The following is a 118,893-nucleotide window of genomic DNA, read 5'->3' on the forward strand; positions in this document are numbered from 1 at the left end:
AGTTTGCTGTCCCACATGCCAATAATTCCTGGAAATACCTTTTATCTACACACCCAGAAGCCTCTTAATCTTAGGCATTTCTTAATCCAATCAAGTTGATTATCCAGATTGACCATCACACATAGGCCATCAGTCTCCACAAGGGAACCCAGAAGAGATGGAAAGTGAGGCAGACCTTGAATGATGTGGCCCTTCTCTTGTTGTGCATGGCACAGAGCAGGGGACTCAAGGAGTGGGGGGAATGCATGAATGGATACATGAGTAGATGGATAGATGGAAAGCAGCATGGGTGAGTGGATGAATGCATCCATGTATGCATAATGGGATGGGTGAGTAGATGGTGGGAGGAATGGAGGATGGGGAGGCAGATGGATAGATGGAGGAGTAAATGGATAGATGGATGGATGGATGTGCCGCAGTCTGGCTGGGCACAAATCACGAGCCACTGAAGCAGGAACAAACTTTATTTCTGAACTCCACCAGCACGCTTCACACACACTCCCCGGGAATTCTCCCAAATGCCACGCGGCTCATCCAGGAACCAGCAACCAGAAAATATCCCTCCTCCGGCACTTCCCCAACCAATCGGAGCTCTCTGGGAATCCCCGCGAGAGCTCAACTGAAACTCAACGGGAACTCCGCGAGAACTCGCTGGTATCACCTCTCAACCACTACTTCTGGCAAAAATGCCATGCTTCATCCCGACTCAGCTGTGGCCCTCAACATGGATGGATAAAAAACAAAAGAATATTTTGTTGAATTGATTTTTACATCCATTTGGACAAGCAAAAGAGTGGAAGTGACTTCTCCCTTCTCCAAGTTATTAATACAAACACCTGGAGCTAAAAGAGAGAAAATGACTTGTTTAAGGTCACATCATCAATTAACGGCAAATTAAGAACCAGAATTCAAAGCTTCTGACCTCTATCTACTCTTTCTACTTCATAAAACCTGCCTGCTTCATTCTCTTGTTTCCCTCCAAGAAAGAAAAGGAAAAGGTGAGGGAAGAGCAGGAGGTTGGGGGACTCCATCCAATTTTGTGGTCAGGATCCTGGTTTCTGGTCCCTGATCACAAACAAGTCATTGCACGTGTCTTAGCCTTTTTCTCCATCAGTAAAAATGTGTTTTTCTCCCAGACAGGAAAGGCATGAAACCTCTACAGATGGGAGGAGGGAGAAGAGTCATTTTTGTCTGGCTCCCCACTTACTGAGTGATATCCCTTGGCTCCCAGACAGAAATGAACCCAAGGGCTGGACCACCCTATGGACTCTGTGCCCGGGATCCTACACCAGCTTGGAGGCTGGGAGGCTGGGTGTAGGGTGGGGCACTGCAAGGGAGATGAACACGGCAACACTGGGCCACAGGCTCTGCACCCTGGGGAGGAGGAAAAGGCAGAGTTGAGCAGACACTGCCAATGTTCAGTGGCCCATGTCAACACATGGGGCAGGAGCAAGAAGAGTTCAAGGGCAGCAGGCAAGCCTGATGCATGTCTAGCTACTTCTGCACACAATCATGGGCTCACTCGCTGGAATACTGTGGTCAAGTTCATGTAGGGAGCAGGTGCGGAGCAGGCCTGGTGCTGCATGCTTAATGAAGGTGTCCATCCAGATCTTACTGCACAGGAGTGCACAGAAGGTGGCACCTTTGGGCACTGGTGACTAAAGAGAAGCTCCAGCCTCTGGGTCCAGGATCTCAGCTCCCAGTTGCTGTCCGAGAGACCACCTGGTCCTCTATCCACCCTGTGGTCTCTGTTCCTTCTCCAGGGAATTGAGAATAATGCCTCCTCTTTCAGCTTTGAAAGGCAGTTGTCACCAGAAGCTGAAAGAGGAGGCTAGACTGCGGTCCCCATGGAGAAGGTGCCTACTGCCCTGAGTTGGGGTTGAAGCTACTGTTCTCCACCTATATGGACCTGGAGGGAGCAGGAAGGGAACAGAGTATCGCCTTCCTCTGCTTGTTTGTGTTGTGTTTGTCCCAGGGCTCTGACTTCCACCCCTACAGCCCCTCTCCTTCTGTAATAGCATGGAGTTTTTAGCATGGACGCGAGAGCCAAGTGCTCAGGTTAAAATTCATGTTTGACCCTTTCTTAGCTGTGTGTCATTAAGCAAGTCACCTGATCTCTCTGTGCCTCAATTTCCTAATGTGTAAAATGGGGATAACAACAGTACCTGCTTCATAGAGTTGCTGCAAAGTTTCAAGGACTTAGCACATCTAAAGGGCTTAGAAGAGCAGCCTGCACATAACCAGTGTTAGCTATTAATAATAGCATCACCTGGAGCTCACTCTTGGTGCTGGAGCCTCTAAGAGGCTTCCCTGACTCCACAGGCCTGGTTACCCTCCTCCTCTTAGCTCCACAGGCTGCTGTATATGCCGCCCTCTAACAGGGTTTTTATCTTGCTATAGTGAAGTCCTTTTGTTTTCCTTCTGGGTACTGGGGATTGAACCAAAAGTTCTTTACCACTGAGCTACATCCCCAGCCCTTTGTATTTTTCATTTTGAGACATGGTCTTGCAAGTTGCTGAGGATCTCACTAATTTGCTAAAATTGAAATCCTCCTGTCTCAGTCTCCAGAGTCCCTAGGATTACAGGTGTGAGTCCCTACACCTGCCTTAAGTCCTATTCTCCAGCCCACTTCATAGAAGGGAAAACTGAGGCCCATGGAGGTTAAATGACTCGCCTCCCTGTCCAGATCTTCTATCCTTGGCTCACACATCTCCAATGGCAGGAAACCCACTCCCTCCCAGATGCCCTCCTAGCCTGGGGAGGTGGCACCATCTGAGTTTTGCAGAGGTGACCAGAACAAAGTGGGGCACAGGTTAGGAGCTGTTCCAGGAAGAGCGCGGCATGGTGAGGCCTCTGAGGTGAGAATCTCCCCCGCCAGGTAAGAACCTCCAGCGGTTTGGTGGTTTGGAGCACAAAGAGAGGCAGGGGGCTAGCAGGGGATGAGGAGATGGGCTCCACATCACCGTGGCCTTGAATTCCAGTCCAGAAAGCTGACAAGACACTGCAGCAACAGGAAAGACCCTGAACCATTTTCAGCAGAACATGGAACTGGCCAGTTTTCTCTCCGGGTCCCTCCATGAGCCATAAACACTGTGCAGAGCTAGCTATTATGGCTAATAATGGTTTGCCACTCTGCGCCATAATTGCCATCTACACTTGCATCTCCCATGAAACCCAGAAAGGCATGGGCATCTTGTCCATCCCTACGTCCCTGTGCTAGGCACAGAGCAGGCACTCAGAAGATGACCTGTTGCCACATTAGTTGCCATATTAGTTAATCAAGAGTAAAGCACATGTCACCAACTGTGATGACCTGTTTTGCAGGAGAAGAATCCTGAAGGCAGACAGCCCTCAGCCCAAACCCTGAAGTCCCCTTCACTGAAAAATGACGTGAGTGAGTCACATGACCATATCTCTGGCATCTGTCTCAGCCTCCTCCTCCTCCTCCTCCAAATGAGTTTAATAATCATTGCCCACATTTGGGATAGTGGTGAGTTCTCAGCCCAGTAGGCCCTCAATAAATAGCAGCTAAAAGAACAACAGGAGCTCCTCAGGCATGAAGTCACACAGCCACTGCCTGGCTCCGATGTCAGCAAGCAGGAGGGGATGATTTTAGATCAGAGACACCTGAATTTGAACACTGGCCCTGCTCTTTCCCACCTGTGCAACCTTAGAGAAGTCAATTAACTTCCCTGGTTTCCCTCATCTGTTCAGTTCAGTCTTAGCTACACTACTGATCTCAAAGCCCTGCTGCATGGACTCCAGGAGATAACAGATGTGGAAGTACTTAGTGTATACAAATGCGGGTGATGATTATTACTATCATGACAGCTCATAAAAGCCGGGTGGAGCTTCCTGTTGTAAACAAGTCTCCCCCGTCCCACCCCACCAGGGGCTGGCCGGTGCTTTGTTCCCAGGAGGGCATAGCTGGAGGGGCCGGCTGCGCTGGGGCAGAGGCCAGGGCGGGCTCCTGACTGCCACCATCTGCAGCCCAGGGTTGGCCCATCTGTCCAGCAGTGGGCACACATGTGGTCTCCTCCGAGGGCACAGGGTCATCAGGGTCAAGCAGGAGAAAATTGGGGGCAGCTGAGGGGAAGATTCCAGATTATTTTTAGAAAAGGGAAAAGAACAGGAAGACAGGAAGGCCCTTGTTCACCACTCTTCCACCATGTGGATGGCAGGCGGGAGGGTGGGCAGGCAGTCAGGCCCGGATGGACACTGCCCCCAGGATGGCCATCTCAGGGCGCAGTCCCAAGCCTGCACCCCACCCTGAGGGGCTCCCTCTCCTCCCAAACCATTATTAGAATGGCAAATCAATTACATTTTAATTAATTTGTTTTTAAAGCATAATCTAGAATTAAGATTAAGAATCCCATCCTTTGAACATGCACTAAGCACCTACTATGTGCAGTTTCTGTGCCAAACAGTGAGAACAAAATTAATAAACTTAATGAGCTCCCATGGACATAAGAACCCCTGATTCCAGGACAAGGAAAGACTGGGGCTCCCACCAAAGTACAGCTGTCACAGGGCAGAGCTGGGTAACACGCGTGGCGTGGGATCAGTTGCAACTGTCTGGTCGGAGTGCTGTCCGTGGAGGTGGCACAGACCTGTAATAGGGCCTGGGGAGAGAGGCCACCAGCAGCAGAATGATCCAGGTGGGCTTCCCAGAGGGGGCGGCAGTTTGAAGGCTGGGAAGAGGTGACAAAGAACACACAGCCTGAGCATAATATAGGAGGCGGGAAAGTTCAAGCCATGCATGGGACATGCCAGGGGAAGAAGGGGACACGAAGTGGACATGAAGCAGGAGAGAACACATTTAGGAACTGTGTCTCCCTTTGCACATTTGACCTCAGAGGGCTGCAGGGCCCAGCCTGCTGGTGCCACACTCGCACCCACAGCCTGGCTGCACCCAGTGGGACGTCTTAGAGGAGACGGTGCCTGTCAGTGGTGCTGAGCAGCAGGACGACCCCTGGTGGAGTGTGGACAAGGGCTTGTGGGCTGAAATCTGGTGGCAGGGAGGTCAACGGGCCCTCCCAGTACCGTAGAGCCTGACACACAGTAGGCCCACAAGAGTTCAACTTCCCCTCCTCCTGGTCCTCCTGCACTTCTGACTCAATCTTCCCTGTGTCCCAGGGGCAGCAGAGTGGAGTGCTTAAAATGGTGACTCTGAAGCCAGCTAGCTAGGATGCAAATGCCGGCGCTTCTACTTCCTGGCTGTGTGGTATGGGGTCAGTTGCATTACTTCTCTGTGCCTCTGTCTCCTTGTCTGAATCAGTGTACACCAAGCACTTGGAATGGAGCCAAGCACTCAGCAAGCATTCAGGGTCAGCTGCTATCTGTCCACCTTCCGAGCATCTGTGCAGTTGGGGCAGCCTATAAGGGGAGGAGTGAGCTGAGCATGCCCAGCACTCAGGACCAGGATGAGACTACCAGAGTGCGGTGGGCTTGGTGTGAGTGAACAAGACCAACAGGGACAGAAAGTGGGGGGATGCCAAGGCTGGACATTGGAGGGCCCCACTGGGCTCCTGTGGACATCTTTGGAAAAAGCTAAAAAATGACAGGCATTTTCCAAATCCCCTATTTTTCCATTCTCAGGGCCCATGGCCCCCACCCTCAGATCGGATTGTTGAATGGAACTTTGAAATGTGTCAAAAGACCCCAGAAAGGACTGTCCACTCGGCACACCAGGCAGAGCTGCCCGTGGGGCAGGGTGTGGGTGTGCACGCATGTGCCTGAGCAGACGCCCGTGTGGCTGAGCAAGTCAATGGGAAGCTGGACGTGTTAACCTCTGTGCGTCGTGTCCTTGCACATGTGCAGTCTCGTGCCCGGGTCAGTGTACATGGACCTGCATCCACCTTGGGATCAGCAGCTGACTGGCAAGAGGCACAAGAGGTGGCAAATATGCACTGAAGAGTCTGACACATAATAGATGCTCTCAGCTGGGATCCCTGCACACGTTCACCTAAGCGTGTAAATGCAGTGAACACAACTGTGTGTGTTTTGGCTGTGACTCCCACGTGGGTCCAAAGAAGCCCTGTCCAGGGGCAGCTGGAGACTAAGGGGCAGAATCCCAACTGCCACACAAGGGGTCTTTCTTCTCCAGATCACCCAGGGAAGGTCCGGAGCCCTGTCCTGGGACACCAGAGACCAACCTTCTAGCTATAGTCTTGGAACAGTTTAGTCAATGAGTGTCCCCCTCTGGGTTTCAGTTTCTCCACCAGCATCAGAAGAGGTAGACTTGGGGAGCTCTGAGGGGCTCCCCACTCAGAGGACCCCTGGCTCCACAGAGGAAGGTAATTGGGAGCAGCTGCCCCTGGAGTGAGTGTGGGGGCCTCAGGGAGGGGATCGCCCAGCTTCCCCCACCGCTGGACACTGCTCCGTGGTTTATGTCAAATTGTCAGTCCCAATCCTGCTTTCCTCCTGGGCAGAGCTGCCTTCAATGGACCTCAGGAGAGATGGCCTGTCCAGCCGCTGTGTTTACAGTGCTCAGACGCCGCCGGGAACCTGATCCAGGCAGGCCAGGGTGGGCAGCCCCACTGGGCCCACACCGTGTCCACACTCATTTCCCGGAGACTGAACACGGCCGGCCGCCCACCTTGTGGAGTCCAGCTGCCGGCCACCCTCGGACAGAGGGTCCAGAGTCTTACAGGCAGGCACCTTGGGAGGCTGCAGATGGCGCCAGGGCCCAGGGAGCCAGTGCAGGGCTGGGTGGGGCGGGGGGGGGGGTGCGTGCAGAGGGAACAGGGAGGGGACGTCCTCTCTGCAGGCGTCCTATGGATCTCCAGGAACGCTGCCCTCCCGCCTTGCTGACTCCTCAGTGGATCATCTAAGTCAGCAAAGGAGACAGCCACCACCCGTGAGCTGAGGTTGCATCTTACATTTTTTAATATAAGAAGAAGATTTGAGGCACGTGAATATCATAAGAAATTTAAATTTCAGTATCCATAAATAAAGGTTTATTGGAACCCAGGTGTGCGCATTCATAATCATGTGTCATCTCTGGCTATTTCCACAGGACTGTGCGAGAGTTTGACAGCTGCAACAGAGACGGTGGGGCCTGCAGAGCCTTGACACAAAACATTTGCCAACCTCTCATCTAACTCATTCCTGAGTGGCATGTACAACCCTCAGGTCTCAATCTTAGGAACTCAGATAGGAGCAAGAAGATGCAAGAAATGCTACTTCCTTTGTTTCCTAAAACTTAACTTCTTTCCCCAGATTTCTGGAGTCACCACATCTCTGGAATTGTCATGATGTCAAGAAGGGAGTGCAGCGGGAATGGGGTGGACAGGGCACAACACTCTGTCCCTGAGCACCTGCCCACACGGATCACCCCTGAGGTGCTCCGCAGGACCCTGCAGGTCTGGCCTCCTCGGCCAGTTCCACGGCTCCATCCTCTGGGTACCCACACAGCTCTCCTTCCTGGGTCTCTTGTGGCCTTCCCAGTGAAGCCAGCAGCCTGGGATGCAGACAGCAGGCCCTGCCTCTCCTCTCCCCCCTCCCCTTCACATTTCTTCAAGACACTCTGTTTATCCTTCTCGCTTTACTTCCTCTGCAAACACTCTCAATGCTGAATGCTCAGACATTTGGAGAACAAAGGCCAGAAAGGCTTGTGGCCTCCTGGGTTCTGCCTTGTCACCTACCTCCCCTATGGCAATGAGCACAAGGCAGGGGACTAGGGGCAGGAGGAGGTCCTGGAGGGAAGGACAAACAGACACAGACCAGAATGCAAAACCCAGCCAGACACACATTCATCCACTCTCACAAGTTCCGGCACACATTCCCCTCTCCCTCCTTCTGTCTGTCCTGTGGAACACCCAAGGACCCTACCAGACACTATAGGGAGAAAGACATGGGCAGGGCACAACACCCCAGCACTCACACCGTTGCCAAGGCAACAGCTGGTAGCATGCATTTAACAACTGGTTCTCCAAGAGGAAAGCAGTTCTTATTTGTAGCATTTGCTAATTTCTGCAATGTGCATACCCTTACCTGGCCACTTTTTTTCAATGCCACTGAATTGAGAATCAGAAAGTGTGCTGACCATCAACTCTGCCACCTGCTAGAAGCCAACCCCAGCTCTCCACTGCTCCCAGGAACTAGGACATCAACAGGCATGGTACCGTGTTCAGTGGGTTGAAACAAGAAAAGCAAAGGAAGAGAGGGAGCACCTGGGAAGGGGGACCACCAGAAAAGAGTGTGCCCAGTCTTGGGGGGTCCACCTCACAAGGCTGTTCTTAGAGGAAGTGGCATTAGAATTGACCCTAGAGGAAGAGGAGGAGTTTGCTAGGCAAAGGATGGAAAGAAGGGTCTTCTTGACCAGCCCACCCCAGCTGCACCTCCTTTCTCTGCACCCCTCTGTCTGTACCTGCAGCCTGGGCCACACTTGGACATTCAATTGGAACATCTTTCTTCTCCAGAGATGCCTCAGACTGTTCTTAAAGTTAGAAAGCATGTGAATGGGTCAAGCCAGGTTGGTGGGGGGCAGGGTCAGCTCAAAGGTCATTGCTCCTGATTATTCACTGCCCCTTCCCAGGAAGAGGATTCTGCATCCCCCACCATTGCCTGGTAGCTTGTGGTGCCTCCATGGGCAGCATTTACATTGTATACAGCCATGTGTCTTGCTTTGGCCAGTGAAACTTGAGTATCAGGGACATGAAGAGCAACTGTGTGGTTTAGCCATTTCTCTTTTACTCTCTGCCCATGACTATGTGATGGAACAGAGCCACAGCCACCCACCAAGCACCAAAGATGAAATGTAATCGGGTGAAAGCAAATATTTGTGACTGTAAAGCCCCTGCTTGGGGCATGACATGGTGTATCTGTCACTGCAACATAACCTAGAGGAAAATGACACAGCCCAGCCCCACCCATGATGGGGGCACATGCCCCAATGTCCCCTTTGTGTGCCCCCAAGGACACATCAAGTCTCCGAGCCTCCCTCAGTCTTGAACAAAGTCTATACAACTCACACTGAGGCAAACCTGGGGTCCCTCGAATGTCCAGAATTCTCTATAGTTCTCAACTCGCCCTGTGGTCCTGGGCAAGGTAAACAGAGCTGCTTGGTAGTGGCTTCTCCTGTTCAATTCTCCCCATCTGACAGCAGCTATTTGTAAATGTCTCTTGGCACCCAAGAAACTACTGTCAATCTCAACCCCAAGTCACTCCAGACACTGAAAACGATCTTCTTGGAAAAACAAGCCAAACGCAAGAACTCTCTGTGCAAGAGAGAAGTCAGGGAGAGGTGGACAAGAGGTGGGCTCTGAGTTGGTCTGTGCTTGGGACCAGAGAGAGTCCAAACCAGCCCTCATCCTTGGGAGCTCCCCAGCTAGTGAGGCCCACAGGCACAGGCTCGAGCATGCGCATTAGAAGATGGCACCCACTGTGTTACACAGCACTGTGGGGTGGCAGGAGGGATGGTGAAGGACTCTACCTGTTCAGCTAGAAATTCTCTGGAACAAGTTAAGGCAGGAAGAGGTGGTTGATGGATGGTGCATAATGGGTGGGCAAGGAGGGAAGGGCAAACTAAAGTACTGCCCCTGAAAGAGTCCGAGGACCTTTCCCAAGACCTCTGAACCAGACCTGAAAAGTGAGACTGTCACCAGGTAAAGAAAAGAAACAGAAGACATGGTGGTCCAGACAAGAGGGCAGCCCCAGGGAGTCTGGGAAGGAATAGAGGCTCACTGCATCTAGGGAAGTAGGCAGGCAGGAAACACAAAGAGCCACCGAGGCATGCCGGGAAGAGAAGTGACAGGGAGTCAGCAAACAGACTGAGTTCTGATCCCAGTATCACCATTTTCTGGCTGTTACTCGGGGCAGGTGGTTTAACCTCTCCGGTCTGTGCTACTTACAAACTCAACTGCAACATGTAAGGCATAACCTCTATTGCAAGGAGATTGGGGCATTTTGACAAGTTGATATGAGCAAAGTTCCTGGTAACCTGTCATTGTGTCATGAATGATGGCTCCCTCTTGCTTTCTCCAGGATCGTGTCTCCCAAGCTCCAGGCTCTGCAGTGGCGGGGCTCTGCCTCCTGGCTGGAGACGCCAGACAGGCCCAGGTTTGCCCTTTCACCTCACCTCCCCTGCACCACAGTGTCCCTGCTGCTGTTGCCAGTCCCGAGGCCACTTTCCCATTCCAACTCCCCCCAGAGCAACTATCCCCATGGGGACATGAAGAAGCCACACAGCAATTAGCTAAATTTAGAAACAAATTCTTATTATAAATGTTTGGTCACTCAGGCCAGGGCCCAGGAAGGGGAGTGATCCGGGGTTTGGGGATGATGTTCAAGGCCTTTCACCTAGCCTGGGGTTCAGCAGATGACAAACATTTTCAAGAGGATGCAGGCCTGTCCCTGTTCAGTTCTCCTCTTGCTCACATGGTCCCCGCTGCAGTCCACAGAGCTACCTCCTGCAGCCGGGCCTTTGCTCTTGCCGTCCCTTACCTGGAGCATGCAGCCCTCCCCCTGCCCCTTCTTTGCTGAACTCTGCCTCATGCTTCAGCATTCAGTCAGACATCACCTTTCCCAGGTGGTCTCCCCTCCACTCCCAAGGCTTCTCCGCCACCTGAGTCCCGGGGCTCACCTACCACGCAGGCAGCATCTGTGCAGTCCCCACACACTTTGGCCCATTTTGGCGAGTTCCTCCAAGGGCAGGGATGGGGTCCCTAGCACTCAGCAAGGAGCCTGGCTTAGAGGCAGGGCTCAGTGAGTATGTGGTGAATGTTTCCAGTCAGATAATCCCAGGAGCTGGGTACTGAAGGAGGAAACAGGAAGCAAGTCAAGAGCAGCAGTAACCCTCCAGGCCAGCAGGGGAGTCCGATGGAGTTCAGCAGGAGTGATGCAGAATACCTCCCTCTCCCCCTGGTGGTCAGAGCCAGTTACTGCAGCTTTCCCTTGCCTCACCCACCCCCAAGGAACAGCTGAGTCTGGGAGGATCTGTGCTGAATTCTGAGACCACAGAATCCTGGAATGCTGGTATCTTGGAAGGGATTTTACATCTTACAGAGCCTGAGTAGCATGCCTGTCCCACTTATCAGATGGAAAAACTGAGGTCCAGAGAGAGGACACAGATTACCAAAAGAACTAGAACCCAGATCTCCTGAGGAATATGGAAAAGATTTTGAGGGTAGGAACGTCCAAAGCGATAGGGCTTTCTAGCCTGCATTGCTGCCTAATGGTCCCTGGGTCCTATTTTATCTCTTGTCCAGTTATGCGCCAGAGCTGGGCACACACTGTTACTTGTTCGATACTTGCTAATCGATTTATTCTGTCTTCTCTTTTACCCCATTGTCTGCCCTGGAAGATGGGTTCTAGATCTGTCTGTACCTGACTGTTGTTTCCCTACAGGCTGCCCCATTGCCTCTATGCTCTTGGTTTCCTCAGTTGCAACTAGAAAGTGGGCTAGACCCAGGGAGGCACGTAAGCTTCCTTTCAGTGTCACCTTTGATTGATTAGCATTATCAGTCAAGGACTTTTTGGGTAGGGGGTCTCGTTGCTTGAGAAGGTCTTAAGGGAGGGGTGCTGTGGCTGATTAGCAGTGCCTGTCACAGGGCCAGGAGGCAGATTTGCAGACTTGGGGTCCCTGGATCTATAAACCTGACTTAGGCTCCTGAGGCCCCAGAGTGCTTTCCAGCTCTAACCATCTAGATTTCCTGTTTCTCCTATCTCTACTATGACCGTCCAAAATGGTGTCAACCTCTCTGCTGGGTCTGAATGTTTAAAAAGATAACCAAAGACCGCTTCTCTTCCTTGAGAGGCTCACAATTGGCTAATAGACATGTCCAAATTCACACACGAACAAGTGCACAGTCTGAGGGAGACTGAGCACTGCGAGAGGAAAAGACCTTTTGGATCAGGGGTCTGATGTGTCAGCATCTGCAGGAACCCTCCTGACCAGCCACCTCATCACTCACTCCCTGTCCCCTCACAGGCATCTTACACTGTGACCCTAGCCTCACACACCATGTGGGGTCACAACAACAGTCCTGGATCCTGGGTTCATTCGTAGGCTCTGCCATTTCCCAAAAGTGTGGCCACAGACAAGTTATTTCCCCTCTCTGCTTCTCCATTTCCTCAGCTGTCACCTGGCCTGATAGAGTGCTCCTGAGGAGCCAAGAAGCCCAGGTCCATCCACCTGGTGTGTAGCAGCCTTCATCAGGGGAGCTGGCACTATAGCTTGATGTCCACCTCTTATCACTTTCCTGCTGTGAGATGCAGAGACATCTGCATCCACTGCTCTGAACAGAAGCAGATATGCCAGCAGGGCCTACTGGGCCTTCCTTCCTCCAGGCTGACCCCTCCACCTGCTGCCCCTATAGACACTTACTGGCCAGGACAGGCTGACTCCAAAGCCAGGGCTCTGGGCCAGCCCCTTTAAGGAGGATCCACATTCCCTGAGAAAGGAGGACAAGACTGGTGTTCCCAGGGGTCCCACACCCTCAGCCCCAGCTGCACCCACACTCACGGAGGCCTGGCCGGGGAGCCATCCTATCTCTCCTCGGAGAGCCTGCCTCTGCCCCCACCTCTCCCATAACCATTAAACACGCTGCAGTGGAAACGTAGCTGTCACGTGGCCCATGCAGCCCGCCAACCTTGGCACTTCTCCTCCCATCCCGTTTGTTTTTCTAATATAAAACTAATATGACATAATGTATAATCTAATTTGGAAATTACCATTTGCTTGGCTGGCGCACACTGCCAGCCAATACCAACAGCAAGAGAAATTATTTAAGAATGTTTCTTTTCCTTGGGAACACGGCTGATAATTTATTTTTCCGTCAGAAGATTACTTTTCTCTTTACGACATTTCCTGCCCGTGTGATTTGCGTTAGCGTTCAATAAAATGCTCTGTGCCTAATGCGGGAGGTGAGTCAACTCAACTTCCCTTGAATGGAGGGAGGGTGTCAATCATGGTCAATGGTGGGCTGGGACCTGCTGCCCAGGTACAGGAGGCAGGTGCCTGGGGCCCAGGGGACTATTGTGATGAGAATTGAGCAAGTCTCTAAGTCACTAGCCCCTGTCCCATGAAACAGCCTTCTGAGTCCAGGGCAGCCCAGGACCTGCTGGCCTCTGGGAATCAGTGATGCTCATTTGGCATGGCTGGGCCAGAGGGCTTAGCACCAGGGCAGACTGTAAGTCGAGATGGTGATTGACTGCAGTTCAGGCTTCCAACCTGTCTACACCTGAGTCTCCACTGGAATGAAGTATCTCCTCTTCTGCAGCCACCACACACACACACACACACATACACACACACACACCTCACAATGCAGTTCAGGTCACTTGGCACAATGCAGTCAGGTCAATTCATTCCTTCATTCTTTCTTTCAATAGGATTGCAAAGCCTCAGCCTGCTTCTCAAGTTAGAGCTGGTTCCAAATCCTAGCCCTGCCAATACCCTCGTGAACCTAGTCAATTTTCTTCTCCTCTCTGAGCCTCTGTGAACCTCTTCTGTAAAATGGGAATGATAACCAAGACCAGCATCACTGGGTTTTACAAACCGTAATGATGCAAGGGGCTCCTTACCCCAGTGCTGAGCACATGGCAAGAGCTCATTACTGTCATCATTAGGCTCTAAAGAGTGATCTGGGGCTGGGGTTGTGGCTCAGTGGTAGAGCGCTTGCCTAGCATTTGTGCACTGCGTTGGATCCACAGCACCACATAAAAATAAACAAATAAAATAAAGGCATTCTGTCCATCTACAACTACAAAAATATAAAGAGTGATCTGATAGTGACCAGAGCTCCTGGAGACTCGAGAGAGTTCTGGTCCCAGTGACCTGCTTGCATCCTGGAAACCAGGATGACACTGACAATTAAGTGTCTCAACACTCTGGGCCACAGCTCACCACCAAGTCACTGCAGGTGCCGAGCAGCTCACCCCTCACAGTTGTAGTCATTGGGGAAAAGTACCCCTGAGCCAAGTACTGGGCAACCAGGAACTCTGAAGGGGACTTCTCCCCTCCCCGCTGCAGTCTGGGGAGAAGGGGCTGGAACAGCTTTCTCAGATTTTTCTCCCCCTCCACCACAACCACTCTGTCCTGACCTGAGACACTCATTCTCCCCATTAGAGAGTTTATTTACCCAAATGAGTGACAGACTGCACGTCTTCCTGGAAGCTGTGAGACTGGGCGGGGGACATTCTGGTGACGGACGAAGAAGTGAACCGTTCTCTTGGCTGTACTGACCACCCGACTTCAGAAGATGCTTGCCCAGAGGCGAAGCTGGACAGGGCAGGGGGTGCCTCCCTAAGCACACGGCCTTGTTAATGCGACCAAGTTAAGTGGTTGTTTTGGTTTCACGGTTTCGAGGCAACTGGCTCTTCACGAAATTGACTGAATGTTTAGACACCGGCTCTCCTGCTTGAGAGCTTGTTTGACAGAACGGAGTGGGTGTTTTGTTACTGCCTGGTGACCAGCGTGACCTGCTGCCTTTGCATTCTTTGATTGGGTTGACTGCTTGTTTGGCTGTGGTGATTGGTGGTTTCACCAGGTTGACTGGTGGCTTGGTCGCGGTTAGAGCCTCTGCTGTTTAGGTTGGATAGGTGTTTTGGCATTCACTGACTGCGTTGACTGGGTTTGACTGAACTGAATGGATGCTTGAGTGAATTAATCCAAATATTTGGACATTGTTTGAAGCCGTCGATTGGCTGTTTACAAGAGCCCTGGTGTGTTGCTATTAGGCAACCTGACTGACCCATTGTTCTGGCATTGTTTGACCTACAGGCTCGTTATTGAATCGGTTTGGTGTTTTGGTTTTGTTTAACTCTGAAGACAGGCCGTCTGAGAGTCATTTGATCAAGCGGATTGGTTGCTCAATGGAGTGGAACAATTCTCCAGCATCATTTGATCACATTATTCAAATGGAGCTGGTGTTCGGCTAGTCTGGCCCTCTGTGTTGAAGGTATCCATTCTTGGTTTTAAGATCCTGCACTGATGGGTGGCTGGGGCACTGCTTGGACAGGCCCACGATGTTTAACCAGGTTGACTGGTAGTTAGGACTCCCTTGCCCATTTCAGCCGCTGTTTGGACAACTCGACCTGATGTCTGTCATTGCATTTCGGCTGACCTGCACTTGCCGATCAGCCTCCCCCTGCCCCCCCCACCCGCCAGGGAGGCTCAACATGTGGGAGTGGGAAGGAAGGAGGCTGGGGGTCCCCCAGCCTGCAGGCTGCTTGGGGCAGGTGAGAACAGAAAGACCGTCAGCGATTCACTGCTGGGCTGCAGAAGGCTGAGCGCCGCTCTCCTCTCCTGAGCGCCACGGAGACGAATGCATTTGGCAGAACACTGCAAAAATGCAACCTCTGGGTTAAGTGGTTGAAATTAGGCCCAACGGGGCTGTTTCCCTGAGAATTTACAGTCGCTGTAGAACTCAGCCCTGATCAAGGGAGCGTCCCTCTTGCCAAGATGGAGAGCAGCTCCCCAGCAGGCGGGCTGCACCCACACCAAAGGCCTCCCACCTTGGACGAGCCAGATCAAACAGGCGCCTCCACTGGTGACCACAGAGGCTAATGTCTGTCCTCCCCGCAGGGGGCAGCCTCTCCCTGGAGTCCAGGGGAGGTGGAGGACCCTTTTTCCCATGGCTTCCTGGCAGGCTCAAGGCCGTCTACACCAAGTGGGTTGTGAGTGGCACCGCGGGATCCTCCGTCCCCCTGCAGGTCGTGGGAACAGAAATGCCCACCTCGTGCATCCAGCACCAGACCTCAGGGTTGGAGGAATCCTCCAGAGGTGTAGACCAACCCCCCACTTTACACATGGGGAAACTGAGTCCCAGGACAAGAAAGGAACTTTCTGAGCTGGGCTTTAGGACACTCTACATTATTAACCCTTTTCAGTTAAAGGCAGGTTGAAGTAGGAAAGCCCTGATCAGGGAGCAGGGAAGGGGTCAGAGCTGGTACAGCCACAGCCACACAGCTCTCTAATTCACTGTGGGGCTTACACCAAGCCCCTTCAGGAGAGCAAGAGTGAGCCATAGCTGAAGAAACATCCAGGGTTAAAAACTCTGGTCACAGAAACTCAGGCATTCACAGTACCTGGATCTGCCACCTCTGGCTGCATTAATAGTAGTAATATCATCAGAGCAAGGGAGGTGAGGGCCTCTCCAAGCTCCACATGAAGTTCCAGATAAGGGTTAATGGCCACATAATAAAGTGAGTCACAACCATGAAGAAAAGGTTCTGTAAGCCGTGTCCTAGCACAAACAGATGAAGGAGCAAGGACTGTCCTCCCTAGAGAAAAAAAAAGGGGGTCACTGTCTGGAAAATGCAGACTTTTGGAGGATAGGTGAGCAGACAAGTTTGAGGAACATCAGAAAACAGAGGCAGAACCAGTTTGGCACCCAGGAGGTACTTGGAAGTCATTTTAATTCAATTACAAGGGGGCAAAATACTAGAAAAGAACTTTCTGACAGACAGATCCACTTTGACCCTGAAAGAACTCCTGGCCCCAGAGGCTGGTGGGCAGAATTCCTGTGTTGGGTGAACAGACAGTCAGATGAGTCAAAGACAAACACCTGCTGTTTCCTGGACGTGGTACCTTTCCTGGTGCACCACCATTAATGCAGCCTTGATTATGCTTCCTCGTTCTGTCTGGCCAGCCTGTACTGAACTTGGTGCACTACCACCTCCAGATTCTTGTCATATGAAGCCCTGGGAAACGGGCCTCGCCAAACCTCACTCATGCCGTCACTTTCCCTTCTTTCATTTTTTTGGGGGGAGGGGGATACCAAGGATTGAACCCAGGGGTGCTTTACCACTGAGCCATACTTCCAGCCTGTTTAATTTTTTATTTTGAGACAGGGTCTTGCTAAGTGCCTGAGAGCCTCCCTAAGTTTCTGAGGCTGGCTTTGAGTTTGTGATCCTTCTGCCTCAGCCTCCCAAGCTGCTGGGATTATAGGCGTGCATCACTGGGCTCAGCACGCCATCGCTTTTCAAACCCGCATTTCAAACACTAAACCTTTGTGAGCCCCAGATCCACCAACCAGCATCTCTCTCTGCTCTCTTCCAGCTCCTTTTGAGCTCCAGGTGGGAGCAGTCAGGCAGCTGTGGCTGAGGCAGAGCCTCGGAACACCTCGCTGGAGACCAGCCTCAGATAGTCTTTCAGACAAGGAAAGGCAGGGAGTCAGGGAGGCACTTTGCAAGAATCTGACAACTGCAAAATTCTTGGTGTTAAGATCCTGCTGTTCATCTGGTGTCAGGCAGCCTGAGTCCCTGGCCTGACTCTCAGAAGGCACAGGAGGCACACGAGAAGGGAGGTCAGAAAAACCCAGAGCACCAGCCTCCCATCAGAGACCTGAGAAAATACTATGCTCAGCCTCGATGGTCCCTAGGAGCCCTGGCCAAAGATGTATCGTGCCGCTGCCCGTGGAGTCCGAGGGCTGCCGGCCACCCAGCCTCTGCCTTCCACCCAGGCAGCCAGTGTGGGAGCCCACAGGACACCAGCAGCCTTCCTCACACACCCTCTCTCAGGAGCCGCCTCTCTACACAGTCAGGGCCTATCAGACCCACACAGGGCCACCCAGGGCTGAGAACAGAGGATTCAAGGAGGTCAGGCTGCCAGGGACACTGCTGGGAGGCACCAAGGGTAAAGAGCAATCACCGTGCCCTTGGGGGGAGCTGCACGCACCCTGCTTCCCGACAACCTCCTGGGTGACCTGGGTGGGTCCTCCTGACCCCACTGGGCCTCCTCCTCCTCCCAGCTCCCGGGTAGGCCACAGAAATCTTGGCATCCCACCCCGTCCATTCAGAGGCAAGAAGACTGAGCCGGGGAGTGGTTGGACCTGGGACTGGAGCTCAGCCTGGTGCAGCCCGGGCCCTCTGTTCCCACCACATGAGCTGCCTCTCCAAACCTGCACTAGCTGCTCACGGCCGCCTCAGCCCCAGGAGCCTGCAGCCCACAGGGAATGCATCATCTGCTGGGGCCGCCACAGCAAGTCCTGCAAACTGGGTGGCTTAGAGAACAGAAATTTATCATCTCACAGTTCTAGAGGCCAGAAATCTAAGATCAAGGTGTCAGTGGGCCGGTTCCATCTGAGGGATGTAAGACTGTTCCGAGCCTCTCCTCCGGGTGCTGGGAGGTTGCTGGCAATCTGAGTTCCTTGGCTTGGAGAGGGACCACCCTATGGTGGCTTTCATCTTCACCTGGCCTTCTCCCCATGTGTGTGTCCTGAGTGTCAGTACCCAGACCTCTCCTTTTCAGAAGGACACAGTCAGACTGGGGCAGGGCCACCCTGCTAACCGCATTGTCACTGTAGTACCTCTGTAGAGCCCCCATCTCCAGATGAGCTCACATTCTCAGGTACTGAGGGTTAGGAGGTCAATGCACATCTTTGGGGAGGTCACAGTTCAACCCATCAAAGAAGGGTTCCGGACTCCTCTGCGGATGTCTCCAGGCACATGCACACACGTTAGAAAGAGCATTAAGGGCCGCTACCCCAGTAAAGGATGCTCAGGGTTGGGGGGTTGGACTGTATCCAGCTGAGGGAGCATAGGGTAGAGGCCAAAATTCATGGTCACTGACACCAACTGGCTGTGAGGCCTCGGGCAAGGAGGACAGCCTCGCTGAGCCTTGTTTCTCATCTGCAAAATGAGGGTGCTAATTCTGGGGCCCATGCCTCAGACCTGGTAAAACCGAAAAGAAAAGACTTTGGAGGCTGTGGAAGGAACAGACTTGAGGTTCTCCATTTTATCCCGAGGGTATAGCTAGGGTTTATTTCCCAGCCTCCCTTGTAGTTAAATGTGGCACTCAGGAGGTTCAAGTAAATGGAATGTGGGTGAGCCAGAATGTGTGCCAGCCCCAGTCCCCCTTGTGACCCGCCATGCCCCACCACCATCCACCATTTGAGTGCAGAGGACCAATACCCTCAGGAATGGCAAGGCCACCTGGATCCCTGAGTCACCATGGACTAGGAACACTTGCATTAACAGGAAGTCCGCAGCTGGGCTAATCCACAGAAATCATGGAGTCACATGGTCACAGCAGCTCTGTGGCCTACACTGAACCTGGAGCCTGGAGGGCTGTCCCAACGTCAGGAATGTGAGTGCACTGGGGCGGGGAGGACTTGGTCAGAGGGGAAGCAGGCACCCAGCTATCTGGGGACACAGGAAGGGAGTGTGGGTTCTATTGCAATTAGAAAGTCCACCCCACCACCTAGCTGGCTGCCCACAGCAGCCCAATAAGTTGACTCAGTACCAAGTCTCCATCCCTGCCGGAGGAACGCAGGCGCCAGCCTCAGTCTCCCTGGGGTGGCAGTGGGAGAGGCGGGAACAAGGGGCCCATCTAGGGACATGCTCCCAGGGCGACCTGCCAGGAGGAGGCACTGCCCACAGGGCAAGGATGAGAGTCGCTTAGGACAAAATCAGAGGTCATCCCATGGTCCTGATCCCCTGCCCCAGCCCACAGCAGAGGTGACTCGAATAGTCAGGCACCCATGGATTGTCCCCATGAAGGAACCTCTAGGCCACCTGGCTTTCAATTCATAGCTGTCCTATGCTCTGAACAGAGGCCCCCAAAAGAACCCAAGAGTATCGGTCAGGCTCACAGAAGAAGGTCAACCTGCAGGGATCCTCCACACAAACCTCTGCCCACATCCCTGCCCACCCCCGCCACCTCCAAAGCCAGCCTGGGCCTCGGCTGGTGCCCAGCATGGCCACCTCACCTGCCCTGCCTAGGGCCAAGGCTGCACCCCCTGCTCTTCCTTCTTGGGTAGTAAGTTGCCAACTGCTCATGGGGGTCATTCTACCCGGGGTTCCTCCAGAAAGCTGTTGCGGCCCTCTGCCTGCTCGAAACTCCACCAGTGCTGACCTGCAAACCTGGACTCATCCCTCCCACCTTTAGCACAAAGGGCAGTGCTGGATGACCTTCAAAATCCACCAACTCTGCTCCCCCACCCCCGCCTGCATCCACTAATAAGCCCCTGAGCACCCACTGTGAGCCTGGCCCAGGTGACAGGGATTTGGGGACACCATGGGCTGATGTCTGAGAAGTGTCATAAGGGACACGAGGAAGCAGCATTGTCAGATTAAAGACTGCTTAGGAAATCAGAGAAGGCTTCTCAAGGGAGGGCACATTCAGACAGGACCTTAGACGATGAGTAGGAGTATCCCCAAATCGTAGGAAAAAATGGAAAATTTTCTATAGCACTTTATTTGTTCACTTCTAGAATCCCTTCTGACCTTCCAGATTCGGGTCTCAGCAAGTTGGGACTTAGAATATGCAGATGTTTAGCTCTCACAGTCTCTTTAGACATTAACACTATTTTCTGATTGAGATGACTGAGGCCCAGAAAGGGAAAGGGACTTCCCAAGGTCACACAGCAGGGAGTTAGTAAACAGATCCTGAAGTCTGAGTGTGCCGACTTCCAGTCTAATGATCCCACCACAATAACTCATTCACCTCCTTTTCCTTTTCCATCCACCATCTGGCCTGACCAACTGCCCCTTCCCTCCCAGCCAGACTCAGGATATGTTTTATAGGGAGGTAACTGATGGGGGTGAGGGGTAGAGAGTAGAAGAAAGAGTTTAACCCACCATGTTTTCATACTTGGGATCTGAAAACACGATTTCCCCCAGCAAAGCAGCTTAGCGTTAAGCGGAAAATCGGCTTGGAAGGATGTGATATCATTTATAACAGTACATTAAATGCAAGCTGAGAACCTGATATATTTTAGGAACATTCAGCACACTCTAGACTAATAAACATTTTACAATATTATTGCACATGTTCATTTCACTTTGTACAAATAATCATTCCCTTCACATCTAATAAGTCTGTTTGACACATAAGTGGTCCTCGGCACACACCTCGAAGGGCCTTGTTTTTCTGTGCATTGATCATTTATTTGTGTAGCCCGCTGGGACAGTGACTAATGATTTTGAAAGTTTAAATGTCCTCCAACATCGTCTTTTGTCTCCCTGCCTGTTATCGTATAAATGTAAAATAATTTCATCTTGGCCCCAGAATGTATTGTTTTTCGTGTATGAAAAATGCCTGTCCCCTCTCTACTTGGCGTGGCATCAATCAGTTTAAAACAATATTTGGAGGAGCCCTGGTCTGCGGGTCCTCCAGCAAGCTCCCAAGGTCCCCAGGAGACAGGCCCCAAACACCACTTACTGGGGAATTTCCAAACAAACCTGCCGCCACCACTGCATCAACTCAGAAGCCCGGAGACCCGCCCCTCCCCGGCCCAGAAAGCAGAGACTTGCTGCTCGTCCCCTTCTTTTTCCAACCCCAAGAACATCCCTGGAGGCCTCTGGGGCCTGGCACTGCTGTGCTAGGAGCTGGGCGAACAGGGATGGACCCAACGAGGTCCTGGCTTGAGGAACTTAGAGTCAGGGCAGGGCCACCACTAGCTCAAAGAATTTGTGTGTGGGAAACAGAAAAAGTCCCCCCCTCTGGGTGGGCTCCACCAGTTGAGCATATCACTGTAGAGCAGGTGCCTTTGTAGGAATTAGAAACATCTCTCTTCCCTCTGGGAGGAGGCAGTTCCCCCATAGGGGCACATTCCTCAGCTGGATATCCTTGGGCAGTGTGTGACCTAAGCAACTGAACAAAGAGGACACCCTGGTGGAGTTGGAGTGGAGGTCAGTGGGCAACAGACACAGAAATAATGTTCTGATATATATGCTCCCTAAAGAAACAAGCCATCAGGAGTGGAAGCCCAGAGGGAAGATAGTTAATAAGGCTTTATAAGTGAACTTTGAGTTTGGCCTCGAAGAAAAAGTAGATGAGTCTAGGAATTAGACCAGAAACTATCAACTCCTAGAAGAAAACATAGAGTCAACACCCCAAAGGCACAAGGAATGAGTTTCTCAATAGGACATTTGAAGCTCAGAATAATGTCAAGAGTTAATAAGTGGGGAGACATCATTTAAAAGCTTCTGCACAGCAAAGAAAACAATTAGGAATGTGAAGAAAGAATCTATAGAATGGGGAAGATCTTTGCTAGCTACTCTTTTAACAGAAAAATAATATCTAGAATGTACAAAGCATTCAAAAAGCTTAACAACAAAAAAAAAACAATTAATAAATGGGAAAATGAACTAAACAGTTACTTCAATACAAATGGCCAACAATATACAAAAAAAAACATTGTTCAGCATCATAAGCAATAAGGGAAGACAAATCAAAACTACACTGAGATGTCATCTCACTACAGTCAGAGTGGCAGCCATCAAGAATACAAACAATAATAAATCCTGGAGAGGATGTGGAGGGAAATGAACACTTTTACACTATTGGCGGGATTCTAAATTAGTACAGCCTCTATGGAAATCAGTGTGAAGGTTCCTCAAAAGATCAGGCATAGAACCCCGATATGAGCCAGCTATACCAGTCTTCGGTATTTATCCTGAAGAATTAAAGTCATCGTACTATAGTGACACACACATAGCCATGTTTACAGCAGCACAATTCACCATAGTCAAACTCTGAACACAGTCTAGGTGCCCATCGACAGATGAATGGATACGGAAAATGTGGTGTATATGCACAATGGAGTTTTATTCAATCATAAAGAAAATGAAATGATTGTCACTTGAGAACATCATGTTAAGCAAAATAAGCCAAACTCAGAAAGTCGAGGGTCGTCTGTGATCTCTCACATGTTTGAACTAGAGAAGAAAAGGGGGGGGGGGAAGGTGGGAGGGAATCTCATGAAAATCAAAGGGAGATCAGTGGAGTAGAGGAAAGGGCCCAGGGGGAGGGGGAGGGGGAGGGTAAAGGGAAACCCTGGGGCATGATATTTGGCCAGATCATATTGTTATGTCATGTGCATGTATGAATACATAACAGTGAATCCCACCGTTATGTTCAACTATCAAACACCAACAAAAAATGTGGGGGCAAAGTAGGTGAGTGAGAGGCAAAGGAAGAGCGCCGCAGCCTCTATCCTACCCACCAAGCAGAAGGCTGCTCCCAGCCACTAGGTGAGAGAGAGCTGGTACTTAGAGAGACTAACCAAAGGAGGAAGAAGAGAAGTAAAAGAGGATGAGGTAAGAAAGGGACGTGTTGAGTGAACAAGTGACTGAATGGAGGGACAGAAGGGCAGACAGGTAGGTAGGTGAATGGATAGACAGGAAGCAGAGACTATATTCAAGTTTGGGAGTTTTCTATATCTTATTAAGAAATGAGTGCCTTTTCCCCACAATCAGTAAGTGGTGAATTCAGAACCGTATGTCAGATGACCTCCCTGCCTACAATGAACTGGAAAAAGTCAATCTGGGCACAGAGGGGCATCTCCCTGGCGCTCAGCTAGAGTGAACCTTGGAGTCATCCCATGAGGAAAAGGGAAGGAAGGAAAGCAACGTTGACTGAGCAATGGCAGCCCTATCTGGCAAATGTGTGCCTTCAACTGGGCCCTGGGAAACTGGCTCAGAAAAGTGCTTGGCCTAAAGTTCCCTGCCTGTTCAGAGCCAAGAGTCGCCCCATCTGCCCGGCTCCACAGTTGGTGCTCAGACCACTCATGCACAACTGATCCATGAGATGGCCTGAAATTGAGCCTCCTCGGCCCTTTTGCCGAGGATCAAGAGTTCAAAGCCAGCCTCGGCAAAAGCGAGGCACTAAGTAACTCAGTGAGACCAAATACAATACAAAATAGGGCTGGGGGTGTGGCTCAGTGATCAAGTGCCCCTGAGTTCAATCCCTAGTACCAAAGGAAAAAAAAAAAAGAAGAAGAAGAAGAAGATGAAAGGAGGGAGGGAGGGAGGGGATACACAAATCGACTCACTTTAAGGACACTTCCTGGCAGTTTCACATATATCTTCAGTTAATTGACTAGAACCTACCTGCCACCCAGAGCTGCAAGGCAAGCTGGGAAATGATCTTTATTCTAGATATCCACATGCTCAACTAAGATCTGAGGTTCTATTACTCTGAAACAGGGATAAAATGGTTGCTGTCAGTCAACCCTCAGTCTCTACCTCGGGTGTTATACCATAGGATCAATATCTCAGAGTCTGGAGTTAAACAACCCTGAATTCCCTTCCTAATTCTGTCACTTTCTAGCTGTGTGATGTTGAACAAAGCAATTACCTTCTCTGAGCTTTTGTTTCTCTAAGCACTGGAAAGTATTATCATTACATGGCAGGCACCATTATAAGAACTTTACACGGTCTGCTCTTCTTAATTTGCACAATGAATATGAGCTGGGTAGTATTGTTAGTATTATTATCCCATTTTAGAGTTGAGAAAGCTGAGGCTCGGAGAACTGAGATGACTTTCCCTAGGTTATGCTCATTCAGAAACACGTGTGTAAGGAATGCCTGCTCAGTGCCACACCTGGTGACAGGCTCTGAAGACACAGAGAAAAGGCAGATGCCATCCCAGCCCTTCCTGAGCGCCCCAGTGGGAGAGGTAGATCTGGGCTCTTCCTCCCACTCCACCAGGACGACCCCCATAGCATATGTAAGGGTGTGGGGAAGAGAGAGCAAAATGTTTCTTAATTTTCCAGGAGCAACCAGCCTGTACCCATAATCACTGTCCCAGAGCATGGTCCCAGCCCAAACTCAGTGCAAAGTGCTCACAAAGGTGTTTAAGATGAGGAGCAGCAGTCAGTCCGTCAGGTAGTCAACCAACAGCAGCTGCTGGCCAGTCCAAGAAGAGCCAGCAGTGACAGCAACCCTGACATACACCTGAGGGGACCCGGCGGTCACAGAGCACCTGCACATCCACTACTGCATTAGGTCCCTTTGTAGATGAGGATGTGGAACTTCAAGAGGCTAAGTCACCTGCCCAAAATGACACAGGAAGTATGGAGGCAGACGTCCCCAGGAATATTCTAGAGGATAAAGACAGAGGTGCGGCATTGCCTAGCTGGTGTAAGGACTGACACGTGGCTCAGGCAGCCTTGGCATTGACTGGGACAGGCATGAAGGCAGTTAAAGAGTTTGGTGCCTTCTGGTGGCAGAAGATCCAGGTAAGGCCCAGCAGGTACCCTGCAGAGAGGCTGCACATGAAGGGGGCTTTGGGGAAAATCAGTCAAAATGTTTGACCCCCACTTTTTAGCACCTCAGGGGACTGGCTTGAGCTCTCCAGTCATGGGCCTCCATTTGCCCATCTGTGATCAGACAACCCCTCAGTGACTGTGAAAAGCAGGGCAAGAATGCCACTGTCTGGGCCTCAGTCTCCCCTGCTGCGAGGTCTTCTCTCACACAAGGGAGGCCACAGCACAAGGGCACTTGCACGGCCTTGTTCTGGACTGGGCTTTCCAACAAGCGTGGCGACAGTTCTTTGATGGGGAGATCAGGAGACAGGAAGGAAGAGCCAGACAGACCTTGGGTTCCAGTGCTGTCCCTGGACCTGTAGAAAGGGACAGGAGCAAGTGCCACACCCCAAGTTCCCACCTGGGGGAAATGTGCTAAGTAAAGGAGCCAGCCTCCACACAGTGCCAAGCACACCGCCAGCCACTCGGAACACCCTCCATAACTTTGGGTCTTCCTCTCCCTCTTGCTTTGCCCAAGTCCCAGACAGGCATTGTTCACAGCAGATGGCTCCAGGCTGGACAGCAGCCCGGATGGTTGAGGCCAGAGAGGAGAAGGAACTCTTCTGGGCTTACCAAGCATGATGCAGACCCAGCCAGGCACAGCACTTAGGGCTTGGAGACACTCCATGATGCCGCAGGTGTTGCAGCACCTTAGCACTTGGTGTTGAGACCTGCAAATTGACAGCCAGGTTCTCACTCCATCCTGGACCAGTATTCAAGAAACCCAGCCCAGCAGAGCAGAGCCACGTCCACATCACACCTCCACTTCTCCCGACCATTGCTTTGAGGAGCAACCCCGTGTTATTTGTGATTTCTGACATTCGCCCCCTTGCAAGCCCCTCCCCCCTTTCCTGTTTGGCCTGCGAATTGGAAAGGGCTATAAACAGGCAGGCGGGCTCCTCGCCCCAGGGCGAGCCTGTCAGCCTGCCAGGGGAAAGGTAGGACCCAGGGGACCCCGCCCCCACCCGCCCCACGCAGCCCAGCTGAAGAACTTGTAAAGACAGGATTTGTTTGTTTTTTTGGATCTGGCTCAGGATCTGGCTGAGGCCAGGCCCTTTGGGGAAAAGCAACTTTTAAATAAATGCTTCAAGATTGTGCAAACATTTCAGTAGTATTGGAGGCCTGGCGTTCTGGGTCAGGGAGGGAAAAAAATACCTGTCAATCATTCTAGAGATGAAAACCTGATAGCAGAGTGGTTGGTGAGGACTAGGGCTTGGGTTGCAAATCTCAGTTGTGGCTGGCTGAGACCAACTACACTTCAGCCCTCTCTCAAAAAATCATTTGCATGTTAATCAATAGAGCAGCCCTGTTTGACAGGCACAGAGAGCACAAGGCGCTGGCAACCAGAGCCATGCATGTGTGCAGAAAGGACGCAACTCAGGCAGACAGAACTACATTTTAGCCTTGGCTTTGCCACCCATTAGCTCTGCAGTCTTGGGTGAGTTATTTAGCATCATTTAGGTCAATTTTCTCTTTGGTAAAATGAGGTTGCAATATCCATCTTATAAGGATGTTTTGAGACATAAATAAAAAACAGATTACAACATAAAACCCAGCCCATTTCAAAAGCATAGCAATAAACAATGGCAATGTTATTAGCTGTCACTTATTGGGCAGTTTCTCTGAGAAGGGACTTGCTATGTTTTCACTGATCCTCAAAATCAGCCCTATTCAGCCTGGCAGTCACAATGATGTCCTCTGCACCTTTTCTGTGCTGACCTCAGGGCTAGTGATCTGCAGAAGGAAGCCCCATGCTGGGCCAGAGAAGTGTACACGGTGTGAAGCCAGGGGAGAGAGAGTTCTGTGCCTCTGTGAGAGGGGAGGTCTGGACTGAGTCCTGAAGAATGAGGGAGAGGTGCACAGGGGAGGAGCACTCCAGATAGAGGGAGGGCTTTAAGCAAAGGCTCCAGAGCAAGCTCCCAGAGCAGTGGGGATGCAGGGAAGGGGTCATCTGGGTGAGGAAGGTGGCAGAGTTAGACTGGAGTCAGGGAGCACAGTCCTGCACTGCAAAGGTCCAACTGGGTTCTCTGGGCCAGTGCAGGGTCTCCTCCTTTCCACTCCCCCTGCAGTCCTCCTTCAGCAGCTGCATGACTACTGGTGATAGCCCAACTTTGCTGTTTGTAGATCTCTGCCTATCCTGCCTCAAAGGGTTCCTGGAGATCAGAGAATTTTGAGGTTAAAGTGCTCCACCAATTCTGGGTGCCATTATTCTACAAATATACACAAACATATGCATATACGCATGAACATGTGCATATAACACACACACAGGCTCAGGAATCAGGATGACCTGGTTTCCCATCCCAGACTCACCATTTACTGCTCTGTTCTCCAGGGATTCATGTCTATAATGCATAGAAAGTGCCAGCATGTTGCCTGGCATGTGCAGGCACACATGTATTCTCATTCAAACACTGGCAAACTCAAACTACCCGTGTCTCCTTCAAAAAGAAACCACCACCGACCCAGATCAATTTATGAGACTTTGCAGCCCAGACATCAGCCCCCAAACCCTTTCTTGTACATGTGGGGAAACTGAGGTTCAGGGAAGGAAGAGAGTATATTCAGCTCAGAAGCAAAGGAGAGCATGGAAAGGAGCCTTCCAAGAATGTGCAGGCATCAAACTGAGCCTTGAAGAGTGAGCAGGCCTCCAAAGGCAGGTCAGAAGGGCATTTCAAGGTGAGGGAACAGCATGAGCAAGCACCCAGAGATGTCACTGGTGAACCTGGGAAACAAGAGTCATCCAGTTCGGAGGTCAGTGGTGAGGGGTGCTAGAGAAGAAGCTGGGGAAATCCTTGAATCCAGGCAGGAAGAGCCCTTGGGGTAAGCTTGGAAGACTGGATATTCTTGGGAGCCACGGGGAGCCCAAGACGGAAGGCAGTGGCATGGAGTCAGTATTTGAGAAAGATTCCTACACTGTTAGATGCAAAACCAGAAAGGCTTGGCCCGGGCTAGGAGGGAGGAAGGCAAGCGGATGAAATAGACAGATGGAAGACCTCTCAAAGAAGGCTTATTTTCCAAAGGAGGAAAGAGAGATGGAGACAAGTGGGCATAGAGGGGCAGATACTTGATGGTGACCCACAAAGAGCCATCTTCAACTCAAAGGACTGCAGATATGGGGTTTAGAACAGAGGAGATTCTAAGAACAGAAGGCTTTCTGACACCCAGCCTCGGACTCTTCTACAAAGCCCTGCACCACATCCCACCCTCTCCCCCATTCCAGTAAGGAAGGCAAAGGGCTCAGGGCCCAATGAGGAGGCCCACAGGACAGGGTGGAGAAACCCCAGCTCCTGCCAAGGGGGCAGGGGCAGGGGGCAGACAAATCAGCCAACAGTGAACCAGCATTTCCTCCAACTTTATCTCCTTCCCTCTTTCCTTCTGGCTTCATCTGGCTCTAGGCCCAGAGCCGCCCTTAGCCTCTTACTGTGTGCCATGGAGTTAGCGCTTTGGTCTCTCTGACCCTCTGCCTCCTCCTCTGTAAAGGGTAGGTAGCAATACTAATAAACTGTGATCATCCAGCCACGTGTGATGCTGTCCTTTTTCAGCGCACAAACCCCTTTCTCTTGCCTCTGCGCCACCCCGCTGTGAGAGGTGTTGCCACCACTCCACGGGCCACCGGGCAGGCAAACAGCTTTCTCATGGGGACAGTTAGAGGCTGTCGCAGGCTTCGAACCCAGGCCCCTAAGACTCGCCAGGCAGCCTGGACCCCCACCTCTCCTCCTCCTCCCTCCTCCCTCCTCCTCCTCCGCCGCGCCCTCCCCCCTCCTCTCCGCGCGTCCCCCTCCTCCCCCTCCTCCTCCTCCTCCTCCTCCGGCGCCGCCCCCTCCTCCTCCTCGTCCTCGGAGCCCAAATACGCGACACCTGGAGCAATCGCAGCCGCCCGGCGGCCTGGGCCTCATTACGGCCGGCCCTTATCGCGGCGTGCATCACATTATTTCATTTCAAAGAATCCACAGAGAAGCCTGTCCCGGCCGACAACAGAAAGTAAAAACACAGCTGACTCCCATTAGGGCCCTCTCACAGGCTCCGCGTGAGGTAATGAAATATGGAAGCGGTGAGATATGTAATGCTTTATTAAGCGGTCTCAGCTACAACGGCGTGCATGCCAATTACGCCTGCAGGCTACCGCCCGCCCCCGGCCGCGGACCACCCAGCGCGCGCCCGGCCCGCGCCCCGGACGGGAGGGGGGAGGGGGGAGGGGGGAGGGGGGAGGGCCGCGGGGGAGGGGGAGGGGGAGGGGAGGAGGGAGAAGGGCGAGGGCGGAGGGGAATAGGAAGGAAGGACACCGGGAGGAAGGGGAGGGACAGCAGAGGTGCCCGGTGCCATCCCTGGGTCATGGCAAGTAGCAAAGGCATCGTGGGGCCTGGGAATCTGGGAGGGAAGGTGGGGGTGTGGGGGGGACTCCCAGGGATTCCTAGAAGACAGGAAGTCCAGGGGCAGAAATAAGGCTCAGAGAGGGAAACACACTTACCGAGGTCCCCCAGATGAACCCTGAGCCAGGAGGGAGGGAAGTCAGGCCTCCTGTTTCCTAAGCCGCTTTCCTTTTCTACCCAAACTGCCACTTCTGTTTCCTTTAATGATGCCTAAACAACAAAGTTCCCGCATCTGTGTGTGAATGACAGACTTAGGCTCTCTAACATCTGACTTTCTGACCCCTGAAATCCTCGGTGCTCCTCCCCTGCCCTTCCTGAACCCACCACTCCTGTTGATCCTAGGTTTGCCCAGGAAGGCTTCATTCATTCAGTGGACATGAGCTGAGCTCCTACCTGGCCAGGTACTGAAAACACAAGAACAAAGTACTCATCCCCCCCCCCCCCACACACACACACACCCTGCAGCCAGGCAGGGGGAAATGTCACTTATCAATGACCAGAGGGAGCTTAAGGCCATATGGGAGTGCCTGTAACAGAGAGTGGGACAGACCTACCCAGAATGTGAGCAGAGTCTTGTGGGGTGCATAGGACTCACCTTAGAGGAAGAAGTCCTGAGAAGCCAGTCTGGGAAGACTTTGGAGCATCAGATATTTGCGACTCCTCCAAGGAACTGCTGGTTCCTGATAGGGCACACTGAGAGGAGGAGCACAGCGACAGGGAGCAGCAGAGGTTCTACGGAAAACTATTCAAATTGGTGGAAGTCAAGGTACTGATTCATCTCTTAGGTTTCTTTTAGCCTTGCTCCCAGTAGGCCATTCATACAGTCTTAAAATAGAAAGGACCTCTGTTTTCATCATACCCAGGTCATCACCCCTATTTCATAATTTCATAAATGAACTCTGAGAAGTCATTTGTGCCACATGGAAAATATATATGACTTTCATCCATTGTGACCTTAGTGTGTGGCAGGTACTACATTAAGCACTTTCTATATATTTATTATCTCACTTGATTCTCAAAACAACCTTTTGAGAAAGCTTCCTAAAATGTTCTAACATCTTTCATTCTTCCTCTCTTTGACTTGCTGTTCCATCAGCACTACAAGCCTTCCTCTTTCTTACCCGATGTATTATTTAGGCTTCCAACTAAATAACAGGCTTCAGACAAGGGTCCACAACACAGTGGTTCAAGTAGGCTAGAAGTTCCAGCCACCATCAGACCGTGGTTTGGAGGAAACAAACATGATCCACAGGCAGGGGGATGGCTGTGCTCAACAAGGTCGTCTATTGACCCAGGTTCTTTCTATTTTGTTACTCCTCCATCCCCTCCTAGCTAAAACTCTTTCCCTACCACTAGCATGTCCATACTCCAGCCTTGGGAAATTGCCTGGCAATTTTATTTCCACACACAGTTATTGTAGAAATAGCCCCACAGCTTCGCCTAGCTGCAAGGGACAGTGATAATTATAATCAGTAGCTGGATGACCATATGTCCTGCTAAATTTGGAACATTTTTATTAAAAAGAGAAGAAATGGGAAAACAAGCAACATATTCTATCCCCCCCCACACACACACACATCCATACATTTATCCTTTATGATTCCATTTGAATGTTGCCTCCTCCATGCAGCCTTCCTGGATACTTCCCCAAGAGGTCAATTAATTGCCCCTCTGTTCTGTGCTTTTACTGCCGCTTGTACTTTGCTGCTTTACACTTCTCAGTTCATGGGTCTCTCTCCCCAGCTGGCCCTTTGAGCTGCTGTTTCCTCATCTGCAAATAATAAATCCTGTAGATAGTAAGCACCTGATATGTCTCAGGCACTGGGCAAAGGAAGTTTTATGGGTGAACTCATACCCTTATGGATTTGCTTCTCTGTACTCTTGGGGGTTTCCCAAACCCTGGGGATTTTCTCCTCTGTAAAATGGACATAATAATGATACAATCTTCATAAAGTTGCTGTGAGGATTAAAAGAACTGGTATTGAGAGGGGCACTGAGTACATGCTCAATAAATAGTCACTACCACTACTTTATGAACATAGATCAGAAATGTAGCAAGTATAGAGTGAGACCAGTTATAAACTATGCTCCATACTGCTGACACTTGAGCTGTGAACATTAATCCCATTCCAAGATGTGTAGGCATGAGGTCAGAAGGCTCGTGGTGAGATGAAAACAGTTCTTCTACCAATACAAAATACCACTGTCTTGGAAGCATTTTTGTTATCCCCCTTCCCTTGGGTAACAAAGCTTACCCAAGCTAGCGAGAACCATACTTACACTACCCTGAGAACTATACTACATTGCCTCCAGAAATGCTGCTTAATATATATTCTTATTTTATTGGGTGTTGAGGGGGTAGTAACTGGTGAGATACATGTATAATTTTCTGACACTTGACATATAAAGACCATGGTTCAAGCACTTAGGCTGTTCAAGATATTACTGCTACCTGGTGGCAACCAGGAGTATTGCAGGCATAGAATCATTTTCAAATGAGGAAAAAGTATCCCAGGTATCAACTTTGAATTATTTTAACATATTAGATATAATCAGGACCTTTATAAAACATTTATTTCTCTCTCTCATCAAATTACGGCAAGCTATTTTCATTGTTATTAGTCATGATCTATTCTTTACACTTTAGATTTTCTGAATTTAAAACATGGATCACAGGATGGGGCTGGGGATGTGGCTCAAGTGGTGGCACACTCACCTGGCATGCGCAGGTCGCTGGGTTCAATCCTCAGCATCACATAAAAATAAAGATGTTGTGACGACCAAAAACTAAAAAATAAATATTAAAAAATTAATATTCTCTCTCTCTCTCTCTCTTTAAAAAAAAAAAAAACATGGATCACAGGAATGTCAGCCTCCAACAGGAGGAGTAAGTGCCCAGACATTTGCTGTGTAGCACTGTTACTTCAGTCATGTGATCTACAGTGATAGGAACAAGAAAGATGACTACTATATTTGGATCCCTAATTATTGCTTTAAATATCCTCAAAAAAATATTTCATCTGATGTAAAAATAAAGTTACTATTTATTCAGGAGATGGCCTGTCACCCTCCTGTCAGTGCAATTGTTTGTAGTACAAAAACAGTCAATCTCTCCAAATAGACCAGAGAATACTCTGAAGTGGGTTTGACAATGAATGGATCCATCAAGTCCTGTAACCTAGGAGCCAAACAAAGCCTTCAGCAGCTGGTACAGTGGCACACACCTATAATACAGGTACCTGGGAGACTGAGGCAGAAGGATCACAAGTTCAAGGCCTTCACAATTTAGCAAGACCCTTTCTCAAATAAGAGTTGGGGATGTAGCTCAGTGATAAAGAATCCCTGGGTTCAGTCTCCACAACTGGAAGGAAGGAAGGAAGGAAGGGAGGGAAGGAAGGGGTGATGGAGGGAGGAAGAAGGAAGGAAGGAAAGGGAGGGAAGGCAGAAAAAAAAAGCTAACTTTCGAAAAAGTTATTTAACTTCCTGAAATATGTAATACAGTTAATACACAGAAATGCATGCAAATCACTAATATCCTTCTGCATATCTTGAGATTATACTGTTTTTAGTTTTTTGTTTTTTGCATTGCTGGGGATTGAACTCAGGACTTCACACATGCTAGGCAATTGCTCTAACACTGAGCTATACCCTGTTTCTATAAAGTTGATTTTAAAGAAACAAAATTAATGATCTTGACCAAATTATTTGTTATATTCTTTGCCTGTATGCATACATAACAATGAATCCTGCTATTAGGTACAATTTGGCAGGGGAAGGAGGTACTGGGGACTGAACTCAGGGGCACTTAACCACTGAGCCACGTCCCCAGCCCTGTTATGTATTTTATTTAAAGACAGGGTCTTGCCAAGTTGCTTAGGGCCTTGCTAAGTTGCTGAGGCTGACTTGAGATCCTCTTGTCTTAGCCTCCCAAGCTGCTGGGCTTGCAGACATACACCATTGCACCTGGCCATTAGGTACAATTATAATGCACCAATTAAAACTATGTAAAAATAAAAGAAAAAGTTCACATACCTGATACACAAAAACACTGCCACTCCCATGATATTCCAGATTTATAGACGGCCTAAAGAGATTCAACAAGTATAGATGCTCTGATGTACACTTGAACATTGATGACCCTGAAAAAAATGAAATGAGCAATTATAGAAACAACTATATGTTATCAGTTATTATTTTTTTTGTAAGTATGTGCCTTTGGCCAGGCATGGTGGTGCACACCTGAAATCCTAGTGATTCTAGAGGCAGAGGCAGGAGGATCAAAAAGTTCAAAGCCAGCCTTGGCAACTTAGCAAGACACTAAGCAATTTAGTGAAACCCTGTCTAAAAATAAAAAATAAAAAGAACTGGGGTTGAAGCTCAGTGGTAAAGCACCTCTGGGTTTAATTCATTTCTCAACTATGAAGTGGGTCACCTTTCAGGGGCTGCCATTAGGTACTGATTGAGGCCATGACTATGACAACACCTGCCATATAACAGTTGCTCAATAAGCATTTGTTATTCAGATGCAGAGTCTAGCAAAAGGGAGGATGTTCAAGAATGAAGAAATAGAGAAGGAAGAGTATTGAGGGTGATGGGAGCTGATACATGAACCCTGTTTCTGTCATTGGAAAAGTGGCCACAAATTCTTCCTCCTCCATCAAGAAATGGATCTATTTGTTCACCCCTCAAATCTGGGCTGGCCATGTAATTGGCTTTGACCAATGGGTCACTAGCAAAGATAACACAAGCAAGGGATTAAAAAGTACTTAAGCATTTCTATGCTGCCTTTGGAAGCCTGTGACTGCAAGTATGTGAAGAATCCCAGGTTTTTGCTGGATGATCAGAGAAGGTCCCTTGTCACCCCAGCAATCAGCCAGCCAACTGCCAGAAGTGTGAATAAGGTCATCACTGTCATCTGATCATAAATGCATGAGCATTTTAGTTATTCACCCCCAAAACAAATTACCCCCAGAAAAATTACCTCCAAACCTGCTCAAGATGTTTCTTCCTCCACACGGTTTCTGAAGGTTGGGAAACTAGCCACAGTTTAGCTACATGATTCTGGATTAAAATATCTCCAGGTCTCAGGAAAATTGATCATCTCAAGGTTAAACAGGGGCAGGTACATCTGCTCTCAAACTCAGTTGCCTCCTTGTTGTCTGGCCTGAGTGCTCCTCTGGCCACTGGGCAGGGGCTCTGGCTCTTTCCCATGTGGGTCTCTCCATAGGACTGCTCACATTGTGACAGCTGACTTCCTCCAGAATAAATGATTTGAGAGAACAGGAGCACATGAAGGAGCCCAACGCAGCAGGAGCAGTCTTTTATAGCCCCATCTCAGAATCAACATGCCATCCATCACTAGTATTTATTGCTAGTGGTCACAGGGACCAACCATGACACAGTGTGGGAGAGGACCACACAAGGATGTGAATATGAATAGACAAGGATCAGAAAGGTTCATCTTGGAGGCTGGCTGCCACAATGCAAAAGCCTGGCTGAGACTAGCAGAAGAACCAACTGGCTGAGCCCCGTCCTGTTTGCCCACCCACAGATTTGTAAATGGCGGTAGTGCCACTGATTTGGGGGTGGTTAGTTGAAGAGCAATAGATGGCTGATGCAAATAGCATAGGCCTCAGCACCATCTTCTCATTTACCACTTATTAGTCTAACATAGATACTCTGGTCACCAGCAGCATGGACTATGGCTTGAGCTCCATGGCTCTGCAAAGTCTGCAGAGGACTCTGGCTTCCCCAGCCCAAGGAAGCCGAGGATGGTCCAGGTTCCTTCTTCTTCTTGCTATTGCTCTTCTAAAGACTCCCTCCTCCACACCATCCAGCTCTCCTTCTCTGGAAAGATTTCTTCCTCTGAGTCTGGATAAGTAGAGTCTTTAAAAGGGAAGTACATTGAGACTAAAGGAGTCTAGGCTGGCAAAAGCAGGAAAAAAAACAATCAACACTCACCACATCCTACCTTTACTATGGAGTCCCAAATCACAGCCATGGCTCAACACCTGTGCAAACCTGCACCAGAGATCTGAACATCAGAACCTGAGGGTCCTCAGCAGTAAGTCTCTCCAGCTCCTTGTTAAACAGATGGGGAACCATGCCCACAGTCACACCACAAACCTGCAGCAGCAAGAAGACTGAACCCAGCACTCCTGCTCACCACCTGAGCTTGTTTCTTTGTAATATATAAAGAGCATTTTGCAAGTCAGTGACATTTCTGTTCAGAACAGAATGTGTCTTAAAATATTGCCCATCTGGATCTCAGAGAATAGTCCAGGGCAACAAGAAAGAACAGGGAGGGGAGAGGTGAGCTCATTGCCTGAGTACTTCTCACTGGTGTGCCACTCTGACACATTTTCCACACCCATTGTACCCCAGGACTACTACCTTCTCATATAACTAGGTATCACTGAGGTACCCACCCAAACCTATACAGTAGTCCCCATTATCTGCAGTTTCACTTTCCACAGTTTCAGTTATATGACGACAACCTGGGTCTGAAAGTATCAAATAGAAAAAAAAAATCCCACAAGTTAAAAATCCATAAGTTTTGGGGCTGGGGATGTGGCTCAAGCGGTAGCACGCTCACCTCGCCTGGCATGCATGCGGCCCGGGTTCAATCCTCAGCACCACATACAAAGATGTTGTCCGCCGAAAACTAAAAAAAAAAATAAATTAAAAAAAAAAATCCATAAGTTTTAAATTGGGTTTCATTCTGAGTAGCATGAAAAAATTTCACTTTGTCAAAATTGAAGAAGACCTCAGAAAATGGAAAGATCTCCCATGCTCCTGGATAGGCCCAATTAATATTATCAAAATGGTCATACTACCAAAAGCATTTAATGCAATTCCTATTAGAATCCCAATGACATTCTTCATAGAAATAGAAAAAGCAATCATGAAATTCATTTGGAAAAATGAGAATAACCAAATAACCAAAGCAATTCTTAGCAAGAAAAGTGAAACAGGAAGCATCACAATACCGGAACTTAAACTATTCTACAGAGCTATAGTAACAAAAATAGCATGGTATTGGCACCAAAACAGACACATAGACCAATGGTATAGAATAGAGGACACAGAGACAAACCCACACAAATATAGTTATCTTATACTAGACAAAGGTACCAAAAACATTCATTGGAGAAAAGATAGACTATTTAACAAATGGTGCTGGGGAAAAATGGAAAGCCACATGTAGCAAAATGAAATTAAACCTCTATATCTCACCCTGCATGAAACTCAACTCAAAGTGGATCAAAGACTTAGGCCCTAGAAAAGAGACCCTGCACCTACTAGAAGAAAAAGTAGGCCCAAATCTTCACCATGTCAGCCTAGGATCTGACTTCCTTAACAAGACCCCTAAAGCTCAAGAAGTAAAATCAAGAATCAATAAATGGGATGGGTTCAACTAAAAACTTCTTCTCAACAAAAGAAACAATCACTAATGTAAAGAGAGAGCCTACAGATTAGGAGAAAATCTTTACCACATGCACTGCAGATAAAGCATTAATCTCTATGATATATAAAAATCATAATCAAAAAGCTTACCACCAAAAAAATAAAATAACCCAATCAATACATGGGCTAAAGAACTGAACAGACACCTCACAGAAGAAGAAATTCAATTGATCAACAAATATATGATAGTAGTTTTGATTTGCATTTCTCTAGCAATTAGAGAAATGCAAATCAAAACTACACTGAGATTCCATCTCATTCCAGTTAGAACGGCAATCATCAAGAATACAGGCAACAATAAATGTGGGTGAAGATGTGGGGGGAAAGGTACACTCATACATTGCTGGTGGGACTGCAAATTTGCGCAACCCCTATAGAAAGCAGTATGGAGATTCCTCAGAAAACTTGGGATGGAACCACCATTTGACCCTGTTATCCAACTCCTCGGTTTATACCCAAAGGACTTAATATCAGCATTCTACAGTGACACAGCCACATCAATGTTTATAGCAGCTCAATTCACAATAGCTAAACTATGGAACCAACTTAGATGCCATTCAATAGATGAATGGATAAAGAAAATGTGATATATATATATTTGAAGAAATATTACTCAGCTTTAAAGAAGAATGAAATTCTTGCCGGTGTATGGATGGAGTTGAAGAATATCTGCTAAATGAAATAAGCCAATCCCAAAAAACCGAAGGCCAAATGTTTTCACTGATATGCAAACGTGAATTCATAATAAGGAGGTGAGGAGCATTAGAGAAGAATAGACTTACTTTAGATAGAGGGGAGTAAAGGGAGGGGAAGGGGTATGGGAATACAAAGGATAGTAGAATGAAACAGACATTATTACCTTATGTACATATATGACTGCATGACTGATGTGATTCTACAACATGTACAACCAGAAAAATGAGAAATTATACTCTATGTATGATATATCAAAGTGCATAAATGCATTCTGCATTCTACTGACATGTATAACTAATTAAAACAAATAACAAAATTTATATAAAAAAAAAAAGAAAGAAATTTCACTTTGTCCAGCTCTGTCCCAATCTGGATGTGAATCATCCCTTTTTCCAGAGTGTCCCCATTGTATGCCCCATCCACCCGTTAGTCACTTAATAGCCATCTTGGTTATCAGATCAACCACCACAATATCCCAGAGCCTGTGTTCAAGTTACCCTTATTTTACTTATTAATGGCCCCAAAGTACAAGAGTAGTGATGCTGGCAATTCAGATATGCCAAAGAGAAGCCATAAAGTGCTTCCTTTAAATAAAAAGATAAGTGTTCTTGACTTGATGAGGAAAGAGAAAAATCTCATGATGATGTTGCTAAGATCTAGGTAAGAATGGATCTTCTATCCATGAAATTGTGAAGACGAAAAAAGAAATTTGTACATTTTACTGTCCCATCTCAACAGAAAAAGTGACAACCACAATACATGTTTAACTAAGATAGAAAAGGCATTCAATTTGGGTTTGTGTGTATATAAAGAAATACAGTAAATATTCAGGGTTTGGTGGTACACACCTATAATCCCAGCTACTCAGGAGACTGAGGCAGGAGGATCACAAGTTCTAGGCCAGCCTCAGCAATTTAGCGAGACCCTGTCTCAAAAATTTAAGTAAATAAATAAAAAGAGCCAGGGATGTAGCTCAGTGGTAGAGCACCCCTGGGTTCAACTTCCAGTGCCAAAAAGAGAAAGAAAAAGAGGGAGGGAGGGAGGGAGGGAGGGAAGAATAGAAAAAAAGAAGAGAGGAAGGAGAAAGAAAAGGAAGGGAAAGAAGGAAGGAAGGAACAAGCAAGGGGGAGGGGAGGGGTTAGGGAGGAAAGAAGGAAGACTATAGAGGGTTCAGTGCTCCCTAGTTTCAGGCATCCACAGGAAGTCTTGGAACATACCCCCATGGATAAGGGGGAACTCCCAGTTCCTAAGAGGCACATGTCAATAAGACGATATTGGAAGACCAACCAAGAGTTCTGGATCTTAGCATCTCAGAGCAGGAAGGAAGCTTCTTCTGGATTTGGCTCTCTCCATGACAAGTGACCATTCAACCTCTTACACAAACTTCCAGGGACCAGGAACTCATCACCTCACAGGTTGGTTGGAAAGAACTTTGGAGACTAATCTGCCTCAGTTTAAATCCTAGCTCTAGGATAGACTGCTGGCTGACCCTGGATGAGACCTTTGACCTCTTTCCTCCTGCTTGAAACAGGAATAGTAACTCCAGAATAGGACTGAGTGATAATTAAGTTTGCAAATGTGTGTAAAACTCCCAGAATGCAATGGGTACACAACAGTTGTTATTCCATGGGCACAAAGTAAGAACTGGGTGGGCCAGGGATCCTGTCCCTTAGCAGTCAGTGCCTGCTTCCCACCAGAGCACCCTACACAGGGGCTGCTAGAGATTTTGTATGCCCTGAAGTCTTTCCACACACATATAGGAAGTCAAGAACCATCCATCTCAGGGATGCATGAAGGGAACCCAAAAGTGAAAAAGAGGGGGGTGCTCAGAGGGACAGGCTGGGCTTCAAATATCCAAGGAGAAAGGGAAAGAGAGACTATGAGCTACGAAGCCAGGTCCCAAGTGTTCATGAGGGTCGAGGAAGTATCTCCCAACTCTGCTCTGAAAGCTAAATATCTGCCACTCACCTCTTGTCTCCAGCATGAGATCTGCTCTGTACCTCGGGAAGGAGGGGCATGAGGCAGGCAGAGGTCAGCAACTCCCAAGTGTGAAATCAGAGAGGGGTGGGGCTGTTTTGATGGAGAATCCAACACGGGGGAGTAGGGAGCACCTCTCAGAATGCATATCACCTGCCAGCCAAACAGAAATTTGCAAGCAAATCATTGAGTGTGAGAAGTTGCTAGGAAGCAGGGGACAGGAAACAGAGATTCATTGTACCTTCCCATTGTTGGTCACGTGCAATGTACAAACTGCCACAAGAGCCTTTAATTTATTCACTGCCTCTGTGGTTTATTTTAGTGTAATCAAACTGCTCAGAAGCCTTCCGCGGCTTGCTGTGATCTCCCTGTCTTCCCTTGCCCCTCCTTAGCCACCCTCTGCCTGTCTCCTCTCTTCTGTGCTTGCGAGGACCTCATCAGTGGGAAAAGGGAGACCTTGAGCTGTCCAAGGGAGAAGGGTAAGAGGGGATTTATCCCTTCCACCCTGCGGGCTCACCAGGAGTTGGCCTTATACCCCTAATAGTAAAGGGCTGCCTTAAGGTGGCTCCCCAAGCTTCAGTCACCCCACCTGACCTCTCATCATGCCTAGGGCTGGTAACTGCTTCCTATGTTACCAGCCCCAGGACCTTGCTCCACCCTTTGCTGCTTTTCCTAAACCTTGTCCACACTTTTGTAAATAAGCCCCTTAAAATGCTTTCCTCCATACCTAGCACAGGCCCAGTCATAGGGACAGCAAGTGGGGCAACGGTTAGCAAGGGCAAACAGGAAGGGGATTTGGGGAGTAGTGTTTAATGGCAGAGTTTCAGTTGGGGGAGATGAGAAAGTTCTGGAGATAATAGGCTGTGGAGTTGCACCACAGTGTGAATTTACTTAGTATTGCTGCACTATACACTCATAAGTGGTTAAAATGGTCATTTTTAAGTTAAATAGATTTTATCACCACTTAAAAAGGAAAAAAGAAACTCACCTCCATTAACCAATCAGAGTGTATCATTTGTTTCTTTCTGTGACCCTGCCTGATACTGTCACCCAGCAGTTTTCCTCAGGAGGTCCAAATTTCCTAAACTGTGGACCATGGTGGTTTCAGGAAAATGACCCTCGAAGTCAGGCAGGGCTACTGAATTCCATGACTGAACACCACTGAATTGTAGAAAAACTGAGCTTCCTATGTTATGAACTGAATGTTTGTGTCCCCCAAAATTTGTGTGTTGAAACTTTAATCCCCAGAGTGAGAATATTTGGCAGTGAAGCCTTTGAGAATTAATTAGGATTAGATTAGGTTATAAGGTAGGGCTACGATGACAGAATTTATGAATGCCCTATTAAAGAGGAAGACATGTGATCTTTTGTCTCCCTCCCTCTTTCCCTCCCTCTCTTTCTCTCCCCCAGATGAGGACTGAACAAAAAGGCAGCCATCTGTAGCCAGGGAGAGAACCCCACCAGAACTTAACCCTGCTGACAGCCAGCGTCTTCATCTTAGACTTCGACTCTCCACAATGAGTGAAAATCACCAGAGATGACCAGGACAGCTTGGAATGGTGCTTGCCTCTGGGGTCCGACATGCACCTAGACAGGCTGGTCACACATGAGGACCCTGTTGGCCTGGGATACCTCTGTAAACTTGGTTCTAGACCAGGGTTTCCTAGCTCTAATTGTTTCACATACTGGTTGCAGTTCCGTGCACAACTCGGGATAAAGAGGCATATCCTAACTCTACAAATATTTATGTAACCCGGATCAAGTCTATCCCATCTCAGAGCCTCAGTTTCCCATTTTGTACAATAAGAGAGTTAACCAGTGATACTCAAACATTTCTTTTAACTAGCAGAGTTAAAACCCCAAAGCGAAAGCAAAATAAAATCAAGGCTGCTTAGACTTGAGGATGGGGTGGGGGGCCCAGAGCACCACTCCTTCTCTCTATCCCCCAGGCTGATTCCTAGTCAGCTTCATACTGAGGAACCCTAGGGTTCCAGGGCACACGGTTTGACTATCACTGTTCTAGATGATGTTCAAAAAGCCCTCCAGGCCCTAGCAGTGGGGAAAGTGACGAGCAGGTGAATTCTCAGTGTAAATGGTAAATGAATGACAGGGGAACCCGAAAGGATGCCCTCCTCCCTCTGCCTCATTTCTCTCTCTCAGTACTAAGCAGAGGAAACTGGAGCCCAAGCCTGCAATTCACCAAAGCCAGGCTCCTAACCATGTGAGACCCGCTCCTGCCTCGCCCTGCACACCCTGCTGGACAAGGAACTGCTGAGCCCTGGCGCCTGCCTCCCCTTGATGGGGAACTTGCAGTCCCCTGGCCCGGGCAGCCTATTACCTCTGAACACAAGCAGAGGGGCCAGACCAGGGCCAAGAACAATATTTTGTCAGTGAGTCTATTAGGGAAATAATGGAATAAAAGAAGCCACCCTCAATAAGTGATGTGCAAGCTTTCCTTCCATTTGCCACAGCCTGACAAGGGCTGAGACGGCCCTCCCAGGACGGGCATGCAGCCAAGAGCTTTAAATAATCATTAAAAATATGTTCATGATTTATCACTGGGGACAGGCGGCCGCTCCTGCAGCACCTCACCACTGTGCTCACAGCCTGGCCCCTTTCCTCCTCAGCTCTGGCATGGCCACGCGCCCCTCCCAGCTGACCCCTAGCCAGGAGAAGCAAATCCTGGTCACGTCTTAACATTTCCTGAGTGTTGACGGCTCTGTTCCAGGCACTTTACATACATTACCTCATTTAGTCCTCTTCACAACAAAAAGTGTGAAGTGCTAACATGGTGATGTCCCTTGTAGGAGAGAAAGCAGAGGCACAGAGATGAAAGGAACTTGCTCACTAGAGGTGATAAAATGGGGATTAGAACTTCATGTGCTTGGCCCCAGAGTGTCCTCAACAGGGACTATCTGCTGCCTCCCAAAGGAGGGGAAGGCAGAGCAAGCCCTCCCTCCGGGCCTCCTTCCAGGATTCCCAATCACTACCCTCCTTGATACCCAAAGGCCTCTATGCAAAGGTGACCCCTCTAAGCCTCCCATGGCCTCCAACTCTGTTTATCATTTATACCCTGTGAACAGGAGCCACTGAAACTGAGTCTTCCCTCTACAAGACCTCACCTTAGAGTTCCTTCCTCAGTCTGCTAAGGTTTAAATATGCTCAGGCAAGCAAGCCCCTCCAGGGGTTCTGGGCAAAGAGGGCTGGTAGGGAGTCAGGAAATGGGCATGCTCCTCCCAGCTCTGCCCTGGGTCTGTTCATGACCTTGGGCAAGCCAACCCCCCTCCCTAGGCTTCAGTTTCTTCTTTTGAGAAATGATCATGAAAATCCTATTTTACTTACTGTGGCTTTTAAGGAAACTTAAGTGGGAAATTTGTTAAACAGGAAGACTTTGCAAGCTGTAGGGTACTGGGACCATGGAAGGCATTGTTGTTGTTATTATCATTCTTATTCTCCAGGTGCTAATGAACTTCTCACTACATGAACTACTGCCAGGTTGGGCAAGATTAGCATCAAATCCCAGACCGTGCAGTATGAGTGGGGCTACAGCTCTGAGTAGCCTGTCATCAAAGACCGGGATCCTGGTCCTGATTCCACACACACCATCTCTGAGTACACTATCCCCTTATTATCCTTTTCTACTTACATATCAGTTTTTACCAGCAGATGCAGAGATTCTGAAAGACACAGGGACAGAGTCTTATTTATAATCTAATACCCTGTGGCCATGAAGCTGAGACTTTACACTAAGCGCTGTGCTGAGTGGGGCTGACCCTATTCATCTTCACAGCAACACTAAGAGACAGGCCAGGGTTTTTCTCCACTTTACAGATATGGGATCTAAAGTGCAGAGAGATTAGATAAGTTGTCAATGTGAGACTCTTGTCAGGGGAACACCTAGTCGCTGCTCCTAAGTCTGTGCTGTATACCTCCCTTTAATGTTCCAGCACCAGCCATGGTGCCAGAGTGTGAGCTGCATGAATGGATGGATGCCTTTCTGAGTGAGTGAATGCATGGATGTGTGAGTGACTGCATGGATATGTGCCTGAATGAATGTATGGACATGTGAGTGAATGAGTGGGTGGATGTGTGACTGAATGAATGTATAGCATAGGTGTGTGGCTCAATGAATGGGTGGATGTGTGAGGAATGGATGGAGGGATGGTTGCCCCACCAATCCCAGGAGGCCTGAAGATAGCTCTGCTCTCTCAGGCCCTTTAAAGGTACTCATTCCATACCTTCTCACTGACTTGGGGAAAAAGTGATAGCACCCAGACCATCCGCGTCTCAGGCCACTGGAGCTCCTAAAGCAAAATGCCTCAGACTGACTAGTTTATAGACAACAGAAGTTTATTGCTCACAGTTCTGGAGTCTGGGGAGTCCACCATCAAGGCACCAGCAGGATTGGGTGTGGGGAGGGTGGCTCTCTGCTCCAATGATGGTACCTCACATAGTGAAGAGGCAAACAAGCTCCCCGGAATCTCATTTAAAAGGGCACTAGTTTCATTTCTGAGGGTTCAGTCACCTCTCAAAATCCCCACCTCATGATGCCACCCCCTTGGGCTTAGGCTTCAACATATGAATGGGGAGTCACATACATTCAGACCACAGCAATCTGGGTCTCAGGAGGCGACATCCAAACAGAAGGAGTAAGACATAGCTGGGTGGAAAGTGAGGGGACAGTGTTGTAGGCAGAAGTGCCAGTGGAGCACAGGCTGGGAGGCAGCAGAGCAGGCAGAGCCACGCAGAGGGGACTGTGGGCTGCTCTGAGTCACTGGAGTAGATGGGAGGGGCAGAGGAGGGAAGGCTGGACAACAACCCCAGAGCCTGAAGGCCTGCCATCAGAGAATCTGGCAGCTGAAGGAGCTGCCCCAGGCTTCTGGTCCCAAATCCTGGAGCCACTGACCAAGAGGCAGTCTCATAGGCAGTCTGCAGCTCCAGAAAGATCTAGAGGCTGATAGACGATTAAGGTACATAGGCTGTACCAGGGGCTTGTTTGGAGCTGTGAGGACCTGAGATCCCCAAATGAAAAGATAAGACCCTAAAACTGGGATGAGGAGGAGATGCCAGGTAAGGGAGGTCATCATCTTCTGAGCACTACTGTGGATAAACTGTCTACACACACACCCCAAAATGGGCCTTTCTGCCCATTCGACATATAAGAAAACTGAGGTCTGAAGAGATTAAGTCATGTGTGAAAAGGCACCAGACTAGAATTTGACCTCTGCCTGTCTGCTTCCAAAGCTTGCACCAACCTGTGTACACACTGCACATTTAAATAAACTTTGAAACCATAAACCAGGTACCTACTGCTGGTCAGTTTGCAGCACAGTTCCTGGGACTGTGCTCTGCACACCCAGTACCCAGCCAGTAAGCATCGAAGAACTAAAGCTCTCCTTCATATCCAGAACAACTTCCCCAATGTTCCTCCAACCTATATCTACACTTGTGTCTCTCCAGATGCCTCTGCCCCAGGATTTTTTCCAGGTAATGGCATAGGAACCTATGCATACGATCACCCTCTAGTGATTACCACAGGGTCACCAGAAGCCGAGGCAAGAGCCATAGGAGAGGTCTGGAGAGATGTCTAGTAAAGTTGCTCCCAGAGTTACCCTGGGAATCTCCAGCACTGTGCCACCCAAGAACACACCATGGATCCCCACCGCATCTCCCACCAGTCCCCAGTACCATTCCAGCCGTGACCCATGGCACCAGATTTTCAGCATCACGGGGCTCTACTTCAGCTGACCTCTCCATGGCTCCTACAGAGGCTGTCTCTAACTTCTCTCATCCCATTTTTCAGGGCCTAGCTCAGCTACCATCTTTCAGGAAGCAGTCTCCAGAGAAAACAGAGACCAGAACCTTCCAGGAAACTTTCAGAATACACCACCTGGTAAAGCCTCAGAGTTTCTCAGAGTTTATCATTAACCTCACTTTCACTGAGCACTTTTGGGTCAGAGCTTGGGACAGCTCTCCAAGGAGAGCAGAAGCTCTGCCTTAAAGAACCGATGACTGAGGGCAAGTGGGTAGGACACAAATAAGAAGGCAGCATGAACAAGAGCCATGAAGATGAGTGACCCTTAGGGAGGTGGGAATCCAGGGGCTTGGGTCCAGGCATGGGAGCTCGTCAGACCCAGGTGTGAATCTGTCTGGAACTTTCTGTTGTGTGATATCACACATATTACTTAACTTCTCAGAACTTCGATTCCCCTATATATCAAAAGGACTCTTGCGAGAGTTAAATGGGGAATGGGTGTAAATTACCTCTCACCTTTAGGATCTGAACAAAGACAGCAGTAATCAGTATGACTCTCGAGGAGAAAGCGAGCAGAGGGCAAAAAAGAGCAGATGAAATCCTCTTGGTGCTCAGAGAAGGGGTTTCAAGGACACCAGAGAAGAGGACCGGTTAAGGTGAAGGAAGGCTTCCTGGAGGAGGCAGCGTTAGAACTGTGACGGGTATTTCACAGGCAAGGAAGGGAATGGAAAGGCCTTCTGGATGGAGCATCTGACATGAGCAAAGGCCCTGGGCCTGGGAGAAAAGCACCAGCCAGTACAACCGAAGCACAGGGTGGGACTGTGTTGGGGACACTCCAGAGGTTTCACTGAACTCTGTGCAACAACTCTCTTTCCCTCAGTTTCACCATCTGTAGAATGAGGCGACTGGAGTCAGTAAGCCCTGGGCCCCAGCCCTCCAGGACAGTTCATCCTGCAGTGCCCAGTCTCCCAGGCTCCTAAACGCTTCCACATGTCAACCCTGACCTGACTCCTCATCTTTGCCTGCACAACGTGGCCAGCCAGCCCTGCTTCCGGGCCTTGGGCGGCCTCCCTGGGGTCCTGGAGCACACAACTATTCTAGGGCCACCAGCCAGCCATGTGGCCCCAGCTCCTACAGAAACACCACAGGCAGGATGATGGGTCCCAGGGAAACACCAGCCTTTCCCCACCATCTCTCTCTTCCCTCCTCAGGCCCCAGCCACGCCCGAGAACAACATGGATTTATTCGGGGTCTGCGGGACGTAGGGAATGTTATCATTCTCAGGGAACTCGGTGTCCTGGTCTCACTGCTTATTCTGGCCCCTCTCCGCGGATGCTGCAGGCGTTGTAGGGCAAGGTCTCCCTCCCGCTCTCATACCACCCTGGGCTCCCACTTCCAAAGGGGTTTCAGGTTTCAGAGGAATGAACCAAGTGCCTAAAGGGGCAGCGGCAGCCTCTTTAACTCCAAGAGCAGAGGGCCAAGCAGGGCTAAGGGTTCAAGCTGTGTCACCCCCCCCCCTCAAGTCCCCTGACCCCCCCACCTCTGCAGATGGCAGGCATTTGTTTTTTCAAACTGGAATCTGAGAATTCAAGAATCTTAGGATCTGAGAATTCAAGGATCTTCAAGGTGAGAGAATCTTCGTCTACCAGAACCTCAAGGATTGTTGAAACTTAAACTTCTGGAACCATGATGCTAGAATCTCAGACTTCTTGTGTCCAAGGAAGAGACAGGTTCCACCATTTGCTAGCTGTGTGGCTTTTAAGTAAGTTATTTAACATCTCTGTGCCTCCATTTCCTCATCTGTAAAATGGAGTAATAATAGTACCTGATTTCTAGGGTTATGTGTGGATTGGAGTTAATGTATACAAAGCACTTAACAATAGCATCTGGAACATGGACTTCAATCCCGTAACTACAAAGAATTGAATTCTGCCAACAACCTTTAATGAGCTTGGCTGAGGACCCTGAGGCCCAGGTGAGATCACAGCCTCAGCCAACACCTAGATTTCAGCCTGGTAAGCCCCTGAGCAAGAGCGTAGCCACACCAGGCCAAGATTTACACAACCATGAGCTTAGAAAGCGTGTGTTGCTTTTAGCCTCTCGGTGTATAGTAATTTGTTACATAGCAATAGGACACCTTCCAGCCAGAACTGGCAGAGTATTGCCTCTGCGACATTCTGTTGGTTGAAAGAGTCACAGGCCAACCTGAATTTGGGTTGTGTGGGGAATTTACAAGGTCACAATATCAGGAGGCATGGTTCATTATGGACCACCATCTCTGGCTGTGAGCACCCTGAGGCCTAGATCTCACCTGGCCCCTGTGTCTGGCTGCCAAGTTTCTAAAAGGCAAAATATACTTACTCCCATGATAGGAAAACTGTTCTGCTGAGCATTGCATGTGAGGGCTAACCTGACCCCCTCTTGCTGAAATCTTCACCTATTTTATAACAATTCAAACCAAATATGTTCCAACTCAAAAGATTCACAGGAGTCATCTGATTTAAGAAGCTAATTCACAGTGAGGAAAGCTGAGCTCTTTGGAGATTTTTCCAAGGTTCCAACAGTGGCAAAAGATTCAGGTTAGAGGCAAGATGTCTGAACTTCCAGCCTAGGGCTACCTCCCCTCAGCTCTTGGCTTTATTTTCAGAGAAGAAAAGCTCTCTGCACTGTCACCAAAGTCAAGGCACTCATTTCCACCTAGAGCCTCAGCTTCTCTGGATCTCTCCCTGTCCTGGTTGAGAGTTCTGCAGCTCACCTTTTTACTTTTCTGGGTCTGAGAGTTTTGTTGTTGTTGTTGTTTTTTGATACCAGAGATTGAACCTAGGGGTTCTTAACTGGTGAGCCACAACCTCAACCCTTTGCATTTTTCATTTTAAGACAAGGTCTTGGATAACTTGCTGAGGCTGGTTTTGAACTTATAATCTTTCTGCCTCAGCCTCCTGAGCTACTGCAATTACAGGTGTGTGCCACCTCTCCCAGAGAGTCTGGGAGATTAAAAACAGAAAGAAGGAGTCTCTGTGCTTGGGATCCCACTCTTCTTTCACCTCCAGAAGAGAACTGGCAGAGTTGGGGGCCTCCCCTACACAGCTCACCAAAGACCCAGAACTTTCGAAGACAGGTGCACACCAAGAGTCACGTTCCATGCTTGTCCTGGAGTGATGCCTGATCCCTGAGTACTCTTGGAGCCAGGCAAATCGTACCCTGTCTCTGTTCCTCACCATAAATGAGGACAATGCCCTGACAGGCTAGGTAAACCAGGTGGGTGCCCTGTTTCAACCACAAAGGGTTGATTTCTCACCAGTGTTTCCCAGGGAACTCTCAGCTCTTGCTTCCTGACTTATCATTCCTCTCTTCAAAAGCCACCATCATCCCTGTCCCCTGGACAAGTGGAAATTTCCAGAGAACCCTGCCTAATCTTCCTGTCTAAAACAGCATCTTCCTCCCTGCTCTGTACTCTTCTCCTGCTCTTTTTTAATATAATATTTTAGAATGTATTTCCCACACCAGACGATAAGCTCTACAAGGGCAAGGATCTGTCTATGATATTTGTCACCATATCCCAAGTATCCAACATATAATGCTCAAAAAAGTATTTGTGGAACAAACTATTGAATTAATGGGATTGACACTAAGCCCAGCATGAAATTTAATTTAATTTAATTTTTTTTTAGTTGTTGATGGACCTTTATTTTATGTATGTTTATGTGGTGCTGAGGATCAAACCCAGTGCCTCACACATGCTAGGCAAGTGCTCTACCACTGCGCTACAACCCAGCCCTGGATTTTTTTTTTAATTCAAAATGCATAATATTTCATCTTCCATGAGCAGTGTGATTTAGAACTTATTCTTTTTCCATATTTTTATTGATACATTATAGTTGTACATATTGTGGGATTCATTGTTACATATTCAAATATGCACAAATATAACAATAGAATCTGGTCAATATCATGCCCTAGGGTTCCCCATCTTCCCTCCTTCTGGTCCTTTCCTTCTACTCTACTGATCTCCCTTCAATTTTTGTGAGATTCCATCCTCACCTCCCTTTCCCACCCCAACCCCCTCTAGCTTCCACATATGTAAGAAAACCTATGACCCTTGACTTTCTGAGTTTGCTTATTTCACTTAACAAAATGTTCTCAAATGACAATAATTTCATTCTTCTTTATGGCTGAGTAAAACTCCATGGTGTATATATACCACATTTTCTATACTCATTCATCCAGTGATGGACACCTAGGCCGGTTCCACAGTTTGGCTATCATGGATTGTGCTGCTGTAAACACAGGCATGCATGTATCCCTGTAGCACTATGATGACTTGACTTCTTCAGGATTAACACCAGTGGTCTAGCTGGGTCATATGGCGGTTCCACTCCTAATCTTTTCAGGAACCTCCATACTGATGTCCATAGTGGTTGTACTAATTCACAATCCCACCAACAGTGTAAAAGTGTTCCTTTTTCTCCACATCCTCTCCAGTATTTATTATTGTTTGTATTTTTTTTTAATTTTAGTTGTTGATGGACCTTTATTTTGTTCATTTATTTATATGTGGCGCTGAGAATCAAACCCAGTGCCTCACACATGCTAGGCAAGCGCTCTACCACTGAGCCACACCCCCAGCCCCTTGTTTGTATTCCTGATGGCTGCCATTCTGGCTGGAGTGAGATGAAATCTCAGTGTAGTTTTGATTTGCATTTCCTAACTACTAAAAATGTTAAACATTTTTTTCATATACCTGTTGGCCATTTGTATTTCTTCTTTTGAGAAGTGTCTGTTTGGTTCTTTTGCCCATTTATTAATTGGGTTATTTGTGGCTTCGGGGGTGTTAAGTTTTTTGGGTTCTTTATATGTTCCGCATATTAATCCTTCATCAGAAAGTAGCTTGAAAAGATTTTCTCCCTTTCTCTAGGTCCCCTCTTCACATTATTACCGAAGCTTTTAAATTTGACCGGCATAGATCTGTAATGTTGGTCCAGGGAAGGTTTGCATCCGGGACACCACTTTGTAAAGAGGAAAATGCACGGGAAGCCTGCCCTCAGCAGCCAACCTCACCCTAGCCCCTCTCTGTTCTGGATTCTGATTGCACATAGAGTTGGAATCCCTCACTGGACACTCATTTATAAATTTCTGAGAAACTTCCTAAATGGCTGACATTTTGGAATGAGTAAGCTCTGTAGCTGTAAGTCTAGTTTCTCTCCCTCCCTCCTTCTCTCCCTCTCCCCCCCCCCACTCCTCTTTCTCCAAGCTTCTGAGGGCATATTCATATTTCCCTCCCAGCATGCCCCATAAGTGCCATTTGAGTTATTGTTCCTTATAAATTAATAAGTATGTGTAGGTGTGTAAATGGGTGCATATCGGATGGATGGATGGATGAAAAGGTGGGGATAAAAATGAGGGAAGAGTGGATGTATTGATGGATATACTGATGGACAGATGGATGGATGGATAAGTAACTATTGAGAGAATGAACAGATGGATGGGTGGAGAGATAGATAGGTATATGATTAATGGATGATGGAGTGATAGATGGATGAGGAATGGATGGATGATGGGTGGATGGATGGAAGGGAGAGGGTATAAAGGATGCTGGATGGATGGCTAGTGAGGAAGTAAGTAGACATATTTGATTTACTATGTCAAGATCTCCAAAGTCATAGAGCAGATAAAGCAGATGTACTCTGAGGCCCTCTAGAACAAAGCTGGGATCACTAAGTCAAAGCTACAAAAAAGTAGATTTTAGCTCTTTTAAGGTAAAAACTTGTTGGTGGGAAAATAAAGACTCCCACCCACAAGGGGCCTGGGAAAGGAGAGAATCTAGATCCTGGTTGAGAGGTTGCACCTACAATAACTTTTCCCTTCCCACTCAGAAATTGTAGGATTCCAGAAGAATTAGAAGTGAAGTGCCCATGGTCAAGGTTTGGTGAAGGTTGGTCCCTAATCCTCTACCTCAAGTCTTGGGGATTCTTTACCCTGGTCCCTTTCCTAGAGTTCAGGACAGAGTCAGTAACAATTGAGCGAACAGAGTGAGAATCAGTAGGCACACTCCTGACGACAGTCCATGAGGTTGGGATTGCTTCTCACCCCCAAATCTGCTTTTCCCACTTTATCTTATTGCTTTATTTAAAAAATGCTAATATTATGCAGGGATCAATTGTGTAGGCTTAAACAAGTTATTACCTACTCTGATCTTCAATGGCATCATGTGTAAAAGAAGTGAGCAGTGCCTTGTTGGGAGAATTATATAACATGCCCCGTGCAGAGCTGAGCAGGTTGAAAGCCCTCAATAAATGATAATGGCGAAAGTGGCACTGGTTTTAGCATTGCTGTCAGGATGCAGGTCCACATCTATATTTGTATTTGTATTAGAAATATTAGCAGTGTACCATAATATTACATGTATGACTGTATACTCATAAATCTCAAACCATAGGCTTATAGATACTTGAAATAACAGATTACTTAAAACTAAGCATCTCAGAAATTTAAAGCTTTAGAATTGTCAAGCCTCAGAGCCATGGAGGGTTCAATTTGGCTACTCGCACAGCAGGCAGGACCTCTGAGGTCCTGAGTCCAGTCAGCCCAACCCAGGGCAGATGCCTTTCTCCAATGTTCTTCACCCCACATCTCCAGGCCAAAATATCCCCTGAGGCCACCTTGGAGGGCCTTGCTGGGTCCCTTAGGCTCATGCTCCTCTTCTCAGACAACCTAGAATCCCAGGAATTTGTGGCCACAGTGAGTGGGGGCCTCCGATTGGGCCTGGGGGATGATGAAATATGGAAGCTCCCAGAGTTGGGCCTGGTGGGGAAGGCCACATTTTCTGTGTCATGTTCTATTGCACGCCAATCAATTACAGTGCGCCCTATATAAACACATCATGAGGGCTTTGACAGGGGGCCGGGGTGAAGTTGGGTGTCAGGGTAAAACAGGGGATAATAAAATCACTGGAGATTTATTTCTCTAAATTGGAAACTTCATGCTTACACCTGACTAAATCATCAGGCTGAAATCGGAGCCGACTCCCACGGAAAACACGTGTAACCTTATCCCATCTTTGTTTAACGGCAACCCATCAGGCCGCTGATGGATTCTGCAGATGCAGTCAGCGTCCTCCTTTGGCTCCCTGAGTTCTAGGGGTCTCAATCAGACCTGTCTTCACTGTGCCCACCCTGCTCTCTGGTGGCTTTTCCAGGGCTAGCCAAAGAGGCCTTTCCTACAGCTAGGTGTGCAGGTGGGGCCCCTCCCCTAGGCCGCTCTCCTTGGTTCCCAGGCCTGCACACAGGCCACAGTTGTACCTAAGATCTCTCTTTTTCACAAAACCATTCCCCCTGAGAAAGAGAGCGATGTTGAATAACCCTGAGAGGCAGTTGTGACATCAAGAAATGAGCTCTGGGCTAGAAACTGTCCATTGTTCAAATCACAGTTCTGTAATAACATCCCCTCTGGGGCGGGGGGATGATTTTGCTACTTCTTTTTAGCGGCTTTGCTCATAGAACTTGTATGAGGATTTGATAATCTGATAGGTTAAAGTGTCTTCTAATTTATAAAGTTATGGTATATATATTAGGATGTCATTTTCCACTTAAATGATGAAACACTGTGTGTAGTCCCAGGAGGCTGTGCAAAGTCATTTTCCCATAGTGTTAAGGAGTTTCCCTTTTAACAGTTTCCCTGTGTGACCAGCCAGCATTGAGAGGAAGAATCTGGAGAGAATCTAATCAGTAAGCTCCATCTGTGTGCCAGGCCCTGGGCTGGTGGCACACAAACAATCTCTCGTGTGATCCCCACATTATAGGTAAGAATTACACTCATTCCAGTGATAAGTCAGGGATCAGAGAGTTTATGTAACTTTCCTAAATCACACAGCCGATATGGTAATCAGGATGTCAATTCACATTTGTTTGGTCCCAAAGTTCATTAAAGAGCTCTGTGGGGACTGGGAGAAAAACCCGATGAGCAGTATGCTTGAGACTCAGTGTGGGCTCTGCCCTTCTCCTAGCCCCTCCCTGCAGGTCCATAAATTCTTATACACACAAACATACTCACCCCGGTGTACACCGCAGGTGGTCAGTGGCAGGGAGGCTGCGGGCTCAGACTCCTCCCTCAGAAAAGGACTCACACCTCAACCACCCATTGCCCTTTTGGTGCAGGGAGGTGGGGGGAAGGGCAGGAGAAGCCCCTGTGTGTCATTTTCGGCAGCAGTCAGCAGAGCCTTGCAAAGTGCAAGATGGCTTTTTTAGCCCAGCATAAGGATCTAGTTAAAAACCAATAAATCAGCAGTGAAATGTGCATAGCAGCCTTCTCCGTAAAATCAACATGGCTTGTGCCTCTGCAGGGAGCCTTCTGACTGCCGGCTGGAGCCTGGGGCTCAGGCAGAACCCTCCTCTGTCCCCTAGGGATCTGTGGGGAGAGAGGTCTCTTCTGTCCCTGGAGAAGAGGAGATCCAGGCCACTGCAGCCCTGCTGAGGGAGGAGGTGCCCACGCTGGAGACCTCGGGTTTCTAGATGTAGAGATGCCAAGAAGTGTGTGAGCAGGCCCGGGAGCGTCTGCCCGGGTCTCATCCCCGGGCCCCCACACAGAAAATGGAATTAGGAGATGAACAGGCTGGGGAGGGCGTGGGTGAGAAGGGAGCGCCCCGGGCGTCTCCCCAGCACCCAATAACACCAGGCCATCCTCAGAAGGGGGCTCGGAATCCAGGGTGCAGGGCTTGGCGCGCCCGCTGACCCCTGGTGGTTTGGGCAGCCCGGGGCCTCGGGGTGCCCTGCCCGGCCCCCGGCGGGGGTGCCAAGTGAGGAGCCCCCGCTCACCCTGGGCTCGGTATTTAATATCTGTAAAACTGCCACTCGGGCAGCCAAGGTAAACAGCGTCCCTGGCCGTTCAAAGGTGAGGGGTTTCAGCGTTTCCCCTCGGCCTGAAAGGAATCCGCGCGGGGCCGAGGCCGGCGGCCGGGGAGGGCGGCCCCCCGCGCGCCAGCCCGCCGCATCTGTGCGCACAGAGGCCGCGTCTCCCACACAAATACACAAAATTTCTCATTAAAACTTATGACTGTGTCAACAGCGCAGCCTGGCCCCTAATCTGGAAAAGCCATTTCGCCCCCGCCCCGCCTCCCGGGCCGCGATCGCGGGCAGCCGCTGTCCCCCGCCAGGCCGCCGCCTCCGCGCCGCTCCTCCTCCGCGGCCAGCGCGACCCGGGGCGCCGGGTGGGCGCGGCCAGGGCGGTGCACCCGCGCTGCCCGACCCCGGGGCCCGGCCAGGTGACAGCGCCTCCCCGAGCCCGCTTGCCCCCCACCCCGCCTCCGGGTGGGCTCAACGACCGCGCCCTCCTCCGCGCCCGCAAACTTGTTGGTTTCCCAGGGTGCGTTTCTGGGAGCCCCAGTCCCCCTCCGCCGCAGACCCATCCCCTGGGGAGGCCGCAAGGCCCTCGGCCAGGGAGGAGTGGAAGTCCCTGAGCGCTCCCGGTTCCCCGGGGGACAGAGCAAGGGACGCTCCGAAGAAGCGGTCAGCTCCGCTTGCATTAGGTCTAGGCAGAGTCTAGGGCAAGAGGGAAATCAGAGACACCCCTGGCAATAGAAAGGTTGCACCCCGCGTTCAAATCCCAACGCGGACACTCAGGACTCTTCAGGTTTATTCTATAAACTGAGACAATAATAGAAAGGGGATAGCTGTGCCCACTCACTCCAGTTCCCGGCCCACGGTAAGTACTCCTTACACAGTAGCTATTCTTTCATCAACCTATAGATTTTTATAAGGCCCTCCTATGTAGAGCCAGGAACAAAACAGCTGGCAGCCTAGGGGAGAACAAGCAAGCAATTAAAAGAAGAGGCTGAGTGTCATGAAAGGGAAAGGAAGAGGGTGCTGAGTGGGTACTACAGGAAGGGATCTCAAAGGAAGGAAGAGAGAAGACTGTTGACTGAAAGATGAAGGGGCAAAGACAGCAAGAGAAAGACATTCCAGGAGAGGGAACAAACTGTGCAAAGGGCCTGAGGCACTCAAGAGCAGTGATCACTGGCAAAGGCACGGAGACAGAAATGAGGATGATGTGGAGCAGGGAAAACAAGAATGTTTATGTTATGCAACTCAACAGCACTTTTAGGTTTGATTCTTTGAGGGGGGGGAGCCTGTAGGCTTACTTGTACACATGCTAGTATACATTTAATGAATGGTTGTACCTTGGAATATGACTAAAGATGTGTACCTACAAGCATACATGTTTAAAATGTATGAATATGAAAATATTTGTGTGTGTCATATGGATATGCAACTGTATGGGTTCAGATGAAGACTCGTGCATTTATATCTGCCCAAACATCTATACTACTGATGTGTCTGTGTGCACTTTTGTGCCCACATTCTTGAATACTGAGTTCCCACTCCCCACACTCTCTCTAGTGTGTGGGGCAGCTGACATTCCAAACACGCCCTTACCTTTCATCAACAACAAGCCACAGCTGGAACTCTGACCTTCTTCCTTACTACTCTGATGACCAAGGGGATCCCTCCCCTGATAGGAAGCCAGCTTTACCTCAGGGTGCACTCCAGAGAGCTCACCAAACCCACTCTCCTCTCTGTCCGGATCCCCTACTTCTACCTGGGAGGTGTTTCAAAGTCCCCACTATGAACATTCTAGGTCACACCTTCAGTCTGGGGTACGGTGGCCAGCAGTTTCAAAAAGTAAAATAGGAGAGATAGGATCAGAGTGTGTCCCACAGGTAAAGGTGGGTGTACGTGATGACAGGTTTGTTCAGGTGTCTGTGAGTTCAGGTGTCCCAGAGCTGGAAGGAAATGTGGGTGCAACCGTGAGCTATGGAAGATGCTCTTCCACCCGCCCACCCTCCAGCCTCCTGCCCATCAGTGTTAGACTCCATGAGGATCTCTCACTTAAGCCCACGTTCCCCTTCAGCTACCACCCCCCCAATCTCTCTAATTTTTTTAAAAATTTCTTTAGTTGTAGATGGACACAATATCTTTATTTATTTATTTTTATGTGGTTCTGAGGATCGAACCCAGGGCCTCACGCATGTGAGGCAAGCGCTCTACCACTGAGCTACAACCTCAGTACCCCCAATCTCTTCACAACCAACTTTCTTTAGAGAGTTGTCTACACTCAGTACCTATGTGTCCTCCCTGCCCATTCCCTGGCACAGCTGTGCAGCCTGAACCACTAGGCATGAGGCGAGGAGCTACTTGACCCCTGGCATGGCCTCCCCACTGGTCCTGTGAGGCTCAGGACACACTGCTTTCTTGGCTCCCCACCTCACCTTCCCTGTTTCCTCTTAAATCTGTGGCCTGCCTTCTCAATCTCCGCTGGGGTTTTTCTGCTCCTGCTCAATTCTAAGTGTAGACACTCCTTAGGACTCACTCCTGGGTCCTTTTCTCCTCTCCCCTCAGTCATGGTGGCCCAAAGGGCACAGGCTGATAATGCTCACCTCCACATCTCCACCTTGGCTCTCTTCTCTGACCCCAGGATCCCATCTGCCTGCTGGCATCTCTGCGGACCGCCCCACAGGCCCCTCCCCTACTCCCCACCACTGCACCTCCCTGCTCTGGCTTCTCTCCTCTGCCCTTCACCCCGCTGAAGCAGAACCGGAATCCTCTGCCTGAACTACTTCCAGAGTCTTCTAACTAAGAGCACTTAAGCCTTCTTCCCAAGAGCACCATGTGCCCTCTGTTCCGAGCCCTTGGCTGTCTCTCCTGGGCAGCTGGAAGAAGGTCCAGACTTGGCGCGTGCTCTGTAAGAAGCGTGGCTGGGCCTCCATCTCCAGCCCATCGGACTTTGTGCTCCCTCCCTGACGGGGCTTCTGGGCTGGGTGGCCCGTGACTGGCTGGCTCCTCGGCTTGCTTGGCTTCCCTAAATGTGCTCATTCTCAGGTTCCTCTGGCCAAGGCTGGGCTGACCTAGGGTACCCCGAGCTCACGTTCAAAGTCTCAGACCAGACCCAGCTGCTCAGCTCCATAAATGAGGATTAGGCACCCCCCTTTGAGGCGGCCGGGTGGGCTGTGAGAAGAGTTGGTTTGGTATAGATTTTATGGCAGGATCACATTTCGTCATCAGACCCCCCTCTGAAGCCAGCCAAGGGCAGGTCAGGGGCAGGGGAGTGGGAACCTGAGCCGCTCACTCTGTCAGCCCAGGGCACAGGGTTGCTGGCACAGGAGGGAGCAGGGCTGGGAATAGGGGCCTGAGTTCCAGCCTCCGCCCTGACACCCACTGTGTGGACTGGGGCACACCCTTTCATTCTTTGGTCTGTGAAATGGGAGCTCGAGACTAACTGGCCTCTCAGGCTAGTTCCATTTCCAGGCCCCCCCAAGCCCTCTCCTCATCACCTTTCCCAGGGGCTGCCAAGATATCATACGCTAGCAGACTCATGGATTAGGGTGGCCTCACGAAAGGCAGGCTTCCCAGTTAAATTTAACTTAAATAAATAATTTTCAGTATAAATATGTACCAAGTATTATGTGGACATACTTACATTAAAAACCATTTCTTGATTATGTGAAATTCAAATTTATTTGGATGTCCTGTCTTTTTACTTGCTAAAATCTGGCCCTCCCTACCTTGCATGCTCTGGAGTTCACAGGGCCATAGCCTCATGATCCTTCCAAGCAAAATAGATCAAGTGCGGAAGTGTCTTGGTAAAACCATCAAGTTGGGCATAGATCTGTGAGCAAACAACAGTGGAAGTGTGTTCTGAGGAAAGGGAACAGCACAGACAGAGGCCTAGAGGCAGATTAGTGTTGGGCATGTTCCAACAGAGGCTGGGGACCACTGTGTGGGATACAGGCCAAAAGTGGCAGGAAATACAGATGGAAAGATTAGCTGCAGTCAGATCATGCTATATCCGATCTATGCTGCTGCTGATATTAAGGGAAGGGACCTACAGGAGAGTCTGTTGAAGCAGAACCCCAGCCAGAGACCTGGGGTACAGGAAGCAGAATCCAGCTGCCCAAAGATTAGAGGAAGGAAAACTGGTCTGGTCTCACTGGAGGGAGCTCCAGGGTCTGTCTGGGGAATTTGGGCTCAGATATGTCCTATGCATGGAGTAAACAATAAATAGTAGTCGGTAAATGATAGCTGTGGGGTTGCCATTATTATCAGGTGCTCAGTAAATGCTATGGTTTGGTGCCAACTGACATCATCCTCCCCCTCCCTGCTCCCCACCCACCCACCAGACCATCCACATAGCTTTTCTTAGGGTTTGCACAGGATCTTCAATAATTTATTCCTTGATTCAGCAAATATTTATGGGGCTCTTCCAAAGTGCTGGGATACATCAGTGAACCAAATTAATAGTCCCTACCTATAAGGAGCTTAGCAGAGGAGACAAATCACAAAAAAGATAAAATAAAACAACTTAATAATGTCTGATGTGACAGCTAGATATATGATAATAATATCAGGTGTTATGAAAAATACATAATATTGATAATGAAAACACAACATAAAAATATGTAGCATGTAGTTAAAGCAGTGCTTCGAGGAACTTTTATAACTTCAAATTTTTATATTAAAAAGAAGAAAAAAGCTGGGCATGGTACTCCCAGAAACCCAGGAGGCTGAGGCAGAAGTACTAAAAGTTTGAGGCCAGCCTCAGCAACTTCACAAGGCCCTAAGCAACTTAGCAAGATCCTGTTTCAAATAAAAAAATAAAAAGGATTGAAGATGTAGCTCAGTGGTAAAGCACCCCTGGGCTCAATGCCCAATACAAAAGAAAAAAAAATTAAATAAGAATGATGTAAAATCATTATGTAAGTTGTCACTTCAGGAATCTAAAAAAAAAAAGAGAGGAACAAAGTAAATGAAAGAATTATTGTTTTTTTTTAAAGAGAGAGCGAGAGAGATAGAGAGAATTTTTAATATTTATTTTTTAGTTTTCGGTGGACACAACATCTTTGTTTGTATGTGGTGCTGAGGATCGAACCCGGGCCGGACGCATGCCAGGCGAGCACACTACCGCTTGAGCCACATCCCCAGCCCGATGGAAAGAATTATTAAAGGTAAGAGTGGAACTAACTGAAATAGAAAATAAGCAATAAAAAAAACAATAAAACCAAAAGCTGATTCTCTGAAGAGATTAATGAAATTTATGGACATCTAACTAGATTGATCAAGAATAAAGATAAAAGAAGAAACAAATTACCAATATCAGAATTTTTTAAAATTTATTTTGTAGTTGTAGATGGACAGCATGTGTTTATTTTTACATGGTGCCGAGGATCAAACCCAGCCTCACACATGCTAGGCAAGTTCTCTGCTACTGAGAGAAAGCTCCAGCCCCCCAGTATCAGAATATTTTTTAAAACGTATCACAATAGACCCTGCAGACTCTAAAATGACATAAAGGAATACTAGGAACAATTTTATGCTCATTGATTAACAATTTAGGTGAAAATAAACAAAAGCCTTGAAAGTTGTAAACTTTCAAGTTAAAAAATTAGAGAAGTCCTAAAGAAATAGAGAGATTCACCATTTTCATGTCAGTTGGCACCAAATGAACTGATATGTTCAGTATAATCCTAATCAAGATGACAATAGCCTTTTTTGAAGAATTTATATGGAAATACACCTAGAATAACCTCACAATTTTGTAAAAGAGCAAAGTTAGAAGCTTTTTATGAACACTTGATTTTAAGAGTTACAAAATAGCCAGTATAGACACAAGAAGAAATAGAAAAATCTAAATATTCCTAAGTCTTTAAAGAAGTTACATTAATAGCTTTTCAGAATTCCACAAACAAAATTCTAGGATCAGATATTTTCAGCAATGTATGCATTGAAGCATTAATTAAAATATAGTACAAAACTTACATAAACTCTTTCAGAAAATAGAGGAAAGAGAACACTTCTCGACTTACTATATGATACTAGTATAATTCTGATCTCCAAATCAGATAATGCTATTATAAGAAAAGAAAATTACACACATCAATATTCCTCAGAAAACAGACCTAAAAATTTTTACAAAATTATTGTAAAATTCAAACATATAGAAAGATATATAGATAGATAGATCAATTAATAAATAATGATCAAGTGAGGTTTACCTCAGGAAGGCAAGTTTGTCTTCTTCAACTCTCCAAATTAATACAATAAAGGAGAAAATCAGATGATCTTTTTTTTATTTTTATGTATTCTTTTTTTTAATTAGTTACACATAACAGTACATTGACCTTGACATATCATATATTGGAATCAGATGGGATATAATTTCTCATTATTCTGAATGTGTACAGGCTGCAGAATCACATTGGTCATGCAGTCACATATATACACACAGCAATAATAATGTCTATTTCATTCTACTATCCTTCCTTTCCCCTCTTCCCCTCCCCTCCCCTTCCATAAATGATCTTCTTAATAGATGCTTAAAATCCATGTGATAAAATTCAACATCCATCACAACAAAAGCTCTCAGCAATCTAGGAAAAGAAGATCACTTTCTCATTCTGAAATAAAATGATACAACTAGCATCATACTTAATGAAGCATTAGTCCTTTTTCATCTAAGATCAGGAACAAGGGAAGAATGCCGCTCTCAACATTTCTGTTCATATTGCATTGGTGATCCCAGCCAGTGCAACAAGACAAGAAAAAGAAATAAAAGGTGTAAAAAATTGCAAAGGTAGAAATGCAGTTGTCTTTATTCACAGACAAAATGATTTGAATATAGAAAGCTCTACAGTCTATAAAAAAATTCATTAGTGCTGAGAGCCATAGCCAAGTAGGAATGACGCATGGCAATTTCCTTGTCTGCCTACCCAATGTTGCTTACAGGGAGGACTCTCCATTGTGAAAATGGGCTTGCCTGGGACCCAGGTCATTTGCAGTGACATTGCATGAATGTTTGAGAAAGGTGACCCTGCTCAAGGACCAGGGTGGATCCGGGTTTAGGGTGGATCTGGGTTTAGGGTGGATCCTGCTGGGAATAGGGCGGTTCCAGGTTTAGGGTGGATCCTGCTGGGAATAGGGCGTATCCTGCTGCCTCAGGCGCCCGCTCCTTGAGTTCCCATTGAGTTCTCGCGGGATTCAGAGAGTATTTGGTATGCAGAGCCCGGTGGAGTGTGTGGATTTTCCCAGAACGTGCGTGTAGAGTGCCGGTGACAGTTCGAGAATAAAGAGTTGCTGTTTGAATCTACAAGGTGTGTGGTGGCTCGGTTATTTTGTGCCCAGCCAGACTGCAGCACATTAGACTAATAAATGAATTTAGCAAGATATATATAGATCAAGTATATATGTATCTACATGTATGCAATAACAATTAAGTGAATTTTTTAAATGTAACTTCAAATGGCCTAAAAATATAATAATTTAGGAGTGAGTTTAGCAAAATATGTGCAAGACTTCTAACTAAAATACATTACTGAAAAAAATTAGAGAAGACCTAAAGAAATAGAGAGATTCATCATTTTCATGTCAGTTGGCACCAAATGAACTGATATGTTCAATATAATCCTAATCAAAAATGACAGTAGCCTTTTTTGAAGAATTTATATGAAATGCACCTAGAATAACCTCACGATTTTGTAAAAGAGCAAAGTTAAAAGCTTTTTATGACCACTTGATTTTAAGAGTTACAAAATAGTCAGGCACAGACAGTCCTGGAGTGCTGAACGTGGACATATTCTGACACATAGCTCAAGCCTACTCAAGGATACTATACTAATCAAGAAATGCTGGAACTGGCATAAAGGTAGAAAAATGCTGGAACAAATAGAGTCCAGAATATATCCACACACATATTATCAACTGATTTTTTAACTAAGTCAATTTAATAGGAAAAGGGAAAGGAAAGCATCTTCAACAAATTGCACTAGAATCATATGAGGAAATCTAAATCTCAACCAACATCTCACTTCAGACCAAAACCTAATAATAATTAACTCAAAATTAATTATAAACCAAAACTTAAAAGCAAAAACTATAAAACATCTGGACGACAGCATAAGAGAATATATTTAAGACTTCAGGCAAAAATTTCTCACCACACAAAAACTACTAATCATAAAGTTAAAAAATTGATCAGTTGGAATTGATCAAATTCATCAATAGATATTAAGAAATCAAGAAAATCAGGGCTGGGGTTGTGGCTCAGCAGTAGAGTGCTTACCTGGCACAGGTGGGGCCCTGGGTTCAATTCTCAGCATGAAATAAATAAATAAATAAATAAATAAATAAATAAATAAATAAATAAATAAAATAAAGGTATTGTGTCCAGCTATATCTACATATACATTTATTCCTAGTCATTTACCCAAGATAAATGAAAACATATCTACATTTCTCTTGTACTAGAGATTATCTATAACCACTTTATTATTATAGTTCAAAACTATAAACAACCCAAATAAATGAATAAACAAAATGCACTGTATCCATGTTAGTCAACTTTTCATCACTGACCAAAATACTCAACAAGAATAACTTAGAGGAGGAAAAGTATATTTGGGGCTCATGATTTCAGAGGTTCAGTATACATAGTGGAATGACTCCATTTCTCTGGGCCTGCAGTGGGGCAGAGCATCATGGCAGAAGCGCAAGGCAGAAGAAAGCTTTCATTTCTTGGCAGCCAGGAAGCAGAGAGAAAAGTAGGAGCCAGGGACAAACAAAATTGTCATGAGCCATCCATGGGCTATGTGTGTGTGTTATGCACATTTGATCATATGAGGGGACTGGTCTGGCGTTACATGATGTTTGGGCTGTGTGACACATGTGTGCCTTTTCTCTCACTCTTCCTATGATCCCACACAGCACCTCAGATGGGTGTGGCTTCCCAAGATGTCAATCAACCTGCTGACCACAAGACATCACCAAGCAAGACTCCACCCTTCGAAACCCAATCTTTTGCCTTATTTGGGTGGAATATTCTATGTATGGCTTTTCCCCATAAATAGAGGGGTTTCAGGTATGCTCTTTCTCTTGCCTCTTGCCTCCTGCCTCCCTCGCTCCCTTTGCCTTCCAGCATGGGAGCTGACACCTGAGGTCTCAGAGCCGTCCCTGAGCACCCCCCAAAAATTATTTCTGTGTTTGTGTGTTTTTTTAGTTGCCAGCCTAACCAGCTGGTGACACAAAATGTAATCCAAGGGTACATCCCCAGTGACCTACTTTCTTTTGCAATGCCTCACCTGTCTATAGTTACCACCCAGTAATCCATCAAAATTATTAATCCATCAAATGAATTAATCCACTGATGAGGTTATAGCTCTCACAATCTATTCATTTCACTCCTGGATATTCCAGCATTGCCTAACATGAGCTTTACAGGGAACACCTCATATCCAAACCATACCAGTCTACGTGGAATACAGTCCAGCCTTCACGATGAACAAAACCATAGCTCCACCAACAACACAGATGCTCAAAGCATTCTGATCAAAGGAAACCCGACATGGAGTTTGACTCTACATATATGAAGTTCAAGAACAAGCAAAAAACTAATTTCTACTGTTAGAAGTTACACAATGGCAGTGGAGGTGGAATTGATTGAGAAAGGTCATGAGGGAGCTTTCTGGGGTGATGGAAATGTTCTGGCTTTATTGGAGTGGTGATTGTGTCAATTCATGTATTTGTAAAAACTCATCAAACTGCATTTAAGATCCATAGATTTCACTATATGAAAAATAGGTCTTAATAAAAAAAAAGTTTTAAAATTTTTGATGAGGTCCATGAAAAGGGGAGAAAAGGAGCACTGGAGGCTCTATGGAAAGGTGTGGCCAAGGGTTTTAGTCAGCTTTTCACCACGTGATCAAAAGGCCTGACCAGAACAATTTTAGAGGAGAGAAAATTATTTGGTGTTCACAGTTTCAGAGATCTCAGTTCATAGATGGCCAACTCCATTGCTATGTGCCCCAGGGGAGGCAAAATCATGGCAGAGGGTGTGGTGGAGGAAAGCAGCTCAGGACATGACAACAGGAAGCAGAGACAGCCGGCTCCACTCACCAGGGACAAAATACATACCTCAGAAGCCAACCCCCAATCACCTACGTCCTCCAGCCACACCCTACGTGCCCACAGTTACCACTCAACTAACCCATTCTACTGGATTTATACATTGATCCATTTAAGGCTCTCATAACTCAGTCATTTCACCTCTAAACTTTCTTGCATTTTCTCACACATGAACTTTTGGGGGACAACTCATATCTAAACCATAACACTAGGAAAGTATACAGTGTGGGGGGTGCCATTTGCTCTGAGCCTCCAAGAATGGGCAGGATCTGGTGGGGGTGCTGTAAGAATCAGAGATGTCAGATGTGAAGGAACTTAGGAAATTGCTAAACATAAGGGATCACTCTGCTGAACACTGATGCCTCCTCAAAGCAAAAGCGAAAAAGCAGAATCAGCCTTTGAGGAGGGAGTTGGGAGTGATCACATGGGGCTCAGTGTGGGAGGGAGATAGGTGAAGGTGAGGTCCTAAAAACAGGTCTATGTACCCTTGGGATACGGAGCAATAGTCCAGGGACAGACTTGGTACCTAGCCAACTGGTGGGCACATGGAAAATATTTGATAAATGTGTTATCAAATAAATGAAATATAAATAAGAGGTCTGTGCCTAAGCAATGGCTTGGAGTCCCAGAGAGACCCTGGGGATGGCTCTGGCTTACCCTGTAGAGAAGCACAGTCCTGGAGTGCTGACGTTGGACACATTCTATCACGCAGCTCAAGCCACCCTGGGGGCACCATATAAATTTATTGTAAGCTCATGCAATAACACAGGCAATGGAATAACAATGTAAAGTTGGCTTTAATTAAAATGAAGGGTGTTTGCCTCTCCCTCCTTTTCCTCTTAAGCCAGGGCAGCCTGCTGAGCTGCACCAAGCAATCAGAGAAATGTTTCCAAAGCAGGAGGCAGCCCCCCACCCCCTAATGAGGTTCACTGACATTCGGGCGGTCCCTCCCATTCTCCAGCCTTCCACACACTCTCTTCTCATACCATCCACATGGCAGAAGGGCATGAAGAAGGAAAATAGGAGTGGCAACGCCTTCAAAGAGGCACCAGGAAAGGAGGACAAATGTTGCCAGCCTGGGGAACAGGAAGGCGTCCAGCCAGAGTGCTCATCCACGTGGCCATCCACCCGTGCTTCCAGCACTAGTATCTACCAGAGCCTGTGCTGGGGACTGGGCCTGTCCTCAAAGAACTTTCATCTGGTAGGAAATCATCACTACAAGAAGCATCCACCAAGGAAACCGTGAAAATTTCATGAATCCAGGGCTCATCTATGTGTCCTGACATCTGGAACAGAAAGCTGAGCCTAAGACTTTATTAACTAGGGAGAAGAATCACCTGTGAAAGAATCGAGAGAAATGACACAGTGCTGGGCACTTCCCATACTTTACTCCCTGTGCCAGCCTGTGATGCTGATAAAGGTTTAAGCATAGGCAGTTGCCATTTCTAGGGAGAAGGGAACTGTGATTTGTAGTGTTGGCCAATCCCCTTGGTGTAAATTCTCTCACAGTTGCTGATTTCAAGCTACCAAGGTGATATTAACCAGCTCATAAAAATTCCTTAAGAATTAACAATTGGCTCTTTAGGTTGGTTCCAGCCCCTGTGTTGACCCTGGCTGTTTGAGGTACTCTGGGCTGGCCAAGAGGAATTCTGAACATTAACATCTCAGCCCAGGGTTTCTGCTCAGCAAATACTCAAAGAACTCCTTCATACTAAACTTTGTGCCAAAAGGTCTCAAATCTACTATTAATAAGATAATAAAAATTATAACTATCGAAATGTATACCAAATTAGAACAAGCATAAGTTTTTAAAAAAATTATAGCTAGCATCTATTGATGTATTATAGGTCAGGTTTCCCTTCTAAAGGTTTTTTCCCTCCACTAATCAGCACATTTAATTGTCACAATTCTATGAAACAGATACTGTTGTTCCCATTTTTGCAGATGAGAAAACTAAGGCTCAGTAGAGACAGGTTTCTTACCATCATACAGCTAGTAAAAAGCAGCGGCAAACAGTGGTTGCCATTGAGCACCCTCCCTACATGCATAATAAGTCCAACATCTAATAGGTAGAAGCCAGAGAAGTCCTATTCATCCTCAGACCCCTTTGTAGCTCAGGTTCAGACACATGACCCAGGTGCTGTCAATCATTCAGGTGAAGAAGGCAGCCAGGTGGAGGAATACAAATTAGTATTCTCGACTCCAAAACTTTTTCCGTGTCCACTGCCTTTGCTTTCTCACAATTGAACTTGTTCATGGTATATTGTGAGAAGCTGCCCTTGGGTGGTAAAAGGTGGGGAGGGGAGGTAGAGAAAGGTCTGTCCTCCAGAAGAACCAGGAGAAATGGAGTCAGCAGGCTGGGATTGCAGTCTGACTCCATACATCTTTACTTGCTTCTCCTTGAGCACAGCTCCAAGCGCACCATTTCGGGGGAGGGCTTTGTTCCTGACCAAGTGGAGATTGGTCAAAGGTTCTGGTATGGGCGGGATTAAAGGAGGCCGAGCTCAGGAGGTGAGACCCTCAGCCTGTTAGAATGCCAAGGGAAGGCCTCCTGCAGGCGTGAGGCCAGAGTGGAGGCCCAAGGACTGGTAATTGTGGGTGAGTGGAGAGAAGTGGCAGGGCATCAAGCAGTGGGAACAGCAGGCGTAAAGGCACAGAGTCTGGAACAAGTATGGCTACGTGAAGGGAAATGAGGAACGCAGCTTCAGCAAAGCACGTGGGGGATGTGAAGGAGAACAGTAAGAACTAAGTAAGAAGAAAGGTTGAGAATGGCTCACTCATCAGCATTTCCCAAGCACCGCCTCTGTATGGTCGAGATACAGCTGTGAGCTCCCAGACCTAGGTCCTGCCTTCCTGGGCTTCAGAACCTAGCGGGGAACCCACGAACTTCACAAATAAGGGCTCAGATAATCTATTAGTTGCAGTTTAGCCATGTTTTTCTCAGCATAAATTTCTGGGAGCCATGCAGCATCTAACAGAGTGATGAGATCCAAAAAAGAAGTCAAAGAAGGCTTCCCTGAGGAAGTGACCTTTAAGCAGAATCCTAAAGAGTAGCAGTAAACTAAGCAACGGAGGAGCAGTCCAAACCCAGGACATGGCACATGGCAGGGCCCAGAGGAGCTTGTCACGTTTAAGGAACTGAAAGACATTCAGTGACATTGGTGTGCACTGAATGACACAGGGCTAGGAAACTCAGAGGACAAACCAGGAGGGGACCCGGGGACCAGGCTGCGCATGGTTTTTATCCCAAGAACCATGAGAAGGGACAGAATCAGCTCTGTATTTTCCTCGGGGAGGCTCAGGCTGCTCTGGGGGGAACAGATGAGAGGAAACAGGAGTGGAGGCCTGATAGGAAACTACCAGAATGATGAAGAGCAGCAGGATGGCAGCCTGAGGGGGTCGCGGCAGGAAAGAAGGGCTGGCTGTGGAGTGTACCTGGTGGAGTGCAGGCTCGCTGGCTCAGTGAAGACCACAGAGCAAGTGTTACATGATGGAACCTCCCCCTTCCTTAGCTTCCTCCTCTGCAAAATAGGGCTGTCACAGGACCTTCCCCAGGAGGCTACTGCAGACAGTGAAGTGAGTTGACACACTCGGAAGCGTGTGAAATGGTGGAAGTTAACTATGATGGCGGACCCAGGCAGATTAGGAGAGGATGGGAGTCCCGATGTGGATGCATTGAGGTAAAAAGAGAGGCTCACAGGTCATCAGGTGAAGACATCAGGAGACTGTTGAACCTCAGGATTGCAGTCTAGAAAAAGTGTGAGGGCTACTGGCGTGCAGATGGTACCCAACACCATGGCAAAGGAATGTCCCAGGGAAAGAGTGCAGAGCGAGACACACTAGACCTGAGGCCTTGTCAACTCTGTGTGTCAGGCTAGGGTGCTGGGCCTTGCTCTTACATACTGGGAAGAAGCTTGGGAACAACAGTGGCTTTGGCAGTGCCGCTGGAGACAGGGAGCAGTCCTCCTGACTGACCCGAGCGGTCTCAGCTGGTGGCTTTTCTCTGATTCCCCAGGGAGCCAGGCCTGAGTCAGCTCCTCTGGGCCCTGAACCTGTCTGAGCCTTCAGACCCAGGCTTAGGCCGCTAAGCCCCAGCTCGTGCTGACAAATCCCTTCTAATGGGGAGATCAACCTTTCAATACTACCACTGCTGCTCACATCCCAGGGCAGCAGGCAGCAGGCTGGGCACAGGCCCACAGAGGCCAGGGGAGAGCAGGCATCCCAGCACCGTGGGCTTTCACGGGCCTCTCTGGCTTGTCACTACCAGCTCCAGCCATGGCAGGAACCCCTAGTGCCCTGATTTAGCAAAGCCACACGCTTAAGTCCCAAGGGGAGATGCAGAGAGCAGATGAGGAAATAATCTGGTACCTGCATTGCTGAGCTGACCAGAATTGAATCAGAAGGACTCCATGGACCTTGGAAAGTACAGTGGCTTCTGCTCCTTTCTCAGGTCTTTGAACTTGTTCTTCCCTCTGTCTGGAACATTCTTCCCCTGATGTTGTCAAGGCTTACTCCATCATCTCCTTCAATTCTTTATCCAAAAGTCATCGTCTGAGGGAGGCAGCCCCTACTAGTCCATTTAAAGTTGCTCACTCTCCTCCTTCCCAGCTTTATTTTTATCCTTAACATGGTCACCCATCTGCCACACTACATTTCACTTTTCATTTGTAATTGTTCATTTCCCCCTCCCCCAACTAAAGAGAGGTTCCATGAGATTCCGCCTCTGTCATTCACAGATGAACTCCCCCAAAGTCTAGAACAGAGTCTGGCTAATTCCAGTCAATAATATTTGTTTATTGATTGATTGATCAATTGATTGATTGATTTAAAAATTGCCTGACGGGCTGGGAATGTGGCCCAAGCGGTAATGCGCTTGCCTGGCATGCGCGGGGCGCTGGGTTCGATCCTCAGCACCACATAAAATAAAAATGTTGTGTCCACTGAAAACTGAAAAATAAATATTAAAAAATTCTCTCTTTATTAAAAAAAATTGCCTGGTATCTCAGACAGTTCACCAAACCCAGAATCGGAGTGCAGAGTTTGTATTCTAATTCTCCCTGCGTCCTTTGCCAGAACACTCCCCCTCTCAAAACCTTGATATCCACATCCATAGATGGGGATTGAGACACCTGCCTAGACTTTGAAAACTGTGGCCAAATGTGGGGAGTAAGAACAGAGAGCAAAGGCAAGCAGGAGCCAGGACCAGAGACTGTGAAGTCAGAGTGTGGAGGTGGGGGCTCAGAGAGAGTTGACAACTGTCAGTCAGGGGAGTCACCAGCCTGTGAGGCTAAATCTGGAAGGGCTGAGCTGGGAGTTCCTGGAGGACTCATCTGACTCCTTCTCAGTCCCCAGTGTGCACCACTGGAGAGGCTCCTTCCTGGGCCAGAGCCTGCTCAGCCCAGTGTGCTCAAACCAAGCTGAGGCGGTCATCCTCCAAGCAGGGCCCCCTCTTTTCCTGAAGGGAGTACTTCCTAGGGAGCTGGGAGAACCAAGAGGTCACATCCAGTTGTCCCCAAGCACCTTGTAGAAGAGGAGTGTTTGGGGGTGAGTGAGCATTCTGAGCACAGGACAGAGTGGCCAGCTCCCTACACTGAGGTAGCTGAGGGGTGAAGCATCCACCTTCCTCTAGACCTGCCCACTCCTCCCACCTTCCACCTGGAAACACCCCCTGATCTTTAAGACTCATCTCCAGCGCCACCTTCCCTGGGAAGCCTTCCTCAATAGCTCTTCCCCAACTCAGTGCACCCCAAGTAAAAACCAACCACTTCCTCATTTGGCATCCTATGCCCTGTTTGGTCATTTATTCCCTGAAAAACCTATTTAGGGAGTGTTTACTATGTGCCAGGCACTACCCAAGCACTGAAGATACAGCCACAAAGGGACACAAAGGGAAGATGAATGCAATGGCACATTCTCTAGGACCGTACAACCTTCCAGAATGCTCCTCCAGGCTCTCTGGTCCATGTCAGCCTCTTCCACTGCCCTCTGAACTAGTCAAGGCCAGAAAGTCTGCACCTGTGCCTTGTGCTATTACATAACTAGTACAAAATATTGACAGGCTTTGTTCCTGGGCCTCCCTACTACCCCCGAACCACCGGGCCACCCACACTTTCCCCTGAGACTTCCAGACCTGCCACCATCCATCACTAAAACACTAATGCTTCAGGGAATACCATAACTGGTCCTCTGAGGGTCTGATCAGTGCTATGTCTTACTCTGGTTAAGTAATTTTTAACGTCACTCGTTCCTGCACTTAGAACCGAATCTAGCCCATAGCGTATACTTGATTGGTGTTGAAGGAAGGAAGATAAAAGAGAAGAAAGAAAGGGGGAAAAAATCTGACACCGACACCATTGATCTACACCTTCTTAGATTCATCACTTAACCTTCTGAGCTCAAGTATTTGGAGTTCTTTATACTCATCACTCTGGTGTGGTCCATGGACCTGTCATGTCAGCTTTGTCTGGGATTTCGTTAGAAATGCAGAAACCCGGGCCAGCTCCAGGCCTCCTGAATCCAGATCTGCAGTTGAGCAAAACCCCAGGTGCAACACACGCGCCCGAATGTTTGAGGAACACAGTTCTGAGCTCCGAGGGAGATAATGCCAGGCCTGCTGACCTCCCAGGAGAGTGAAGAGCGTCAAATGAGATGACTAATGTGAAAATGTTTTGAATACTGGAACATGCTGGGCAGATGAGATAGATTGCTATGATTATTCTTACGATTAATAATAGTCCTTGCAGAAAAACCACTTTATAGTTCTGTTTTTAAAACCTCATTAAATTCTGTTCAAATGTGCTATTAAAAGTTACGTTCTAGTCCAGTGAGTTTTGTAAACCCCCCAGCCTTTTCAACAGATTGGAGCCTGGGCTTGGGGACGGGAACATGGGCCCTGCTTATGATGGTCACCATGGGCCTGATTGAATGCAAATTTGTTTCCCACAACACCCTGCCAACCGATTGATCCTGGGGAAGAAGGAGATGTTGGGAACCCGGTTCCCCAGAGAAAGGAAAAACTAAGTAGAGGCAGAGGGTGGAAAAAGACAAGCCTGGGGTTTCACGCTGGTTGGCGGGGTTGTGTGCATGCCTGTGATCTTCTGCCTTTCAGCCTCTGCCAAGCCTTGTGGAAGGAAAAGAGGGAGCAAAAGAGAAGGGAGCAGACGCTGGTGGGAATTACCTCCGCCGCAGGCTGGGCAGTGGGCCGCCACCGAGACAACCCTTGGGGGAGCAACCACAGAGGCAGCTGGGAGCCACTGTGAAGGCTTTTGATGCTAGACTGGCTAAAGCCCAAGGCCAGGCCAATGGCCCCCATCAGCTTTTGGCCCCAAGATAAAGGCTGAGAGTGGGTTAGGAAGATGCATCTTGGACTTGAGTTTAGGGCAGGGGGCAAGAGAAAGTGAGAACCACGATTAAAATAAGGTGGAGACTGATAACAGACAGACTGCTGAGAAAAGCAATAAATACCAAGGGTCCCAGGTGGCCAGGCTTCTCCCTGCTCCTAGTTAGTTCTCTGTGCTGAACCAGACGGGCCACCCCAGGGTTGGCTCCTCCAACCAGAGACAACAAACAAAAGTCCCCAAGTGGCAGGGACTCCTCCACTGGGTTTCAAGCCTGGGCTCGGCCTACAAACTCCAAGTCTAACTTCATGGTCTCCTCCTCTTCCCCCCTGTCCTTTCCAGTGCAAGTCTCTCAGCCCTCTGCCTGGCTCACACTGCCCCCTGCCAGCGTGACCCCTCAACCCTCCCAAACCGCAACACTGAATCTGACTCGGGATCTGTCACTCTCTCACTTATTGTTCATTTTCCAAGTCAGACAGTCACTCGCCAAATGCTCCCTGCACTTCCACTGGGCCAGGAACTGTGCAGAGCCTGTCCAGACACGGGGTGAGGAATTAGTCCCGAAAGACCTAGAGTCTAGAGCGGGAGACCACCAACTGCAATGTGATGGGCTAAGTTCCACCACCACTGAGGATGCAGGGGCTCCAGAGAACACAGCCAGGGAGGGGCGCAGGGAAGGTGCATCTGCCCTGAGACCTGAAGCACCAGCAGGGCTCCACTCAGGCAGAGAGGCAGCCAAAGGGGCACACGGGTCCATGACTGGCCCTCAACCTCGCTGGTAATCAGAGATATGCAAGTCAGCATGATGAGATGCCGCTCTACACCCACCAGACTGTGAAGGTTAAACCTGAATAACACAAATGCCAAAAGGCTCAGGGAAGCCTGGCCCTGTGTGCACCACGGGGGCACCATCGAGAAGGGCTAAGGGAAATTAAACCCTGGCATGTCTGTGAACCCTCAGAGCAACCCTCCACGTGGGTGTGCACAACAAAGAAACGCATGCCCTGACTCCTGAGGAGAAAGGTTCCAGCCTGTTCACTGGGGCACTATGTGGGGAGGAAAACTGCAGTGCGTGCGTTCAGCAGAGGGAGGCGAGAACCAGATTCAAGAGGGACATCCGATGATATGGATGGATCTGAAAAACATGTGTCAAGTGAGCAAAAATCAGAAACAGAAGGTGCTCTGAAGCAAAATGCCAGTTATGTAAATTAAAAACACACATAAAGAAAACAACACCCTATATTTTTCAAAGAAACGTGCATTTCCAAGGTCATACACAAAACACATTAGAGTGGGGACCAATAGGGAAGAGGAAAACAGGAGGAGGAATTGGGAATGAGGGGGTAGGAAAATCAGAGACTACAACAAAACAAGAGCAAAGCCTTGCAGGAAAGAGGGTTCTAAATGATGGATTGCCATAAGGAGCAAGGCAGTTAACTGAACTTTCTGCACCTACCCAAGGTTAAAAAGAAAAAAAAAAGAAGGAAGGAATTGGAGTCTAGGCAGAGAGAACCAGAAGTGTAGAGACCCAGAAGCAGTAGAGTTCTGCAGAAGCAGACAGAATTGCAGCCCTTCAGCCAGTGCAGGGTTGGGGCACAGAGAGCAGGGGAGTGAGTGGGGACAGAGCGGGCTGCAGTGGACAGTGACGTCTGAAAAATAAGCACTTCCTTTACCATGGTGAGGACTTGAACTTTGTCTTAGGTCCCTGAACACCCCAGGAGGGTTTTTAACTGGGGAGGGACTTGCTCAGGTTTGGGTCTTAGAGACCCCGCTAGAACTACAGATTTGTGGAATGTCATGAACAGACCATGCCCTCCTTCCCCTGCACTCACGCTTCTCCCAGGACAGAAAGGTTACCCAGACTTCATTATCTACAAAGTCTTTCACATTAGAATCTTACCCGATCCCCACACCATCCACAAAAGAGGTGAGGCAGATGTTACCATTTTATAGAGGAGACCACTGAGGCTTGGAAAAGGTAAGGAACTTTATACTCTTCAGCTCATAGAACTGCAGCCTTCTTTTCATAGGTTAAAAGACCCAAAAGTCTTGTCAAAGTTGAGCTGAATTAACGTGTCAAGTTTAATTAAGTTTAAGTCAATTTGCATTATGTTCAGTTGAATTCATTCCTTCATTGAGAAGATAATTTTTAAGTGCCTACTGCATGTCAGCATGTGCCAGATGTGGGGAATACAGCTGTGTGCAAGACAGTCCCAACCCTCTCAAAGCTAACAGACTAGGAGGAGGGACCGACCTCCCATATGTCACTTGGATTTCACACCTTTCCAGTCACACTGGTATTCCTGTCCTTTGAACACACCTGCCTGATTGTTGCCTCAGGCCTTTGCACTTTGTTTTTCTGTGCCTGATGACCAGAGAGTGCACTCCTTCCTTCTGTTCAGGTCTCTGCTCAAGCATCAACTTCTCAGGGAAGCTTTCTGTGGCTCCCAGAATCTTGGGATATCTCTTAATGGCCTCCAGCACCTGTACAGCACCCCTCATTGTTCTCTGCCCCCTTAATCCTGCTGGATTGTCTACACTGCCCAACATTAAGTACATATGTATAATTACTTGTGTATTGTTATTGCTGTTGTTTTATTTCTGTCCCTAGGTAGTACAATAAGTTCAAGCAGGATAGAGACTGTCAAACTTTCATTGCAATACTCCCGGAACCAGAATTCCTAGCACATAATTGAATACATAGATGAACTTTTACAGGTCAGATGGCTGATATATAAGAAAATACAGAATTTGGTCAAACTAAGACTGATAAGTTGAGTTAGAGTTGGGTTAGGTTAAGCCAGGAAAGGTTCAACAGTGCACTTAAGAAATGTTTATGGAGTATCTATGAATCAGGCCCTCTCTTATACATTTGGGATATAAGAGGGTTTAAAACAAAATCTCTGCCCTCACAGAGTCCATAGTCTAAAGAGAGTTACTGATGGGCTGAGATAAATTAATCAACACGAGAAAACTTTAGTTGAGTCTGAGTCAAACTGGGTTGATTCAAGTTGGACTGAATTTTGGTAGGCTTGTCTGAAATAAGCAGCAAATATAAGGCTAGACTTGGCCCAGATGCCTTGAACTAGGCCAATGAACTCAGCCACACTGGCTTAGGGTAATGGAGTTGTGCTGGCTGAACTGCGTTGCATAGTCTTGATTGAAGTTAGGCTGAGTTGAGCAAAGGAGTGAGCTGAATCCAGTTGAAAGTGTCATTTTTGCTCTAAAGGGTGTTTTGCTCTGAACTGAATTGAATAGATATGGGGTGGGCTCAGCCAAGTTGGATTCAATTGGATTGAGTGAGGTGGATTAGGACAAATCAACCTGAGCAAGGTCTAATTAAACAGCACTGCACTGAGCTGGGTCAAAGGACAGAATTGCACTGTGTCATTTGGGTCATACTGAGCCAAGTTCCCTGAGCAGAGCCTGGTGGAGTTCGGATTAGAGGAAGGATGTGCACTGGACTAAGATGAGCCAATCTACTGAGCTGGATCTGTGGAGAGTTAAGGGCTCAAACCAGCAAGGATCTGAAATAATACAGCTACCAGGAAAGCACAGACTCAGGCAGCATGGAAGAAGAGCCGCCATCCTCTCCACACCTCAAGCTCTGGAACCCGCCCAGCCCTCAGACACCGACTGTCTTCCCACCAGGCTGTGGGGGGCCAACATCTTCTGGCTCCCTCATCCTCAAAACATCTGACTACTTTTTCAGACATTCACTCCAAATCCTTTGGAGGTCTCGAAGCCCAGATGCCTGCATCATCCCTTCTCTGGGTCTTCCCTCTTCATAGCCTTCGGCAGAGGCCACAGATTTGGGGCACAGGCCTCCTCTTTCCCTTCAGCCTTGATGAATGAGCTTCCTAACAGTTGTTTGCTTAAAGACCAAAGCAATAGGACTTTCAGCTGCATGGGGTGTGCTCAGCCTTCTTAGCCACGTACAGGAGCACCATGGGGCTTTGGGCAGCAACCCCCAGTCCCTTGTAGCCATCAGAGACTTACTAGAGCAGCTTAACCTGTGTCCAGCCCCAGGGCACCAGCAGCAGTCAGCCTAAGACAATGTCCTACTCCCCTCCCAGTTGGGCCCTCAGCAAAATCAGAGCCATGCTTGGCCAAGGGGGACATGGAGGTTAGGAGGGCCTCTGCTGCCCTCCTTCTCACTATACCATCTAAGCCAGAGCAGGCCTAGGGCTGGGCTCTCCACCCCCAGCCTCCTGACTGTGACCACCACCTCTTCCTGTCTGCTACTCAACCACCCCCAGCCCTTACTAGGTTCCCCACCAGCTCTAGCCCTCAGCAGGTTTCCCTTGCAGAGACCCTGACTTCACGGAAACCATACAGATTCCCCTCATCTTTTTCCAAGGTGGGAGGGGAGGGTCACCCGTGAGATGAGGCAGTTTGGGATTACCCACAATGTCTTTCTGAAATTTAAAACAAACAAACAAAACCCTTAGTTTTCTAGAGGGGAAAAAAAACCTCTCATTTTTCCCCCCAACAGTAATAGGAAGAAGGAAACAAGAACCAGAAGGAGACTAAGAAATAAGAAAATTCTAACCAAAAGCCATTATGAGAAGGGGCAACAGGAACCAGGACCCCAGTTTCAAGAAAGATCTTGATTGGACTTTAAAGACATAAAAGGATTTCCCCAGCTTCCTGCCCTTCTCACTCACTGGGGCCTCAGAGAACAGAGGAGAGGAAGATGGTATGAGTAGCCATCTACCCTGAGAAGCACTTCCTTGCATTAAATGAGATGAGGAGGGTAGGTCAAGGCGCTCATCTGGCAGAGCCGTGAAGATCATTTGTGCTCTCCCTGCCCCAGGATCTTTGTACATACAGCATCCTCTGTCTAGAGTACTTCCTAGCTCTTACAGACACCTCCCTTCCTTCCCTTTGCATAACCAATTCCTGCATATCCCTCAGCCCTCACTTAGGTGTCAGGAACACCGTCCCTGACTCCCGCACATCCCCTCAGAGCAACCGGCACCTCTCCACTGCAGCACCCAGCACAGATCTGATGGCTCTTAGAAGCTACACTGGACAAGGGTTAGAACCTTGTCCCTAGTGCTCATCACTGCCCCCCACCTCACACACAGTGGATGCTCGGCTCACACTGATGAGTGCAAATCCAATACATACACAATTACAGATGAGTGAGGAAGGCTAGGAGGCAGGGAGAGACACCGGTTCACACACACAGTCAGTGCTTAGGCCAGGACTAGAACTCAGGCACACACACACCCACACTCAACTGCTGAGCTATATGGGCCGATTCCTCTTCCACATCTGGACAAGCCATCGTGGTCTCTAAGCATGGAGTGGGGTGAGCACCAAAGCAGAGGCTGGTGTGAATTAGGGCCCCCACCTCCCAGATCCCTCAACTCTGAAAGCCTCTCCTCTCCAAAGTCACTGCCAACAGCCAGGCCTGGAAACTCCTCCCAGCCCTAATCCACTACATCCGTCATCAAAGCCCCTCTTGATTACCCACTACAGAGGGACAGGCCTGCAGCAGAGTGGAAGGAGCCTTCTGTGTATCGGAAACAACTGCCTGGCAATTCGCTTCTGAACCCTGAGCTGCAGTAGGGCTGTTCAGCATCCCAGCCCTGAGAACCCTCCCTCCTCTCCTCGTGCCACTCAGCGACATCCACTGGTTATGTGCCAGGCCTTTGAGGGCATTTTGTCTTCACAAGACTGTCTGGAGGTAGTTACTATTATTAACCCCATTGCACAAATCAGGAAACTGAGGCTTAGAAATGTCAAGTAACTCTCCCAGAATCATGAGACAGCAATGGGAAGGCCTCTTGGATGGCAAAGCCAGTATGCTGTGCCGCTGCCATACCCCACCCTCCATCCTTCTCCTAGAGCTAGCAGCAGGCCTTGCACGAAGGCAATCTCACAGATGTTTGTAGGATTTGGCATCCTTGAACCAGTAGGTCCCAACGGCTCTATGAAAATCTCCAGGGGACACTCTGGAGCAGGGAAGAAACCTGTTCAGCCTGAGTTTTGAGAACTCAGGCCCAAGAACAAACTTGCATGTGAACCCTCATATGCATGCACACGTGCATGCTCACGTACATCCTTTGATGAGAGCAGAGCTTTGCCGTGTAGGATGGGTCTGAGCAGAAGACTCTGCTGCTGAAAACCCATCTGAGCGCACTATTGCCCCCTCCCCACAGCCTCTCCAAATAAAGGGCCCAGCTGCTTGAAACTTCCCAGTGGGTAGGCATTCCAGCCCTGTGGTGCCAGAGCAGGATTCTTGCCGAACCAAGAGGTGGGGTTCAGGCCAGATCTGGTGAGGTCCAGTGGAAGCATGGGCCAATGCATGGGTGGAATGATCTGGAGGGAGAGAGAGGCTGGAGACAGAGGGAGATCATCTCCCCCCCAAAATGGTAAACCTGAATCTACTCAGGAGGAAACCCTCACACAAATCCAAATCAAGAGTCATTTTGCTAAAGAATGAGCTAGGCTCCTCAAAAATGTCAATGTATAAAACATTAAAGGATGTTGGGGACCTGTTCCAGATTAAAGGAGGCTAAAGAGGTAGGAAAATTCAAATAAACGGTTCTAGAAGGTAATAGTTGGAAAACTGAGACAGTTTGAATGTGGTCTATGTATTAGATAATAAATAGCATCAGAGTTAAATTTTTAGGGCAATCATTGCATCGAGGTTGGGTAGGAGAATGTCCCTTTTTTAAGAGACACATACTGAAATTGGAGAAATGAGGTCTCCTAAAGGGTCTGAGAGAAAGAGAGACATGGGGAAGACCAAGGAAGGGAAGGAAGGAAGGACAAGAAAGTATATCAAGGACTGGTGACTCCAAAGAGCATAGGAGTGTTTGTTGTATGCTTCTTCTAACTTTTCTGTTCTTTAGATTTTTTCAAAATAAAAGGCAGGTGGGAGGGTGATTTGGGTAGGTTGAGAAAATAGGGAAAAGATATCCCAAAGCAGGGGTAGGAATGGCTGTTTCGTTGGCCAGGGAACAAGGGAGCCAGCCTCCACTGAGGGGAGGGGAGGTATAAGGGAGTCTCCGAAGCCAGATCACAAAGGGCTTTCAAACCCAGGAGGGAGGTTAGCTCTGGTCCCACAGAGCTAATGGGCAAAAGAGAAGAGGAGCACACATGGAGCATCAGTGTGGGTGGCATGATCCCAAGGGAGAAAGAGGGAGAGAGAGAGAGAGAGAGGGAGGGAGGGAGAGGACAAATGAAGGAATCTACAGAGGCGGAAAGGCTTGGCCATGTGCCTTGGACAAAATCCACCAGGATGAGTCTGAGAGCTCACTCAGGCCGGGCCTGGGCACAGGTGGGGAGGCCAGCAGGTGAAGGGTTTGTGAAGGCTGTGGGCTTGGACACTAGCTCACTCCGACCCCTGACTCTAGGGCACATGCAGATGGGAAGCAGCATGGCAGTGCAGACTCGGGGCAGCAGGTCAGGACCCACCCCTACCCCACCACTCTGCCTCACCTCAGTTTCTTCATCCAAGAAAGATGAATAACAGCCATGTCCACTCTATGTGTTCATTGTTGCAAGCATTTGGTTAGCTAGAGTGGGAAGTATCCAGAAATGTGGGACAAACATTAGCTATTTTGCTAATAACCCAGCTAACTCTCACCTATGAAGCAGGAGGCACACGGGCCAGCTCTAGGTACCCATGAGGCAGCCATGAATAAAACAGATAAAACAGCTGTGCCCTGGGGGAGAGACAGACAATGAACACAAGACGTGATCCATACACAGTGGAGAAAGTTAAAGCAGGAGGGAATGAGGGGGGCTAGGGTGGCAGAGGCAAACCCTAGGCAGGGTTTCCACCAGACACTTGCTGTCCAGGAAAGGCCTCAGTGGAAAAGCCACATTTGGGCAAAAACATTTTACAAGGAGGTGAGGGAGGGGGTCACCCATACCAGGCAGGTGTCTCAGCCTGAGGCTTTTGCAGGTGGGAGAGGGACAAACATGGTGAGGAGCAACCAGGAGGTCGGGGGGCATCTGACCAAATTTTGGCATCACCTTGGCTTCCAAGTTGACCACAGACTGAAGGGAACAAGGGTGGAATTTGGGAAGTTCATTTAATAATCCAGATGCGGGGTGGTGCTGTCTGGGCCCCAGATGGCAGCAGTGGAAGTGGAGACGGGGTTGGATGTCATTTTTTAAAATAATTTTTTGAGATAAGGTCTCACTCTGCTGCCCAGGCTGGCCACAAACACCTGGGCTCAAGCGACCTTGCTGCCGACTAGGGCGGTGCACTGAGCCCACCATGATGACGAATGGTTTTTGAAGGTAGAATCAGCAGGGTTTCCTGACAGAGGCCAATATGACTTTCCTGCCTGGTTTGGGTAAAGTCTAAGAAATGTGTATGAAGGGTCTCAGGGTTTATGCCATGGGCCACAGGGCCTGATCCCCAGGAGTAGATGCTCAATAAAGGGGGCTCTGAGGACCCACCTGGATGGTATGGAAAGCTGCACACTTCCATGCAAGGCTGTATGCTGCAGCCAAGCAAGAGAGGGGTCTCCCCAGAGCCTGCGGGCCCCTCCCCACCACTCCCTGCCCGGATGGGCCCGCAGAGGCCACAGGTTACTGAGAGGGAGCTCACACCCTGGCAAAGATTGATGCCTTTTAAACAGACCCAGAGCGAGAAGGACAGAGAAAGTCAATATTTGTCCGAGCAAGCCAAACAGGCAGGCTCGCCCAGGAATGTAAGGGAGGGAGGGAGGCCCAGCGCCCAGAGAACATTATTTCAACAGACAGATATTTGGAAACCGTCGCTGTCCTGGGGGCGGGAGGGTGGGGAGGGGGCAGTTCATCCAGCCCTCGTTCCTGTCCAGGGATGAATGCCACCAGGCCAGGCCACAAGAGGAGGCTTGGGAGAGAGAAAGCAGATTCTCACTGTCACACACAGAAGAGCTGACCCACCACTTCCCTTGACTGAAAATAAATAGAGGATCAGAGAAGAGAAGAGATTTGACCCAGGACAAGCAAGTCCAATCCTCCAGTGGCTCTTCCCATCTTTCAAGATTGAATTGCACACAGTGCAGCCCACCCTGTGCGGCTCTCCATGATCCCTACCCTGCCTACGCAGCCAGTCTCACTCCAGCACCAGCCAATTTGAGCAATTTATGGCCCCGAATACAGCAGGTGCCGAGCTAGTTTTCACAACCATTCTTTTTACACACACTGTTCCTCTAGTGACACGCCTTTTTTTAACTCCAACTCATTCTTCAAAACCTGGTTCAAGGTTCACCTGCAGCCTTCTTGCTTTAAGTTTAAACATTTGAGGGCTGAGACCAGGCAGTGGTAGATTCACCGTTATTGGCTGTATGACTTTAGGCCAAGTCCTTACTCTTCATAAACCTAGTTCAGTGAGGTGGTGTGGTAGCTTAATAGGCTCCCCACCCTCAAGATGTCTGTATCCTCCCCTCCAGAGCCTGTGGATATTACTTTGCATGGTCAAAGACCCTTTGGAAATTTGAGTTAAGGGGAGAAATGGGGAGATTATCCTGGATTATCTGTGTGGGTCCAGTGTCATCACAAGGGTCCCAAAAGAGAGAGGCAGAAGGTCACAGTGAGAGTAGAAGATGTGATGATAGAGCAGAGATTGGAGTATACAATGACCATGAGCAGAGAAATGCAGAAAAGAGAGTGGATTGTCCCCTCTGAACTTCCAGAGGCGCAGCCTAGCCGATATCATGACCCTAGACCAGTAGACTTGTTCTGGACTCTGACCTCCAAAACTGTAAATTGATCAACTTGGGTTGTTTTAAGCCACCAATTTAGTTACATTCTACATTCATGCCTCCAGGGTTCTTGTAAGAACTGAATGACAACCACACCTAAAGAACACTTCACATCACACCTGAGCTAGAGAAAGGGTTTAGGGGATTGGATGTTCCTATTAATACTAACACAGCCCCATCCCTTCCCAATCCCTGACAACTTTACTTATTCACATCTCTGCCCATCCCTCTAGATTGTAAGCAATCTGAAGTCAGGTACAAGTTTCACACTAATCTTGTACTGCCAACTCCAGCCTATTAGCAAATGCTTAATAAATGTTGAATGAATGAATGCTGGTATTTGTCCAATAAACAATGTGGCTTTAATCACTCAGTCAGTGCAGTAGAATCCCAGAAACAGAGGAACAAAATTCTAGACTCCATGCTACCAAACCTTAAAATCCAAACCCAGAAGAAATGCTTGGAAATGACTGAGTACTACAGGACAGAAAGATGGATGTCCATCTGTCAGATGGTCTTCTCTGCACTGTAGATTTCCAGGTGATGTTTCCTTGCTGACATTGAGAGAGGCTGAGGTTCCTGGGCAGTGCGCAGAGAGACAATATACTACCTCTGAATGCAGGTTTTCACATCCTGGCCCTGCCTCTGGGTCAGAGGTAAAGGCAGAACATGTGGTTACCAGCTCAGGCATGGTCATGCGCATGGTAAAATAGATGTTCACTTCCAATGGCCCCTAGTGTGCCAGATATGGTATAAAATGCTATACATCTTCAGTATTTTATTCTGTGCTCAAATGTCAGTTATTTGCATTTACCAGGGAAAAAATCGAAGTTCAGATAGATTGTGTGATTTGTACAAAGCCACACAGTTCACCAGTAGTGGGTTAAGATTCAAACCCCCACCCATTTGCCTGAGAACCTGTTCTGATTATAATAACCACTCCACACAGGCTGCCTAATCAAGTTACCATGTACTCAGATTTGTGTCTTCTCTCTTATGGAACCTGGATGGGACCTCAGCACAGACAGTCCAGCATATTTTTCTGTGCCCCTTTTTCACTTGACAAACATTGTCAAACCTCCTCTAAGTCAGGACTTGCTCTGTGCTTGGGGACAGAGAGGTGACGCAGCTCACTGAGGAGACAGACCCTGAACAATCACAGCACAATGGGAAGGGCTAGGATGGTGGAACATAGGAGACCAGGAGGACCCAGGAGTGAGTGTCAAATCTGATGGGCTTCAGAAATAGAGGTCTCTGGTGGGCAGGTGAAGGGGCCCTTTAGAAGGGAGAATTCCAAGGCAAGGAACAGCATATTCAAAGGCCAGAGGCAAGAATAGGATGCACTCAGGACAACACAGAACCCAGCATAGGGCAGAGCAAAGAGAGTTCCAGGAATTCTGGACCAGATTGCCCAGCAATTAGGCCTGACTTAAGGAAGAGGAATCCTGATCTCCAAGCTTCTCTGGGCACAAGGTCAACCACATGCAGCTCTGCCTCCCTTGGACCCTGGCCCTCATTCTGCTGATGTTTAGAAACCCCCTCTCATCAGCACCCACCCACCCACAGTGCTGCTGTGAGCTCTGGGGCACTGCCTTATCATCTCCCCACATTTCTCTGGGGTTTCTCCCAGCACTGATTTTCTGGAAGGCCTTTCCGCTTTGCTGCAGATCTTATCTCCCCGTGTGTTTCCCATTAGCAAAGCGATTAGCACTCATCCATTTGCATAAGCACAGAGGCCCCCCAGACCCAAGCCAGACATGGTCTGTGCTTGACTGAGAAGGGGATGTAAAACCCACTCCAATGGCTTCTCAGAAACCACTTGTTCTCACTGTGTGCCTCACTTCCCCCATTTTAAGATGAGGATGACGATATCACATGCTCCACAGAGCCATTTTGAGGATCATATGTGATGATACATATAAACACAGTGTTATTGGACCCATGCAGGAGCCAAGGAGAAGGTTAGTCCCAGGACTGCTCTGCCCACCAGCAGACCCAAGCTGACCCCAGCCCAGGCCTAGGACCACACTGCCCACCAGCAGACCCACCTCGGAACCCAGCCCCAAGCCTAGGACTGCCTCACCAACCCATGCAGCAGCCAAGTCCCAGGACCACCCAGCTGACCTACAGACAACAAGCTGGAACCCAGACCCTGGCCCAGAACCACCCCCACCCTCCAGCAGAATCACCATGGAACCCAGGCCTAACCTACCTCCATCTTCAGACACTGCAGCCATCTCCATAGCCCTCCCCATGCAGTAGCCTTCACCTTGGGACAGCAGATAGGGCCTGGAACCAGCTGCATCTCCAAACAGACAAGCCACCCTTTCAGCCCTATCTCTGAAAGTGGTTGCATCCATCTTGGGACACCCTCACTGCTATCTTGAGTTATCTCCACTATTGCCACCATGACCTTTAGTTGTAGTAGCATTTATCATGGGACACCAGCTGGGGTCTAGAAGCCCAACACCAAAGTGAGATACAGGTAATCTTCAGGGACACTATATGATTATAGGGTAGAAACTGTAATACCTCCGATCCACACTGCAAGAATGGAAGACACATAGACAACATGAAAAAACAAGGGAGGAAATTGCCCCAAACCAAAATACTACAATAATAGAATCCATGGACAGCACAGTTGACAAATGTCAGAGAAGGAGTTCAGAATGAAGGAAACAATAAACAAAATTTAAAAACTCAATAGAAAACATCACCAATAGACTAGATTACTTGGAAGACAGAAAGTCAGATAATGAAGACAAAATATATAATATTGAAAATAAAGTTGACCACACAGTGAAGATGGTAAGAAACTATGAACAGAACATCCAAGAATTATGGGAAAACATCAAAAGACCAAATCTAAAATTTATTGGGATAGAGGAAGGCACAGAGTTTCAAACCAAGGGAATGCACAATCTCTTCAATGAAATAACATAAAATTTCTCAGACATGAAGAATAAATTGTAAAATCAAATACAAGAGGCTTATAGGACACAAAATTACAACAAATCTACACCAAGGCACATTATAATGAAAAAGCCCAACATACAGAATAAGGATAGAATCTTAAAAACCACAAGAGAAAGGACTCAGATTATATATAGGGGGGAACCAATTGGGATTTCAGCAGAGTTTTCAACCCAGACCCTGAAAGCTAGAAGATCCTGGAATAAAATATACTAAGCTCTGAAAGAAAATGAATGCCAACCAAAAATCTTACATCCAGCAAAATTAAGCTTTAAATTTGATGATGAAGTAAAAACCTTCCATGATGAACAAAAGAATTTACAACTTGAAAGCCTGAATTATACAACATCCTCAGCAAAATATTCCATGAGGAGGAAATGAAAAATAACAATGAAAATCAGCAAAGGGAGGTATTACACTAAAGGAAAAACCTATCAAAAGCGGAAACCAAGTCAAGTTAAATACCAAAAATAAACAAAAATGACTGGGAATTCAAATCATGTCCCAATATTAACCCTAAATGTTATATGCCTAAACTCACCAATCAAAAGACAAAAACTGGGGCTGGGGATGTGGCTCAAGTGGTAGCGCGCTCACCTGGCATGCGTGCGGCCCGGGTTCGATCCTCAGCACCACATACAAACAAAGATGTTGTGTCTGCCGAGAACTAAAAAATAATTATTAAAAAATTCTCTCTCTCTCTCTCTCTCTCTCTCTCTCTCTCTCTCTCTCCCACTCTTTAAAAAAAAAAAAAAAAGAAAATAGCTTTAAAAAAAAAAAAAAGACAAAGACTGGCAGATTGGATTTTTTAAAAAGACCCAACAGCATGCTGCCTTCAAGAGACTCATCTCATAGGAAAAGACATCCACAGACTGAAGGTGAAAGGTTGGGAAAAAACATACCACTTACATAGACTGCAGAAGTAAGCAAGGGAAAAAACATACCACTCACATAGACTGCAGAAGTAAGCAAGGGTTTCCATCATCATATCAAATAAAGTAGACTTCAAGCCAAAGTTAATTAAAAAAGGATAAAGAAGGACATTTCATACTGCTTAAGGGAAACATACATCAACAAGACATAACAATTATAAATATATGTGCCCCAAACAACAGAGCATCTATGTTCATCAAACTCTTCTCAAGTTCAAGAGTCAAATAGACCATAACATAATAATTCTGGGTGACTTAAACATACCTCTTTCACCACTGAATAGATCACCCAAACAAAAGCTAAACAAAGAAACTGTAGAACTCAATAATACAATCAATATCTTAGACTTAACATGTGTATATAAAATATTTCATCCATCAACAAGCGAAAGCACTTTCTTCTCATCAGCACATGGGTCCTTCTCTAAAATAGACCATATATCATGCCACAAAGAAACTCTTAGCAAATACAAAAAAAAAAAAAAAATAGAGATACTACCCTGCATTCTATCAGATCATAATGGAACAAAATTAGAAATCAATGATAAAAAATAAATAGAAGCTACTCCAACACCTGGACACTAAATAATATACTATTGAATGAACAATGATTTGCAAAAGACATCAAAGAGGAAATTTAAAAATTCTAGAGGTAAATGAGAACACTGATACAACATATTGAAATCTCTAGGACACTATGAAAGCAGTACTAAAAGGAAAGTTCATTGCATGGAGTTCATTCCTTAAAAGAAGAAAAAGTCAGCAAATAAATGACCTAACATTACATCTCAAAGCCCTAGAAAAAGAAGAACAAATCAACACCAAAAGCAGTTGAAGACAGGAAATAATTAAAATTAGGGCTGAAATCAATGAAATTAAAACCAAAAAAAACAATTCAAAAAATTGACAAAACAGAAAGTTGGTTCTTTGAAAAAATAAATAAAATTGATAAACCCTTAGCCATGCTAATGAAGAGAAGGAGAGAGAAAACTCAAATTACTAACATCCGTGATGAAAAAGGAAATATCACAATGGACACTACAGAAATACAGAAGATAATTAAATATTATTTTGAAAATTTGTACCCCAATAAAATAGAAAATATCAAAGGCATTGACAAATTTCTAGAGTCCTATAATTTGCACAAACTGAATCAGAATGATATATACAAGTTAAACAGATCAGTTTCAAGCAATGAAATAGAAGATGCCATCAGAAACCTACCAACCAAGAAAAGCCCAGGACCAGATGGATACACAGCTGAGTTCTACTAGAACTTCAGAGAAGAACTAATACTAATACTCCTCAAATTATTTCATGAAATAGAAAAAGAGAGTACACTTCTAAACTCATTCTATGAGGCCAATATCACTCTGATTCCAAAACCAGGCAAAGACACATCAAAGAAAGAAAACTTCAGACCAATAGCTCTAATGAACATAGATGCAAATATTCTCAATAAAACTCTGGCAAATCAAATACAAAAGCATATCAAAAAGATAGTGTACCACAATCAAGTGGGGTTCATCCCAGAAATGCAAGTTTGGTTCAACATATGGAAATCAATAAATGTAATTCATCACATGGATAGACTTAAAGATAAAAATTATATAATCATCTCAATAGATACAGAAAAAGCATTCGACAAAATACAGCATCACTTCGTGCTCAAAACACTAGAAAAACTAGGGATAACAGGAACATATATCAACATTGTAAAAGCTCTCTATGCTAAGCCCCAGGCCAACATCATTCTAAATGAAGAAAAATTGAAAGCATTCCTTCTAAAAACTGGAAGATGACAGGGATGCCCTCTTTCACCACTTCTATTTAACATAGTTCTTGAAACTCTAGCCAGAGCAATCAGACAGATGAAAGAAATTAAAGGGATATGGATAGAAAAAGAAGAACTCAAACCATCACTATTTGCTGACGATATGATTCTATGCATAGAAGATCCAAAAAAATTCCACCAGAAAACTTCTAGAACTAATAAATGAATTTGGCAAGGTAGGATATAAAATCAACACCCATAAATCAAAGGCATTTCTGTACATCAGTGACAAATCCTCTAAAAGAGAAACTAGAAAAACTACTACACTTACAATAGCCTCAAAAAAAAAACCTAACGAAAGAGGTGAAAGATCTATACAATGAAAACTATAGAATGCTAAAGAAAGAAATTAAAGAAGACCTTAGAAGATGGAAAGATCTCCCTTGGTCTTGGATAAGCAGAATTAATATTGTCAAAATGATCATGCTACCCAAAGCTCTATATACATTTAATGCAATTCCAATCAAAATCCCAATGAAATTTCTCATAGAAATAGAAAAAGCAGTCATGAAATTCATCTGAAAAAATAAGAGACCCAGAATACCCAAAACAATTCTTAGCAAGAAGAGTGAAGCAGGAGTCATCACAATACCAGACTTTAAACTTACAGAGCAATAGTAACAAAATGGCATAGTATTGACACCAAAAAAACTTCTAGACCAATAGTACAGAATAGAGGACACAGAGACAAACCCACATAAACACAGTTATCTCATACTAGACAAAGGTGCCAAAAACATATTGGAGAAAAGATAGCCTCTTCAGCAAATGGTGCTGGGAAAACCAGAAATTCACGTGCAACAAAATGAAATTAAGCTCCTATCTTTCACCATGCACAAAACTCAAAGTAGATCAAGGACCTAGGAAATAAACCAGAGACCCTGCACTTAATAGAAAAAAAAAGTAGGCCCAAATCTTCATCATGTCAGATTAGGTTCCAACTTCCTTAATAAGACTCTTACAGCACTAGAAATAAAATCATGAATCAACAAATGGATGGATTCAAACTGAAAACTCAGCAAAAGAAATAGTCAGTGAGGTGAGTAGAGAGCCTACAGAATGGGAGGAAATTTTTGCCACACTCACATCAGATAGACCACTAATCTCTGGGATATGTAAAGAACTCAAAAATCTTAACATCAAAGAAACAAATAACCCAATCAATAAATGGGAAAAGGAACTGAACAGATACTTCTCAGAAGATGATATACAATCCATCAACAAACATATGAAAAAATTTTCAACATCTCTAGCAATTAGAGAAATGCAAATCAAAACTACTCTAAGATTTCATCTCACTCCAGTCTAAGAATACAAACAACAATAAGTGTTGGCGAAGATGTGGGGGAAAAGGTACACTCATACATTGCTGGTGGGACTGCAAATTGGTGCAGCCAATATGGAAAGCAGTATGGAGATTCCTTGAAAAACTTGAAATTGCACCACCATTTGACCCAGCTATCCCTCTCCTCTGACTATACCCAAAGGACTTAAAAACAGCATACTACAGGGACACAGCCACATCAGTGTTTATAGCAGCACAATTCACAATAGCTAAACTGTGGAACCAAACTAGATGCCCATCAGTAGATAAATGGATAAAGAAACTGTGGTATATTTACACAATGGAATATTACTCAGCAATAAAAGAGAATAAAATCATGGCATTTGCAGGTAAATGGATGGAGTTGGAGAAGATAATGCTAAATAAAGTAAGCTAATCCCCCAGAAAACAAAGGCTGAATGTTTTCTGTAATATGTGGATGCTGATCCATAATAGGGATATCGGGGAGTGAGCAGGGAGGAATGGAGGAACTTTAGACAGGGCAAAAGGGTGGGAGGGGAAGGGAGGGAGCAGGGGGACAGGAAAGATGATGGAATGAGCTGGACATCATTACCCTAAGTACATGTATGAAGACACAATGATGTGACTCTACTTTGTGTATAGTCAGAGACATGAAAAACTGTGCTCTATATGTGTACTATGAATTGAAATGCATTCTGCTGTTATGTATAACAAATTACAATCAATAAATAAATTTTAAAGAAATAAGTAAACACAGTGTTATCAACATAGTACTGTACACGGGAATGACAACTATCTCAGGTGTTACTACTGCCATCCACACTTCATCGTAGATAAAGAAAAAACACCCACTTCTCCAATTCCATCATAGCTATTATTTATTTAGGAGATTAATAACATTGTTATGTACATTAACGGGGGAAATGTGTGTTTTAAAAATATATATACAGGGCCAGCATTGTGGCTCAGTGGTAGAGAACTCACCTAGCATGTATGAGGTACTGGGTTCGTTCCCCAACATCACATAAAAATAAATAAATAAAATATAGGTATTGTGTCCAACTACAACTAAAAAGTAAATATTAAAAAAACACATATATGTTGTAGCCTGGTATGGTGGCATACACCTGTACTCTCAGCAATTCAGGAGGTCGAGACCGGAGGATCACAAGTTTGAGGCTAGCCTCATCAACTAAATGAGGCTCCCAGCAACCTAGTGAGACCCTGTCTCAAAATAAAAGAAAGATCTGTGGATGTGGCTCAATGGTAAAGTGCCTCTGTTCAATTTCTGAGACAAAAAAAAAAAAAGGCATACATTGTGAAATGATTAACACACTCAAGTTAATTAGAATATCCATCCCTCACATAATTACCATTTGTGTGAGAACAGTTAAGATCTCTGCTCTTAGCAAACTTCAAGTGTAGATATATTATTAACTAGCTAGGGGCTGGGGTTGTGGCTCAGTGGTGAGACCCTGGGTTTGATCCTCAGCACCACATAAAAATAAATAAGTGAAATAAAGGTATTGTGTTGAACTACAACTAAAAAATAAATAATTTTTTAATAAGAGAGAGAATTTTAATACTTATTTATTTTTTTTAGTTTTCGGCAGGCACAACATCTTTGTTTGTATGTGGTGCTGAGGATTGAACCCGGGCCACACGCATGCCAGGCGAGCGCGCTCCCCAGCCGGAAAAAAATAAATAAATATTTTTTTAAAAATATTATTAACTAGCTAAAGTCGCCACGCTGTGTGTTAGATCTAATTTGTCCAGTATAACTGAAATTGTGTACCCTTTGACCAATACCTCCTTCAAGCCTCATCACCCTCACTGTACCTCTGCTTCTGAGTCCAAATCTCCTAGATTCCACACATAAACGAGCTCATGCAGTATTAATCTTTCTGTGCCTGGATTATATTTCTTAGCATAATGTCCTTCAGGTTCACCCACCTTCTCATGGCGGGCTTTCCTTCTTTTTGAAGGACACACATGCGAATGCATGCCACATTTTCTTTTTTCATTGTCTGTAGATGGACATTTGGTTTATTTGTTGTGAGTAATGCTTCAACCAACAGGGGAGTGCAAATGTCTTTCCAAGGTTTCATTTCCTCTGGCTAGATGGTGGAATTGCTGGGTCTGCAACAGCTAGTCTGAAAAGTGAAGAGAAACGAATCTACGTTAATCACTGATCAGGATTCAGGAATCTAATCGCTGGCAGGCCATGAGCCAAAAGCCTCCATGATGTTTCCTGATGTTTTCTCCTCTGATTCTCACAATTCTTAGAGAGAAGAATCCCATTTTACAGATGAAAAAACGGAGGTGTGGAGCTGTGAGCTCACTTAACCAAATCATGTACCTTTGGACCCAGGTATACTGACTGCACAAGCCTGGACTCTCTCTACTGGACCATGCTGCCCCTATACTCAGCCAACCTCAGTCCCAGGACTCTTCTGAAATTCTGTGAAAGCTGTGAGCCCTTATGGATCTGCTGCTGACCCTGCTCCTAAGATGCACAAGACAGGCCACCAGGAATGGTTCTTGTGCAAAATAATACAAACAAGAGCAAGACTGATTTGTCTCTTACTAGGTGACAGCATTTTCATGAATTGAATCCTCACAACTAAGTCATCTCCGTTTTATAAATGAAGAAACCGAGGCACATAGATGGAGTGACTTGCCCAAGGTCAAGCATTTAGTAAATGGCACAGCCCAGATTTGAACCTGAGCAGCTGGCTCCAGACCGTATGCCCCTAATCTTAACACGGTACTGGAGATACTGAGAGACGAGACCTGCCTCCCTCATGACCCTTCTCCCCCATGACACACACAGTCTCAGTGTTCCCATTGACCCTCGCCACTGCACTTGTTCTAGCCCAGCCCCACCTACTTTATTGTGTCCAGGATGGCCTTGGAGAAGAAGGCTTTGGGGAAAAGGTATAAGCCGGGTTCCAAGGCAACAGGTTCCCAATGCCCACTTTCCCAAAGCACAGGAGGGGGCAGCCTCAGGGCCCATTTTCCTATCAGGCCTGCTGCTATTTAAAAGCTGTGGCCTGAGGTTGTGCTCATGATGAGGATTTGCCGCTGTGATAGTGAACCCTCACCATAGTCAGATGTGGAGACCTTGCATAAACTGCCCTGCAGCCCGGCAGGCCTGCCTCATCGGCTTCCAGGCTGTCTGTGAGAAGAGAACAGTGCTCTGGGCCCCTCAGCACCCTCCTACCCCACAGATCCTGAGCATCTCAGCATGGCTTCTCTTTCCCAGGGACAACCTGGGGGAGATGCTCCTGACCCTGCTGGGAAGCCTCCGGCTCAGGAAGCACCCAGCACTCCATGCATCCAGTATCTGGGCCTCACAGCCTTCCACTCCAGTGCTCAGCACCCCAGGATCCAGCTCTTCCTGGATTCTGGGGGTCATCTGGGACCCCAACATGGCAACTCCAAAACAGAGACCTTCATATTCTCTAGGACTCTTTTCACTGTTTGATTCCCTGACAGAACTAGACAACAGACCAAGTATATGAAGGCGCGGTCCACCCAGGCAGCTCAGTTAAGAAAAAAAGTGTGGACACAACCACCTGCCAGAAAAACAGCCTCCTAAGAGCTGAGCCAGAGGCCAGCCTCCAATGTCTCATATATTAATTTGGTCCTCAAATCATGGCCTACTGGAAAAAGGAGCCAGTGAATTCAACTCATCCCAAGATAAGAACTCCAGCACGTGTGTTCTCTCCCTGGCTTCCTATATGGCCTTAGGGCAGGACATCCCTCCCTGGACCCCTATAAAATATGGGGTTGGCCTCTGCATCCACCTAGAACTGACCATGCAGAGGTCAATGGCTCCGGTCCACTATAGCTCTGACCTTATCAGCTCCAGATTCTTGGAGAAGCACCACTAATAACCAGATGTCATCATGGAAAGTGCCCCCCTCCTCACCTCACCACATCCCATTTCTGTTTGCCCTCATCTTGTCCTTTTTGGTAAGAAAATGCAAAAAGTTCTGACCCTATGGTAGGCCAAGAAGATTTAAAGGACATCTTGGATCCTCCAGGGGGTGGACCTGTTGGCTAGAAGCCCCCACCTCTTAAGCCAAGCAATTGTCCCCTTAAAGACACAACATGGAAAATGGAGGGAGCCAGTGGAGACTGACTCATTTAAACTTGGGTCATGAACCAGGCTCTGCTAAGGAGTCTTGATTTCTGGCCCAGAGGAGGAAGTAGCCCTTTTTATGGAAATGTCTTTTCAGGAAAATAAGGAAAAGATACAAGCCAGCCCCATCCCTAAGGAGGGGTGTTGGGCATTTCTCACTGCAAGAGACAGCCCAGGATAGCTGCCATCACAAATAGAAAGTTTATATGCTGAATCCAGAAATGTCCAATGAGCTCTTTGTGACAGACTCTGTGCACTATCTGTTACTTTAATGTTATTACAGGTTGGTGACAAAATGGCATCTAACACTTAGCATAGTGCCTGATACAGACTAAGTATTCAAAAAGAACTTGAATAAATAAATGAATGAAGTACTAGAGGAAAACTCCAGCTGCCTTTACCCCATGAATCACAAACTAGCCAGGAGTGACCAACTTTTTAATCTGTATACGAAGTCATGACTGCAAACTCCACTGACTTCTGTTCCTCCTCATAATAACTTATTCTCCTAACACGAAAGACAGCCTTTCTGTGTAACCGGAGTCCCTCCTGCCCTCTTGGATGTTCAATGCGCCTAGGGACAGGGCTACCCCTCCCCACCCAGCCCCTGCCCCGACGCCTGCCCACTCCACGCAGCTGGATTTATTTGGCCCTGCTGAAAAGACCTCCATCCTTCCTGGCCTGAAACTGATCTTGCTGAGATAGCACTGAGAAGAACTGCTGCCACCTCTTCCTATATGCACTCCACAGGGACATGATGGGCCTAAGTCAGCTTTCCTGACCCGGCTTTCTCTCAGGGAGCCCCCAGGATGACAGGGCGATACAAGCCAACCCCATCCCTAAGGAGGGGTGTTGGGCATTTCTCACTGCAAGAGACAGCCCAGGATAGCTGCCATCACAAATAGAAATGATGGGCATGCAGGAGGAGGGAGGGCTAGCTGGGGGGAGGAGGACTCCTGATCATTGCGTTCCCAGTGACCCTGGCAAGAGGCTGGCCCAGGGCCCCTCCCACTGTACGAAGCAATCAGGAGAACCACATGTGTATTTGCATTATATTTGCATTCAATTTGTTTCTTATTTACATAAGTCCCCTAGCCTGGGCCCACTCTCTTGGGCAGTTCTCTAGATGAACATGTACCTCCTGTCCTAGAAAGTGCCAGCCTTATCTCAGTGCTTCAGGAGACTCCTCTCAACCTGCCTAGGGCATCTGGGGCATGGACTGGGGGCTGGATTCCCAAGAATCAAGCATGCCAGGATGGCCAGAGTCCTGCCTAAGGACACACAACCACGATAAAGCCCAGAGAAAGGTAGGAGCAGAGGAAAGGGGCTTGTCAGTTTCTACATGCTACCTGGCCCTGCCCGCTCCTCACCATCTCCCCTTCAACAAAGTACTGGAACCATTAGCACACAAATTCCCACCAGGGTAAAGAAATCAAGGAATATTTTTAGGAAGAAAGCACTTGAGTAAAACTTTCAAGGAGGAATGGGATGTGGTTAGGTGAATGGGGACATAGTGGTGAGGAACAGATGATTTAATTATTCATTGCTAAGATTAGATAGATAATAGATGAAAAATGATTGACAGACAACAGATACATCAATCACACTGATAGATGATAGCTTATTGGTAGATAAGGAATGATAATAGATGGATACATAATAGATACATGGATTAAATAGATGACAGGTGATAAATGATAGATGACAGACAGGTAGACACGCAGACAGATGTCCAGCTCTGAGCCCAGAGCCAAAGATGCAATGTTGGTTTCAGCATGCTGCCTCCAGCCAGTGAGACAGACAAGCAAGCAATTAATTAAAATTCAACATAGTGAGAGCCATGCTAGAGAGATGCACAAAGTGTTTGGGGAGCTCAGAGGAAGAGACTATTAATTCAGTTGGGAAAGGAGATAGGAAAAGATGTGGCAAAGAGTATTATGGGAGTGACATTTGAACTGAGTGTCCTAAAGAATAAAAGGAAGGTCACCACGGGGTACAGGGATGATCAGTTCAGGAAAAGGAAATGGTCTGAGGCAGGCGTAAGGATATGCACAAGCACAGTTAGCCAGGTGTGCTGAAATGGAAAGGAAATGGCAAAGGATAGAAGGAAGGGAAGAAAGAAGGAAGACTTGAATGCAGCTGAATGAGTGATCCTAGAGCCGGAGAGGAGCCCATTCATCCCCAGGAGATCTGGGAAAACAGAGGCCACACGTAGGGATAGAGAAGGGAACTTCTCCCCTGTCTCCCCTGAGGGAGATGTAGAGGCCTCATGAATAACAGTAAGGGTGCTGGTCAAAGTTTATATCAAGGATAACTCCAACTTACAAACAACAACTACATATTTGTTTCACTTCACCGAAACTTCCAGGATGTGAAGTTAGGTTCAACATCCATCGCTACCTCAGCTAGAACTTACAGTGTCATGACAGATTCTCCTGACATTTCAGCACACCTGGCTAACTCCCGATGTAGGGGACAGTGACAACAGAATGGAGCCTAGGACACAGGGATTAGCCTGAAGAATCTGGGAGCCAGGTGGGTGAGTGTGTCTCCAGTCCCCCACCACAATGACAGCAGACCTCTGACCCCCAGGCCCCCACTGAGCCCGGAGGCTGGTGGGAGGGGGAAGCCAGGTGAGCCAGGAAAGGACAAGAGGGAGGGGCATGCTCACAACCCAAGGCTGTGCCAGGGCACTGGTCCAGGTGAGCCCGACATGACCAGAGCCTGCCTGAGGGGACTGAAGAGGCTTCCTACAGGAAGAAACACCCCAGCTTAGGAGCAGGATGGAGTCCTTGCTGGCAAGGACACCAGGGGAGGAGCCAACATGGCTGTGGGAAGTTGCACTTTCCATTAATCCCCTTCTTTCCATCCACCCCATCTATCCAAAAATCCTCCCATCCTTGGAGGTCTCCAAGACCAAGAAGGAACTGGTCAGGGGCAACCAGCGACCAAACCCAAGCTCAGCCCACCTGGCTCCCACTGAGCTCAAATATCTCTCTGTCCACCTTGGGCCAGCTCGGCCGCCTTCCCCTCTCCTCTCCTGCCACACTCCCAGCTCTCCTGGCCTAATTGGAAAGGATTCCTGTCTCCTTCATCCAGAAGAAACAAGGTTAGCTGTGTAACCTTAGTTAAATCAGAAACATCTCTAAACCTAATTTCTTTGCCTTATAAAACAAATTTAATAATTCCAGGGCTTTCATTAGACTGAAATGAAATGCAAACTATCATTCATTTGTATATCTGTTAAAGGTAAACACAATTATGTTAAGCAGATATTTTATTTTCTTCTTTTTTCTCATGGCAAAACATTCAATAATTAATATATAGCCAAGCACAGTGTAGTCCCAGCTATTTAGGAGGCAGAGGCAGGAAGATAACTTAAATCCAGGAGTTCGAGGCCAGCCTGAGCAACATAGCAAGACCCTGACTCAAAAAAAAAGTAATGTTATGCACGTCAAAAGGTTTTAGGAACAGAAGGTGTAGGTCAGTGGTAGAATGCTTGCTTAGCAGGCAAGGTCCTGGGTTCAATCCCAGCAATGCCCCTCTCAAAAATGAATGTTTTTACAGTGAATAAGAATTATTGTTTAATAAGATAGGAAAGCAAAAATAAATATATATATATATATATATATATATATATATATGTTATACTTAGTGAGAAAAGTTAGTTTTTTAAATCATAAGAACTTTATCTGCATTGCTATTTTCATTACAAGGATTTTCCTTTTAGATATTAGTATCATATTAATTATGGAATATTATGCTCATCTTACAGATGAAGAAACTGAGGCTCAGGAAATTTAAGTAACTTTCCCAAACACTCAGAACCAATAACAGGTGGATCCAGCACTAAAATCTGTCTGCAAGACTAATACCCTTGGGGCTGGGGCTGGGGCTGGGGCTGGGGCTGGGGCTCAGTGGGAGAGTGCTTGCCTCTCACACATGAGGCACTGGGTTCGATCCTCAGCACCACATAAAAATAAATAAACAAAGATTTTGTGTCCATGTATAACTAAAAAAATATTTTAAAAAAAGGCTAATGCCCTTGACATTATAGAACACACTTTTATATAAAATCTTCCTTATGCTGACAGTCCTTACATTCAAGTTTTTATTTTATTTTATTTTACTTTATTTTGTTTTTGTGCTAGGGACCAAACCCAGGTCCTCGCACATACTAGGCAGGTTCTCTACCACCACACCCCAGATCCATGCATTCAATTTTTAATTATTATGTGTGTCCAATTTTCACATATAAACTTCAGCTATTGAGAATCTTTGATTAGTGTATTATTCCAAATACCTGAGCTTTGGAACAGCCATGGACTTAAGCATCAACTTTAATCATTCTTTTTACTAACTTTTAATCAGGATACACAGAAAATAATATAACCACTTCATAAAGCCCACAGGCAGTACTTCTTGTCCTGAGTGTGTGTATCTCATCATCTCCACTCTCTCCCACCTCCATTTGCTCAATAATAATGACTAATATTTATTGCACAATTATCATGTGCATTATTCCAAAAAGGCATTAACTCATGAAATCACCGTAACCCTGTCAGGTGGACGCTGTGACTCCTGTTTGGTAAACAGAGAGGCAGGGGAGATAAAATGATATGCCCAAGGTCACAGAATCGGCAGGCCACTGGTAGGTCACACAGCCCACCTGGTCAGGATTGAAACCCAGGCAGTGGCTCTTTGGCCTTGGGACCAGGGGCTTCCAGCTGCCTGGCATGCAGGCCTTATCTTCCAAGCCCACAGATGCCTCTCCAGTGCGGCAGAGGCTCTGGAGAGACAAGTCACACTCTTCCAGAACTCCCCAGAGCCCACCTAAGACCCTGAGACTTCCCCAACATTCTGTTTCCTTTGTTCCCAGTTCCCAAGGGTGGCCACTTACAGAACTCAAAGATCCCCAGCCCTTCCCCTGTCAGCCTCCAGCCCTGCCAGTTCTGAACTTCATACCTTCAGCTGTTTCCTGGCTCTTGACAAGTGGAAAAAGTATTCTTAAGATTAGTGTGTGTGTGTGTGTGTGTGTGTGTGTGTGTGTGGTTTCCTTGCCCATAGAAATAAAATAGCCTGTCTAGTTCTTCCCACTACTCCCAGTTGCATAACTCCAAAAGAGACAAGGAGCTGGACAGAAACACGAGGGGGTAGCCACAGCCTCCTGCCCACCCACCCCCACCCTGCCATGGGCCACACAGCAAACCCCTCTGCGGCCCAATCTTTTCCCCTTCCTTCTGCAGGGAATTACTGTTGTGGCTTCAAACCCAACCTGGAAAATGCAGCATTCCTGCCCACCTTCCAACCTCATTGCCCGCAACTCCCTGGCACAAACTCTTTTTTCCAGACAAACCAGGCTCCTCATTGATCTCAACACATGTTTCATGCTTTCCTACCTCTGTGCCTTTGCCCACACGTCTTCTCCTCCAGGAATGCCTGCTCTTCTTCACTCCCTTTACCCAAACCCTACCATCCTTCAAGGTCCTGCTGAAGATAAGTACCTGGCTGAGAACCTAGCACGTGGTTCTAGGTACCAGGGATACAGTGAGTAAGCCAGGTCGGGTCTCTGCTCTGAAAACAATCATTAAAAAGTAATTACACCAATGCAAATGGTGAAAAGCCTTCCTCATTGACCCTCTGCTCAGATTTCCCCTGCCTATGGCACCACCCTCATCAATCTCCACCAAGGGAAATTCTCTTAAGCTATTTTTTTTTTTGGTATGAGGATTGAACCCAGAGGTGCTTAAACACTGAGCCACATCACCAACCCCTTCTTCTATTTTATTTAGACACAGGGTCTCCCCGAATTACTTAGGGCTTCACTAAGTTGCTGAGGCTGGCTTTGAACTTGCGATCTTCCTGCATCAGCCTCCCAATCCACTAGGATTACAGGCATGCACCAATTCACCCGGCATAACTCTCTTAAACTTTGAAGGCTTTCAAGCAACACCCACTTTCTCCAGGGAACCTTGCACTACCCCCATCCTCTAAACTTAGGGCTTGCTAGGATAGTTGGACTTCTCCAGGGTGGCCCTATGCTGAATCTCATGGAGTCACCACACAGACCCTGCAACCTGGAACCCTCTGACCTGCAGCCTCCTTCACTTGCCCCAGTGTGCCATATAGAGGCCATTGTGTCACATCACAGCAAGGCTGTGGAAAATGATTGCAAGATGCTTCTAGGTCTTATGACCGTGTGGTACTATGGTGTGGATCTAGAATGCTCCCCAAGGCTTATGCATTAAAAACTGTGACATTTATGGGGCACATCTCACACTGCAGTGTGCCACTGATTGAGCCTGAAATGTCTCCATGTTTACCACAGAGATCTAGAAATTTGTGTTGAGCAGTGTTAGTTCTGTGGCTAAAGTCAGATCATTTTTAACTTATTGTATTTGGCTCAAACTTATTATCTTGGGTGATGTTGATATATTTTTAGTAGCTTGTATGTGAGCTGCTTGACAAATAAAACACAGTTTAGACAGACACAGCTTCAACCAGCAAAAATCATCTCTAGGAGGATGGGATATAGCTCAATGGTAGAGTATTTGCCTATACAGTATGCACATTGCTCTGAGTTCAGTATCCAGAAAAAAATCATTCTCAGACTGGGGGAGAATGGTACAGCACAGTGGTACAGCTAACATTTATGAGGCTCTGGGTCCAATACCCAGCACCACACACACACATGTGAAAAAATGTGTGGTGTTTTGTTGTTGTTTTTGCTGTTGTTGTTTTGTTTTTCCGCTTCTCTATTCACTGCCCCCAAAATTGTTCAGGAATTGAGACAACAGGAATTTTTCATTCATTAATATTAGTCAAAAATAATCTGGAAAGACAAAAAAAAAGCTCAATGGGGAAAGGGCCAAATCAGTATAAGCCACTGATTTGTAAGTCACTTCATACTGGACATTCAGAAAGAAGGTGAAATTACTTTCAGGCTCTGAACTTCAACACGCACTGAGGGAGGGACAGTATCTCGCAAAGATAATGAAAAGCAAGTCAGAGATGCAATCAAGTCTCAAATTTTTAGACAAATGTTTCTGATTTCCTGGGGGTCCTAGAATGTTGGCTCCCCAGAGGAGCATAATGCTTGACCTGTTTTAAAAAGGGAAGTAAGACACATTTTGCTCCTGAATGAAGGGGTGGCATAGTTCACAGATGGAATAGGCTCTTACTCTAGCCCCACCCCTCATACTTTCCTATGAAGATCCCACCAGATGACCCCAGGCAGCTGCAGAGTGGTGCTTCCTGTGTATGGGCAGCCACCTGACACACTGAAGATGATATGCTCCACTCAGTCAGTTGCTTTAAAAGACACTGTGATGGGTGCAGAGCATTAAGTGCCACCTCAGAGGGGCAGGTGTCACGGTGCGAGGACTTCCTACCTTCTGTAGACTTGTGCTTGGAACACTCCCAAGTGCTTGGAACATATCCACATGCGGGAATGCTAAAGAGCCATCCAGCAGACCTGAGACCAATGATCCAGATAGGAGTAGAACACACCTGGAAGCCAGGGTACTCTAAAATGGAAAAACTCCCTCTGTTGCTTCCAGCCAAGTACCTGTCCAAGGTGCAATCACTACAGGCAACACCTACCTGAGTAAATTCCATATCCAAAGACCCTGTTATGGTTTAGATTAGGTATCTACTAAAAGTTCTTGGGGAGACAATGCAGCAAGAAGGTTAGGGTGAAAAGATCGGATTATGAGATCCTTAACCTAATTAGTGAATTAATCCCCTGATAGCGATTAACTGAATGGTAATGGAGCAGGTTGTATATGGCTGGAGAAGGTGGGTCCCTGGGGCATGACTTTGGGGTATATATTTTGCTCTTGTTGAGGATCTCTCTCTCTCTCTCTCTCTCTCCCTCTCTCTCTCTCCCTCTCTCTCTCTCTCTCTCTCTCTCTCTCTCTCTCTCTCCTTCCTGGTGCCAAGTTCCCAGCTGCTTTCCTCCTCCATATCCTTCCACCATGATGTTGTGCCTCACCTCAAGCCCTGAGGAATGGAGTTGGCCATCTATGGACTGAGACCTCTGAAACCACAAGCCCCACAATTAACTTTTCCTCTTCTAATTGTTCTTAGGTTTTGTGGTCACAGTGGTGAAAAAAAATTGTCAAAAATTAAAATTTTTAAAAGTAAAACAGTATCATAATTGGAAGAGAAGAAGGACTGCTCCCAATAGCATTAAGAAATAGGTCATGTATAGGGCTGTGGCTGTGGCTCACTGGTAGAGCATCTGCCTCACACGTGTGAGGTACTGGGTTCGATCCTCAGCACCACATAAAAATAAATAAAGATATTGTGTTCAAGTACAACTAAAAATATATTTTTAAAAAAGAAAAGAAATAAGTCACATATACTCCGGTGACCACCAAATGATTCAAGCCTGGGGAATGGGACTGCTGGAAAATTTGACCTCTTCAAACTTACTAGTGTGACCTCCTTCTTTGAGTGGGTCTGAACAGGAAATATTGAACATGATGCAGAAGGGAGCCAGCAATAAAAGCAATGTATCAGTCAATTTTCTGTTACTATAACAAAAATCTGAGGTAATCAACTTATTAAAGAGAAAAATGTTGTTTTGGCTTATGGTTTCAGGGGTTCTAGTCCACAGTCAGTTGACCCTGTTAGTTTGGGCCTGTCAGGAGTAGCACACCATGGTGGGGAGTGCATGGTGGAGGAAGCTGCTGTGCTTATGGCCAGGGAGTAAAATAGGAAGAGGAAGGAACAGGACTCCCACTATCCCCTTCAAGGGCACAGCCGCAATGATCAGAAGATCTTCCCACCTCCTAAAGCTTCTGCCACATCCCAATTGTGCCAAGTTGAAGACTAGCTTTTAACACATAAGCCTTGGGGAACATTCTAGATCCGTACCACACAGTCACAAGACCTAGAAGCATCTTGCAATTATTTTCCATAGAAACAGAAATGCAGGAAAAGACATTTGTTCTTATATGACCATGTACCCAGTTTTTCTGAATAAAAGCCAACATCCCCATGGGTAGAGTTCACTGGGTAATCAGAATGCTGGTATAAAGGATGCATCTAACCCTCTCACCAAATTAAACAGAATCCCAGAAAAGTGGAGGATAGATAAAACAAACTCTTGACAATCAAAAACGTAGGTATATAGGGAGTTGTGTGTGTCTGAAAATGTTCATATGAAATAATTTTTAACAAGTGGTCTCAAAACTTCAGAGGTAACTGCTCCCACTTTTTAAACACTGTTAAGTCTTTGAGGTTTAGGTAACTGGATTACACTAGTCTTAAAGCTACCCTCTTTGTAGTATATGCAAAAGAAGATTATGTGATTGCAGAAAATAGGAAGGAAGTAGAAGAGACAGGGGAGAGGAGGAGAAAGCAGGAAGGGCACAGCAGGAAGACAATGAGCTTGCTCACAAGCTGGACCAGACCATCATTATTCCAGTGGTAAGATGTGGGAGATTGTGTGCTGCTCTTCTGAAATAGAATGCTGCCCTCCCTCAGCTTGTTGTGGGGCTATAATTAAATAATAGATGTTGAATACTCGGCACATAGTAGGCATTCAAGAAATTCTGACTCTACTTCATAAATATCTGTACTTTACAAAATAGATACACTCAGGAGATACCTTGCTTTACAAAAGAATTCACCATGGGGACCCTTTAAGCCCTCTGCCCTGCAAGTGCATTTTAAATGGGATTGGGTTTGCAGAAATCCATTTACACATGACTTTTCAAAAAACGCAGCCAAGGCGCTAATGAAGGCAGCTCCCCGGGCATGCTCTCTCTGTCTCAGATCCTGTGCAGCAGGATTCTCTGAAAGATTGGAGACTAAAACCATCTTCTCTGAAAATCCACAAAGACCCACTGGCTGCCCTCTGGGAAGTCTTTTTTCCACGCATATTTGGAAGAGCTGAGGTGTCTCCAGCTACGGGTCCAGGCTTACAAGGACAATAGCAATGGCAATTGCCTAACGACATTAGCTATCATTTATCGGAGCTTCCTATGTGAGAGGCACTGTGTTAATTCCCATTCATTACAAAGCAACAGAAGCTAACATCTGTATAACCACAAGGTCTTGCAGATTAAAAAGCTCCCATAATTCCTCACAAAAATCCCACAGGCTATTATCTCTGTTATTGTTGTTTTTTCAGATAGAAAAACTAAGGTACAGAGTAGGTAAGTCATTTGCTTAAGGTTGCCCAGCTGCAAATGATGGGTTATTTAGAACAGTTCTTGCTCTGAAGCCTACCTTATTACAGACCTGCTACCCTCCATCCTGTTTCCCCTCCCCACCAGCACCAGATCCAGCAGAGACAGGACTGCACAGTGGAGGGTCCCTGCGGGAGGCGCTGCCCCTCCCTCTGCCCCCTCCCCATCTCACTTAGCCCTCCACAAGCTGTTGTCAATTGCACTAAAGTATTTATAGCAACCAGCAACCGCTGACACCTCTGCCCACGTGGGCTATAATTTGATGCTCAAGTTGTTAAACAGCCGCTTTCAAGCTCCAAGCTCTTCATACACGAGTGTCTCCCCCAAGAGCCAAGCTGGCTGTCTCTCCACTGCTCCTGATGTCTATATGCCTCTCCTGCTGGCCCCAGGCGTGTACACATGTGTACATGCCAAGTACACCATCACCACAGATGCTGCCACACACACAGTCACCATCACAGAAAACAATTCTGGTTCTCTGTCAACTCCCCTCCCAAAGCACATGTCATCACACACAGCATATATCACCTATCACAGACTCCCACCCTCGCCCCTTCATACACCTCCATCATCAACACACAAAAGACACCGAAAAGAGAATGGCTGAGAATGCCTTGGGTAAAGTAGTATTCACAGGGAAGTGACAGCTCAGAATGCCTATCCCAAATATACCCTCTGGAAATAACTCTCTTCTAGGTAATAATTTATTGGAAAATTACCCACATGCTCAACTCCAGTCACCAGATAAATACTCTACTTATTTTTTCATGTGCTTGGGTTAAATGCAGATGTCACTTGGATGTGACTCTATCTGCATGTGCTTCCATGCTGCTGTGTCTACATAAACCCCTGACTTTGAAATCTAAGCAGCAGGGCCCATGTGTGTCAGGGGGTGGGGTGTGCGTGTGCTCACACACTAGGGGGTCCTCTGTTTGAATAGAGCAGACCCAATTCTTTGACTCCATTGCCCGCCCTCTCCCCAGGGAGTCTTTTCAGAGTCTGGGCTGCCTATTGCATAACAATTCAAGAGCAAACACATCCCTACATCCCAGAAAACACATCCCTTGCCACCTCCATTAGTGTAACAATGGTATAAGAGAAATTCAGAAAGAGTAGAAGGGACAAAGGATAAGGGAGGGCAAGGAGCAGGGACAAGGGCCATATAGGCAAAAGAAAAAGCTGCTGTGGCCCATCAACCCAGGAGAGAACAGATTCAGGGACAGGTACTCATCTGTAGTCAGGGTGGGGATGAGCATTGGAAGTATTGGAGCATTGGAAGCTTACCTGTTAAGGGTCTGGAGAAAGTGCAGATTTCTAGCCTTCCTGGGGTCCCTGATCTGTGAAGACAGGGACCAGCCTTAGCCCCTTCTTGAGGTGTTGGGGGAAGGATGTGGAAGACTCCCATGGGGTGCAGGGAGCAGAATGAGCCTAGCCAACAAGGAGACCTGCAGAGAGGCCTTCCTGGGAGGTCTGGGCCTGCTGCAAACAAAGAGATTCAGACTAGGCAAAGCGATGGGCCAGAAAGATAACCTGTAAAGAAAGGGGAGAATAGGAAGACTGCAGCTAGGAGACCCAGGGCTGCCACAGACAGGAAGGAGATTACAGTCAGAGATGTCAGTGAAAAGACTCAGGACGGGGGTGGAGATGGGTGTCTCTCCTGCAACTTTAGCAAAACACTGATGGAAAGGTCCTGCCCTGTACCCCTCTAAATGGCTCCTCCAGTCCTTGAGGAAATGCTCCTGGGGCCTAGACTAGCAGAACAAGGAAAAGTCTGAGTATACCCTCCAGGAAGACCCGGACAAAGTGCCAGACTAGAGGCTCTGGGACAGCAGGAAGCCAGAGAGAGAGAATAAAAAGCAAACCTGAGAGTGGGGGTAGGAGGGGGCAACTGGACCCTGAGTTCAAGTGCAAATGCTCCTATTGCTGATGCAAACCTGAAGCAGCCACAGAGTTTCACCACATCTGATCTGTAAAGCAGTTAGCTGCAAGTGTTCATGTCAAGGCACCAGATGAGTCAATGGGGTGGAAATGCTTTTTAATGACTACTGAGCCTCCTTGTTGATCAAGACGCTCAGTGGGAAAAAATCATAAGCACAGGGTGGAAAGGACAGTGAGCAGTTACCTACCAACATGGAGCTCTTACTATCTTTATTCCTTGTGTGTGCTCATGTGTCCTGCCTCATTCCACACAGGATCTGAGTCGGTTGAGAGAGAAAGACCACTGACAGGCAGACGGATGGTCAGAAGAGTAAGGACAAAGGCAATAAGAGGGCAAGAGACCTCCAGGGCAGCAAGGTTATTCGTTCAGATGTTCGATTAGACACTCATTCAGTGAGCACCTACTATGTGTTGGGTACTGTTGGGTTTAATTATACTTATGATCAGTGAATGTAGACAACTTTACCCAGGACAGAGCAATGGCAAAAGTGAGTTTATTCACTGGGTGCAGTGATACACATTTGTAATCCCAGCAGCTTGGGAGACCGAGAAAGGAGTCCAAAGCCAGCCTCAGCAACAGTGAGGTGCTAAACAACTCAGTGAGACCCTGTCTCTTAAAATTCAAAAAGTAGGGTTGGGGATGTGGCTCAGTGGCCTAGTGCCCCAGAGTTCAATCCCTGGTATCAAAAAAAAAAAAAAAAGTAAGTTTATTCCTTTGCCTTCTGCACAGGCTCCTGGGAGCCTCTTCTATGCACGTGTGGTCCCATTCCTAAAGAAGAAGTGTTCCCAATGGGATCTGGTAAAGAGAAAGAGGGACAGATACAAGAGTGTTGGTCCATGGGACCGGCCACTATCTGATGATCCCATGGCCTACTGGGAGCCAAGGCTGCTCTGAGTGACCCCTCTGCAGGGGGTGGGACATGGCGATAGGTGAAGGACTAAAAGAGGGGACAGGGTACTTGGTTTTGGAGCAATTCAGTGCAGATTGGAGCACAGACCTCTCTGTGCCTCCAGCTGGACTTAGAATAAAGGAATATTTCTGTTTTCCTCTGTCTTCTTTCCAAGATATGGACATGATGCCCTTTGTGTTGTTTACCAAAGCTAGGCATACTCCAGTCACTCAAATGGATCCTTAGATACTGAATGGAACAGAAGATTCCAGAAAACTTTGCACAGCACACAAGACTGTGTGTCATGGGGCCCCATTACCCTTTCCTCCTGCACATACAGCCAGAATATAGTTCCCAATCTCCCCTGTGGTCAGGAGGAGCATGACTACGATTGGATTCTGGCCAAGGAATGTGGTCAAAGTGATACCTGCCACCTGCAGACCTGGCCTTTAAAAAGCATCTCCTCCAGAATCCTCTATTTACTCTATGTATGTATCTATCTGTCTATCTCTATCTCTTCCCCTTCCTCCTTTTTTTCTCCCTCCCCCCTCCCCTCAGCTAACAGAGTCTAGAAGACTAAACAGAGTATGTGAAGGACCTAGAGCTGGGGTCCACAATCTCCAGGGGACCCATGAAAAGAATTTATTGGCTGAGAGCTCCATAAATTTGAATGGAAATTTTTTTTTTGTCTTTATTCTCACAAACCTCTAAATGAAGACTCAGCATTTTATTCAATTATAAAGAGAAGTAACAAACCACAGCAGTATTCCTGGTACTTATAATTTTGCCACCCATAAAAATTATTGGTGTTTATTATGTGGCATGCTTCATTGTTGCAAAAATATCAGAAGCTCATTTAGGTTGTATGAACATTGAAATTGCACTGTTAATCCCATGCTAGAGTTTATTTAACTTGTTTTATTATTATCATTATTGTTATATCAGCAATTATTCAATTATCACAAATATTATATCAGAGAACTTTTTAAATATTTGGTACTCGAACCTCAACTGATCTTTTTTTGTAGTCCTGTGAATTCAATGTCAAGAATTTAGAAATCTTTTTTTTTTTTTTTGTGGTGCTGGGGATTGAAACCAGGGCCTTATCATGTGAGGCAAGCACTCTACCAATTGAGCTATATCCCCAGCACTAGAAATCTTTGTTCTTTTTTAAAAAAAAAAATTGTTTATTTATGTATCTTTAGTTTTAAGTGGATACATTAGTTTGTTTTTATGTGGTGCCGAGGATCAAACTAAGTGCCTCTTGCATGCTAGGCGAGCACTCTACTACTGAGCCACCACCCTAGCCCTAGAAATCTTTATTCTTAAATGTGAGAAGAGGCTTAACTAGACTGCCCAACAGGGTCCATGCACCAAAAAACAAAACAAACAAAAACAGAACTCCTCCACAGAATTGTGATGCCCCTAGATGGAAGGCCCAGGTCTTGAATGGCTGCATGGAACAAAGTACCTCCCACTATCACCACCATGGGGCCAACATCTGGACTCTGAGATGACTGAAAAATAATCTTTATTTGTTCAATGACTGAGACTTTGAAAAACCATTATAATAAGAAAATCTGCAAGACATGGAGAATGCTGGGCAGACCTCTCAGCTTAAGCTAATTTTGGACTCACTCCTAGCTCTCCTAAATGCCCTTGCTCACAGGGTGGAATGTCTTAGATGCCCTCCCCTTTCACCCAAACTTCTACTGTTCCAATTTACCCCAACCTTCAAAGCACAATTCAAATTCTACTTCCTCTAGGAAGCCATCTGTGCCTCCTCCCCATTCATGAAACTGATTATCCCCAACTCTACACTCCAAGAGCTGTCAGCATCATAGTCTGAGCCTCCACAGGGAAAGAAGTTGGCGCAATTCCCTGCCTATCCCCCCAGCCTACACTCACCCCTACAGTAGGCCTAGTCCAGGGATGCCCAGACTTAGTAGGACCATTTGCTGCATGGAGGCGAGTGGGTGGCTGAGAAACTGTCTGTTTGATTCAGTTCTGTCCTTTGACAGCCTGGCCCAGGTCCACACAGAATATGTATGTTTAAGGAAAATGTATGATTCAAGTGGAAAAAAAATATACCAGTGCTTTCCCACACTGAGGCCTCAATTTCCCTTCCCTGAAACTATTTCTGACCAGTCTGGATTTCAGACTAATATATATTGTCCTCTAGGTCTCTGTACAGCAGTCTCTCCTTATCCTTTGTTTTGCTTTCCACAGTGTCAGTTACCAGTAGTCAACTCGATCCAAAAATATTAAATGGAAAGTTCCAGAAATAAACAATTCATAAGTTTTAAATAACTTTTATTACAGTATATTGTTGTAATTATTCTATTTTATTATTAATTTATTGTTGTTACACTCTTACTGTGCCTAGTTTATAAATTAAATTTCACCACAAGTATGTATATAGAGGAAAAAAACAGCACATATAGGATCTGGTACTATCCCAGGTTTCAGGCATCCACTGGGGGTGTTGGAACCTATCCCTGTGAATAAGGGGTGGGGGGAACCACTGTGGTTTTAGTAGCCAAACCACACTAAAAGTCAGGAAGGGGTTAAAAATAAGATGGGTCCTCTTCAATTCTGGTGAATGATATCTCCTCCAGGGTCCCAAGGCTGAGTCAGCCTCTTTGTCCTACACCCTTCAAAGCCACTCCCTCTGCCCACCCCCTTTCTTCTTTTCCTGCTCCACCCCTCCCCCAATAGGCACTGGAGCCCCTGCCCTTGGGCAGGAGCACTCATCCTCTCCTCAAGCTCTGGAGAGCCCAGGCCTACTCCACAGACAGCAGCTGCACCAGGCCGTGAGGATGGCAGAGAGGCTGCTCTCTGGCCTGCTCCTTCACAGGGCCACTCCACCAAGCTCCTTTTGTCTCCAGGATGAAGATGCACAGAGTCTGAATAAAGGACCCCTCTCTCTCCCCTCAGGTTATCATGCAACATGGGGGCTCAGGGTCCCGGTCCCCGCCCTGGATGCTGCTGTTCCCACTCCCTCTCCCCCAACACACAGAGAACCAGAAATCATTATTATTCTGTGAAGGGTCATACTTCTGAGTAACATTAACTCCACTCATCTTTAGGCAATGCAACACATCTTTGGAGGCCTTGCAGTGTGTGACTGGTACAGAGTGATGCATCAGATTCAGCTCCTGCCCTCAGGAGCACCCAGTCTAATGAAAGAGGTGGAGCAATAGGCAAAATAATAATAATAATAATAATAATAATAATAATAATAATGCTTCACAATTAAGCAGGAAAAGTTGCCAGGTGTGGTGATGCACACCTGTAATCCCAGCAACTCTGGAGGTTGAGATAGGAGGGTTGTATGTTTGAGGCCAGCCTCAGCAATCTAGTGAGACCATCAGCAACTTAGGGAGATAGTCTCAAAATGGAAAAACAAAAAACAATTAAAATGGCTGGGGGTGTATCTCAGTGGTAGAGCACCCCTAGGTTCAATCCCTAATACAAGGGTGGGAGGGGAAGAGTTCTGGGGACAAGCTCTAACTCCAGGCTTGGGGACAAGGATGGTAGAGAAGGTTGAGAGGAGGTGACAACTGAACAGGGTGAGAACCAGGCAGAAAGGAGGAAAAGGAATAATCAGACCATGAACCATAGAATCATTGGCTCTTGGGCTCACTAAAAGGTAGACTCACAGGCTCCTAGAATCATTCTTTCAATCAACAACTATTTATCATGCCAAATGCCAGGCTGGATAAAGAGGTCTCAGAACTGAAGGGATCTCATATCCCAAAGTTGTCCTGGCTTTCATACCCTGCTCCTAAGGGACATCTGTCAGTTCTAACACCAAGGTCCTAGGCAGAGGAAAAGGGGTCTGAAGATGTTCTAGGAGTCAGAATGAAGGCTGGATCCTTCCTCACTATGTTCAAAGAGGGCTATTCAGTTAGGAGTTCTCTGGAATGGACACTGGCACTCTGAGAGGGGACCTTGGCTCCGTGTAGATTCAGGAACTGATAAAATCAAACAGGATGGATTGGAAGTGATGGCCTTTCCCTATGACAGATTTCAGCTCACTAGAGTTGGGGTGGGGGTGGAATCCTGCCCTAAATTACACCCATCAGCTATTCTTTCTCAAAGCCCAACGTATTCTTTCTTCAGAGCCTAATCATACCGTTAATTAGATACACATTTGTACATATCTTTCTCTCCTCCACTAGATTGTCACCATACTGAGGACAGGAACCTCATGTGTTTTGTTCATAAAACTTGTATACTAAGCTTAGGACAGAGGACCAGGCACAAAGTAGGTCACAAAAGACTGTGAAAATGAATCAGGACTGATGGGTGACTATGGAAGGACATTCCAGCAGATGAGGACAGCCTGGCAATGAGCTCATTTCATTTTAAAGAGGAAACTGGACCCGAGAAAGGAGAGAGTGGTACAAAACTAAAGCTGCCACCTCTGTGGGGAAGGCGGGGTGTGGCAAGGCTGGCACTAGAGGCAGAAAAGACAGAGAAGGGCACTCACAGTGCTGGCCCCCAAGATGCATCTCCTGGAGAGAATCCGTCCCCTTGAGGATACCCCAGGGAATCCCCCTCTGCATGCTCTTCTTGAGGTTTTTAACCCCTTTGTCCCAGAGCTGTAGGGTGTGCCTGGCCATGGCAGCCTTCTCTTTGGCCAGAATTACCTGACAGGGCCACAGGGGAGAGGAGTGGCCTAGTTGGGAGATAGGGTGGGGCAGCCTTGCTTGGGTGCTCGACCCACAGGACAGTCCTCCCACCTAATCTGAGCAAGGCAAGCCTTGAGAACCAGAGCACAGGAAGGTTCAGGTAGCCCAAGCACATCCCCATTTAGTCCGGGATCTGCCCTGGTCAGGTCAGGGTCATTCCTGTTAGCATGGGGTCAGGCCCACTCAAAGCAGGGTCACCCTTGTTGGCCAGGGGTCATCCCTTTTTAGCACCAGGTCTCCACTTTGGCGCAAGGTCACTCTGTCTTGCAGAGTCAGCCCCTAACGGAGGGTCATCCTGGAGTGGGGTAGGGTCACCTGGGTTAGCATAGGGTCATCTCTATTAGCGTAGGGTAAGTACTGATCTGCACAGAGTAAGCTCCTGGGACTTTGGGGCCGGTGGCGCCCTCAGGTGGCTGAGCCCGGCCGGCGATCGGGATCCAGTGCCCGGGAGGGTTTCAGGAACCTCGTCCCTGAGCTCTCCACCCTCGCTTCTCTCACACTCAAGCGGGGAACCTCGCCCACTCGGCCCGAGCCTCGCCCTTCAGGAATTGCATCCGTTTCCGAATATTCTTTGCATGCATCTTTGGAACTCTTCGGCTCACAGAATGCAATGTATTGCGTAAGCGCATCTGAGACCAAGAATCCGAGATGTAGGCGGAGAGACGGTTCATCCGCAAACTCCAGCCCCGCTCCAGGGAAGCTACCGCAGCTCTTTGCTCTGCTTTTGGCTCCTCCCCACTCCCCCGGGTCTCAGAGCCCACACCCCTCTGTCGACTTGCCTCTGAGAGCGCCATCAAGTTTTCAGGTTTGCTCCTAAAGGTGACATCTGCGGAGAAAGCGGAGCCACAGTCGTTTTCCCATTCAGGCTTTAGAAAGGCTCCGTTCTCCTCACCCTCCCCGCTCTGGTTCCAGTCTCCCAACTCCCATGGGGTGTTTGGACTTTCTGCACACCCCAACATTCTAGTCCTGACAGGGCTTCCAGAAAGAAGGTCCACAAGGGTCTGAAGTAAAAGGGAGTCAGGGTAAAGGCACCCTTTCGTTTTTTGTGCCACCCCATCCCAGCACCGTCACAGTCATAATCGCTAGGCCTGAGAGCTCCGCCAGAAGTGAGGTGTCCACTCACCTTCATACTCATCCGCATGCCCCTCCTCCATGAACTGGGCAGAACTGGGGAATGATGGCCTTTCCCTATGACAGATTTCAGCTCACCAAACAGAGAAGGTCACTCACAGTGCTGCCCCCCCCCCCTTCTAGGGCCCTGCCAGGGGAGGAGAAAATCCAGGATCCTAAGTGAATCCAAAAGGAAGGGAGCCACTCATCCCGGGCAGGTATGGGAGTGGGAGCCCCAGGAAATGTGTCTGTAGAGTTCAGCACAGTCCCATTCAGCACTTTCACTGAGAGAAAGAACGGGGCTGGAGAAAAGTTCCTCAGCAGAGGGGTGGCAGGGAGGCCAGGACCTGAAGATGAATCCAGGCAAACTTATTTCTCTGAAGTCCAAAGAGGAGGGGAAGTACTACCCCAAGGTCACAGTTAGCATTCTGGAGAGATCCAGTAATCTTTCCTCCTCCTTCTCTATCCCATCATCTTCACAATAGGTGCTAGGATGCAGAGCCAGGATGGAGAAAGAGAAACAAAAGCCTGGCAACTTCTAAGGATGTGTAGAAGTCAAAATCCTTAATACTGAATTTGTGTACACACACACTTACCTACACCCACACATACCCCAACACCCCCCTCCCACCCCTCCAGTTCTGAACCTCTAGCAAACATCCCTGCCAGGAAGAAATGGCTCCAGAGGGCTGCCTAGGGTCTGGACCAGATTTTCTCCCTTTAGATTTTAGATTTTCTCACTTTGTTAAAGGCCTGAGCACAGGAAATAAGGCTCGGATTGGTCGACAGATTCTCAATCAGACTTGCAGAAATGATTTACTGACTACTATCTCTTCCTTGCCTCCAAGCAGGTTGCTGGTGCCAGAATTTTGGTGCTGCCTGGGGCCAGGGGTAGGACTTAATCACCTCCCCCAACTCCCACTTCTGCCCTGAAACAGGCAAAGAGGAGTGACACATGCTCTTGCTAGTCTACACACCTCCCTTCTGCCACTAGCACCTCACTCATCTAAAGACAATCTAGTTCATGTCTTGAATTACCTGGATAATTGTCTTCTGTACAGCATCTCGATCTCAATTTTCCTCCCATCCTGCCACTGGGAAGAAAAGGAAATTCAGAAGTCCAGTGACACTTAGGATTTTCCTAGAATGTAAGGGGAGATGCTGGTTTTTAAGTCTCCTCAAAATAACTGGATATGTGCCTTAACTATCTATGCTGGTGTATAGGGGTTGTAGGGTACAACTGCATGCCCCAGAACCTACTGAGCAATTTTGGTAAAGCTCCACCCCTCACCCCTTTCTAGACCTGTTTCCCCATCCATACATTGTTAGCCTTGGCTGCTCGGCAAGCTCTGCTGTTACAGGCTCTACAGTCTGCACCTGCACCTTTGATTTGTTATGGAAAAGAAAGTTTCCTTAGAATGGAAGGGAAGGCTCCAAAGCCACCTAGGAACTGCTAGTCAAGCCCTCTGTGCAACCTGGAGGGGAGGAAGCTAGCAGCACCAGGCCAGAAAGCAGGCAGGGGCCAGACAATGAAGCCTCTTGGATAATTTGAAACAACCCAAATTCTGAACCCAGGCAGGCTCAGGGGGTGGACATGATGGAAAAGAGAAGAAGCAGGAACCTGGGGTAGGCCGTCAGCCTACTCCCCTGCCAATTGCACTCTTCAGCAGATTTGCTTCAGGCTCCATGTTCCCAGTCTTGTCTACAGTGGGGGGAGCTGAGGACAGGTCCCAGTCTTTGCTAAAAAATAAAGAGGCCAGAAACTCAAATCCCTTCTTTCTCATTTATGAAGGGATCCATTCCTAATTCTTCCACTCCAATCCTCTCCACCCACATCTTCCAGCCTCTGCCAGAGCCACCCAAGGAGACTCACCACACTCACAGACTCACACAGATATAGTCACAAATACACATGCTAGCACACACATAATCACTTTACAAATATTCACCCCTAGGGACTGGGGGTGTAGTTAAGTGCTAGAGGGCTTGCTTACAAGCACAAGGCCCTGGGTTCAATCCTCAGCATCACCAAATAAAATAAATAAAAATTAAAATATTCACTTCTAAGCACAGTTGCCAGAGCACAGTGATATATACCTATCCCCTCTGGCACACACAAACATAAACACAATCACAGACCCCAAATACCAAAAAGCACAGACACACTTAAAGGCTGTGATATCATCATAAAGTAGAAATCTACATTCTTAACCCTTAAAGCACCAAACGTTCTTTTTTACATCAAATATCGGATAATCATTTGTTTTGCCTTTGTTTCAGTTTTCAACTTCCCAATTAGACTGCCTGCAATGATAGGAGGCAGATGTTCACTCTGTACCTCCAGGACACAATAGGTGAGCAATAAGTACAGGAGCCGGGTAAGGGAGACAAGGAAGGAAGGAAGGAAGGAATATTGGTAGGTAGGTGTGAGCCAGACAGGAAAGAGATCTCCAGGCTTGGGTGAATTAACTCGCCTGTGTTTGTTAATTCACCCCTAATTGATGCTTATCAGCTAACTTCTCAGAAAAACTGCTCCTGATTCTGGCCCCATACTTTTCAGCTAGCGGAGGGATCTTGAGACCGAGGTGAGGGGTGCTCCCATCCGAGGCCAGAGAGGCCGCCAAAGGAACCCGGAAGGAGCTTTGCAGTCCGACTGCCCTTGCTTTGCACACTTAAGACCCCTGGGTTTGCAAATGTACACAAATGACCTTCAAACCTCCCACCTGTCAGGGGCTTCACACAGCCAGGCTGGCAGGGACAGCTTGACAGGGTAACCCGGCGCAAAGTCGGCCCACCAGTGTCGCGGGCCCTTGGCTTCTCTCCATAGCTGCGTAAATGACCGGCTGAGTCACCTCGGCCTGGTCCTTTCCGTTTGAAAAGGGTAAGGTGGAACCTCTGGTCCTCAGGACCCTCTTTTTTCCCCCGCAGTCTGTGTTCTAGACTAATTTAAGTGATAGCCTCCTTAGTTGCCCTCTTAGACTGAAATGACTCAAAGTGGGGAAGCGAGACCTATCCCCCCAAAAGACTGGACATTTGCATACAACTAGTAGTTGAGACGCGAACCCGTAAGGCCCAGGAGAAGCAGCCAGGAGGGAAGTTCGGGAGGAAAGCTCGGGCTAGGGTGAGAGTGAAGCAAGGTGGACTCCCCACCCTAGCCACGATCCAGCATATTTACATCTGAATGGGATGGGGCAACTTAGCTCTGGAGTCCTAAGACACCTGCTTGGGTGGAGAGCACGGGGCGCAAAAAAAAAAAAAAAAAAAAAAAAAAAAAGTTGGGGGGTGTCCTCTGTAAGCGATGGCGAATTAACAATAAAGCCCACTCCTGTACCCTCACCGCTTCCCGGTTATACCGCCGCACACACTCTGACCGTGTCTACACAGATAACTTCAAATGCACTTTTCAGGTCCTCAATGATTTTAGGATGAATTTAAAATTTTTGTTGCCCCAACAATTTTTTTCCAGTCCTAGGATCCGTGAGCCCTAATCCCAAAGAAACTTCTGCCTGAAAGAGAAAATGCCCCAGACGTGAAACCAGCCTTGGACATTTTTCCGACTTCTAGGAAAACTGAGCACAGACCTCCAAGGTGCCGGCTTCCAGTGGTGAACTGCCCAGGACTCCAGTAGCGGTGACTTGAGCGCATCCTCCTGAGGCGCCCGCGCTAGCGAATTTTGACCGCACTCCTTGGGAGTCGACTGTCTCGGAATCACTGAGCGGAAGTAGAGGGGTGGTGAAGACCAGGAACCTTTCCATCCCCTCGGTGACGACGAAATTTCCGCGAGGAGACTAAAGAGCCTGGAGGAAGATACCTGGCGGAGACCCTTGCTGCATTGAGAAACGCAAAGTCGCTACTGCGAGAGATTTCCTCTGGGAGTCCGCTTGCAGCGAAAACACAGCGATCTGCAGGGACCCCAACTCAAAACAGGGGGCCCAGCCAGGGTCGGAAACAACCCTGAGGATGTCAGCGCTGAGTCAAGAAGCGGGGCGCAAGGGAGGAAACAGACTTCCTTCCCCAGCAGACCGAAGCCTCCAGGTCCCCCGAGCGACTGCAGCTTCGGACTGCAGCGCTTGCTCTGCTAGGGAAGGAGGCGGTGCCGACTAGGCTCCGCACCAGCCGCGCCCACCAGCCCGCGAAATATTTTGTTCTCAAAGCCACAACTGGGACCCTCGGTCCTCCCTACGTATCTCTCCGTTGGTACAATACGTATCTACGCCGACCTTTAAAAAGCAGAATAATTCTCAACCCCCACCCCCCAAATCTAACCAGCGTTTACTCTCAAATACCCTGACAGGCGAAAGACTTGGGAGGTTGAATTCTCCTGTCCGGCCACTGCCCACCTTTAGTTTTCTTTCAGCGTGTCTCTAGAAATCTCGTAACCCCAGCCCCAGGGACAAACGTACGCTGGGTCTTATCATGTGTTGGTTGGCTACCCTAGACCCAGCTACACAACCTTTTAAATCACGTATCGGAATAGTTTAGGCGCAAACCCAAACTCGCCTCTCTTCTCTTCAACCGGGAGCCCAGGGTTCGAAGTAAACGCCGAATTCGGTCCGTAAAGACCGCAGGCGAGCTGCCTCCTCCCACCCCTCACTAAGCTCCAAACCATACTAGGCACACTCCGCACTCAGAATCTTTTCTCCCTTTCTCTTGCAAGGTTCCTCGTTTAAACAGTGTCGGCGCCTTTATTCGCCTGACTCTGCGCGCAGGAAAACCCGCCCGGTCGGTCATTGTCTGGTCTGCCACCGCCCCCGCCCCCGCCCCAATCAGTGTCACAAAACGCCCCTTTCAACAGATTCCAAACCCTCTTCACCCGGGCGCACCGAGCCTTCAACTTCATTAAGTGAGCGCTAAGGCGACGCGGGAGGAGGCGAAGTTTAAATAAACCCGAGCTGAGAGGGAGGAGGGGTGGGCCTGGGGAGGTTTGCTAGTTGAAGGGGGGAGATAGAAGTGTTTTTGAAAAGGGGAAAAAAGTCATCAGGGGAAAAGCGCTTTGTAACCACGAAGACGCGCCCGCTGTGGCGAGAACAAATTGGATATGGAGGGGAAGTGTCCGCTCCCCCCCCCCGCCCCAACTCCGGCTCCTGGGTGGTCTGGGGAGCCCCTGGAGAAAGGGGGGGGGGGAAAGATGGGGAGGAATAGGCGGTGAAAAGAATTAACCGCTTTAATTGGGCTGCAAGAGAGAAGTGCGGGGAGGCTTGCGGATGGGCCTCGATCACCCAAGCCAAATACTCTTCGATAAAATAGAATGTCAGCCCTTAGCGGTGGCTGAAAAACGCATGTCAAAGTTGGAGAATCAAGGTTGTTCTTCACAACCATAGTAAGTAAGTCTGCAAGATGGGGAAAATCCTGCCCGGAAAGACCCCCTCCCCCTCCTTCTCCTTGTGGCCTTGGGCCTCTCGGCGCCGGATGAAAAGGAATGAAATTGAACGAAATTGAACGAAATGAAGTGAAATTGACCAGTGAAATTCGCCAATTTTCTTCCCCTTTAAACTTCCCGCTCTCAGCAGCACTCACTGAACCCTAGGCGGATTTCTTATCATTTTTTTTCTCACCTCGGAGAGATGAAGGTGTGCCCTGGATATTTTCTTATTATTGTCACCAATGGCTGAGGCCTGTACACGACAGAACCTCACGTGCCTCCACCCAGGCAAGGAGGGAACCCACTGGAGCTGTTCCCTAACGGATGGCCAGTTTCTCCTCCCAGGAGGCTGAGCTCCTAAGTGAGACAACACCCACCTTATGCAGCCACAGATTAGAAGGGAGTCACCAACTGAGCCCCCTCCACAGTCTGGAAGCAGCCGAAAGCCTAGAGGTTTCTACCATATAAATCCTGTAACTCATTCATCCTTCCTGCACTCCAGGTCCCAACTCACATGCTAACCACAAAACAATCTAAAATGGTCCAGAATTCCAAATACCTTCCCTCCACCCTGCCTTCAGCATGTGGAACCTTGTGGGCTCTCTTAGTAATTCTCTTCTGGGTAGTTTTCATGGCCAGTTGGGCATTAGTGGTTTCTCTCTGGCCCCCAACCTCAACTATAATTGTAATCTGGCCCAGGCCTGACCTTTCTGACCCTCTATAAAAGGAGGGTCTGAGTCCTGGGTCTGGGAGTCCCTCATGCACCACACTCCTTCAATTCCTGTATTTCTGCCTTTTCCTGACAGGAACCTTCTACACATAGAGACATCAAGCAATAGCCTCAAAAAAAAAAAAAAAAAAAAAAAAGATTCCCTCCGACTACCTCTCCCCCACTCTCTTACACACATATGCTGGAGTGTATACACACACACACACACACACACACACACACATACTTGACAAAGACACATCAAAAATCTGCTGCTTCTCCTGTAAACAGCACTTAGGGAAGTGTTTCATCTATCTATCCACCATCAGATATGAATTCTGCCTGACTTAATTTCTCTTTTCTAGAAAGGAAAAACCAACTGAGAAGTCTTTTACTTAAAACCCCCCAAATTAATATCTGGGCGTGACCTTTTCATGATCAATGAGATCACATAGCTGCAAAGGGCTTTATTGAGAGCAAACACACTGGGTGGGCATGCATGCACACACATACAGTCACATGTACCCTTCCTCAAGTAAAAAGAAATGAAAACAAACTTAGAGCAGTGGAAGTCAACAAAGCAGCCAGAGACCATTATCCCAGTATTAGCAGACATTTCCCAGTTTTTACCATTGAAACTAAGCTTACTTTGCCTTATCATTTGATAAAATGGTAGAAAGGTGGCCCACTGTATTCAACTCCCCCTACCATCACCACTACTCCCTTAGACTCTCAGCAAGATGGAGAGAGGGGTTCTGTCTCACCTCTGGCAGAGAACTTGCATTTATCACCTATACCTACAGACTTGTCTCTCCTCCCTTGTGAAGAGGATGAGAGACTTAGGAATCCCAACAACCCTTCCCAAACTCTGATATTCTTCCCAGCCCTATCCTGATTCACACCTTATTCTGATTCTATAGCAGCCTCTGCCCTCTAGTATCTTCTTCCTTCCTACTATTGCCAGTTGCTGGGATCCTAGCTGAAGAAGCCTTCATACTTCTCTCTGCCCACACCCTCAAGTTCTCTGCATCTGGGTCTCTGACCCTGTTTCTTCCTTTTCAGTCACTTGTCTCCTAACCCTTGCCCTCAAAATTGTGTGTATGTGTGTGTGTGTGTGTGTGTGTGTGTTTTATGAAGGCTGAACTGTCTCTTCGTGTATTTCCATAGTTCTTCTCTCCTAAGATCTCAGTGGAACACACAGAGAAAAAAGCGCAACAACTATCTCTGCTTCTTCCAAAGCATCACCTCACCCAAAGCATTTGCAAATCTGACTACAGGTAGTACCAAACACATGTAAAGAGCTGAGGGCTCGGTAAGCTGTGGGAGACTCCAATCAGACCAATGGATTTGCACTCAGGTAGTAGCTTCCAGCTATGAGCGTGGTTCAAGGGACCAGGAGTTTTGCCCTGGCAGACAGACCCCATTAACTCTCCTTTATCTCACAGTACACCTCTAGCCCTCTCAGGTGGGAAGAGAGTGAGGTTTCAGTCTCTAATTTCATACCTCCCATTCTGTTACCTATGTCAGGAGGGGCCAATTCCTAAAGGCCCTACA

The 118,893-nt window shown here is 47.4% G+C and overlaps 1 long non-coding RNA gene across 1 annotated transcript; it reads right to left on the minus strand.

Annotated features, from left to right (window-relative positions):
- Nucleotides 1-29,419: 29,419 nt before the first annotated feature.
- Nucleotides 29,420-115,307, minus strand: LOC131423193 (uncharacterized). The gene is made up of 5 exons (XR_009224285.1): nucleotides 114,850-115,307; nucleotides 33,383-33,489; nucleotides 32,067-32,137; nucleotides 29,946-30,092; nucleotides 29,420-29,560 (listed from the first exon to the last, which is right to left on the minus strand). It is a non-coding gene; the product is annotated as an uncharacterized LOC131423193 (long non-coding RNA).
- Between the last annotated feature and the right edge of the window lie 3,586 nt (nucleotides 115,308-118,893).

The sequence above is a fragment of the Marmota monax genome, unplaced genomic scaffold, assembly GCF_021218885.2.
Source record: "Marmota monax isolate L192 unplaced genomic scaffold, Marmota_monax_Labrador192_F-V1.1 WCK01_AAM20220418_F8-fsc00008, whole genome shotgun sequence".
Taxonomy (NCBI): Eukaryota; Metazoa; Chordata; class Mammalia; order Rodentia; family Sciuridae; genus Marmota; species Marmota monax.